Genomic DNA, 132,615 nt, shown 5'->3' on the forward strand with positions numbered 1-132,615 from the left:
ACAGGAGTGATTTCTGAACAGAGAACCAGGAGTAACTCCTGAGCGTTGCTGAATATAGCCTTAGAATTAAAGAAAGAAAGAAAGAAAGAAAGAAAGAAAGAAAGAAAGAAAGAAAGAAAGAAAGAAAGAAAGAAAGAAAGAAAGAAAGAAAGAAAGAAAGAAAGAAAGAAAGAAAGAAAGAAAGAAAGAAAGAAAGAAAGAAAGAAAGAGAAAAAGAAAATAATTAAAACCAAAATTGAACCCAGAAGAGCTAAGGAGAGTGCTCAGATGACAATTGTTCCTCCCCCCTTCCCCGCAGAGCAGGAAGGCCCATTCAGGAAGTGCTGAAAGCAATAGCTCTCCTGATGCACATCTTCCTCCAGTTCTCCTCCTCTTTAGACCTGATATGATTGTGCCATAGTTAAAAAAAATGTTTATCGAACTATCATTCTAGTTTTTTGCCTGCTCTTTTTCCTTTTCATTTCGAGGTTAAATGAGTTCCTTTATTTTTTCACATTGCAGTGGCCACATTTCTTTGTTTAGAAGATAATTTGGGGGCCGGAGAGATAGCATGGAGGTAAGGCATTTGCCTTGCATGTAGAAGGATGGCGGTTCAAATCCCGGCATCCCATATGGTTCCCCGAGCCTGCCAAGAGCTATTTCTGAGTGTAGAGCCAGGAGTAACCCCTGAGCGCTGCCGGGTGTGACCCCCCCAAAAAATAATAATTTGGGGGAGGGTGTGCCTTGCACAGAGCTGACACAGAACAGACTGTGGTTCAATCTCCAGTGCCCCATAGCCAGGAGTAACCTCTGAGTGTCACTGGATGTGACCCAAAATTAAAAAAAAAAATTTATTTATTGTTTGGGTTTTTTGGGTCACATCCAGCGGCGCTCAAGGATTACTTCTGGCTCTGTGCTCAGAAATCACTCCTGGCAGGCACAGGAGACCATATGGGATGCTGGGATTTGAACAACCATTCATCCTGGATTGGCTGCTGGATTGGTAAGGCAAACAAATGCCTTACCACTATGCTCTCTCTCGGGCCCCCCCACCAAAATTTTTTTATTGAAACTATTATGATTTACAAAGTCCTTCATAGTTGGGTTTCAGACATATAATGAATCAGGTTGACCACCAGTGTCAACTTCCCTCCACCAATGTTCCCCAAGTGCATCCCATACCATCCCCCCACATATCCTTCTTTGTACACAATTTTATCAGAGTACTTGGCCTCAAATGACAACTATCTTGCTTGGAGTCTCCTGTAGTTTCTGCCCTGTCTTGATCTGGCCTTCTAACTTACCTCGACGATGCTCATTAATCAAATTGTTTGGGAGAAGAATCTAATTTTGTAGGTTGGGCCAAATGTTGGCCAAAGGGAGCTCAGAGATAGTATAAAGAGTAGGATATTTGCCTTGCACACAGCTGACCTGGGTTCAATCCCCAGCACCCCATTTGGTTCGCCAAGCCATGCCAGGAGTGATCACTGAGTGTAGAGCTAGGAGTAAGTCCAGGGCATTGCCAAGTGTGGCCCTCAACCCAAACAAAACAAAATAAGTAGTTGGCTACTAATCCATAAAACTGTGGTCAGGACAACCAGGTCATGTGGCATCCGAATAGCCACTTAAGCAAGTGGAGTAAATGAGCAGCTCTCTGCAATTTGTATCTTTTATTACATTCCACTGCATCAAACTGACAGCAGCAAGTGGAGGTAATTGTTCTTGCCAGAGGTTAGACCTGTCCTCTAAAATGATGGCACTACATAGAAACTCCATTAAGGCCTGAAACTCACCATCTTGTTTTCTACTTTCCTTCCTAGACACTAAGTTGTCCCTAGGGACTTACCTTCCTTTACTGCTGAGTGACAAAACCTGGCTGTAAGTTTACTGCTGTTTTTTCTCAGGCTTTAGGCCAGGCTGAGGTGAAAACATGGTAGGGAGTACGTGTGTGTGAATGTGCAGGAAGGTGTGGTGGGCACAATGACTCTATTGGGTTAAAATAAAAATCTTAGGGACTGGAGCAATAGCATAGTGGGAAGGCTATTTGCCTTGTATGCAGCTCACCTGGATTTGATTCTCCAGGTCTCCTGAACCTGCCAGGAGTGATTTCTGAGTGCCGGACTAGGAATAACCCCTGAGCACCACTAGGGATGGTCCCTTAAAACATCTATGCTCAGAGCTGGATCCCAGAAAGAAAACGCTGAGCACATCCTAGATAAGCTGAGCCCAGAATAAAAAAAATAACTCATTACTTGTTAGTGAAAAATGTGATAGATTATAATATGTCTACTAGTAAATTGATTTTTTGTTTGTTTTGGGGCCACACCCAGCGGTGCTCAGGGGTTACTCCTGGCTGTCTGCTCAGAAATCGCTCCTGGCAGGCACGGGGGACCATATGAGATGCCAGGATTCGAACCAACCACCTTAGGTCATGGATCGGCTCCTTGCAAGGCAAACCCCGCTGTGCTATCTCTCCAGCCCCAGTAAATTGATTTTTAAGTTTTTGACTTTGAGCCATGATGCTCAGGGGCTATCAAGGCTTTGCATGCAGCAAGTTCAGGTTCTATTCCAAATAGTAATTCCTGAGATCCTGTCAATAGCCCTAAAATACCACCATGTGTGGCTCCAAAACCAAACTAAAATAAACAAGAAATCAGCAACCACAAAGGTTTATATGGAAAGATCTGAGCAGTTGCTCTGTGTCTGGCAGTTTGTAAGCCCAGCTCCATCCCTGACCAGTTAGTTTTTTGAAAGTATTTCCACTCTTCCCTTGAATTAGCTTAAATATTTCTGTTTTGTTCCTTCCTTCCTTCCTTCCTTCCTTTCTTTCTTCCTTCCTTCCTTCCTTCCTTCCTTCCTTCCTTCCTTCCTTCCTTCCTTCCTTCCTTCCTTCCTTCTTTCCTTCCTTCCTTCCTTGTTCCTTCCTTCTTTCCTTTCTTCCTTCCTTTCTTCCTCTTTCCTTTTTTTTTTTTTGTTTTTTGTTTTGTTTTGTTTTGTTTTGGGGGCCAAACCTGGTGACTGCTCAGGGATTACTCCTAACTATTAACTCAGAAATCGTCCCTAGCTTTGGGGGACCATATGGGATGCCAGAGATCTCAAACCGAGGTCCGTTCTAGGTCAGCCATGTGCAAGGCAAATGCCCTACCACTGTGCTATTGTTCCGGCCCCTCTCTCTCTTTCTTTCTCTCTCTCTTTATTTTTGGGGGGGACATACCCAGTAACAAATACCCTACCCACTGTGCTATAGCTCCAGCCCAAATTTGCTTAAATATTTCTGTGAATGGCAGCAAGATCCTAGAGGAACCCCTACGGTTCATGTCCCCTGATACTCATGCCCTCTGAAGCGTGCTGGCTTTTCTGACCTGCTCCAATCTAATGGGATGTGGAAAAAGGGAGAGATTCTGTAGGGAATATTAAGGTCTCAACTCAGTGAGTCTAAAATAAGTGTGTGGGAGGGGCCGGAGAGATAGCATGGAGATAGGGTGTTGGCCTTGCATGCAGAAGGACGGTAGTTCAAATCCTGGCATCTCATATGGTCCCCCGAGCCTGCCAGGAGTGATTTCTGAGCACAGAGCCAGGAGCAACCCCTGAGTGCTGCTGGGTGTGACCCCAAAACCAAAAAAAAAATGTGGGGGGAAGTAATAGCAGTAGGTATTACTTTGCCTTGCATGCGGCCAACCTGAGTTCGATCCTCGCCATCCTATATGGTTTCTGGGCCTACCAGGAGTAGATTTCTGAGCGCAGAGACAGGAGTAATCCCTGAGCACCACCATGTGTGGCAAGAAACAAACAAACAAACAAACAAAAATAAAAACACACACACAAAGAAACAAAAAAAAAATCAATTCAGTGAATCTGAGCTCATTGAAAGGGTGCATGTTTTAACTAAATTATGATAAAGTTCTTAAGGAGGGACTGGCCAAGGCCATAGTACACCTAATAAGGCACTTAAGTGCCTTGTACACAGCCAACCTGGGTTTTATCCCTGGCATCCCATATTGTCTCCTAAGCCCTCTAGGGGTAATTCCTGAGCTCTGTTAGTATGGACTCCCCCCAAAAAGAGGGACTGGGCACCTTTTAAGTGGACAGACCTTCTTGTCAGCTTGAAGACATAAGCTGCTGTGTGGGGAAGCTCAGTGTCACGAACTGTGAACGGTTTCTAATTACTGAGAGGAACCTGCAGCTATCAGTCAGCAAGAGAGCCAGGCTCCTCAGTCCTGCCGCCTCCATCTGCCAGCTGCTTGAATGAGCTTGGAAGAGGATTCTTTCCCTGTTGAGCCCTTGGTGAAAAGACAGCCCTAGCTAACATCCCGATTTTAGCTTTAAGACCCTGAAAAAAGAACCTAAGTAGGGCCCCGACCAGATCCAGGGAGATAGTGAGACAGTAAATGTGTCTAAGTCACTAGGCTTGTGGCAATTTGTTAGCTCAGCAATAGTAAACTAATATTCTATTTTTCCAACCAACTTTAACTAAATGAACAGGTTTAAGATATTTGGTCCAGATGTTCAGACTCTAATTTCAGCTTTATTCCCATGCTTCTATCTTCGATGAGCTATTCAGAAATGGAATGGGGATTAACACAACAGCCAGAGAATCATGATGACTTCATTCCCAGCCTGGTCCCTTGAACAGTCATTTGGGTGCCACTGGCAAATTTATGCATATTGGGAATTCAGAGGCCCAGGCTTTCAAAATCTATGGCCGTCTACTATTTACCATATTTTTTGTACCATAAGACACACCAGGAGAATAGGGAGATTTGGGACATTGGTGATGGGAATGTTGCACTGGTGAAGGTGGTGTTCTTCAGATGACTGAAACTCAACTACAATCATGTTTGTAATCAAGGTGTTTAAATAAAGATATTAAAATTTAAAAAAAGATGCACCACCCCCCAAGATGTGATTTTTTTTTGTTTGGGGAGTTTTTTTGTTTTGTTTTGGGGCTACACCCGCTGACACTCAGGGGTTACTCCTGGCTATGTGCTCAGAAATCGTTCCTGGCTCGAGGGTCTAACCAAGGTCTGTCTTGGATCAGCCATTTGCAAGGCAAATGCACTACCGCTGTATTATTGCTCCAGCCCCCCAAAGATTCGTTTTATGGAGAGAATGCCCCCTGGAGTTAAAGCATGAGTGCAGGGGAGGAGAGCATCTAAAAACTATGTGTGTCTTATGGTTAAATGTGTCATAGAGCAAAAATGTGGTATTTATTTTTTGCTTTTGAGCCATGCTTGTTAGTGCTCAGGCCTTAACTCCTGGCTCTACATTTAGGGCTCACTTCTAGCTGGTGCTCACAAGACTATCTATGGTGCTGGGGATCAAACCCAGGTCTGCTGCATGCAAAGCAAGAGCCTTAACAATCCCTTTGGCCTCCTCCATCCATGATTTAAGCCATCTAACTTCTCCCCCTCCTCAAATACTCAAAGCAAATATCACACCATAAATTAGCTTCCTGCACACATTCTCTGACACAGAGGAATTTGTTGGACATCAGAATGGGAGCATTCTGAACCCATGGGTAGTTTCATTTCTTGCTGAATATTAATACTTTGCTTCCTAGGCTTAAAGAATAGGCTAGGGACTGTGTTCTATGATCTATTCCCAATCCCCTGCATAGATAGGGCTTTTCTTTTGACGTGTTCTGTTAAAAGCAAGCTTATGAGCCTGAACAATGATGAATTCTTCAAGGTAAATGTCACCTTAGAGGCCAGTTGGCAGCTGGCCAGCCAACTTGGCCTGATGGCACTCTTGCCTCTTCAAGCATATTTCCTTCAGGCTCTTGTTCTTTCAAGACACATTCATTTCAGCCAACCTCACATAACTTGCTCTCTCTTTCTTTTTCTTTGTACCACATCTAGTAGTACTCAGGGCTTACTCCTGGACCTGCAGTTAGGGATCATTCCTACTGGGGCTTCTGTGTGAAAGTTAAGTGTCATCCCTGCTATACAATCTCTCCAACCCACTGTCCTTTTCTTTAGTTCTTCTGTTTGTTTTTGTTTTTTGTTTTTGTTTCTGGGTCACACCGAGCAGCACTCAAGGGCTCAAGGGTTACCCTAGTGCTCAGAAATCACTCCTGGCAATCTCAGGGGACCATTTTGGTTTCCAGGGATTGAACCCGGGTTGGCCAAATGCAAGGCAAATGCTCTACCCAATGTGCTATCACTCTGGCCCCATCAGTTTTTTCCCTTTATCTCTCAATGCTTTCTCTGTACCTTGCCACTTAACCCTCCTTTTCCTCTGTGATTTTTTTATTTTCACCTTAACACTAAAATTTAGTAATAAATTACACCAGAACCATGCTCATTATACTAGAACCATGGGTCATACATATAAATTCTATTGTGATTCACAATAACTCTGAAGTGTTTTCAATTTTGTTTTACAGATTAGGAAATAGAGGCTCAGAAAGGACTTTCTCTCTTTTTTTTTTTTTTTTTTTGGTTTCTGGGCCATACCCGGCGGCATTCAGGGGTTACTCTTGGCTATCTGCTCAGAAATAGCTCCTGGCAGGCATGGGGGACCATATGGGACACCGGGATTCGAACGAACCACCTTAGGTCCTGGATCGGCTGCTTGCAAGGCAAACGCCGCTGAGCTATTTCTCCGGGCCCAGGACTTTCTCTTGTTAATTTTCAGAATCAGTGAAGCACATTTTGGGGGGGGGGGTCACACCTGGTGGCTCTCAGGGGTTACTCCTGGCTCTGTGCTCAGAAGTTGCTCCTGACAGGCTCAGGGACCAAATGGGATGCCGGGATTCAAACTGGGGTCCATCCTGTGTTTGTTGAGTGCAAGGCTGTACTATTGCTCTGGCCCCTGAAGCAAATATTTTATATTTTCAGGGATTGGGTAACACATGGCAGTGCTCGGAGGTTACTCCTGCCTCTGTGCTCAGAACTTGTTCCTGGCAAGCTCGGGGGACCATATGGGATGCTGGGGGTTGAATCTGGGTCAGTCCTGGGTTGGCTGCATGCAAGGCAAATGCCCTACTGCTATGCTATTGCTCCAGCCCCTTTAATTTCTTTATTTTAGAAAGCATAATCTAAATATGAGTTTATAGCATCTGTCATTTTATCCCATAAGTCTGTTGTCCTAGAAAATAATTTATCTTGGGTATATTAATTTTATTTTAGCTTAGGATGGGGTGATGTAATGGTAGGGGGGAATGCAAATTGGAAATTTGGCTTTGAGAGTAGCCATCTCCACTGCACATTCATCCTTCCCTGTCCTATTTCCTGACAGAGACTTGGCCTGGTTTCTTTGGAGCAATTTTTGTTTAATCTACAGAGAAGGCAACCTTTTCTGTCTAGACAGGGTGACCATACATTTTGCATCTGTGCTAAGGGACACAATTCAATTTTCAGCCCTAAGATTTGTAATTTTCAGATGGAGGTTGCAATAAAGTTAAATTTAGTCTTTGGAAAACCAGTCCTCATAACTTGGATGTTGAAGTAAGCTATGCAATTCCAACAGATGCTCTTCCTGTCAGCTGGAGATGGTAATGTAGGGAGATCCATCTCTTTTATCCTACCTCAGATGGAGTCTGGGAGAAATATGATGAGAAGTAGAAGAGAAAAACAAGAGTTCCTAGATGGGCATCAGCTTCCTCTAATCTTATTTTTGTTTTGTTTTGTTTTTGGGTCACACCCGGCAGTGCTCAGGGGTTACTCCTGGCTGTACACTCAGAAATCCCCCCTGACAGACACGGGGGGACTATATGTGATGCCGGGATTCGAACCACCATCCTTCTGCATGCAAGGCAAATGCCCCACCTCCATGCTATCTCTCCAGCCCTCGCCCCCTCTAATCTTACTGCAGGGAGTAAGAATATCTGTCTCCTGTGTCTCCAGCTGCTAGATACTGGCAAGGAGTAGGAGTAGGCAGTGAGCCCTGGCCTAAGAATGATGGTTATAGAGAAGTCCAGGCTCTGTTGAAAATAAAGTTCAGGGTTGAAGAGATAGCTCAAAGTCGAGAGCATGTTTTGCATACAGGAGTTCCAGGTTTAGTCTTCATCATTATACAACTTTCTGAGCACTGACAGGAGCCAGACCTTGGAGCCAGAGCTTGTAGTAGACTGTGAGCAATACTGGGTGCAGAAAAGAGAGAGAGAGAGAGAGAGAGAGAGAGAGAGAGAGAGAGAGAGAGAGAGAGAGAGAGAGAGAGAAAGGAAGAGAGAAAAATAAGGAAAGAAAGAAAGGGAGGTAGAAAGGGATGGAGAGAGGGAAGGAAAGAAGAAGGGAAGAAATTAAGGAGTCAGCAGCACTGGGAGAAAATGAGCAGACTGGTTGCACTGATTGCTCAGCTCCATGGTCTGGGGGGATGGGATGTTCCCTGCATTGCATGTTTTAGGGAGGAATCTAAGTTGCTCATGGCACACTAACCCCTTTTACTTACACAAGACAATAAACCAAGGCTTATTTTCCATGTAAGTTTCTCCTGAATTTCTCCACCCAGATATAATGCCGCAGCCTCCTGGTGAAGTGGAATCCATCTTGGAGCAACTCATATAAAGATGGGGTTGATTTGCATGATCTGATTACACTGTGGCTTCTCCATTCTGGTTGTTAGATTGTGAATGAAGGGTTCAGAGGAAGAAAGAGGATTATTTCACCGCTCCTCCTTTCCAACATTCCTTGGCTCTCAGTCTGGCCATTTCTGCAAGGTACCTGCAGATGTGTATAGTGGGGAGGAAGTGATCCGGACTCCTCACAGGGTTCTTGGGGGACTCCTCTGTACTTCCCTCAGAGAGTTGACCCCGTCGTCCTTGTGAAGCTCTTTGGAAGTGAGTGTTTGATTTTAGCACGTGGGGTGAGACCCTCTGCCCTGAAATCCCTGGAGATTGAGGCAGAAGATATGGCTGGCTCCTTAGAGCCTGCAAAGGCGATGGGACCCAGTTTTAAAGAAAAGGTGAGGGTTGGTGGGGAGAGGGTTTTCGTTTTGAAATGAAAGGAGTCCTGGGTCTCTAAGCTGCTTCTAAAAATACCATCTCCCAGCACTGGGGGAGGGGGAGAGCAAGCGTGAGGAGAATAAGGATGGAAAGAGGCGGGGTGTGGGAGCACGCCCTCAGGTAGGTATATGTTTCTGAAGCCCCGCCTGCACCCTAGGGCCAGCTGGAAGCCACGCCTCCCGTTTCCCCAGGGGGCTTCTGACTCCTGAGGGTATCTGAGTGAACCCCAGCTACTCCTGATAACCTGTCAGTGGGCAAAGGAGGAAAGATTCCTCCCATCTTTCTTGCCCAGTCAGCATGTCAGCGAATGGACAAGTGTGCATATACGCGCGCGCGCGCACACACACACACACACACACACACACACACACACACACACACACACACACACACACACACACCGAGAGTGAGAGCCAGCGAGAGGGCACAGGAAAGCTGTTTGTGAATGTTCAGTGCTCTAAGATGCCAGCATTTTGATCACACTTGTGCTCAAGAAGGAAGGGGGTTGGATACAGCCGGTAGAACCTTGCATGCCGCTGACCTGGGTTGGTTTTCTGAGCCTGCCAGAAGTCATTCCTGAGTGCAGAGCCAGGAGTAACCCCTGAGCATCGCCAAAATGGCCTGGATTATGGCAGGGCGAGTTACCCCCACCGAAGAACACACATGAACGAAGTATTCGCTGAAACGTACAAAATGCAGTGGCTGGGGCCACGCAGACAGGACTCACATTCCTGTTTAATGTTTCTCCAGCTACTGCACCCTCCAAAGAGCAAAGGTGTGTGTGTGTGTGTGTGTGTGTGTGTGTGTGTGTGTGTGTGTGTGTGTGTTTGTGTGTGTTGGGGGGAGCCTTAAGCGAGGGACTCAGAAAAGCCAGAGGGTGGGTGGAGCTTTCTCTGCTCAAGTTCAGCCCAGATGGCGGCGCTCAGTAGCCACTCCTCGTCCTGGAGGGCTCCAGCCTTTTCCCACCACCAATGCCTTACCCCTCAACTCGCACATAAATGACCTTCACGAGACAGAGGTCGTGTTCCGCGTCCCTCATCGGCGTCCTCAGCGCTGGTTCAACTCTGCGAGGATTCTCCGCTTCTCTCGGCCGCAGTGAAGTCCCCTTGGCCCGTCTCCTTCCCAGTCCCCCGGGGAAGGGAAGAGTGGGGGTGATCAAAGTAAGAGACTCCAGGCTTGGAACTGAAGCGGTGAAAGCAGTGGCAGTAGAACGCTGCCAGTTTCCAGGCAAGCAGAAGCCAGAGCCCAAGGCACAGACCCTTCATGCAGAATGACGCCCCCCGCCCCCCAAATCCTGGCGTCTGCATGGTTTCCCAGCCCTAGAAGGGACTCTGCTCTTTGTGGTCTCTTCTTGAGCAGCTCTTTTCTTCCAGCCAGGGTGTGTGTGTGTGTGTGTGTGTGTGTGTGTGTGTGTGTGTGTGTGTGTGTGTGTGTGTGTGTGTGTGTGTGTGTGTGTAAAGGGAGCGGGATGGAGGACAGGAGGATGGAGACAAGAGGCATCAGGAGCCACAGACACAAGGAGGCAGGAATTGGAAGTAGAAAAGAAAGGGCCAAACCAGACAGACAGAGAAGCTCCTCCAAACTGGGGTCAGGGCATCAAGATCGAAACCTCCTCCCCACCCTTAAGTCCAGGGAACAAGAAATGATTTCAGGTTAGCTCAGCGGCAAGTGGCACTATCTGGTGGCCCTTCGCCCCTCCTTCGTCCACGCCCCCAAGACTCACTTCTCCAGGGGAAGAGGCCAAGGTTTAGCACCCCTGGTAACCGGGCCAATTCAACCCGCTCCCCAGGAGCCCCAGCCTGCGCTCAGCCCTGCCCCACCCCCACGATTTGGAGATTGGCGGGACCCTGTCCTTCCCCAGTCCAGTTCGCCGCCCCGCCTCCAGCCTAGACAGCTCCACCCTCCGCGGGCGAGGATTGGCGGACCTTGTGTCCCGCTGCCCGGTGATTGGTTCCCGTGAATGAAGGTACCCGGCGAGGCACCGCCCCCAGCCTGTACAGGGGTCTGGGGGCACTCACTGCTCAGCGGTGCTGGCGCTGGCGCGGCTGGAGCCGCCGCCGCATCGACAGCTCAGTCTGCAGGACCATGGAGACCGGCGCCGGCTCCTATCCGCTGCGCCTGTTCGCCTGCCTGTTGCCCCTCTGTTTAGCGCTGTTTTTGGGACCTGGAAGACCTGGGACCGCAGAGGAAGGTGAGGAATCTGGTGTCTGTTCTTGGAGCTTGGGGGAACCCAGACAGGGATCTGGGGTGGGGGGAGGACCGGAGTACTTGTGGAAAGGGGTCATATAGGTAGATTGGATTCAGTACTGGGGTTTGAAGCAAGCAAAAAAGAGAAAGAAAATCATAAGAAAGAAAGAAAAGACAGAAAAAGAAAGAGAGAAAAAAGGAGGCTAAGCAATGCAGAAGAGAGGCATCGAGGAGTTTAGGGGCTGGAGACCCGGGAGACTGTGGAAGAGACACTAGGAACTGTGGAAGCAAGAAGACTAGATTGTTGGTACTGGTAGGGGGGGAAGGTTGAGACTGACCGGCTGAGCGATTGGAGGTGGAAGGCGTGGGGGGGCGGGGAGATGAAGGGAGCAGAGGAGACATGGAGACACGGAGGTGAGATGGGAGCTTTGGGGGTAGGGGCTTCTGGAGACCGAACAGAAAAGGCTGGGGGACCACTGTGCCCAAAAAAGAGGAGGGCCAACCGGTCCGGAAAGGCTGGGTCCGGGAGTTGTCCGACGTGCTGAGAAAAAAAGAAGGGAACTGTCCGCAGTGCTGAATTAGGAGCGAAGGCGAATCGGCGAGATCTGCATTTCTGGGCTTGGGGGTGAGCATGGCGCTAGAGCTCGTGTCCTGTCTCTGGTTCTGGTTTGGGAGAGAGCTGGTAAGATCAGCTGAATCCAGATGCATCCTAGTGAGGTTCAGAATCTCGAGGAGCTGGAATTTCAGGCGCTGGATCGCTGCTGACGCTTTTCCAATATGTAATTCTAATGTGCTGTCAGTTATAGCGAAATCTGCACGCTGTTGGAGCTCCTTCCCACTGTCACCGACGCTTCGGAGCCAGCCCTTTTAGAGGCCCGCACTTAGGGCCCCGCCCCCCTGGCTGAAGCTCCGGTTGAGTAATCGTCCAAGATTTTGGGATCGTCTGGGCTCCTTTCTGTGAGCTATTGCTGTACTGTCCAAGACCGTGCGTTTCTGGGACCAATATTGAGACCAGCATTCAGAAAACTTGCCTAATGTCTAGTGTGTATGTATGTGTAAGGGGATGGATGGATTGGATAACAACTTCAGGTATCTCTAATGTTGGAGAGGTCATGGCTTTGATCTATGAAAGGACCCCTGGGGATGTTTTTCAAAGTCAGTGGAGGTGACAGCCCCCTAGGGAAGGAGAAGAGAGATTTTAATTTCTCTTGCCTTTAATAGGATTTCTACAATTTCCCCCCCTAGGGATCTTAGTAGTCAAACCAAAAAGGTTCAAATATCCCCTATGCATGGTGGTCCTCCCAGGTGTCAGAAGAGCCTTGACACCTAAATGGGTTTAGAGATCAATGCAGGAATCCTTTGCTGCACTCACTTTCACCTTCTTTTTTGTTGTTGTTGTTGTTTTTTTTTTGTTTTTTTTGGCCACACCCCGCGATGCTCAGGGGTTACTCCTGGCTGTCTGCTCAGAAATAGCTCCTGGCAGGCACGGGGGACCATATGGGACACCGGGATTCAAACCAACCACCTTTGGTCCTGGATCGGCTGCTTGCAAGGCAAACGCCGCTGTGCTATCTCTCCAGTCCCCACTTTCACCTTCTTTAAAAAATTTTACACAGTAGTTCTCTGGGGCTACTCTATTTTGTTTGTTGTGTTTGGGGGCCACACCCAGTGGTGCTCAGGGCTTACTCAGGGAATCTCAGGTGTTGCACTCAGGAATCACCTGTGGCAGTGTTTGGAGGACTATATAGAATGCAGGGATCAAACTCGGTTTGGCTGTATGCAAGGCAAGTGTACTATCACTGTGGTTCCCTTTGGAGCTATTCTTGTTTTGTGCTTGGGGAATCATGTGCTAAGAAGTCAAACAAGTCCTTCTGTATGCAAAGCATGTGCTCTAATCCATTAAGTTATATTTCTGGTTCTTCTCTATTATTGTATGATTTGGGGTCACACTTGGCTGTGCTCAGGGCTACTCATATCTCAGTGCTTGAGGGTTGCTCCCAGTAGTGCGTGGAGACCATGTTGTGCCAGGGATTGAATCCAGATCTCCTGCATGCAATACAAGTGCACTAACAGTTTGAATCATTTGTTTCCCCAGTCTTTTTCCTCCTCCTTCTTCTTCCTACTCCTACTCCTCTTCTTCTTCTTCCTTTTTTTCTTCCTCTTCCTCCTCCTCCTCTTCTTCTTCTCCTTCTTTTTTGGGTCACCTGGCAGCTCTCAGGGGTTACTCCTGGCTCTATGCTCAGAAATCACTCCTGGCAGGCTTGGGGGACCATATGGGATGCCGGGATTTGAACCACTGTCCGTCTGCATCTAGGCCAAACACCTTACTGCTATGCTATCTATCTGACCCTTCTTTTTTTTTAAGGTTTTTGGTGATGCTCTGGGGTTACTCCTGGCTATGCACTCAGAAATCGCCCCTGGCTTGGGGGACCATATGGGACATCGGGGATTGAACCTAGATCTGTCCTGGGTCAGCCATGTGCAAGGCAAATGCCCTACCACTGTGCTATCACTCTAGCACCTTTCTCCTTCTTGACACTCACTGGGAAGGCTGGGGGATCACTGACCTCATTTGGGAGCCAGTCTTAGATACTTGTCCTGGACTATGTGGTGGATTGAATAATGACTTCCCAAATATGTCTCTATCCTAATCCCCAGAACCCATACATGTCATCTTAAATAGTGATAGACTGCAGATATGATAAAAGATTTTGATGTGAGCTTATCTGGATTACTTGTATGCTCCAGTATACTCACAATGATCTTTCTAAGCAAGATTTAGGAAGACGCAGAGGTAGAGAAGACAATGCTATAACAGAACAGAAATTAGAGTGATGCTCTTTGAAGACGGAGAAAGAGACCACAAGCCAAGAGATCCAGGTGTTCACCACTAAAAGTTGGAAAAGGCAAGGAAATAAATTTTCATCTTTAGGCCTCCAGAAGGCCATGCCTATCAACACCCTGATTCCAGAGGCCAGAGCAACAGTCCAGAAGATAGGGCACTTGACTTGCATGTGGCTGACCTAGGTTCAATCAATCCCCAGCATCACATCTTGGTTTCCTGAACCCATCAGGAGTGATCCCTGAGCTCAGATCCAGGAGTAATCCCAGAACACTTCTGGGTGTGGCTCAAAATAACAGAAAAATCTCACCTCTAGATCTGTAAGAAAAAACATTTCTGTTCTTTGAGTCACAAGATTTCTGGAAATTTGCAGCCTCAGGAAATTAACACAGATACTTTCCCTAATTATTATGGTACCTCTGTCTCAACTTCACCTATGCTATCATACACATATATACCCTAGGGATATAAATGAGTGTGGGAAAGCTTGTCCTTTTCTTTTCCACCCCACAGGTGGCAAATTTTGAACTAGGAGATAATTCAGTCAGCTGAACAGAGGCATTGCATATAGAAGGCCCAAGTTTGAGCCTGGTACTGCATGGTCCTGCAAGCACTGCTGAAAAGAATTCTTCAGCATATGGGGTCAAAGCAATAGCACAGCGGGGAGGGTGTTTGCCTTGCACATGGCCAACCAGGACCAACCTGGATTCAATCCCTGGTATACCTTATCATACCCCTAGCCTACCAAAAAGTGATTTCTGAGTTCAGAGCCAGGAGTAACCCCTGAGTGCAGCTGGGTATGGCTTAACCCCTCCCCCCCAAAAAAGAGTCCTTCAGCATAAAGCTGAAAATATCCCCTAAACACCACCAGGTATCAGCCCAAACCAAACTAACAAATTTACAGTGAACTCATCAAAGGGTCCCAAGTTCCTGGTTTGACTTTCTGACATCTCTGCTCTCTGCTCTCCCTAGTTGTCCTCCTGGATTCCAAAGCCTCCCAGGCTGAGCTGGGCTGGACGGCACTGCCGAGTAATGGCGTAAGTGTAAGCTTTCCCTCCACATTCCAAGGATCCTCTGGTGATCCAGGTTTTAATTCTTAGCTCATCCTGGTTACAGCAGATTAAAGTGCTCCTCAGGGCATGTGGTCTCCAGCAGCCTTGGCTGAATGCCCTGAAGACACCGAGTCTTCAGCCAGATAGGGGGAAAAAAAAAAAAAGGATGAGATAGAGAGGAGGGGAGCCAGCAAATGAGTGAACTGGTTGTGTCTAAGAACTAAAATGTTATGGGGGAGGGGGCAGAGAGATAGCACAGTGGTAGGACATTTGCTTTGCACATGGCTGACCCAGGATGGACCTGAGTTTGATTTCTGGCATCCCAGATGTTCCTTCGAACATGCCAGGAGCGATTTCAAAGTGAAGAGCCAGGAGCCTGAGCACCACCCAGCATGGCCCAAAAACCAAAAATAAAAAAAAAAAATGTTATTGAGGTGGAGTTGAATGCTGAACAGTCCTTTGAACTTGCTAGCTATAGCTCCTGATAGCAGTTTTGGTAATTGGTAATTTAATAAAACAAGTAAGACTTGGTATCATAAAAGAACCTTGGACACTTAGGTGGGGAAATGGGTGTGGCAGCACTTCTGTGTCATACAAAGGACACTGGATGGCAAGTTGGGATTCCAGACACCATTCCTGGCTCTTTGTTTGTTTTTTTGGGCCACAACAGCAAGGCTCCAATGCTCAGGGCTGACTCTGCTCTCCGGAATTACTCCTGGTGGTGCTTCCAGCAGGATATAGGATGCCAGGATGAAATATGAAAGGGTTGATGCCCTACCTATTGTACTATTATCCTGCTCTTAACTCTTATGTGCATGTCTTACTTATGTGCATGTCAACACTTTCCCTCTGGAGCCTATTTTCCCATCTGTAAAATTAAGGTTTGGACTCCAGTGTCTTTGCTTCCTCCTGCCCTCTGCTCTGCATCTGATCCTTTCCAGGGTTTGTAGGGTGGAAGACAGGATAGGAGGATTGTAATATAAGGCACCCCTAGAATTCACACGCTTGGCTGTGAGATGGCCACATTCTCTCTCTGTCTCTCTGTCTCTGTCTCTCTCTTTCTCTCTGCACTCGCTGCTTCATTACCAGTGGGAGGAGATCAGTGGTGTGGATGAGCACGACCGTCCCATCCGCACCTATCAGGTGTGCAACGTACTGGAACCCAACCAGGATAACTGGCTGCAGACGGGCTGGATCAGCCGTGGCCATGGGCAGCGCATCTTCGTGGAGCTGCAGTTCACGCTCAGAGACTGCAGCAGCATCCCTGGTGCTGCAGGCACCTGCAAGGAAACCTTCAACGTCTACTACCTGGAGTCTGAGGTTGACCTAGGTCGTGGGCGTCTGCGTCCAGGCAGCAGCAGGCCCCGAAAGATTGACACGATCGCAGCCGATGAAAGTTTCACTCAGGGCGACCTGGGACAACGCAAGATGAAGCTGAACACTGAGGTGCGCGAGATCGGCCCGCTCAGCCACCGGGGTTTCCACCTGGCTTTCCAGGACGTGGGCGCCTGTGTAGCGCTGGTTTCGGTGCGCGTCTATTACAAGCAGTGCCGGGCCACTGTGCGCGGCCTGGCAGTCTTCCCAGCCACAGCTGCCGAGAGCGCCTTCTCCACTCTGGTGGAAGTGACCGGAACGTGTGTGGCACACTCAGAAGGGGAACCCGGCAGCCCCCCGCGCATGCACTGCGGGGCAGACGGCGAGTGGCTAGTGCCCGTGGGCCGCTGCAGCTGCAGTGCGGGATTCCAGGAACGTGGAAACACCTGTGAAGGTATGCAGGGGACTCGGGGGAGCATTGTAGCACATTGGAGGCCATCAAGAGCGCACCTTAGATACAGTCGACTAGAGAAGGAGGGGTAGTGCCGCTTGGAGTCTGATCTCTAGTGGGGTAAGGCCCAGAGAGCCTGATATAAGGGTGGTACAGGGTTCTATATTTCAAGTATTCATGATAGGCACCTCATATAGGCCTTGTCATTTATTTACAATGAGCACATAAGGCTCCATTCTTATTTCATGGAGGAGGATGAAATCCTCCAGAGAGATGAAATCCTCATTTATCAGTTGATCAAGAGATGGAGAAATAGAGGGACTGGGTGCTGGTAGAGCACTTATCCTGGGTTTGATCCACAACAGCATAGCGAAGGAAGGAGGGAAGGAAGGAAGGAAGAAAGGAAGGAAGGAAGGAAGGAAGGAAGGAAGGAAGGAAGGAAGGAAGGAAGGAAGGAAGGAAGGAAGGAAGGAAGGAAGGAAGGAAGGAGGGAGGGAAGGAGGGAGGGAAGGAAGGAGGGAAGGAGGGAGGGAAGGAAGGAAGGAGGGAGGGAAGGAAGGAGGGAAGGAAGGAAGGAAGGAGGGAAGGAAGGAAGGAAGGAAGGAGGGAAGGAAGGAAGGAAGGAGGGAGGGAGGGAGGGAAGGAAGGAAGGAGGGAGGGAGGGAAGGAAGGAAGGAGGGAGGGAAAGAAGGAAGGAAGGAGGGAGGGAAAGAAGGAAGGAAGGAAGGAAGGAAGGAAGGAAGGAAGGAAGGAAGGAAGGAAGGAAGGAAGGAAGGAAGGAAGGAAAGTAGGGCACTTGCTTTGTGTTGATGCCTGGCATCTCATGTAGTTCCTCAAGCACCACCAGGAGTAATTATTGAGTACAGAGCCAGGAGTAGCCCCTGTGCATTGCTGTGTGTGGCCATCACCTCCACAAAAATGAAATCAAGCACATTTGCCCAACTCATATTCTACTGCATGGTGTTGCTTGCTTTATGCTTATAAGATAGCTGACACCTCTTACAAAGCAGGCCCACTTCTGTCACCTAAGGACTAGAGGGATTGACTACTGATGAAAGAAAATGAACCCTCTGTCACTAAAAATATGCAAGGCAGAAGCTGATGGGTGAGGAATTTAAGAGTGATTTGGAATTTAAGAATGAGGGGTTTAAGAGTGATTTGGGGTCTGAGTAATAACTAGATGGCAACACATGGACCACAGTATCCCTGGAGAAACCCTCTAAGGTTTCTCTGACTTCTGTTGGAGTCTTGGCCATGCAGGACATCATGCAAGAGCCTCCCTTTTTCTCCCCTGTCTGGTTCTGAGAAATAAAGGCAAGGATAGGTGCACATTGCGGGGAGTTGGTTGGGCTAGCTTAGGGGTACTCCTGGCTCTGCACTCAAAAATCGCTCCTGGAAGGCTCAGGGGACCATATGGGATACCAGGAATCAAACCTGGATCCATCCTGGGTCGGCAGTGTGCAAGGCAAACACCCTACTGGTGTGCTATTGCTCCAGCCCCAAGGGTGTACTTATTTCTGGAGTATGTCTGTGTGGACACTTCTAGCAGTTCTCAGGATTTACTCCTGACTCTGAATTCAGGGATCACTCCTGGTAAGGACTATATATGGGTGCCAAGAATAAAGTATTCTTAGCATAGAAAGATTAGGTGATGCTTCTTTGATATCAAGTTCTTTTCAGGGTGCCAGAACAACAGAAATTAATCAAACAGAGTCTTTTTTTGTTTGTTTGTTTTGTTTTTGGACCACACCTGGCAGTGCTCAGGGGTTACTCCTGGCTGTCTGCTCAGAAATAGCTCCTGGCAGGCACAGGGGACCATATGGGACACCGGGATTCGAACCAACCACCTTTGGTCCTGGATCGGCTGCTTGCAAGGCAAACGCCGCTGTGCTATCTCTCCGGGCCCCAAACAAAGTCTTAATGCCCGTAAACTCACAATCTAGATGGAGAGATGTAAAAAAAATTAAATTACAACAGGGCAATTAAAGGTCTCCCAGAGGAGGAATTCCCACAGTGACAGGAAGACAGAGGAAGTGACTCAAGTTTGCTTTTCATCTTTCCTTCAATCAGCCATTCAGTATAAATTGAAGACATAGTCTGCATTTATTGATGGTTCAGTGATGCATAAGAGCAAATGTCACAATCTTTTCCCATGGGTGAACTTGTGGTTTAGCAAGGGAGTTGGAGGCAGGAAGTTCCCTGAGCTCTGCCGGTAGGTCACGTTCCATCCCTATGCACTCCAGCACCCACTATAGCATGTTTCTGCATGTCCTCTCATTTCTGTAAATATTTGTGTATATGTGTGTATGTTTCTACCACTAAATAAATGATAGGGGAAAGAGTAAAGAAGTTGTGGGGGAAGAGAGTGGGTATGACATAAGATGCATGCCTTGTACATGCCAGTTCTATCACTGACACCACATCTGGTCCACTGAACATCACCAGGAGTAATCCCTGAGCATAAAGCCAGAAGTGAGTCCTGCTAGGTGTGGTCCAAAACAAAAATCAATAAATAAGTAAAGTAAAAATAAATAAATAGGGCCGGAGAGATAGCATGGAGGTAAGGCGTTTGCCTTTCATGCAGGAGGTCATCGGTTCGAATCCCGGCGCCCCATATGGTCCCCTGTGCCTGCCAGGAGCAATTTCTGAGCCTGGAGCCAGGAATAACCCCTGAGCACTGCCAGGTGTGACCCAAAAACCAAAAAAAAATAAATAAAATAAATAAATAAATAAATAAATAAATAAATAAGCAAGGAACTTTTTGAGCTCAAGTAGTGAGTCATTTTAGTTTTGGCAGTTCTAATGCCCATACAGAATGTGGTCTGTGATGGGGCTCAATGAATATGCCATAGGTCAATGACATAGGGTACCATAGGCTGTGCTGCAGATCTATAGCAATTATGTACAAACCAGGCCCAAGAAGATCTATAGAGATAAAGGACAACCCAAGCCCAAGTAGATGGCAAGAAGGCCTTTGTTCAGGTAGCTGAGAGCTTTATGATGAAGAGGTAGGAGGAAAGCACATTGCATGGTTGGGGTGCACGAGTGGATGCAGAATACATATGAAGCTGTGAGAGGCAGTAGGATGGGAAAGAAGCAGGGGAAATTCATGAATGGTTTTAGACACAGTTGAAGAGCTTCGACTCGACTCTTTAGACCAATGGGGAGGATTTGAAGCAGGAATCTGACATGTTTGGATTTGTGCTTTTGAAATCACTTGAGCTGCAATTACAAGGAAAGGATTGGAGAAGATTAGAGGCCAGAAGTTGAGGGAGGAAGATGGTTCAATAGTCAGGGAGAAAGAGCTGACAAGGTCAGAATTTGACAAGCAGTAGCTGTGATGGCCGAGCTATGAGGATAGGTGTGATATGAAGACAGCACAAAGGGTGCCAGGCAGCAGCCACAAAAAGGTCCTGGCTGGCTTGTGTGTTTCTGGAAGACTGAATGGACAGAGGATAATTAACTGGGGTAGAGAACATGTTGCATTCAAGTGGAACTAGCTTGAAAATGGATATGAGGCTCAGCCACAAGGCAGTAGCTACTGCTTGATGTTTGTGTGTGTGTGTGTGTGTGTGTGTGTGTGTGTGTGTGTGTGTGTGTGTGTGTGTGTGTGTGTGTGATGGGGATAGATCAGGGAGACTGGGAGATGCAGCAAGAGGGTGAGGTTGTAACTCAAGGGTGGAGGGTGTTTCACATGCAGGAATCCTTGAGTTGACTCCCTGACCCTCCCCTAACTCTTCTACATATGAGGAGGGCCAGAAATGGAGGCTGGAGAGCGGATAAGCTGTTTGCTTTTCATGAGACCACTGCTGTGACCTGCCAAAAACAAAGTCAGAGGCAATGATAGAATCTTATAGAGCAGCAATATTTAATGGGGAAGGAGATAAACAAAGGGGCTAAGAGGGCATGGCCCAAAGTCGGAGGAGTTGGTGGGATAAGAGACTCTGGCCTGCAGTGTTGGAGGCAGTCAGGTAATGTGAGCATTGGAAAATGTCTGCCTGATGGACCTGCAGAGAGTTTCAGAGTTTTAGATGCAGGACAGACAGCTGCAAGGCTGAGGTGGAAGGTAAGCTGCTGGAATCCGGAATAAACAATGATCTTGATGGCTGCAAGTGGAAGGGGGAGGCTGTCTTCAGAATGGAATAAATTTGATAGTACACTGGCTCTGAGTTCACTCCTGGAAGGCTCAAGGAAAGGAAAGGGATAAGAGTTAACTTTTGGGCCAGAGTGATAGCACAGTAGGTAGGTAGGGCATTTGTTTTGTATGGCCAACCCAGTTTAATCCCAGGCATCCTATATGGCTTCCTGAGCCTGCTAGGAGTGATTTCATAAAAAACAAAACAAAACAAAAAACTTACTTGCTTCACACACACACACACACACACACACACACACACACACACAGTTGGCTCTTAGGGACTGAATCCCACTTCAGACTGTGGCTGAAACCAGACAGAGGCCACATGCAATGACATCATTAGCTCTGTCTTGGGGAGTGAGGGCTTGAACGAAAGCCAGGAACATTTTTATAAGGGAGGAATGTGTCTCACTGAGCTTTAGAGAAGTTAGGGAGAAAGGCGTAAGACAGAGTTAAGTTCCATAGGCAAGAGGCATCGCCTGTGGAGGGTGATGGCAGGGCAACTGTTACAGGGATTTTAAGAAGAGAAGAGAGGCCAGGGATGCTGCTCAGTGGCAGAACACCTGCTTGTATGTAGGATCTTAGGTTCCATTTTTTTGTGTTTTTTTTTTTTTTGTTTGTTTGTTTTATTTTGTTTTTGGGCCACAGCCGGTGGTGCTCAGGGGTTACTCCTGGCTGTCTGCTCAGAAATAGCTCCTGGCAGGCATAGGGGACCATATGGTACACCGGGATTCGAACCAACCACCTTTGGTCCTGGATCGGCTGCTTGCAAGGCAGATGCCACTGTGCTATCTCTCCTGGCCCCTAGGTTCCATTTCTTTTTTTTTTTTTTTTTTGGTTTTTGGGCCACACCCGTTTGACGCTCAGGGGTTACTCCTGGCTATGTGCTCAGAAATCGCCCCTGGCTTGGGGGGACCATATGGGACGCCGGGGGATCGAACCGCGGTCCTTCCTTGGCTAGCGCTTGCAAGGCAGACACCTTACCTCCAGCGCCACCTACCCGGCCCCTAGGTTCCATTTCTATATTGCACATCCATGCCAACAATGCTGGGAGTAATTCTGGTGCCCTGCCCCCCCCCCCAAATAGTGAAGTGGTGGGGCCAGAGTGGTGGCACTAGAGGTAAGGCATCTGCCTTGCAAGCGCTAGCCTAGGATGGGCCACAGTTCGGTCTCCCCAGCATCCCCCAAGCCAGGAACGATTTCTGAGCACTTAGCCAGGAGTAACCCCTGAGCGTCAATGGGTGCAGCCCAACCCCGCCCCCCAAAGGGAAGTGGTTTAGAAAGAGGAGCCTTCCTGCAGTCCAGTTGCCTGTTGGGAAGTCTAGAGCATCTCAAGGCATTGGATGCAGAGGTGAGAGTGCTAATGTCTTCCCCTGCTGCTTCTCCTGAGTGACCTGCCTCTGCCCCACTCCAGGGTGGACAGAATTGCAGAATTCTCCAAGAACAGGCAGATTCTTTTGAGAAATGCCCTGTGTCTCATGCTGTGTGGTTGCCCTGGCACAAAGGGGTTCAAGCAGGGATGCTCTCTAAGATTGGGAGTGCAGGAGCACATAGGGAGCCCCTGTGATGGATTAAGAGGTCTCTGGACACTGACACAGGAAGAAATTTCTACTGCACCCTCAGCAGAGGGTGGGAATCAATTCTGAGGAATATGAGTCAAGGCTGAGACCGGAACTGGTGGAGGAGCCGGCAGGAGTCTGTGTGGAGCCAGTAATGAGTCTCTGCTGTTGGGACTCTGACCTTGAGGAGAGGGAGGGTGGCAGAGATATTTCCTGAAAGGGGTGAGTCCTCCACCCAGACCTCTCCCAGCCCTCCCAGATGCAAGACTAATGCTGCTTTGATGCATATCCAGCACACAGTTACACACACAAGGCATCTCCAATATACACAATCATACACACATACCATCAGCACACAAGCACACATTCACACATAAGGCATCACACACACACACACACACACACACACACACACATAGACATACACACATGGCACATTCATTATTCTCTCCTCATTGCAACCTTATAATCAGATCATCCCCAATTTACAAGGAAGATGGTATAGTCATTGGGATTGAGAATCACTCCCTTTTCACTGATGGCTTGTTTTCTTTTATTTTGGGGAACCACCCTAATGCTCATGCATATTGCCAGCTCAGTGCCTGGTGGACTATGAGGCATTGGGATTGAACCAGGACCCTACATGTAAAACCTGTGCTTCAACTGAGCTAACTCTCAGGCCCCAGGCTGATGGTCTCTTGAAGCCAGAGTCATGGAAATTAACAGAGTTTCTGTGAATTCTGGACTCTAGAACTTTTTAGGCAACACCTGGAAATGCTCAGTGCTCAAGCTTCACTCTTGACAGGGCTCCAAGTACCATATGGAATGCTGAGAATAGAAACCAGGTTGGCTGTGTGCAAAGCAAGCACTGAGGAACCCAGAACTTCTGAAACCAGTTGCTGCTGCCCACCCCCCCCCCCCCCAGTGTTGAGCGTGTGTCACAGACTTGTTTTGAAAACTGGGAAGACTGCTTAAAGACGTAATGCTCAGCACTCTAGGCAAAGTGCCCCCTGCCCCCCCCCCTCTGCCGCAGCTCTGCAGACAGTGGGAGCCTCCAGTGTCCTCCCTGTCTCCAAACAGCCTTTTCCAGCACAAGCGTGCAACTCTCCTGTGGTCTTATGGCTTCTGGAGACTGGAGAGAAGCCAGACTTCCCATAAGCAGCTTCATTAGAGGGAAGGGCCGGAGAAGTCTAAGAGGAAGGGGCATAGAATTAGGGAAGAAACACCCTGACTTTGAGAGGGGTGCCAGGGTCACTACCTCCTTAGCCCAGCTGCTGCTGTTGATGATGATGCTAATGATGGTAATGATTACTACACCCATAGTGCTTAGGGCTTTTCCCTGACTGTGCTGTCAGGGGCCACTTCTGGCCATGCTGGGGGATCATTTGGGATGCCCAAAATTGAACCCAGGTTGGCCACATGCAAGGCAATGCCTTGCTCTTTCCAGATCCATTTTTCTTTTTTGGTTTTTGGGCCACATCCAGCGGTGCTCAGGGGTTACTCCTGGCAATCTGCTCAGAAATAGCTCCTGGCAGGCATGGGGGACCATATGGGATACCGGGATTTGAAACAACAACCTTAGGTCCTGGGTTGGCTGCTTGCAAGGCAAACGCTACTGGGCTATCTCTCCGGCCCCCAGATCCATGTTTTTTTCCTTGTAATAGTTTGTTGTTGTTGTTGTTTGGGACCACACATGACAGTGCTCAAGAGACCATATGGGGTGCTAAGGATTGAACCCAGATTGGCTGCATATAAGGCAAGCAAGCATGTTGCCCACAGTTCTATCTCTCTGACCCTGACCCATTTTTCTTTAAGTGGGTGTTTAACAGTTTACATTTTAGAGTTGGAGTGGAAGAACAATAAATACTATTATCAAGTAGCTGTTACTTGTTTAAGCAATTTATAAATTGCATTTGTTTGTCCTACAACTTTTTGAGATCAGTATTTTATGGAAGGTTCAGAGAGGCCAACCAATGTGTCCAAGGCCACAAGTAAATGGTGCAGCTTGGCAGCAAAACCAAGTTGCTGGGAATTAACAATCCTGTTGGCATGAGTGATGCAGAATGTGAGAGAAGCAAAGTCAAGACTAGAACCAGAAACTTCCACTGTTCCCTTCTTTATCTACCCACTTCTACTCCTGTAGTGAAACCAATTGTGTCAGTGGAGGATTGATGAGATACTAACACAGGGGTCGAGGAGGGGGAATGAGCCTTTACTCTGTGTGTGTGTGTGTGTGTGTGTGTGTGTGTGTGTTTTGTGTAACCAGGAGTGTGTGTCTTTGGATAACGGTGAAACAGGCCTGGAGTTTCTTCACATCTTCACATCAAGACATCACATCAAGGGGCCGGGTAGGTGGCGCTGGAGGTAAGGTGTCTGCCTTGCAAGCGCTAGCCAAGGAAGGACCGCGGTTTGATCCCCGGCGTCCCATATGGTCCCCCCAAGCCAGGGGCGATTTCTGAGCACATAGCCAGGAGTAACCCCTGAGTGTCAAACGGGTGTGGCCCAAAAACAAAAACAAACAAACAAAAAAAAGACATCACATCAAGATCAATATCACATCTTCCCATCAAGATTGCAGAGTGTGGCTCATTTTCTCCCAATAGGCTTCAGGGCAGTATGGTGTGGACTGTAATTAGTTGCCATGGGCTGGGATCCAAGCAATTATGAGTGATGAGACCTGGAGCAAGTTATTTAGCCTCTCTGAGCCCTCTTTGCCTCATGTTTAGGGGGGACAAGGTACTTATTCACAAGTTGGAGGATTCAATGAATTATTGCAAGTAAAAGACGCTACCTTGCTTGGGCTCGCATTGAACGCTAAGGGTAGGGTGATAGTGGGTGGTTTCGGCCATGGCATACATTCTATTGGGTAGTACTGGGGTAGCTGAGACCCCAGGACCCATTCCCCATCCTGAGGGGAAGTAAGAAGGCTGGAGAGAGAAGCTGAGTCGAGAACCATCTCACAAGGCGGCATCTCCGGACAGCCTGTCCTCCAGGGTTTTACAAGGTGTCCTCGAGATGGCCCCTCTGCTCACCGTGCCCAGAACACAGCCGCGCCCCGGAAAGCGCCTCCACGTTCTGCGTGTGCCAAGACAGCTACTTGCGCTCACCCACGGAGCCGCCCTGGGCCTCCTGCACCAGTGAGTGACCCTCCGAATGCATCTATCTGGGCCTTGGAGGGGACAGAGGGAGGGGAGCCAGGGGTGCGGAGATAATGTGGCAGGGCCTTGGCCAGGAAACAAGGAACCACCGAGTTGAGTCCAAAAGGGGTGATGAAGGGGATCACCCCCATCCGTCCTTGCTCCACCTCACCTTACCACCCCTCTGCGCTTGACCCCTCGGTGCCTCCATCCCTGTCTTCCTCACCCCTGCAGGGCCACCGTCGGCGCCCAGGGACCTGCAGTACAGCCTCAGCCGCTCCCCGCTGGCGCTCCAGCTGCGCTGGCTGCCCCCCGCCGACTCGGGCGGCCGCTCGGACGTCACCTACTCGCTGCTGTGCCTGCGCTGCGGCCGCGAGGGCCCGGCGGGCGCGTGCGAGCCGTGCGGGCCGCGCGTGGCCTTCTTGCCGCGCCAGGCCGGGCTGCGGGAAGGAGCCGCCACGCTGCTGCACCTGCGGCCCGGGGCGCGCTACACGGTGCGCGTGGCGGCGCTCAACGGCGTCTCGGGCCCGGCGGCCGCCGCGGGAGCCACTTACGCGCAGGTCACCGTCTCCACCGGGCCCGGGGGTAAGGGCCCCCACAGACACCTGTTAGCTCCGCGTCTCCTCGGGAGTCCCCTCACCCCTCCATTCCGCAGCCACCCCAAAGCGACCATAACTGGTGCAAGATCATAATTGGTGCATAATTGGTTTTCCGGGCAGCACACAGCACACAGCAGCCTCTGCCCGAGGGACACGGGGTGATGCAGAAGCAGAGAGGACAGGAATGTTTCAATGACCCTCCAGAGCCTTGGGGTTCCCTCCTTTTCTAACTTCGCAGGTGGTCGTTGCCCCATGCGCCCCTGAAATGCTTGTCGCATCTTAACTTCCCCAGGGTACATACACTGTGGAGTGTCCCTGAACCTTTGCCCTCCTTTTACAAACATGTTAGGAGAAAACAGTTACACCTCCTCCTCCTTTTTTATTTTTTGGTTTTTGGGCCACACCGGTTGACGCTCAGGGGTTACTCCTGGCTATGCGCTCAGAAATTGCTCCTGGCTAAGGGGACCAGATGGGACGCGGGGGATCAAACTGCCGTCGGTCTAGATCTGCGCATGCAAGGCAAATGCCCTACCATTTGAGCCACCGCTCCGGCCCCTTCTCCTCTTTTAATGTCCCAGGAAGAGGGAATCCGTGTGTGGCCCTCCAAGCCCTATCCCTTTAGCTTTTGCACAAGCTTTGGGCATTGGTCTCCAGTCTGGAAGCAAGAGTCAGACTTGATGGCCCAGAATCCTTTGATCAGCAGTCACATTTCTGGGTCTGGAATGGGCTGAACTGAAGATGACAACCCTTTTATAGCACAGACTTCTCTTTCTGAAAGTGATATTTGATTTGCCTCTGCTCAGCTGGAGTGAGGAAGGAGGTGCTAAAGCACCTTCAAGGAGTCTTTGCAAGAATAAGTGAGTGGGATGTCTCCTGAATGGTTCTGTGTTTGAGAACATAGGAAAGGTGTAGTGATTACTTTCTGTCTTCTGGTGGTTGTGTTATTGGAAAGTTCAAGGCAACAGGGATTTTCACTCTTCTAAGGATAATTTGGGTGTATATACACAGTAATGTTTAAGTTTTTTAACTACTAATAAACAAAGTTTAGCAAATAGAGATTTCTTTTCATTGGGTTTTGATGGAAACTAGCTTTTTATTTTTATTTTTAGTTTTTGGGTCACAGTCAGCTGTACTCAGGGCTTACTCCTGGCTCTGTGCTCAGGAATCACTCCTGTTGGTCCTCAGGGAATCATATGTGGTTCTGGGGTTCAAACCTATGTCAGCAGCATGCAAAACAAGTGCCTCTCCCTCTGTGCTATCTCTCTGGCCCACAGTTAATCTTTAGCCTTGCACATTATTGGGGAGGGACACACCCAGCGGTGCTCAGGAGTTACTCCTGGCTCTGCACTCAAAAATCACTCCTGGAGGGTTTAGGGGACCATATGGGATGCCCCAGATGGAACCTGGGTCAGCTGCATGCAAGGCAAATGTTCTACCTGCTGTGCCCTGGAAAAAAATTTCTATAAGAGCTTTGCTTAGAACTTCTGATAGCTTCATCTAGTATCTCTCTTAAGAATCTCTATAAGCCTTAGGTTGTACATCCATGTCATCCGTATTTTGATTTTCAAATCTTGTCACTTCCTTTATCCCTTTTAGGTCTTAATCCATTTCCTCTATATTTGAGAGATCTTTCAACTTGGCTTGCTGGAACAACAATTCTGTTTTTTTGCTATCTCTATTGTGCTTTAGCATTTGATGTGACACTTCTATTTTTATAAAGTTTAGTATAAAAAATAAAAAACAGAGGCCAGAGTGATAGCACAGCAGTGAGCGTTTGCCTTGCACGCAGCTGACCCAGGACGAACCTGGGTTCTATCCCTGGTGTCCCATATAGTCCCCCAAGCCAGGATAACCCCTGAATGTCACCAAGTATGGCCCCAAAACAAAAAATAAAATAAAAAGAAAGAAAAAGATAAAATACCCGCAATCCCATTACTCGTAGATAATTTCTTTTTTTGTGTTTTTTTGGGTCATACCCGGCAGTGCTCAGGGGTTATTCCTGGCTCCAGGCTCAGAAATTGCTCCTGGCAGGCACGGGGGACCATATGGGATGCCGGGGTTCAAACTGATGACAATCTGCATGAAAGGTAAACGCCTTACCTCCATGCTATCTCTCCGGCCCCTCATAGATAAATATTATCAAGATCTTAGAGTATATATTTTCTTCCTCTTCTCCATATTTCTATCTAGAACTATAAAAATCCCTTTTGTAGGTGTCAGAGTGGGTAGGACTCTTGCCTTGCATATGGGGGACCTAGGTTTGATCACTAGCACTCCATTGTTGGGTTGAGGATGTTGCAATGGTGAATCTGTCTGTGGCATGATAGTAAGTGATACTTAGGGCTTTTTGTATCCAGGACCTCACATATATGCTCCATAAGGCATGTGCTCCATTGCCAGTATCAATAACTCTGGTCCAGTATAGATGAATTTAGGAAGCGTTATGGAAATATTCTTGCTTCTATTTTATCAATGAAAATACTAGCTTCTATGAAATGGGTGCTCTCTGGCACTGTGAAATATCGCTTTCTACATTTATTCACTTAAATAGAAAGACACATATCTTTCCTTTTTGTCCACAACCATCTATGCTCAGGGTTTACTCCTGGCTCTTCACTCAAGGATCACTCTTGAGGGTCAGGGCTCAGGGGGTATTGGGTTTGAATTGAATCCCAACAGGCTGTATTTAAGGCAAACACTCTACCTGTTATCTGCTTGCTTGCTATCTCTGTGGCCCCCATGGAAGGATAAATCTCTTATAAATGATGAGTCTGAGGTTTGAGTGGCCAACTGCATTATCCCAAGTCTCCAACTGTCTTTGAATTCAGGCCTATCTACAGCCAACATCCTGTAATTTTTTTTTTTTTTTTGTGTGTGTGGTTTTTGGGTCACACCTGGCAGTGCTCAGGGGTTATTCCTGGCTCCAGGCTCAGAAATTGCTCCTGGAAGGCACGGGGGACCATATGGGACGCCGGGATTTGAACTGATGACCTCCTGCATGAAAGGCAAACACATGCTATCTCTCCGGCCCCACATCCTGTGATTTTTAGTCCCTTGACCTTATGATGCGTTTACTATGTTGTTTGTTTTTTGTGCCACACCTGCTGGTACCAGAGATCTACTTCCAGCTTGAAGTTCATGGCTCACCCCCAGGAGTGCTGAGGGACCATGTTGTGCTAGTAATTGAACCTGGCCCTTATGCATGCAAAGCATGTGCTTAGGCTGCTGAGTTATCTCTCCAGACCAATTACTAATGGATTTTCCAATGTGAACACTTTGCACTTTTTTTTAATGGAGATTTATTTTTTTAATATTTTGCTCTGTGGGAGATGAAGTCCAAGGCCTCATACCAGTGCTTTTTCACTGAGTCCCATCCCTAGTCTTCAGTCAGTGCTCTTTGCATTCCTAGGTTATATTGTCATGAATGACCTTTGAACTCCTGAACTGAGTCCACAGGAGGTGGTTGTGAGCAGGTATCCAGTCATGTCTGCTGTGCTCTTTGCCCCCTTAAATGCAATCTCATCTTTAATATCTCTCGGGTTGAGTTGTGAGCTGACTTCTTGGGATCCATCAGACTCTCCTCTTCTCCTCTAGCAGATTAGTGTGGGCTGAAACAAGCCTTTGTCTACTTTGTCTAGTCACTCTATATTCTGCTGTGTGATGCTTTTGACAAAGCAGCCCTCAGAAACCTCAGGGGCCCCATTAATAATTCCAGGCCTGCTGGTTTGTTTGTTCAGCACCAAGGCTGAAGGATGTGATGCTGCTTGGGCCCTGAGTTGCCGGGATACCCAGGCCACCTCGTGGTGCTGGAAGCAGGGGGGTGGGTTGTTGGTTCATGACTGTACCTGGAGATACTTAGGAGACCATCTGGTGTTAAGAGTTGAATCAGTAGGGGCCGGTGAGGTGGTACTAGAGATAAGGTGTTTGCCTTGTAAGCGCTAGCCAAGGAAGGACCACGATTGGATCTCCCGGCATCCCATATGGTCCCCCCAAGCCAGGGGCAATTTCTGAGTGCTTAGCCAGGAGTAACCCCTGAGCATCAAACGAGTGTGGCCCAAACCCCCCCCCCAAAAAAAAAGAGTTGAATCAGTGGAGCTGATAGTGGAGAGATAGCACAGTGGTAGGGCATTTGCCTTGCAAGCAGCCGAACCAGGACTGACGGTGGTTCGAATCCTAGCATCCCATATGGTCCCCTGAGCCTGCCAGGAGCGATTTCTGAGCATAGAGCCAGGAGTAACCCCTGAGCACAGCTGGGTGTAGACCCCCCCCCCAAAAAAAAAGAGTTGAATCAGTCATGATCAGGTGCTTTCCAGGCATGCACTCTAACCACTATACTGTGGGGCTCCCTGAACCATGAATGAAGATGAAAAAAAAAAAAGATATTTCTAGCCCTTTCTCTGCACACACAGAAAGGTGGACCGCCCAGCTACCAGCTGTGTGCCCCCTTTTATGCCTTGTCTTTCCCAGGAGTTGCACCTGCATGTGAAATTCAGTAGAGAGGCATTTCAGGAAAAAGGAGGGCTGCTTTTTCTTTTGGAGGAAGGGTAGGAGGGTGGCCCACACCCAGCGATGCTCAGGGCTCACTCCTGGCTCTGTACTCAGGGATCACCCCTGGTCATGCTTGGGGGACCAAATAGAATTCAGGGGGTCAATCCCAGCCAGCTGCTTGCCAGGCATGTGCTTTCCTTGTCCTGTCTTTCCAGCCCCAGGCAAGGACACTTTTCCTCAGAAGCGGTGGTCGGTAGCAGTAGCGTGAAGCCTGAGTATTATTCACTTGACAAAGACTTTGCTCTTTTTATTTTTAAAGGGTCAGCAGTAGAGGAAGGATAAAGGGTCTTTCAAGTTATTTTTAGGATAGGAGGCAAATCCACGCGGTGGGCAGCAGAGCCTGGGGGGTCGTCTACAATGGCACTTTTCAATCCATTCCCACTGGCCTCGTCATAGGCAGAAAGAGCTGTTCCAGCCCTCCCCTGCTCTATGCTGACTGGCGGGACAGTGAGGTTTTGAAGCTTCAGCTCTTCTCCTCATCTTTTTGCTTTTATTGGCGGCTGCTGGCTGGATTGCCACTTCAAATACACTCTGCAAAGAGTGAGCGTCCTGTTTTCACTTCCTGGATCTATTGTCTTCTGAGACCAACTTCTCCCTGGAAATCTTCATATTGTCACAGCCATGGACACTTTGAATCATTCTCTGGCCTCTTAACCTCTGACATCACCAACAGCTGCCTCCTCTGGTTGGTTCTGAGCCTGTGAACTTGGGTCATCCTGCTGAGCCCTTCACCCAGGCGCTACACTACGAGCCTATATGGCATGTCATTGTTGTTTCCATTTTACACAAGAGCATCTCAAGACTCCTGCTTATCAATCAATAGCTAATGACTATTGTCTTATTGTAATAACAACTTAATAACAGTGTCAGGAGGATACCTCCTCATCCTCTCTTGCCCCTCACCCTAGTTCTGGGGACTGAACCTCATACAAAAGTGCCAGGCCTGTGCTCTATCACTTACACTGTCCTCCCCATCTGAAAAGGGTGCCTTCTTAAAAATTCTCTTCCCCTGGGGCCGGAGAGATAGCACGGAGGTAAGGCGTTTGCCTTTTATGCTGAAAGATGGTGGTTTAAATCCCGGCACCCCATATGGTCCCCTGTGCCTGCCAGGGGCGATTTCTGAGTGTAGAGCCAGGAGTAACCCCTGAGTGCGGCTGGGTGTGACCCCCCCCCCCCCAAAAAAAAAAAAACCAAAAAACAACAAACAAAAAAATTCTCTTCCCCTGCTCTGAGACCTTTTTTGTTCCTCTCCTTACTTGAATCCTCATTTTCAAGCCTCCTCTGTCTCTTAAATGTTGCTGTTTCTTCTGCTTGTGTCCTTGAGGTTTTTTTTTGGGGGGGGCCACACCCGTTTGACGCTCAGGGGTTACTCCTGGCTATGCGCTCAGAAATCGCCTCTGGCTCGGGGGGACCATATGGGACGCCGGGGGATGGAATCGCTGTCTGTCCTATGCTAGCGCTTGCAAAGCAGACACCTTACCTCTAGTGCCACCTTCCCGGTCCCAGTCCTTGAGCTTTTGTTAGTTTGTTTGTTTTGTTTGTTTTTTTGTCCCACACCCAGTGGTGCTCAGGGCTAACTCCTGGTTAAGTGCTCAGAAATCACTTTTGGTGTGATTCAGGAGACCATAAGTAGTGCTGGGGACTGAAGCCAAATTGGACATATGCAAGGCAAGTGCCCTGCCCATTATACTACCTCTCAGGCCCCAAGTTTTCTATAGCTTTTTCTCCTCAGTTTCTGTACTTTTTGTACTTTTTTTTTTTAACATCTGCTGGCTGGTCTCCCACCAAGACAGCCCTTGATATCTCAAGAACCATTTATCTAGCTGCCTTTGAGCATCTTCTTTTGGCAATCCTGTTCTCAGTATACCGAGAGCTAAGTCATGATCTTTCTTCTAGCAACCTGGTTTGCCCTGCCTTCGTGGAAACATTATTACCTCCTTTTTTTTCTTTTTAGGCTGCTATTCATCCAACATTTTATAGTTGAGTGATCCTTAGCCTTCTTGGAATCACTAAGCTTAACAAGAAATGATTAAATTTGAATCACATCCCACAGAGAGAGATGACTTAATTGCTTTAATGTAATTCCTGGACATCAATATTTTTTCTTGTGGATAAAACATTAAAATTATCATCTTAAAGCCACATTTGTGTGTTTGAGTGCACTGCTGTTGCTACAGATATAATATAACAGATCTCTAGAACTTTCTCCCCATACAAAAGACCTTATTGTTTTGTTTTGTTTTCCTCTTGCTTGTCTTTTTTGTTTTGTTTTGTTTTGTTTTGTTTTTTTAGGGGGAATCATACTTGGAAACCCTCAGAGTTACTCCTGGCTCTGCACTCAGAAATCATCCCTGGCAGGCTTGGGGGAACCATATGGGATGCCAGTAATAGAACTCTGGTCTGTCCTGAATCTGCTGCATGCAAGGCAAATGCCCTTCTGCTGTGCTACATTTCTGGCCCCTTTGTTTTCTTCTTGATTATATATGGGTGGCACCCTGTTCAAATCCAGGGTCTCACAGATGTGAGTCACATCCCAGCCCAGAAAACTCCAGACCTGTACTCACTGAACAAGAATTTTCTCATTCCCCACAAATTCTGTCAGCCACTCGTTGCTTCTATAGCTAATGCTGGATTCCTCTGGAGTCTCAGAGAAGCAAAATGCTGTCGAATTTTACTCCTTGTGTTGGGCTTATTTTACCAGCACAATGTCTTGAAAGTTCATCCACATATGAAGCATATGCTATGGTTCCTTTTTCTAAAAAAAAAAAAAAAGAGCATTTGCCATGGTTCCTTTTTCTAAACAAAAAAAGGGGGGCTGAAAATTATTTTGTAGTAAGCCTATTCCACCTTTTCTTTGTTCCCAGCTTTATTGAAACATAATAGCATAATAATATTATTTTGGTCATACCCAGTAATGCTCAGAGATTACTCCTGACTTTGTGCTCAGCAATCACTCCTGTCGGCCCAGAAGTTCAGATATGGTACCAGGTATCAAACCTAGATTAGCCACATGCAAAGTCACAAGTACCCAGCTCACTGTACTCTAGCTACTGTATATAATATATAGATATTTAAATTTTTATTTATTTATTTATTTTTAATAATATTTTATTTAAACACCTTAGTTACAAACATGATTGTGGTTGGGTTTCAGTCATATAAATTTTTTTTTATTGAATCGCTGTGAGGTACACAGATAAAAAGTTGTTGATGGTAGAGTTTTAGTCATACAATGTTTAACATTCATCCCTTTATCAGTGCATATTTTCTGCTACTAATGTCCCCCATTTCCCCTCCCACTCCCCTCACCCCAGCCTGCTTCTACAGCAAACATTATTCTCTCTCTTCCCACCTTCTTTCCTTTTAACTACTATAGTTTTCAATACTGTTACTAAAAGGATTTCATACATATCATTTTATCTTTTTCAACACCCAGTTTTTGTCCAGAGTGATATATATATATATATTTTGTTTGTTTGTTTGTTTGTTTGTTTTTGGGCCACACCCAGCGTTGCTCAGGGGTTACTCCTGGCTGTCTGCTCAGAAATACCTCCTGGCAGGCACGGGAGACCATATTGGACAACGGGATTCAAACCAACCACTTTTGGTCCTGGATCGGCTGCTTGCAAGGCAAATGCCGCTGTGCTATCTCTCCGGGCCCAAGAGAGTGATAATTTTCAACTATTATTGTCATAATGATCTGTTCTCTGTCCTAACTGCACTCTGCCTACCCTTTATGGACCAGTCTACTTGGTCCTTATTTCTATTGTCCTAGCATATAATATTGTTATAGATGCCTATATGATGACTCACAGTATACATATTATGAAATTATTATCCGGTAAGGTGAGTAGTGTTAGGGCTGGGAAGATGGTCCAAATGGCTGGAATGCAGGTTTTGCAAGTGGGAGAGATATTGGTGCTTGGTCCCTTGGAATTGCATGATCCCCTGAGCACCACTAGGAGTGACCCTGAGAGCAATGAATGAATAGTCCCTGATCATTACTAGGTGTAGTCCCCAAAGAAGCAAAAGATTAGTAGCCTTTGTGTGTGGATGGGGCATTTAAGATCTTCTCTTGAAGAAACTCTCTATTATTTTGGAGTTTGAGATAGTTGGCTATGTCAGTAGCCTTTCTCTGGTTCTATGCTTCAGAATGACCCCTGGTATGCTTAGGGGTCATTATAGTAATGGAGATTGAACTTGGTTGGCTGCATGCCAGACAAGCTCCTTATCCCCTGAACTCTTTCTCCAGCTCCCTAAGAAAAATTCAGGTAGGGGCCAGAGTGATAGTACAGTGGTAAGGTGTTTGCCTTGCACACGGCCTTCCTGGGATGGACCTAGGTTTGATCCAATATCCCATATGGCCCTGAAAGCCTGCCAGAAGCAATTTCTGAGTGCAGAGGCAGGAGTAACCTCTGAGCACTGCCTAGTATGCCCCCCAAAAGAGAGAGGGAGAAAGAGAGAGAAGTAAATTCAAATAATCAATATATTGTTCTTGGGGCCAAAGAGATAGTACATCGAGTAGGATTTTGCCTTATGCTCAGTAGACCTAGTAGAAACTAGTAGACTAAATTCAATCCCATATCCTTGATTCCTGAAGCACAGAGCCAGAACTGATTTCTAAACCCTGCTGAGTGTGGCCCCAAATCAAAAATAAAATAGAAAAGAGTAAAACAAACAAACAAACCAGTATACTATTGCTAACTCTAGTCACTCTGCTGGGTATTAACCCTAGACTTACTCATCTGGTAAATGGTAATTGCACCTGTTGCGTGACATCCCTTCATTTCTCCCACCTCTACCTTCTGGCAACTGTCAGACTGCTGACAGTTTCTGAGTTAAGCCTTTTTTGAATTCTACATATAAGTGAGATCATACGGTATTTGCCTTTCACTGTCTGGCTTATTTCACTTTGCATAAAGCTTTCCAGCTTTGTCCATGCTGTCTTAGTAGGATTTCCTTCTCTCTTGTGGCTGGATCTCACTGTTCTATTACATATCAGATATTCTGTAGCCGCTCATTCATCCTTGGGCATGTTGGGTGCATCCACCTCCTGGCTACTGTGAACAATTCCACAGAACAAGGGAGTGAAAATTTCTTTTTCAGAGAGTGACTTCATTTTTGAGTAGAAATTTAGAAGTGGAATCACTAGATCATATGGCAGTGGCAATCCAATGACTTCTCTCTCTCTCTCTCTCTCTCTCGTTTGTTTTTTTGGGCCACACTGTCAGTGCTCAGTGTTTACTCGTGGGTCTATGTTCAAGGATCATTCTTGACAATGCTTGGGGCTGTATGGGGTGCTGGGGATAAAACCCAGGTCAGCTGCATGTACGACAAATGCCCTACCATCTATACTATCTCTTTGGCCCCAAAACAAAAATTTTTTTAGGGTCACACCCGGCAGTGCTCAGGGGTTATTCCTGGCTCCAGGCTCAGAAATTGCTCCTGGCAGGCACAGGGGACCATATGGGGCGCCGGGATTCAAACCAATGACCTCCTGCATGAAAGGCAAACGCCTTACCTCCATGCTATCTCTCTGGCCCCAAATGTTTTTAGGAGATTACATTCAATGGTGCTCAGGGCTTACTCCTGGCAGGTTCAAGGGACCATATGGGGTTCTGGGAATTGAATCTGAGTCAACCATGTACAAGGCAAATGCCCCACCAGCTCTATAATTGCTCCAGACCAATCATCATGAAGTTTTACCCCTACTTTTATTCTAAGATTGTTGAAGTTTCAGATCTTATATTTAGGCCTATCATACATTTTGAATTGTTTTGTTTTGCTTGTTTGTTTTTTGCAATACCTAGCAGTGCTCAGGGCTTACTCCTGGCTCTGTACTCAAGGATAACTCATGGTGGTGCTTGTGGGGCACCATTTGTTTAGCCATGTATAAAGCAAGCACCTTATTTGAGGTACTATCTCTTTAGTCCCTTGAATTAATTTCTGTACTGTATTTTTTTGTTTGTTTGTTTGTTTGAGTCACATCTGGTGGTGCTCAGGGGTTACTCCTGGTCTACCCTCAGGAATTACTCTTGGTGATGCTTGGTGGACTATATGGATACCAAGAATTGAACCCAGGCCTTCTGTGTGCAGGGTAAATGCTCTCTACCCATTGTATTATGGCTTTGTTCCCATTTTGTTGTACTTCTTTTATGATGTAGAATAGAGTTTTACTTTATTCTGTGGATATATATGAGATCCAATTTTCCCAGCACCAGTTGTTGAAGAGACTATTCTTGTAAGTTCTATTTTTTGCAGTGTTTTTGAGTTAATTCATGTCTCATTTTTGTCTGTTTATTTTGTACCTGAAGTTTTGCTATATTTTTTAGTTCTAATTCTGTGTGTGTGTGTGTGTGTGTGTGAGAGAGAGAGAGAGAGAGAGAGAGAGAGAGAGAGAGAGAGAGAGAGAGTTTTAGTTTTCTGCATATAAGAATATGCCATCTGTGGAATGAGAATTTTACTTCTTTTCATTTTATGAGTGTTTTTCTTTTTTCTGACTGCTTTAGCTGGTACCATGTTTCTAGAAGCATCCAGAGAGGCCACCCTTGACTTGCTTCTTATCTTTGAGGGAAAGCTGTCAGCCTCACACTCTTGAGTTAGGTATTAGCTGTGGTCTTTTCTTATATGGCCTTTATAATGTTGAGGTCATTCTCCTTTGTGGGCATTTTCCCTCTCAACTATTGACTGGAATAGTTACAATAATGCTCTTCCTGACTCTTGGCTCACTCTAGAAACCACAGGAAGGGTGAAAAAAGAAAGGGGAATGAGAATCCACCCCAAGAGGAAAGAAGCTGGTGGGTGGGAGCTGCTCCAAGGGGGCCTCTCCCCAGCCTTGAAAGTGAGAGGGGCACAAACTCTCCCCCTCAGGAGTCCCTTGTCCTGTCTACAGCCCCTGCCCCTCAGTAGCCCTGCCTGGGCCCCTGTCCTTTGTGGGCATGCTGCAAAGCATGGTCCTGAACCCCCCTCCCAGTAGAGCTGACGCCAGAACCCCATTTCCTTTCAGCACACTGGGAGGATGGTGAGATCCGAAGGGACCGAGTGGAACCCCAGACTGTGTCCCTGTCCTGGCGGGAGCCGGTTCCTGCTGGATCCGTGGGGACCAATGGCACCGAATATGAGATCCGATACTATGAAAAGGTGAGTGGGGTCTGGGAGGCAGCTGGGGGTACATTGTGGACTGTGGGCTGCCCCTTGCTCCAGCATCCACTTCTTCTTCTTCATACCCTTCCTGCTAAAGTCCAGACTTCCCAGACTTATTTCCTGGTGGCCTCCAGGTTTGCACCCCCACCCCTGCGTGCCTTTTCTCTCCGCACCAGGACACCACTGCTCTGGCTCTGCTCTTTCCCATCCCCCCACCCTCATCACTCAGCTCCTGCAGAGCCTTGCCAGGGGGCTTTATTCTGCAGCTTAGCTGGTTTTTTTGTGGCTCAGTGCATATAATGGGCAGACAAAGGGCAGAACCCTTTTAAAGAGAAATAGTTTTGATTTTTTCCTGAAAGCTGTATGCCCGTTGGCTAGGTGGGGTGGATGCTGGTAGAAGCTTCCCATCCACTTTCCAGAACAAAGAACATACCAACTGCCACAGTTTTACTTCAGTCTAAAGAGTATCATTCACAAGTAATCATACAAAATATAGTCTTGGAGATGCCTTACAGCCAAATTCTCTCCTCAGATCATTTTGTTACTTCTAACTTGCCCTCTGGACTCTGTTGTCTGTTTATGGCTGGAGTTGAGCCACTTCAGCTGTACAAAAGGTTGTTTTAATTTTTTTTTCCTCAGCTCATTCTCTCTTACCTTCATAGGTTGATTGTCTGGTATCTGATGTGTTTTTCCTGGCCAAGGGGCTTTGCACCCATTCAAGCAAAATCTTACTCTGGGTTTCGGCACTTCACTCTCCTCAGTATCTCCAGGGCCTCCCTTGATAATCACAGTCTTGCGCTTCAGCGGAACTGGAAACTGGAGGCAGGGGAGGCTGAACTGAAAGGAAAAACTCCCAAGTCCCTGCTGGGTGTGTGACCTGAGCACCACTGGCTGAGGTGGAGGAAGGCAGGATTGGGGCCAGACAGTGAGCCTGGGTGTGCTCATGTGTCACTCAGGCCAGGGACCTGCGGAGGTGGGGAGGTGTCCAGCAAGTGGAAGTGCAGATCTGAAGCTCCAGGGAGAGGCACATATTGGAGAATGAAAACTCCATGGAGCTTTCAGCACTGAACCGGTGGCTGAAGCCAGGGGACCAGATGGGGAGGTAAGAGAAATGAGCAGCCAGCACAGATCTCTGAAGATCATGAATGTTTAGGAGATAGCGCAGTGGATCTGGGAAAGTGTTCTGCAGGCGAGAGTTGCTTAGAGGGTCTCACTAAGTGGATGCTTGGGGATCCAGCACATTGACAGTTCCAAAGCTGAGCCAGCTGGCTATTTTGCAAGCTCTTAGAGAACGAACATCTGGAAACAAAAACCTTTGAAAAGAGAAGTTAGTACAAAGGGGATGGGACACAATGTCCAACATATCACAAGCCACACTACTCGTGCTGATGCTTATCTGTGCACTGCTCCAGCTTCCTCTGCTGAAGGGCTTTCTCCAGCCATCACTGAAGCTGCATTTGGCTAACATCCTCCTCCTCTCTACCTACCCTCTACACCCATCTCCAAGTTTCCCAGTCATTGCCACACTGTCTCTCCACGGGCTCTTCAAACATCTGGAAAGGAGATTCTGTTTGATCTGACTTGGCTCAGACCCCTGAATACCAGGACCATAGGCTGGCTATTAGGGATTGACAAATGTGGCAGGAACAGTAAAGGGTCTTTAGGGAGAAGAAGCAAAGAGAAGGTCACACCCTTCTCAGACATACCTGACAGGAGTAGCACAATGTTCAACATTGGAGCAGGGGTCCTCAAACTTTTTAAACAGGGGGCCAGTTCACTGTCCTTCAGACTGTTGGAGGGCCAGATTATAGTAAAAACAAAAATTATGAACAAATTTCTATGCGCACTGCATATATCTTATTTAGAAGTGAAGAAACAAAATGGGAATAAATACAATATGTGGCCGACGGGCCATAGTTTGAAGACCCCTGGCCTGGAGGAACTTAGAACCTTGGGTCTTTCTGACCAAGCATGGAGGCTGGAAAGGAGTCAGGCCTCTGAAGGGCCTTGCATGGTACTGAGACCAGTAGGCCCTCTGCAGCCCTGCTGCCCTTCTTGGTCATTAGGGCTGGGCAGCCTTTATCTGATTCTTTTTTTTGTTTTGTTTTTTGGGTCACACCCAGCTGTGCTCAGGGGTTACTCCTGGCTCTACGCTCAGAAATCGCTCCTGGCAGGCTTGGGGGGACCATATGGGATGCCGGGATTCAAACCACAGTCATTCTACATTCAAGGCAAACACTGTACCTCCATGCTATTTCTCCGGCCCCCAACCCCTGGTTTTTTTCTTAACTGTGAAACAAGACAACTAAAAGAAAAAAGACCTGCTGACCTCTCCTGGGCAGAATGGTAGTGTCAATCAGGTAAAGAGGGGAATGGACTGCTCAGTGTTCACAGTCTCACTCACTGACACTCCTGCCAGTTTCAGACCTAGCTCTGCCCTTGGATATCTGCCCCGCATGTCCCAGAAGGAGGCTCTAGCACCTTCCCTAAAGTTTCCCTATACACAGAGGTGGGGCTGCTTCTACTGTGGTGCTGGACATCAAGGTTTGGAAGCTCAGCCCTCGTGTTTCCACTCCCCATCCCTCTACCCTCTTTGTTTTTCTCCCCCATGTCCTACTGGAGTATGGGTTCAGGTCTCACCCCATGGTCTCTCCACAGGGTCAGAGCGAGCAGACCTACTCCACGGTGAAAACAGGCGCACCAGCAGTCACTGTTACCAACCTGAAGCCGGCCACCCGCTACGTCTTTCACATCCGGGCAGCTTCCCCAGGGCCCTCGTGGGAGACACAGAGTTTCAACCCCAGCATTGAAGTGCAGACCCCTGGGGAGGGTAAGCCATGTGTGGGATAGGGAAAGGGAGAAGGACCCACATTGAGAGCCTTGGCAGCAGGTAGGGGGTCCTTATGCTGAAGGAAGCTGTGAAAGCAGCTAGTCAAGGCTAGGCCATGAGTGGACTTGGGAGCCACCCGCTGATTCCTCTTCCCTGATGTGAGTCTGAGTGGGAGCTGTCCTGGAGGAGCTCAGAAAGGAGGCTTTACTGTATACCCTAACCCCTGCCCCTCTGCCTTGTTTCTCTGGCTGGCCTCTACACCAGACCCTCAGGCTACCTTTCAGAATTCTGCCTCAGTTCTGACCACCAAACTCAGGTTCCCATTCTGCAGCTTGCCAGTCTGAGAAGGGGCTAACCATGGGCTTACATGCATGTTCCCAGCGGGCCTGAGAGTCAAGTGGCCTCTTGGAAAATTTAGGGACACACAGGGGGTGACTCTGCAATAACCAACAAAGGAAAACTCGAATTGTACTGTCTCAGCGTGTGAATTATGTGGGATGTGAATTAGTTCTGATAAAGCTATTATTCCAACCAAGCAAAACCCTGAATGTTAGCTATCCTGATCCGAAAATGGCTTCTTCACCCTGTGCCGTCTCCTCCTCCTCCTATCCCTTCCCTCCTGGCTTTCCCCCTCCTACCAAACTCCCCAGCATTTTTCCTGAAGAGCCTTCAGCGTTCCCTTTTGTTGCCTTGCCTGCTGCTAACCCAGCCTCGAGCTCTCACCTCTATCTACCCCAGCAGCTCAGGAAAGTCTTTTCCTGGACAAAGGCCGCTCCCCCTAAGAGGCATTCTGGCACCAGCTGTCAAGTTAATCATTCTTTCCAACCTGCTACACGGGTCTAATCCAAGATAGGAAATGCTCTGAGCCCGAGGGGAGGCAAAGCTGAAATGCTGAGGGAGTGGATTCTGGGAATGAGGGCTACTTCTTGCTTGAATGCCCGCCTGCACCAGGCCTGGCGGTGCTGCCGAGGCGAGATTAGAGCACTTTCCTGAGAAAGGGCTGGGAAGGTATTATGGACCGAAGTGCCATCTGAAAAAAAGGCTCATCGGGTTTGACTGGAGAGAAGAGTGGGGGCTGTGAGGGCAGTGAGCCACCTCCTTACTGGGGGCTTCTTGGTGGAATTGCTCCACTCTCTGCTCCTCAGCCTCCCTGAGGGGGTGGCCTAGTTGAGGGGAGGAGATGGACTCTTCCCAGGGAGCTCCCAGTCCAAATGGGGGTCATGAAGGAGCAGGCTTAGTTATGTACTGCTGAGGAACAAGTTTTTTTTTTTTTTTTTTTTTTGGTTTTTGGGTCACACCCGGCGATGCTCAGGGGTTACTCCTGGCTGTCTGCTCAGAAATAGCTCCTGGCAAGCACGGGGGACCATATGGGACACCGGGATTCGAACCAACCACCTTAGGTTCTGGATCGGCTGCTTGCAAGGCAAGCACCTCTGTGCTATCTCTCCGGGCCCGAGGAACAAGTTTTACCCCAAGATGCAGTTGCTGAAATCAACAAGGATTGGTGTTTGGGTGTTAAGATCTCTGGGGGTGGGCCCGAAGAGATAGCACAGCAGTAAGACTTTTGCCTTGCTTACCGCTGACCCAGGATGGATCCGGGTTTGATCCCTGGCATCCTAGATGGTCCCCAAAGCCTGCCAGGAGTGATTTCTGAGTGTAGAGCCAGGAGTAACCCTTGAGCACCACCAGGTGTGGCCCAAAATCAAACAAAACGAACAAAATTGGGTGCATTTAGCTAGGGACTCAGAATCTCAGGTGTGGCCCAAAATCAAACAAAACGAACAAAATTGGGTGCATTTAGCTAGGGACTCAGAATCTCTTGGGGGCTTGCAATTATGCTGCCTTTGGGGTGATGACCCTTTCAAGGCTTAAGTGACTTACTTCTTACCAAGATATCTGGGTGCCAAAGGGACTTGCGTACTTGCCTTGAGGTCCTCTCTTGAAGGTAATCCAGAACCCAGTGACCCAGTGACTAGCTGCTTTCAGGATACCCAAGACAAGCTACAGTCTCCTGTGACCTAATTTCTTTTCTTTTCTTTTTTTGGTTTTTGGCTTTTGGACCACACCCAACAGCACTCAGAAATCGCTCCTGGCAGACTCAGGGCACCATATGGGATACAGGGATTGAACATGGGTCAGCCATGTGCAAGGCAAACACCCTATCCACTGTGCATACAGCCCCCCTATGACCTAATTTCAAAAGCTATGCCTGCTCCTGGTATATTCTGTGCATTACATGGTAGGTAGTGACCTTGGAATATAGTAGCACTAGATAAAAATTAGTTTCAGAGGCCAGAGTAATAGCACAGCAGATAGGGGTTTATCTCACATGCAGTCAAACTGGGACCAACCTGGGTTGGATCCCCAGCATCTCATATGGTCCTCTGAGCCTGCCAGGAGCGATTTCTGAGTGCAGAGACAGGAATAACCCCTGAGTGCTGTCAGGTATAGCCCCAAACCCCAAACACCCACCAAAGTATATGTGAATTTCAGGGTGGGAAACTCAGGAAAGCTATCTTGAGGTTTCTGACCAGAATCACTGTATTTAGAAGTCTCTAGGACCACAGCCAACATGGCCAGGGACCGTATACAGTGTCAGAGATTGAATTTGGGTCAGCTGCAGGGATTGAATTTGGGTTAGCTGCAGGGATTGAACTTGGGTCAGCTGCATGCAAGGCCCTTTCTTTCTTTCTTTCTTTTTCTTTTTCTTTCTTTCTTTCTTTCTTTCTTTCTTTCTTTCTTTCTTTCTTTCTTTCTTTCTTTCTTTCTTTCTTTCTTTCTTTCTTTCTTTCTTTCTTTCTTTCTTCTTTCTTTCTTTCTTTCTTTCTTTCTTTCTTTCTTTCTTTCTTTCTTTCTTCTCTCTTCATTCCTTCTTTCTTTTCTTTTCTTTCCTTTCCTTTTTTCTTTCTTTTTAAAATTTAACAACTTATTTTTAATTAGGAGACAGATTTTTCTTTTATTTTTGTTTGGCAATGCTCAGGGCTTACTCCTGGCTCTGTGTGAAGGGATCATTTCTGGTGAGATTCAGGGGACCATATGGGATCTGGGAATTAAACCTAAGTGGGCAAGTGCTTTACTTGATATACTATCTCTCCAGCCCCTTCCATTACCGTACTTTTTATCAGTGTAAATAGCTCTCCTTAATACCATTTGCCTCTGTTTTATGATGGAGACTAGAACTTTTCTTGGCTTGTACTGTAAGGGAAACTGCTTCACTTAGCTTAGGCCATAGCATGATTCTCCAGGAATGAAGTGTTCATGACATGTTTTCATTGGTTGTGCTGGTGAATGGACAGAAGATGAGGTCTCAGGAGCTGGGAAGAGAGGTCATTCCTCTTGCAGAACTGCCTTAATTCCTGCCATTATTTATCTCAGGCTGCTGGCTGCTGGGCTGCTGTGGTCCCTCTAGGCAGCGCCAAGTGCAGAGCTGCTGTGGGAATCCTGCTGTTTGGGGAGGTTAGGGCTCCCAGAACCTGCTCCTCTGCCTGCCTCAGCCTCTGGGATTTTCCTTGCAGCTGCCTCAGGCACCAGGGACCAAAATCCCGCAGTGGTGGTCACCGTGGTTACCATCTCTGCCCTTCTTGTCCTGGGCTCCGTGATGAGTGTGCTGGCCATCTGGAGGAGGTAGGTGTCTGGTCCCCACCTGGCTGTCCCCTCATAGCATACATCCCTGTGGGCACTGGCTCAGACTTCCCAGCCCCTACATCTGGCTGTGCATTTGCACGAATGCCAGTACAATGCCAGGAGATTTTGTGCTCCCCTCCCCCTAAGGTTCCTGCAGCAGCAGCTCTGCAGCTGGCTCAGCGGCTCTGGGATGAAGGGGATTGAGCTCTTTAACTCATTAAATGTCAGAAGGCATCACTGAGGCTGCAGTGAAGCTCAGCCACTTCAGTGTGATTAGCATTCTCGGGAGGCACTCAGTGGCCCTGGCCCTTGTGTCTATAAGATCCGGAAGCATTTGAACACAGGTGCTACTCGAAAGCAAAGATGGGCCCCCAACCCCCAGCAGAAAAGAGAGTAGAGAGGGAGAAAGAGAAAGGGAAGAGAGCTGAGGACTGAACTCTGGCTCAGAGAGGATTGCTATTCTTTGGCCCCAGCAAAAGTCTCTTGGCATTTGTTTTGCTTTTAGACTTCCCCTTCATAGCATCAGGCCTCATAGGATACAAGCAATAGCTTCCCTGGTGGATGGGCACCAGGCTGGGTCTGAGATCAGCAGTTCTGAGCCTGGCTCATCTGCATGCTGAGTTGGGGAGTGAAGGAGGAAAGTAGACTGGCCTGGAACTGCCAACACATACCAGCCTCCCGGAATTGTCCACAGCTGAACAACAAGCATTTATTTGACACCAACTGTTTGCTTAGCCTGAACTAAGTAGTTTAAAAAGAGTGGCATAAGGTAGGATGGCAGGATGAGAGCCATAGTTCAAAGGGCTGGAACATACATTTCACATGTGGGAGTCCAGAGTTTGAGAGAATCAGTAGTACATGTTCTTAACACTGCCAAGGGGCCCAGCGGTGGTGCTAGAGGTAAGGTGCCTGCCTTGCCTGCGCTAGCCTTGGACGGACCATTGTTCAATCTCCTGGTGTCCCATATGGTCCCCCAAGCCAGGAGCAACTTCTGAGCACATAGCCAGGAATAACCCCTGAGTGTTACCGGGTGTGGCCCAAACTGCCAAGCAACACTGGGTGTGGCCCACCCCCAAACCAGCCCCCAAAGTGCTTCCCGAGCTTCCTCCATTTTCTTTAGGTCTCAGGAGATAGGGGAGAAAAGCAAGATACACTTATTTGCAGGCTGTATGGGAAAGAAATCACTGCCCAGGGCTGCCTGGAGAGAGATGCTGGGCAGGCAAAGCAGGAGGATGACTTTAGAATGTGCCTCATGTCAGCTGCATTAGGGAAATGAGCAGAGTGAGAATGGTGTGGCACAGGGGTAATGCCACCCGGTGGCTGAGTGGAGCCCTTTGCCTTCCCTCCAGGTCTCATTTCCATTTACCTACCCAGCTTATCCTGTAGCGCCCCATTTCTCACTGGAGTGGATTTCATTGGCTGATTAGTTCCTTATAACCATAGCCATTTTAGTTATGTATCCCTCTCCACTTGTTTCCCTCTTTCACCTAACTGGGGGTTCTACCTGTCACTGAATGGCAGCCCTACCTTTTGGATTCTCCTTCCTTCCTTCCTTCCTTCCTTCCTTCCTTCCTTCCTTCCTTCCTTCCTTCCTTCCTTCCTTCCTTCCTTCCTTCCTTCCTTCCTTCCTTCCTTTCTTCCTTCCTTTCTTCCTTCCTTCCTTCCTTCCTTCCTTCCTTCCTTCCTTCCTTCCTTCCTTCCTTCCTTCTTTCCTTCCTTCCTTCCTTTCTTCCTTCCTTCCGGCCTTCCTTCCTGCCTTCTTCCCTTTCTCCCTCCCTTCCTCTCTCCCTTCCTTCCTTCCTTCCTTCCTTCCTTCCTTCCTTCCTTCCTTCCTTCCTTCCTTCTTTCCTTCCTTCCTTTCTTCCTTCCTTCTGGCCTTCCTTCCTGCCTTATTCCCTTTCTCCCTCCCTTCCCCTCTCCCTCCTTCTTTCCTTTTTTCCTTCCTTCCTTCCTACCTTCCTTCCTCCCTTCCTTCTCTTCTTACCCTCTTCCTTCTCTTTTCTTCCTCTTCTTCTTCCTCTCCTCCTCTTCCTTTCTTTTTAGGGGGGTGGGTGGCCACACCTGGCAATGCTCAGGGCTTACTCCTGATTCTATACTCAGGGATCACTCCTGATACTCCTGGTGGTGCTCAGAACACCATATGGGGTGCCAGAGATTGTACCTGGGTCTGTCATGTGCAAAGCACACACCCTATCCATGTACTTACTATCTCTCCAACCCCAGTGTCTCAGTTTTTTGACCCCTTCACTCCCAAGCTCTTTTCTCTTTATGTGCGTTCGGGCAGAGGTGTAGAGGGTCACTACACATCTTGATCCTTATAGGACCAGCGGTGCTGGGATTGAATCAATAGAGGCTTGGCAGATAGCTCAAAGGGCCAGAGTGCACACTTTGAGTAGGTGGACAGGAAGCTGCTCTTGATGCCCCCTCAGTCCATCTGTTATGGTCCCACGTGCACTGCCTTTGCGAGGACCAGGGAATGGGACTGTAGTTCACTCTTGTGTTTGGTCCCCCCAAGACCGGAAGTTGCCCGACCAAGCAGGTCGCTCTAGGCAATGCCCCCTTTGGTGTCAGGTTAAGGGTGTGGGTTTGGAGCCTCTAGTTGCAAGAATGTTCATTGTGTCCCCAGGGGAAAATAACTGGGAATGCTAATGGATTGAGGTTGTGTTCTGTAGAAGGAGCTTTTAACTCAGCAGGGCAAGAAGGTCCCCTGGGGCACACAGACCTCATTCTTTTCAAGGCACAAGCAGGTGAATTCGCCTTGAGTGCTGGCAAGAGGGGCAGGGCTGGGCAACTTAGAGAACAACTCTCCCCCAGGCCCTGCAGCTATGGCAAAGGAGGCCGGGATGCCCACGATGAGGAGGAGCTGTACTTCCACTGTGAGTGGTCCATGCCTGGCGCAGGTGGGTGGGTGGGTCTGGCACCATCCCATCTTGGCTTCACCCTCTCGCTTACCCCCCGCCCACTCCAGCCAAGGACACCTTTCTTCAGTCCATGTATTTCTCTTTCTGCTTTGCTAGTCAAAGTTCCCACACGTCGCACATTCCTGGACCCCCTAAGCTGTGGCGACCCGCTGCAGGCGGTCCATCTCTTTGCCAAGGAGCTGGATGCGAAAAGTGTCACTCTGGAGAAAAGTCTGGGAGCAGGTAAGCCAGGTTCAAGAGCTGCTGTCTCCCAGCCCCGCCTCCCGACCACGCCCACTATAAATCACGCCCAGTCCCCCCAACAAGCAGTCAACGCCCACTTTTGTCCCCGCCTTCCCAAGAAGCCCCTACTCCACACCAAGCTGGTCCAGCTCATCTTCCAGGGAAGATGGCCCAGGAGTCTCCGGAGTGCCTCCTGATTGTCTCCCAGACCCCATTCTCCCTGTGCCCATTCGCTGAAAAGTCTCCCTGGTTCTTTCAGGGCTGCTTTCTGGCAGGAGCCAGTGACGAGGAGCCCTTGTAAGCTCATGGATATACTTGAGTACAGGTTTACACTTGCATGCATCCACATTTTCTCTGAGCCACAGTGTGTCCCATGCTGAAGAAAGAAGTCAATCCTTTGCTTCCTCTAACCCCTGTTTTCCCAGCTTGATGACTTTGCTGCCTTGAGTCTTCTGTGGTGGCAGCAGGGAGGGCTTTCCGTTCCACAGTGAAGAGAACTGAGGCCAAGTCAGAGAAAGGGAGGGTGGGGGTACAGCCGTGGCATGCAGCTGGCTCTCGCTTAGCCAGGATTTAGCCCTCCCTCGAGTGCTATGTACTCAGCTCTCTCCACATGGGTTGATCCAGGAGGTGGTTCTGGATGTATGTGTATGTGTCTGAGCCATTGTTTCCCTACAGGGCGGTTTGGGGAGCTGTGCAGTGGCTGCCTGCAGCTGCCGGGCCGCCAGGAGCTTCCAGTGGCCGTGCATACGCTGAGGGATGGAAGCTCAGATGCACAGAGGCTCAGCTTCCTGGCTGAGGCCCTGACGCTGGGCCAGTTTGACCACAGCCACGTGGTGCGGCTGGAGGGTGTCATCACCCGAGGTACCCCATGGGACTCTGTAGGCCTGGGGGTCAAGGTAGTTGTGTGTGGAGGAGTGTGCTGTGGCCCAGTTCTCCCTGAGCTGTTAGTGGGACCCCCTAACCCTTGCTGCCCAGCCTCAGATTTCTGCCACTGCCTCTGTTCCCTGACCCCTCTGGATGATCTGGGATGGATGACTTGTGGGTATGGCTTGGTTTGGACCTTGGGTGATCTGTCTTGGAGCTCCCACTGAGGCCTGGATCCCCCATCCATGCTGCCTCCTTGGTTATGCAGCAAGAGGATGGGGGCTGGGCAGGTGAGGGCAAGGTGGAGAGGCTGGACCTTGGCTCCAGTCCTGGTGTGGGGGAGCCTGTGGGCAGGAGGCATCTAAACCAGTGTTCTCTGTCCCTGAGTACAGGAAGCACTTTGATGATTGTCACTGAGTACATGAGCCACGGAGCCCTGGATGGCTTCCTTAGGGTGAGTGACCAGGCCCTATGGAGCTAACAATTGTGTTACTTTTGGTTCCTCTTCAGTGGGGCTTGGAATTGGCATCATGCTCTTCAAAGGGGCCACTGGCCAAGCCAATCTGGTGGGTCCTAGTGTGGACAGAAACAGGAGTAGCTAGGCCTTCTAGCCCTTTCACCTTCCAGTCATAGCACCAGAGTCTCTGCATGCAGCCCTGACTTCTATCCCTATCTTTGTCCAGCGCCACGAGGGCCAGTTGATGGCCACACAACTGTTGGGCCTATTGCCTGGGCTGGCATCTGCCATGAAGTACCTGTCAGAGATGGGCTACGTGCACCGGGGCCTGGCGGCCCGCCGCGTGCTACTGGGCGGTGGCCTTGTCTGCAAGATCTCGGGCTTCGGGCGGGGTCCCCGTGACCGAGCAGAGGCTGTCTACACCACCATGGTGAGGTTCCTATTTCACAGGGCATCCCCTCATCCCACACGACTGCTTTCCTTGCCATGTCAGGGTACACCCTCCCTGCCTTCTCTTGGTCCTGAGTAAATGCCAGCATGGGTCTCACCTGGTCAGTGCAGGCCTTGCTAAGGTGCTCTCTGGGGTGGGTGGTTGTGGCTGGATCAGGAATGTGTGTGTGTGATTTGCCCATGTCTGCCCTCAGAGTGGCCGGAGCCCAGCGCTGTGGGCTGCCCCTGAGACGCTGCAGTTTGGCCACTTCAGCTCAGCTAGTGACGTGTGGAGCTTCGGCGTGGTCATGTGGGAGGTGATGGCTTCTGGGGAGCGACCCTACTGGGACATGTCTGGCCAAGACGTGAGTGCCCAATGTCCCCAGCTACTTGCCTTCTGAGCCCTTGCATTCTGTCCTCACTCTGAGCCCCATTCCCCAGGCCCTTCTTGCTATTTATGTGTGTATGATTATGTATGTGTATGTTGTGTGTGTGTGTGTGTGTGTGTGTTTGAGGGGAACCTGAGGCTTCCTGTTGGCTCAGGTGATCAAGGCTGTGGAGGATGGCTTCCGGCTGCCACCCCCCAGGAATTGCCCCGCCCCCCTGCACCGCCTGATGCTTGACTGCTGGCAGAAGGACCCAAGTGAGCGGCCCCGGTTCTCCCAGATCCACAGCATCCTGAGCAAGATGGTGCAGGACCCAGAACGCCCGAAGGGGGCCACCACTTCAAGTCCAAGGTACAGCAGATAACTTACCTGTCCCAGGTACATTTTCAACTCTCCCCTATATGTCCCAAGCAAATCCCCTTTGCTTCCTCCACCCTGGCCAGGAGTGACTGCTCATCCACTTGCCCCAAAGAAAGCTAAAGTTCCTTTGACGTCACAGTGAGAGCCTAGATAGGTTCAGGTATCTCTGATGATGCAGAAATCTAAGTGGGTCGGGTCGGCAAGGTGGCGCTAGACTAAGGTGTCTGCCTTGCAAGAGCTAGCCAAGGAAGGACCGAGGTTTGATCCCCCGGCGTCCCATATGGTCCCCCCAACCCAGGGGCAATTTTTGAGCGCTTTGCCAGGAGTAACCCCTGAGCATCAAACGGGTGTGGCCCGAAAAAAAAAAAAACAAAAAATAAATAAAAAGAAATCTAAGTGGGTGACACATTTCTACCTAAGCTGGTCTCAAGGTAGAGTTGGTGCCAGCAGTCTCCAGAGTCAATTCTGAGTCACCTCCCAGATTTTCTGTACCAGGTACAGCTGGTACCTGATGTCCCTTGATTTGTTTTTGGGCAACACATATAGGTGCTCAGGGATAGATCACTCCTGAAGGTATTTGGGGAACTATATGGGGTGCCAGGGATCAAAATACCCTACCCATTGGGTATCTCTCTGGTCCCTCACAGTCCCTTCCGTTGCCTCCACTGCACTCTACTGTCCTCTGCCTGCTTGAATATCCCTCTCCAACTGCTCTTCCCTCTGCTGGGCTTCCATATGCCTCTCCTCCAAGGGACTGGGCTGGGTGGGACCTCGCTGTATATGGACCGAAGCTTTTCTGCCCACAGGCCTCCCACCCCGCTGGCCGACCGTGCCTTCTCTGCTTTCCCCTCCTTTGGCTCTGTGGGTGCATGGCTGGAGGCCTTGGACCTGGGTCGCTACAAAGACAGCTTCCCAGCAGCCGGCTTCGGGAGCCTGGAGGCTGTGGCCGCCATGACAGCCCAGTGAGTGAGATTTGCAGGGCCCCTACCCTGTGGCACCCAGCCCGATTCTGTGCCCTGCCCTCCCATATAATCATGGTCACCAACAGGGGCCTGACTAGCTCATATCCTCAGGGACCTGCTGAACCTGGGCATCTCATCAGCTGAGCATCGTGAGGCGCTTCTCAGCGGGATCAGTGCCCTGCGGACACGAGTGCTCCAGCTGCAAGGTCAGGGGGTGCAGGTGTGAATGGCACCCTCCTCAGGGCCCAGCTCCCCTGGTGCCAGGCATTGGTGCTCTGCCTGCCCTCCTGGCAAGAGTGGCCTCTCGATCTCCGGCTGGCGCTGGCTTGGGCTGTTTCCCCCATTTTACTGCCTTCACCTCCATCTGCACAGTCTGAGCACACAGGTGGACTCAGTGTCCCGGGGACACTCAACTCCTGGAGGATCCCCAACACACAATGGGAGGAAAAGCCAGCCTCAGAGACAGTGGAGGGCTGGGCAAGATGAAGAGCGCTGATCCCTGGTCTGGGCCCTCTGTGTGTCCCTCCCACTGGGGCTCTTGTGAGTGGGCATGACCACTTGGGCTGTGCCCAGTGCATGGGCTGAGCCTGGATGGACACAGGCCCTGGGCACAGGGTGTGAAGAGGCTGTAGGTCAAGGTGTGAGGCTGAATTCCTATGTGGGCCACTCACTGGTTCACTCCTATGGCCCAGGGTCCAGCCTTTGCGTTCATTCCTTTTAGGGATTCCAGCTGTGCTGGGAAGAGCAGAGGGAAAGATTTTCTTTCTCAGGACTCAGGTGCTGCTGGTAACTTTGGGGGATGGTGGTCAGGGTGTGCAGAGGCGGGTCTCCTCCTTCTGTACAAAGGGGGACAGCCATGGCAATAGGAATCAGGGTCAGAGCTAGGGTCATACCCAAAGCAGGGGAGGATTGGCTCTGGAGAGGCTACAGCCTTTTCTGGGACACCCACAGCCTCCCAAGGTCAATTGGGGTTTGCTCTAGAGGTAACCCCTTCAGATCTTCATGCTCTGGGTCCCACCCAGCTTCTGTGGTGTGCCTCTTCCCTCTGTGTCTCCAGAGCTCTGGCACAAGCCTCTGCTCAGTGTTGGCTGCAGAGTTCCTTACCCAGAAGCGCTCCCTGGAAGTGGTGGCCATGTTAGGCCAGGGATCTGGTGGGAGAGAAGGACAACAGCCAACTCTGGAATCTGGGTTTGTTTGTGTGGTTCAGTCAGGGTGAGTGGGAAGGAGTTGAGTGAGGGAAGCACCAGCCCTCAGAGGCCCAGAAAGGCTGGAGAGGAGCTGGGGCCCCAAGGATCACTCCATGGGTCCCTTTCCACTGCCCACGGGCCCCAGCAGACAGCCGGGACAGGGCTAGAGGGTAGCTACCTGTGCTTGATAGTGTGGGTGAGGTTACCTAGAGACTAATGCCTCAGCTGACAGGGTGGGGGTGCTGGGAGCTGCAGCTCACCTTTGGAGGAGCCCCTAGCTGGGGGTCAGTGCCTCACAGCAGTGCCTTGGCCGTGCCCTGCAGGTGGCTGCTCTGCTCTCTTGGGTGCCCTTGTTCCCTTCTCCCAGGCCCTGGGGACACCTGGATTGCTCCCACATTTCCTGGACTACAGAGGCTCTCCATTTTGGGACACCCTCCCACTCCTTCTGGGAATGCCCAGGAAGGATCCAGCATGGGGCCCATGTTTTCTCACTGCAGGGGGGCAGAAGGGGAGGAACCTTTCCCCTGCTCTCCACGGGGAGGCCACCTCCATGCCCCCAGCTGCTACCGTGGTTCTGGCTGTGTGGGCAGTACTTCGGTGTCCAGGGTAGACCTCCCCTTGCCTGAGGAGTGGGGTCCTGGCCTCAGCCCCACACAGGTGCTGCTGTGCTCTGCAGAGTATTTTTCTATGAGGGAAGGGTGGGAGGGGCCACGGGCTGAGTGTGCAGGTGCTTCTTCAGTTCCTGGGTCTGTGCAGGACAGAAATAAAGGCTTGTCTGTGACTTGGGCCTCCACTGTTTGTCACTGGGGGGAGAAGGTCTCTGCCACATCCTTGGGATCATTCCTTAAAGCACCCCTGGCAGGAAGCACTCTGGGTAGATGCCATCAGATAGGCCCAGCCTAGCAGGGAACCCTCCCCCCCACCCCCAGAGAACAGGGAAGAGGAGTCCTCAATCAGGACCATCTAGAGTTGAGCACAAGGGAGCTGAGGGAGCAGAGAGGATGGTGCCTAGTTTCTCAAGCAATAAATCAAGACGGTCTCCCAGAGGAGGCAATACCAGCAACACGGTTAATCCTGAGAGCAACACGGTGGCTCCTAATAAGTCGGAATGAGGCGAGGGTTGGGGGACAGCAGGGAATGATGAGCTCAGTCTGAGATCCTAGATGATATGCAAACAGCTGAAGACATGTGGGTATCCAGGTGTGGGTCCAACACAGGTGTGGAATAGAGCCTCCCAGGTAGGGGTTGACGGGGAGATTACCAGACTTGTTAGGAGGGGAAGGGAGCTCTGAAAAAAGATGTTTGGAGCATCAGGAAGGAACCAGGGAGTTTCGCCCTCCAAACAAGAGAGAGTTTAGGTGAGGAGCCATGTGAGGAAAGGAAGGGGTAGCTGCCTATTAGGGGGCTTTTGGGTAGAGGCTGCGGGAATGAAGTGCTACAGGCCGGGGGTAGGGGGGATGACTGAAAGAACTTCCTGTCTTCTACTTCCAGTCTGAAGTCCAAAACCAAGGTGTGGGCTGAGGGAAGGACCTGCTTCAGGTCATCACTGCTGGTGGGAGCCACTCTGCTTCCCTGGGCTGTGTCTTATCCACACCACTCACATTAGTTATTTTAAAATTTAAAAACCTGTCCATTCCCTCCACAGCTGTTGGTGTTGCATTTCTAATAATGGGTTGCATCCCTGTAGCTTTGACGCTCACACACATGCTCACAGGGTCCCACTCTCAGTGCACGTGCACTGGTGGCAATTGTGATGCTTCCATACACTCCCAAGAGGTCATTCTTCCTGGCCTTGGCGCTTATCTCCTTTTCCTTTGGGCATTGGGAGTCACCCCTATTGGCCGGGCTCACGTACACTGTGGTGCAGCTGGAAGTCACTTACAGCATGGAGCATTGAAGACTTTAGAGGTGCCAGGATCTTGTGTCGCCCATGTGGGGACCTGGGGAGTTTGGACTTGTGACTATATACTTGCAAGGCAGCACAATAACCCCCTGAACTCTTCCCCAGAAAAGTCCCTATCATACTGCACTGGTTCACATGGGCCCACTTTAGTGAGCCCATGGAGACCTGAGCAGCATAGCTGGGAAATATATTTTGGGAGCGTGGGGCCACATCCAGTGGTGTTCAGGGCTTACTCTTAGGCTGTGTGCTCAGCAATCACTCCTGGCAGGTTTAGGAGGTAATATGGATGCTGAGGAATCAAACCTGGTCAGCTGAGTGCAAAGCAAACACTCTCCGTGCTGCTCTCTGTCCCCTAGCTGGGAAATTTTGAAGGTCACTCCAAAAAAGAGGAGTGTGGAGGATTGGGGTAAGGGCAGAGTTTGGGGCTCAGGCCAAGTGTTAAAGCATCTGAGTGCTCATGGAGGCAGTCACACACATGACATACAGGCAGTCATACATTCAAGTCCTTGCCCTTCTTTGTTTGTTAGTGCTTCTTTCCCAGCTGGGCTATTCAGGTGTGACCTGATGCTCAGAACCAATTGACTCGTAAACTCACTAGAAAGGATGGAACTTAAGATACAACTCTTGGCAAGAGACATAGTACAGGGAGTAAAGCTCTTGCTTTACACGAAGATGACCCTGGTCAATCCCCGACACAGCATATAGTCCTTTGAGCAGTAACAAGAATGATCCCTGAGCATAGAGCTGGGTGTGACCCAAAACAGAAAAAGGAAGACAGAAATCTTTGCTAAGACTGATTGGAGAGAGTTACTTCCCAAGTTTGTTCAAATCTAAAAATCCATGCAAGAAAGTCCAAATGGATTGGGGCCAGAGTAATATTACAGCAGGCAGAGCATTTGCCTTGCAAGTGACTGACCTGAGTTTAATCCATGGCAGCCCATATGGTCCTCTGAACCCTTGAGTTAAGTTCTGAGCAATAGGGCCCGGCAAGGTGGCGCTAGAGGTAAGGTGTCTGCCTTGCAAGCACTAGCCAAGGAAGGACCGAGGTTCCATCCCCCGGCGTCCCATATGGTTCCCCCAAGCCAGGGGCAATTTCTGAGAGCTTAGCCAGGAGTAACCCCTGAGCATCAAACAGGTGTGGCCCGAAAAACCAAAAAAAAAAAAAAAAATTTCTGAGCAATACTGGGTATAGTCCCCAAGCCAAAATAAACAAACACAAAAGCTCCAGGGCAGGCTGAGGCTCTGCCAGACCTGCTCCTGAAGGGTGAGAGAAACCCTGGGGAAATCTTTTGGCACTTTTCACTATTGAAACTTACTCAAGTTTCTTGTGTCTTGAAAAACACCTGTCAGTTCCTTCAGGATCTATCCAAGTCTGCTGTATTTACTGGGCCTGGGTATCTTGGGATACAGAAAGGTCAAGTACTTGAAAAAGGGGCCAGAATGATAGCATAGCAGTAGGGTGTTTGCCTTTCACATGACCAACCCAGGATGGATTCTGGTTCGATTCCCGGCATCTCATATGGTCCCCCGAGCCTGCCAGGAGGGATTTCTAAATGCAGAGCCAGGAGTAACCCCTGAGCGCCTCCAAAAAAAAAACAAAAAACAAAACAAAACAAAACAAAAAAAAACCCCAAAACAAAAATAGAACAATAAAGAAAGTACTTGATGGGGCAGGAGCAATAGCACAGCGGTAGGGCATTTGCCTTGCACGTGGCTGACCCAGGATGTACCTCGGTTCAATCCCCGTTATTCCATATGGTCCCCTGGTCCCCCCAAGCCAGAATCGATTTCTGAGTGCATAGCCAGGAGTAACCCTTGAGCATCACTGGATGTGGCCCAAAAACCAAACCAAAACAAAACTTGGGTTCCTGGATGTACTTGAGTTCTGGATGACCTCGGGATTCCTGCCAGTGTCTAGTGAGGAGACAGGGGTCTCGAGCCTCCTTTCTTTTTTTTTCCACACCCAGCAGTGCTCAGGGGTTTCTCCTGGCAGGTTCGTGGGACCATATGGGATGCCGGGATTCGAACCACTGACCTTCTGCATGAAAGGCAAACGTCTTACCTCCATACTATCTCAGGTCCCTTGAGCCTCCTTTCAAGGAGAAAGATTTAATCCACCTGTGAATAATTTTTTTTGTGTCACATCGGTGGTGCTCAGGCTCTGTTCTCAGAAACTCTCCTGACAAGCACAGGGACCATAGGGATGCCAGGATTCAAACCATTTGTCATGAATCTGCTGCGAGCAAGACAAATACCCTACCACTGTGCTGTCTCCAGCTCCATAATTCTATTTTAATGGGCCACATCAGGCAGTGCTCAGAGGTTACTCCTATCTCTGCACTCAAAAATCATTCCTGGTGGGCAGGGGAACATATAGGATGGCAAGGGATTGAACCCAGTCTGATCATGTGCAAAGCAAATGTTCTATCCACTGTACTATCACTGTCCCTTGATTGTTAAAATTTGAAGTGTAACACAAATCAGAGCTAATGTTGGGGGGGGAGGAGAATGCCTTTGTGGCTCATTCTTTGTTTTTGGGGCCATACCTGGTGCTTCTCAGGGCTTACTGCTGACTGCACTAAGAAATTACTCTTGGCAGACTCAGGGGACCTTATCAGGTGCTGGGGATCAAATCTGGGTTCACCATATGCAAGGCAAAATGCCCTACTGCTCTATTATTGGTTGGGCCTCTTGGGGCTTTCCTGAGTGAACTGGTCAACTTGGCCTTTGATTTGTATATATATATATATATATATATATATATATATATATATATATATATATATATATATGTATATATATATATATTTTTTTTTCCTTTTTGGTTTTTGGGGTCAGGGGTTACTCCTGGATCTGCGCTCAGAGATCATTCCTGACAGGCTTGGAGGACCATATGGGATGGCGGGAATTGAACCCGGGTCTGTCCTAGGTTGGCCGCATGCAAGGCAAACACTTTACTACTGTGCCATCACTCTGGCCCCCTTTAATTTAAGTGGGGTATCTTTGGAGACTGTCCTCCATCCTGATGCTATTCAGCATGTCACATGCAGCAAGGCTCTTGGGCACTGAAAAGGGCAGATGGGAGTAACTTCTGGTGCCTCTGAGTGCTGCAGTTATGCTCTGTTCCCTGTCTCATCTCGAGTGTCAGGAAATGCCAACTGAACTCTTCATCCTATTGAATTAAGGGCAGATGCAAGAGTGGCAGTTATGGCTGGCAAAGAGAGAAAGGGGGCTATTAGTGAAGGGGAGCAGGAGGCAAAAAAAAAAAAAGGGCTTAGGTAGCTCAGAACAGACAGCTGGTTCTGACTCCCATGGCATGGGTTGCCCAGTGAGCCCCGCTCTGCTGGACTCTCAGGGTGCCTGTTTCTGAAGTCACATGAATCATTGATCCCCCTTGAGACCTTGAGCACAGATGCCAGCTGAATTTCAGGCAGGGTCAGCAACTGTCTGCATAAACTGAGAAAGGAAACTCCCAGAGTTGTGCATAAGCATACAGATGCAGGTTTATCTTCGTGGAACTCAGGCCTGCTTGGATGGACTTGCCCTCACTGGCAATGAACCTGCGCCTTCACAAGTCCATCCCTTTGGGATTCTTTGAAGAAGGCTTTTTTTCCTAGATAGGCTTCTGGGAAGAAAGGCCGAGTGAGTCAGTGGTGTTGGCATGCTGGGTTATTTGACTCTATAGCAGCAGGGCCTCCATTTTTTTACCCAGCAGCTCTGATGTGATGTTTTCTACCCAGGCACTCATGGCAGAGCAGCACCTAGCAGATCAGTAGGTTTAGCCTCCTGGAGTGGGAGAAAGCTGCTGTTTTAGCTCTCGTTGACCTCTCTCACCCCCATGCCTCCAGCTTCAGCTCTGGAACAACCTGGAGGAGGTCAGCTTCTATTTGACAGGCAGGATGAACACTGATTAGAAAAAATCCAATTTATTGAAAACAAGTAACAAGTAGCTCTGATTAGAATAAATCAGATTACATATATATTTACTCAGCAAAACATTATGTGCAAAAGTCTCAGGAAAGGAAAGCTAAAACAAGTTCAAAGTAATAGTTGGAGCTGAACTGGATTACTAGAGTTGGGTCAAGTCAGGCAACACAAGAAGACAAAATACAGTAAAGAACCACATGAGAAAAAACTGTGCCTTCAAGTCTGGGGTGGGGATGAGGAACTCATCCCCATAGTTTTGGACCACATTGCATGTTTCCTGGGGGCAGAGAGGCTGGCTGGAACAGAGGACAGGGATGTCAGTGCTGAATCAAAACAAGCAGTCCAAGCCAGGGCCCAGGTCTAACAACCTGGAGTGTGGCATAGGGCAAATCAGCCCTGCTCCCTGGGTGGGCCCCACAGGTGACACGAAGGCACAGCTGGACCCACCAAGGCCTCATCCAAATCCCACCAGAGAGGTAGCGGAGAAGACATGGAAATTGCCTCCAAACCAAGTTTGGTCTTCAGTAAACAGAGAAATAGAGAATGCTGCCCCAAGGCAGCTTGGAAAAGAGGAGTGAGTTGAGTAAGCCTGAGATTCCAAAGCCCCTTACTTTCCTATTTTGAGCTCCTGTTCTGACTCTGCCCTTTCACTTCTTTGAGAGAGGCCGCCTGAGGTGCAAGAGCAGAGGCAGAGGATGCTGGGATGTGGGTGAATGGACAAGAGATTCTCCCATGCCACCTCCACTAGGGTCAGGGTGGGCTGAGCACACCGACTTACAGGAGGCAGAAGGCAGCTGGAACAGAGGACAGGGATGTCAGTGCTGAGCAGGAAGAACTTAACTGGGAGAGTGACAGGGAATCTCAGTTGTGCAGATTAGCTGCAGTGTCTCTGTCACGGGGCCAGGAGGTGGGATTAGCGAAGTTTTATCTAGTTGATGGGGGGGGGGGGGAAGCATTGCTTCCCAAATGTCCCAAGTGGAACTTCACACGCAAATCAGCAACCAGAAAGAGAGGGGTCTGGTCTTTTCAGGTGCCGAAGTGCCTCATTTATGAGTCCGTATGCTGCTGCATATTTGGGCAAGACGAGTCTAGGAGAAAAAAGAGGTCATTTAGAGAGACAGGCTCTTGGGCATATTCGCACACTTTCTGCCTGCTCAGGCAGCACTAGGTGTGGGTGCAGGAAGGTCTGAATAAGCCTCAGCTCCCCCATTCCCTGCTGGGCTATCATATCACTCACAGTCATTCCGAGTCTCCATTTTACATCTCAACAAGGTTGTGAGATGGGAGAACTCTGGGACAGCTGGAGAACTGGGAGATCTGGGGGTTTCACCTGCCACCAGGACCGGGCTGCCAGGGCCAGAAGCCCATCCCATCCAGTTTAGTCTCTGCTCTCAAAAATCTCACCCCAAAGAGCTGGACAGCAACACAGGCAATGGTGCACTAGACTGGAAGTGTGGCTCTCCAAAGCCACATATACACCCAGGAGCCAGGTGAGCAGCACCCAGAGAGCTGTGGGGAAGGTTTCTTGCCAGAGAACAGTACACAGGTCCTAAAGACACAGTATCATAGCTGGTGCCCTGGAGTTGAGCTCTATAAACCCTCTTGCAGATGATTACCTGCTCCCAGCTCAGCTGCTCTGGGCTGGCTTTCCAGCAAGTGTGAAATTTTTGCTTGATAAAGGGCTTTCCCCTCACCCCAACTGTCGGCAAGAAGTGCTCACTCCTGGTGGTCAACTTTGTTCTCACATTCAGTACCAAGGGACAAATGAAGCAGTTTAGATTTTGGGGGGACTCTTCCGTCGCAGGTACTGTTAGATTGAGGACAGAACTGTTGTGAGGTAAAAAGGGTAATGACGGTAGTTTTTAAGGGCCAGATTCACTGCTCAAGCATTCAGACTTTAGAGTGATTTTCTTACAATTGTACCCATTATTACTATTATGCAGTGAAATAAGGTATTAGCCAGAACCATAACAGCCCTGACTAAATACAGTGAACTGAAGCAAGTGGTTGACAGAGGTGCATGTGTGGCAGCGAGGAGACTTACAGAGAGTTTCTTGATGTTGCCGAGGGCTTCTGGATCCAGCTGTGCAATGTCAACCCTCTGCAGGTCACTGGCCAGTAATCGCATGCTCTAGATAGACAGAAAAAAGGGTGAGTTAGGGTCCAGAGAGGTACCATGGAGGAGAGGCGTTTGCCTTGCATGCAGAAGGACGGTGGTTTGAATACCGGCATCTCATATGCCTCGAGCCTGCCACGGGTGATTTCTGAGCGTAGAGCCAGGAGTAACCCCTGAGCACTGCCAAGTGTGTCCCAAAAACCAAAACCAAAAAAAAAAGGGAGGTGCTGGAGAGATAGCATGGAGGTGGGGTGTTTGCCTTGCATGGAGAAGGATGGTGGTTCAAATCCTGGCATCCCATATGGTCCCGAGCCTGCCAGGAGCGATTTCTGAGAATAGAGCCAGGAGTATAACCCCTGAGGGTGAGTTGGCAGGTCCCTTAGGATAGGGATCTCCCATCAGCGGGCAGAATCCTCACATTCCTGACACTCCGCAGTCAGTCGGCAGAGGAGGGACGATGTCTTGGGAGATAAGGGCTAGTGGCCAGGGCGCCTTGTGCAAAATAGGCACATCAGCTGAAAAACACCAGAACAGAGAGATGTGCTGCCCAGTCCTCCCAGGAACCAGGTCCACAGCTTGCTCCAATTCACATGGGATGAAGCTTGGCCGCTTTCAGAATCGGAGCTTGTTGTGTGTGGCTCAAGCAGTAGGGCAGGTGCCTTGGCCAACATGTGCAGGGATCTAGTCTGCACTGCAACGCCCTACCAGCAATGCTGGTATAGCTCTGATGACCTGATCACAGGAAGGCATGTCCTGCTATTGAAGCTCTATGAGTCATGTAAAGGACTTGGAGGGTATCAATCCCCAATTTCTCTCAGGACAGGAGAATGCTGTTGCGTGGACACCCTTCACTAAATGCTCATGTGAAGAGAGAGAGGGAGTGAAAGGCAAGAGAATCTCCTTTGCTCTCCCACCACACTCCATCTAAAGTGAAAGGCACATTTTGTGCTACTCCCCTTTTTCAACAGTGCCCTCCCTGCACCCCAGAAATAGCTCCATGATCGCACACAACACAGTTGAGTTCATGGTGAACACAGTTTGCTAATGTTCCTTAAACCATAAGCACAGGAACCATGTCTTCCCCCATGCCGGACCTACTCAAGGACAGCTGACCAACAAATGGAACTATTGATCTATGCAGGCCATGGACCTTCCCAGTCTTGAGTCTCATCAAGGAAGGAAAACCAGGTTCTGAGCCTGGAGCTATGTGGTGGTCAAGAGCCACACAAAGGACTCTGGGGGAAGAGAAGTGGGCGATGTGCTGGGGGACAGGCCAGACTTCCCTAGGAACACTTTACCTCGCCACCAGCCACGGGCACAGTGAGGAAGATCTCTTTGCTGTCTGCGAGAGGACTGCCATTCACGGAGATGTTGTAGATGCGCTCCCTGGCTGCTGGAGTGCGCAGGCCTGGGGTCTTGAAGACTCTATAAAGGGAGAAAGTCTCTGTAAAGCCGCTGGGCCAACTGTGTGCCTGCAGGTGCTCCGAGCACTTCCAGCCCTTGCTAGCCTCAGGCTGCAGTTTTCAAGTCATGAACTTCTAAGGAGAAGAACTCTAAATTTAGGACTGACTTAAAAAAAGAAGGCAATGACTAAACACAGCTGGGTAAAGGAGGCTGTAATTATCACTCACATCTTGTGCAAGTCAGTTCTCATCCCTGTAAGCTGGAGGCCCACCTCCATGTGGATGCTATCCTTCCCTCCCCACAACGAACGTGTTCCCTAGAATGTGGCTAAGTGCTGTCTAGCAAGAGGAATTTTTCAGGGTCAAAGAAGGGCTTGGAGGATATTAATCTCCAAGTTCTCTCAGAATAGGTGAATGCTGCTGAGTGGTTTGCCCTAGATGCACTTTACTAAATGCTCATGTGGAGAGAGACAGAGGGGAGTGAAAAGGTGAGTCTCCTTTGCTCTCCAAATCACACCAATCATATTCTCAATTCCTCAGGCATCCTCCTAGAAACTTCCCAAGGGCAAATAGGATCATATAGGACAGAGGTCTCCCACAAACTTATATGGCTCATCATTCCCGTTTTGGGGAAAAATTATGTATTGCTCTGGGTCAGACAATAGTATAGAGAATAGGGTGCTTTCCTGCTGTTCAGCCAACCCAAGTTTGATTCCCAGAATCCCACATGGTCCACCCATCCAGCCAGGAATGATTCCTGAGTACAGAAGCAGGAGTAGTTCCTGAGCAGTGCTGGCAGTGCCCCCAAAACAAATTAAAAAAAAAAATACTAGGTGGGGTCAAAGTGATAGTATGGGGGTACGGTGCTTGTTTTGCATGCAGCAGACCTATATTAAACCCTTGGCATTCCATATGGTCTGCTAAGCACCGCCAGGAGTAATTCCTGAGCACCATTGGATGTGGTCCCCAAACCAAAACAACTGGAAATCTACCTTCTTTTTTTCTCCTGGGCCACCCCCCCAAATCTACCTTCTTTAAGTGAACCGAACACACATTCCCACCCTTTCACTCAGGATACTACATCAGGGAGTAGAGAGGCCCACTTTGGGAACCAGTGATCACAAGCCCCACCCCAGCACACAAACAAGCTTCTTTCAGCAATGCCCACAAGGCCCAGCATCTCCCCAAGATGGTGTCATGGCTTACTCCTACCATGAGTGAGGCAGAGTATTGAAAAAAAAAAAAAAAAGCCTAAAGAAGCTTAAAACTGTCCAGACATTTTGTTATCAGAAATAGAAGAGGCCAGAGCAATAGCACAGTGATAGGATGGACTTGGGTTTGATCTGCAGCACCTATGGTCCCCTGAGCGCCACTGGGTATGCCCCCCTCCCCCCCCCAAAAAAAAAAAAGAAATAGAAGCAAGTTTTCCTCCTTTCCACCTGATTAAGGTGACCCTGACAAGCCCTTAGTGTGGGCACTGGACTCACCTGGAGTCAAACCTTGGTGTCAGGCCTGGCGTTGGTTTCACCATGGACAACTCCAGGCGACTCATAGCTGGGGTCAGAATCTTACAGTGGCTGGACCTGGGGATAAGAAATGGCCATGAGGGGATCAGTGAAGGCAGCAGTGCGACACTCAAATGCTGACATTAGTTAGATACCATCCTATATGCTCCCCAGGTCTAGAATGGCTCCTCCATACCAGCCAGAGCATATTTTGCTTCAGCCAATACAGATACCATATTTGCCAGCGTATAAGATGACCCCCTAATTTTACAGTTAAAACATAGTTTAGGCCTATATTCGCTGTATCAGACAGAATGTTCCTGTGCTGCAACTGTATGTACCACAGTGAGCCAATCACAACAAGCAAAGGTTCAAAGGTTCTACTGGAATAGACTTCCTCTCTGACTCTGGCCAATCTGAGCAGGCTTTTGACAGTGTAGATTCGGGTCCAGAACATTGTCTAATTTGCATGCCTAAAAAGCCTGCTTGGATTGGCTGAGATAGAGAGGTGGTCCGAGCAGCCTTGCAGTGATTGGTGCAGGATCGAGTTGGAAAATTTGTTTTGTGGCAATATTCAGACAATTTTTGTTTAGCGGCATATTGAAACATTTTTCGGGATATACTCGGCGTATAAGATGACCCCCGATTTTCGGTTGACTTTTTTTTTGTTTGTTTCAAAAGTCGTCTTATACGCCGGAAAATACGGTAATTGATGGAAGGCATTCAGATGCTTGTTAAGAGGGCAGAACCCCAAACTCGGCATCTGAAGCTTAAGGCAGTGGCCCCCAGATGGAGTCCTGCCTACTTACCAAGGAGGATGTTTGAGTTTGTTCTCCTGAGGTGCCCCCCACCCCAAAGACAATGACTTCCCCAGGTTTGTTTGCTATGCAGACACTGCTCCCAAGTAGTAAGGTCCAGAGCAGGAGGAAGATTTCAGGACATTAGTGAGGGTGACAGCCTTTGCGATCAATGACACACTTGCCCAGAAGCTGAACAACATCTCCCAAGGGTGCTACCTCCCCTAACATAAGTGGGGTGGGAGATATAGCTCAGCAGTAGAGTACATGCCCTGTGTTCCATTTCCAGAACCACAAAACACCTTAATAACCATGTTCCCTCCCGTCCCAGACCCCAGGGGGAGGGCAGGAAAGAGAATGTTTCTCTTTTTTGGGGGGGGAGGGCCCACACCCAGTGGTGCTCAGGAGTTACTCCTGACTCTGCACTCAGAAATTGCTCCTGGTTTGTGGGACCATATGGGATGCCAGGGATTGAACCGTGTTCATCCTAGGTCAGCCACATGCAAGGCAAAAGCCCTACTGCTGGGCTACCACTCGGGCCCAAGGAGAGAGAATGTTGATGGGTAAACTAGAGAAGGGTTGGGGGGGAGGGCTGAACCCAGGCCGCATACATGGGAAACATGCCCCTCCCCCTACTACCACCATTACCAGTCTTGAGACTGGAGCCCTACTCTGATCAGTGGCACAAAGACCTCTTATCCCTCAATTTCTCCTTAGGGCTGTCCAGTAAAACCCACACTAGTTTGGGACTAGAGCAATAGCACAGCAGACAGGGAGTTTGCCTTGTATGCAGTGGATCTCGGTTTGATCCCTCAGCATCTTTGAGCCTGCTAGGAGTAATCCCTGAGCACCACTGGATGTGGACCAAACACTAAACCCCACAAAATTACCCCAGATCATTTGGACATCCATTACCTTTTACTTCTGCTCTTTTTTTGTATGGACTGGGCTCTTTTCTTTGATGGAGGACATCTTTTGACCTGAAATCACAATCAAACTGAAGTTACAAAAAGCCAGAAAAGTGGGGAGAGGCCTGGGAAAGCGGAAGGATGGATCACACACAGAATGACACCAGGAATCCAGTGACGAACATGATTCACTAAGAATTCACATCTAGAGTGCAAATGTCAGCTGAGAGTTAGGGAAGGCTCTTTGCTGATGGAAACCTGGGCTTGTCTCTATTCTCCAGCCCCTCTATATAAACTATATAAACTGGGAAATCCAGTTCCAGGAACTGTTGGCAGTCCCTAGAGATCCATCTGACAGCTTCTCCCTTCCTATCAGCTTGGGCTGTCTTGCAGTCTGCCTCTATGGCTCCGGTGCTCTCTCAGGTATCCACCCCCTCTCTCACACACTGGATAGCCGCCTAACAACTCTCTTGCTCCTCCCTAAGCTCTGGGCTGAAATCAGACAGAAAAGCTGGATGTTCTGAAAGGCACAAAGTGCTCAGTACCGCAAACAACTGACAGCATATGAGCCGCTCCCTTCATCCTCACCCAGAAGCATCTCCCGGGTCTGGCCCACCTCAGCTAGAGCCTGTCAGCACTTTCTTTCCTCCATCAGTCTTGCCCCTTTCTCTCTTGTGCCCGAGTTAAAATATAACAATAGGGGGCCAGAATATAGCAAGCAGGGAAGGATACTTTGCTTTGCAAGAGGCTAACTCCTGTTGGTTCCCCAACATCACATGAGGTCCCCTGAGCCCACCAGCTGTGATCCTTGAATGAAAAGCCAGGATGTGGCCCAAGAATCAAACCAAACAAAACCAAAACCAAAACCCAAATCCCACAACAATCTTCCAAATAGCCTTCTTGTCTAGTTTTTCTCACTCTCCTGTTTATCTTGAGAACTATTCTGGAAGACTGATCAGTCCTCTCAGCCATACATGTTATGAGAGTCACATTTTCATACCCGGAACATAGGCCATTCATTATCAGGCCCCTATTCTCTCTATACTCATCAGTTTCTATCACAGTCCTGCCAATCTGCTTATCTCCTTTAACAGGCTCTTTCAGACCTTCTGGAATTCCCTTCCCCCTCTCCTTCAGGAAATCTCACTCATTCTTAAAGATTTGAATTCTTTTTTTTTGTTTGTTTGTTTTTTGGGTCACACCCGGCAGTGCTCAGGGGTTACTCCTGGCTCCATGCTCAGAAATTGCTCCTGGCAGGCTCAGGGGAGCATATGGGATGCCGGGATTCGAATCAATGACCTTCTGCATGAAAGGCAAATGCCTTACCTCCATGCTATCTCTCTGGCCCCAAAGATTTGAATTCTTAAAGGTTGGATATAATGGAGGTAAGAGGTGACAGCTTCCTTTCAAAGATCTACCCTTTGCACAAACTTCTAATATCACTTTTATCATTATTGTTATCTATTTAACTGAGATCTTCTCTACTAAACTGAGAACTCTGTACTACAAAGATTTTCTTAGTTTGGGGGCCATACCCAGCAGTACTTAGAAATTACTCCTGACTCTGCACTCAGGAATTACTCCTGGTGGTTGGGGGACCATATGGAACGACAGAGATCTAACCTTGGTCAGCTACATGCAATGCAAGCACCCTACCCGCTGGAGTATTGCTCCAGCCCCTATTTTTATTTCTTTCTCTCATGTCAAGCCCTAGTCCTGATCCCAGCACCTACTTACTCTTGCAGTTTGATGATTACTTTCATTTTCTTCTTCTTCCACTATCATTTCATCCAGCTGCACTGCCCTTCGGGCTATAAGAAATAATTTTAACAGCATGTATTTCCTCTTGGGAATAAACTTATATGCATTTATATTTACATTTACATTACCAACCTAGTGCTTAAGGAACCAACTACATTTTGCTGGGGATGGATCATAGGCCTCCGGCAGGCAGACCTTGTGGTGTTCCAGCCCTTTGAACTATCTTGGGACCCGCATTCACATCTTTCTACCACACCTAACAGTATTTATAGTTTTTTCTGGTTTTGATTTTTAGGCCACACTCGGTGATGCTCAGGGGTAACTCCTGGTTATACGCTCAGAAATTGCTCCAGACTTGGAGACCATAACGGATGCCGCAGGATCAAACCACAGTCTGTCCTAGGATAGTGTGCAAGCAGGGTACCACCACCACTCCGGCCTGGTATTCATAGTTCTTGCAGGAAATAAAACCCACACTAACTTTTAAAGGCTGCAATTAAGAAATAGGCTCAGGGGCTGGAGTGGTGGTGCAAGGGGTAAGACGTCTGCCTTGCCCACGCTAGCCTAGGACGAACCGTGATTCAATCCCCTGGTGTCCCATATAGTCCCCAAACCAGGAGCTATTTCTGAGTACATAGCCAGGAGTAACCCCTGAGCGTCACTGGGTGTAACCCTAAAAACCAAAAGACAAACAAACAAAAAAGAAATAGGCTCAATATGAAGTTAAATTTGAAAACAATGTGGTTTCGACAATGGAAACAAATCAGTATGGTTAAGAACTCAACTGTGGTTCTAGGGAGATAGCACAAAGGGCTGGAAGGCATACCTTGCAGGTGTGAGACCATGGTCTACTCTAGATTCTTCACATCACATGACTCCTGAGAACGACTGAATATAGCCTCCCACCCCCAGCACTACTTGGTAGGGCATTTGCCTTACACAAGGCTGACCCAGGATGAACTTCGGTTCGATCCCCAGCGTCCCATATGGTCCCCAAGCCAGGAGCAATTTCTGAGCGCATAGTTATATATAAACCAACCCCCCCAAAATACCTAGGAGGTCAGAGCAATAGTAATAGTGGCTAGAGCACTTGCATTGCAAGTGGTTAACCCAGACTGAATCCCTGGTTCAATTCTATATGGTCCTCCAAGACCAGGAGTAACCCCTGAGCAATGCTGGATATGATCCAAAAAAGCAAAAACAAACTAAAAAAACACTTAGTGTTTTGGATGGACAGCTCAGTGTTCTGATGAGAGCAAAGGCCCATGCCAGGCTCTACCATTAACTGGGTCACGAAGCATTCTTCAATTCACTGAGCTATTACCTGGTCAATTCCCTTTTACAGATGAGGAAACTGTGGCACCACAATCAAAACCCCACATTGCATGGACCTCTGAGGAGTACCACAGGGAAGAATGAGACAGGAATAACCCTCAAGTGCTGCCAAGTGTGGCCTCAAAATTTAAAATCAAAACAAAGGTGAAAAAAATTTTTTTTCAGCTTTTGGGCCACATCTGCAATGCCCAGGGATTATTCCTAGTTCTGCACTCAGGAATCATTCATTCCTGGCAGTACTCGAGGGACCATATGAGATGTCAGGGGTTGAATCCAGGAACACACACCCTACTTGTTGTACTATAATAGCTCTAACCCCAGAAAAAAATTAAAATAAAAAGGGAACAGCCCCTTTATAAGATAATTTGGGCTTGAAATGTAATCTGCACAAGAACAGGTCTTTATTATTGTTATTACTGTACCCACAAATCCTTGTACCTATATTTATTAAGTGCCTACGAGCAAAAGTATAGCCTTTGGATGGCACATGTTATAAAGTTTCTTTTTTTTTGTTTTATTTTTGGGGCCACAACCAGTGTGGCTCAGGCATTACTCCAAACTCTGTACTCAGAAATCATTCCTGGCAGGCTCAGTGGACCATATAGGTTGTTGGGGATTGAACCAGGGTCCATCCTGGGTACAAATGCCCTACTGCTGAGCTATTCTTTGGCCCTGCTAGGTTTTTTTTTTTTTTTTTTTTGGGGGGGGGTTGTTTATAATATTTCTTATAATAAATTTATTATATATAATATTATATATTTAAAATATACTATATGTAGACAAACCAAGGTAACATAGAAAAGCTAATCATCACAGTGACGAAAGATGGTATCGAAGTGCTGAATGAATATCATAACTAGGAGATGAGCCATTCCAAAGCAAAAAGTCATGCATGTAATTGTGGGGAAAAAAGATCAGACTGCCGTATTTTCCGCGTTTAAGACGACTTTTGAAACAAAAAAAAAGTCAACCCGAAAATCAGGGGTTGTCTTATATGCCGAGTATATGCCGAAAAATGTTTCAATATGCCGCTAAACGAAACAAACAAACAAAAAAATCAGGCCACAGAGTTTCCAAATCTCTTTCTTGGGGGCTCCCAAACAGTACTCAGGAGATCTGGGTGCCACTTCTGGCAAAACGGTGTTGATGGTTCAGTGCTAGGGTCCGAGGATGGGGTGTTGTCTGGTTCATGTAGTGGGGAGATTAACTGACGTCACCAGGGAATTGCCAGAAAAAGTGCCTATGATAAGGGACCAATCACTGCAAGGCTGCTCGGACCGCCTCTCTAACTCAGCCAATCCAAGCAGGCTTTTTATGCATGCAAATTAGACAATGTTCTGGACCCGAATCTACACTGTCAAAAGCCTGCTCAGATTGGCCAGAGTCAGAGAGGAAGTCTATTCCAGTAGAACCTTTGAACCTTTGCTTGTTGTGATTGGCTCACTGTGGTACATACAGTTGCAGCACAGGAACGTTGTCTGATACAGCGAATATAGGCCTAAACCTATGTTTTAACTGCAAAATTAGGGGGCGGGGGGCGTCTTATACGCCGGCAAATACGGTAAATTACATTTTGACATTTTTGCCATGAAATGGGAATATTGCATTTCAGTAAGAAAGGGGGAGGGACCACTCTTCAGACTCCATTCCAACTTAGTTGACCTTAATTCCAAAATACCTAAGCAATGTGTTTAAGCATAAATATACTTATGGGCAGAATTTAGACTCATCAGTATTCATGTGTTTACTTTATACTGAAACCAAATCCATTAATCCTAAAACTACTCAGTTCAAACCTGGGAAGAAAATCTAACCCTTCAACTTCACACACTCATCTTTTCCTCACTGTGCTGCGGTCAAGACGTTCCCAAATACACACACCCACAGAGCCAATGGGAACATCAGTCTCACTGTGACTTTATCCACAACCTCAGCCCCAATGGTGCACAGGCGGGACATCCAGGACACTGCTGCTTTCTTCCTGGGCCAAAGGTACTAGGAAAAAGTATGTGCTCACCTTTGCCATCACCTTTGTGCATCACCTTTGCAGCATGTTTCTTCTCATGGCTCCCAAGTCTGTGACCCTCCCTGGCTAAATAACTTTTAAAAACCCTTTCCCTGGTATATTAAATAAACATATAAATTTATTACTGGGGAGAGATCTGAGTACTGAAGTCATGAGGACATAAAAACTTGTGTATGGGGCCTCTGGTAGATGGGTTACTCAATGGAGATCCTGGATTGTCCAGCTGAGAATGTGGTTCTTTTCACAGTTCCCTTTGACCCTGTGATGGCAACAAGAGCTGCAGCTGATATGACCACTTAAAACACTTCTCCAGTCTCATGGCCACATAGAAGAGCACAGACCTTCTAATTTCAGTGGAACTGGATTCAGTCCCCAGTACCACAGGTTCTGAGCACTGGTTAGAGCTCTCATGGCCCCAAGCCCCTCAGCACCAAAGGTATGGACCACAGCATTCTCCACAAGCTAACTCCACAAAGCTAATAGCAAGCAATACTTTCACTCTTCCTTTGGGTCACACAGTACTCGAGTTTGTCTCATATCAGTCCTTTCTACAAAGGACTTAACAGACCAACCAGAATCAAATTTCTGGATTCACAAGAGCAAGGCCAGTTGTAGTAGGAAACAGGCTCTGCCAGGAAGGCTTCCCTGAGCAACGACTGACCACCAAGAACCTCAGCTCTCTCAACCCAACTGTGGGTTTTGACAAGTACTCACTCTTGGCAGATTTCAGAGGAGTCTTAATAGCTTCTGCTGTTAGCTTGTTGATTTCTGTGATATCCAGGTCAGCCTGCAAAATTGCCAGAAAACATAAGGCATCATCCATCAAGTATGAAGAATGGTATTCTAACATCTACAATTAGTTTTATTGTTCTGATGCTAGGAATTCAACCAGGACCTCATACATTCAACACATGTATTTTACTTGAGAACTATCACTCTGAGCCCAGTTTATACATACATACATTTGATTAGTATAAGGTTGTTCCATGTTTATTGAAGCAATATAGCTCATCATAACACAATTACAACTAGATGGCTAAAAATCACTTCAAACGATTTGCTTCTAGCCACATATTCTTTCCTGTTCTGTGTATATAGAAGAGGGAAGCATATACCTCACAAATATATGAGTACTTAGGCGATACTGCTTTTGGTTTTGTTTTTGACAATTTGTAGTTATTTCCACTCCATATCCCATTGTAAATCCATGCCAAGGATTTATCTAAGCTGTCAAACTTTTTGCTCTTACAAACTCAGCTTTTTTTGGTTTGTTTCCCACACCAGGCAGTGCTCAGGGTACCATACATTTTACAAGGGAGCAAATCCAGTTAGCCCCACTGTACTATGTCTCTGGCCCTTAACAGTTTGTTTCTTTGGGGGAACATAACTGACTGTGCTTAGGAATCACTCCTGGCAGAGCTCAGGTAGCCATATATGCTGGGGTCACACATGGGTCTACTGTGTGCAAGGTAAGTGTCTTACCTGCTGTACTATTTCTCTGGCCCAATCTTTGGCTATTTTAAATCACCTATACATGACTGATAGATATGTCCACATGCCACAATGTTCAGCCTGCAGAGTATACCAAGTTGTTTCCAAAAGGGCTGCATTTGTTTGTATTCCATTGGCAAACAAGAAAGTTCCCAGGCCAGAGATAGTGTGATCAATACTGGTGGCTCAGGGAATCATATAAGGTACCTGGGAGTGAATTTGGGTCAGTCACATAGAAAGCAAAAACCTTACCCACTGTTCTATCATTCTGGCCCCCATATTTTTATGTTTAGTGTGGTATCAGACTTTTTTTTTGGGGGGGGGGGCACACCCGGCGGTGCTCAGGGGTTACTCCTGGCTGTCTGCTCAGAAACAGCTCCTGGCAGGCACAGGGGACCATATGGGACACCGGGATTCGAACCAACCACCTTTGGTCCTGGATCGGCTGCTTGCAAGGCAAACGCCGCCGCTGTGCTATTTCTCCGGGCCCTAGACTTCTCTTTTTAAAGTCTAAAGGACTTCACATTTTTTTGGTTTGGGGCCATATCTGACAATGCTCAGGAATCACTCCTGCCTGTGATTAGGATGGAAAGATGAGGCACACACACCATATGGGGGTGCAAAGGATCAAACCTAAGTTGGCTGTGTGCAAGACAAACAACTTAGCAGCTGTGCTATTTTCTTTTTCTTTTTTTTGGAGCCACACCTGACAGCACTCAGGGATTATACATGGCAGCCTTGGGGGACCATATGGGACGCCAGCGGTCAAACCCAGGCCAGCCATGTGCAAGGCAAACACCCTATCTGCTCTGCTATCTCTCTGGCCTCTAGTTATGCTATTTTCTATGGTATTCCTGGTCCAGCGGTGACTATTTGTGTATTGGAGTAGCTGGGAGCAAGTGTGTTTTTTAGTCCTTTCTGCATTAAGTCTGGTAAAATTCAGAGAGCTGTAAAGACTAGGGGTAAAAGTATTCATCCCTGAACTGGTGTGATTAGAACATTCTAACACTGTCTGGGTTGACAATAAACTGCAATTAGTTACACTGACTAAGATGGTTGGTATGATAAACTGGTGGCAAACTTGTTTCTAACTCATTCCTAAGAAAATTCAAGACTAGAGTCCAACAGGAATGAGCACAGCAGGCCTAACTGGCAGCCGCTGGAAGAAAACTTGTATTAACATAAACCTGTTAACATGGCTGGTTGGTAGCTGGCCTGAACTTGGATACTCACTATGCCCTGATATGAATGGATCATTGTGCCTAAGCTCTCTACTTTATATTTGCTTCTGAAAATCTAGAATTTTGACACATGCTGGATAGAAGAGGCTTAAGTAACTACTCTCCAGTAGAAACCCTGGACATGGCATCACTCATGATCTCTGGGACACAGCATTCCCATAAATAGTTTTAAGTTTGTCCCCTGAAATTTCAGAGTAGCAGAACTTTTGCAAGTGGTCCTGGTTTCCCCTAGACTTCATTTTACACACCTCTCCCCTAGGCTGTTTTTTTTTTTTTTTTTTTTTTGGTTTTTGGTTTTTGGGTCATACCCGGCAGTGCCCAGGGATTATTACTCCTGGCTCTATGCTCAGAAATCGACCCCAGCAGGCTTGGGGGACCATATGGGATGCTGTAATTCAAACCACTATCCTTCTGCATGTATGGCAAATACCTTATCTCCATACTATCTCTCCGCACCCCCCTTTTTTGGTCATTCAACATAATGAATGATGGCCCGTAGCAATACAACATACTGAATCCTGAGTTCTCTGAGGAATCACTACTCCTGGGACCTAATAATAAAAGAATTTTACATAAAAATACAAATTAGTCCCTGGGTATTAAGCTGGGTATTAAGTCATAGTAATTAGGACAAGAAGTCTTTTGATTTGGCACCGTAATACCAGTTATCTCCTATCACATGAGCACCTCTAACTTGTATTTCTGTATGTCTAATTTTTTTTTTTTTTTTTTGGTTTTTGGGCCACACCCGGCGGTGCTCAGGGGTTACTCCTGGCTGTCTGCTCAGAAATAGCTCCTGGCAGGCACGGGGGACCATATGGGACACCGGGATTCGAACCAACCACCTTTGGTCCTGGATTGGCTGCTTGTGAGGCAAACGCTGCTGTGCTATCTCTCCGGGCCCTGTATGTCTAATTTTAAAAGGGTGATTCATTAGCTGATGGGTATGATTCATCTGAGAGCTTTGGACCATGAAATGTGGATCCTTGCAGGAGAACATATTACAAAGAAAGAGCATGAATCAATGATACTTTATCGCTCAACTTTATTTTTCAGTTATTACTACTCCTCTCCTGTAATATTCAACCCTAAAGTCAATCTATTTTCTGATTGAATAACATCTGAAGTTAGCGGAGATGCATTCTCCACCCTTCCCTATAGTGTTATCAAGTACCCTTTAAGTCAGATCCCTTGATCCTCAAACTTTTTAAACAGGGGGCCAGTTCACTGCCCTTCAGACTGTTGGAGGACCAGATTATAGTAAAAACAAAAATTATGAACAAATTTCTATGCACACTGCATATATCTTATTTAGAAGTGAAGAAACAAAATGGGAATAAATACAATATGTGGCCCGGGGGCCATAGTTTGAAGACCCCTGAAACTCAAAGGCTGCTTTATCAATAACTTCAATGCAATGACTATAAATGAACTCATAGGAGGATTTACTGTATTTTCCGGCGTATAAGACGACTTTTGAAATGAAAAAGTCAACCGAAACTCGGGGTCATCTTATACGCTGAGTATATCCCGAAAAATGTTTCGATATGCCGCTAAACGAAAATCGTCTGGATATTGCCACAAAACGAATTTTCCAATTCAATCCTGCACCAATCACTGCAAGGATGCTCGGACCGCCTCTCTGACTCAGCCAATCCAAGCAGGCTTTTTATGCATGCAAATTAGACAATGTTCTGGACCCGAATCTACACTGTCAAAAGCCTGCTCAGATTGGCCAGAGTCAGAGAGGACGTCTATTCCAGTATAACCTTTGAACCTTTGCTTGTGGTACATACAGTTGCAGCACAGGAACGTTCTGTCTGATACAGTGAATATAGGCGTAAACCTATGTTTTAACTGTAAAATTACGCCTGGTCGTCTAGTATGTTGGAAAATACGGTAGGTAGATGTGAGAGTTCATTTGGTAAATCTGATGAAGACTGTAATAAACTTCTCTCACAGGTAAATTTAAAAATTGCATGCACAGAGGTAAGGCATTTGCCTTGCATTCGGCCAACACAGGACAGACCCTAGGTCAAATCCCAGCATCCCATATGGTCCCCTGAGCCTGCCAGTAGCGACTTCTGAGCGGAGAAACCTGAGCACCGCCAAACAAACAAATCGCATGTACATATCTTGTTTGATTTCCAAGTGCCCGTTTCTGTAGACCAACTAACAAACTGTCCCACAGAACTTTACATGTGGCTACTGACTGATGTAAAGACCAGCACATGATTTTACCTCCTAGTCTTACTTGTAGTGTACCTGGCACTGATAGTGGAAGTATCAGTGAAGGCGGGGAGGAGGGGAGAGTGAAAGGGAATCTTGAGAGTTCCCAGCGAGAGCACTGCTGCTATGGTATGGTATGGGAAGGTGATTTTGTCAACTGAGCAGGCAAATCACTGGTAGTAACCCAGGGACTTAAAGGAACTTGATTTGAGGCTTTGTCCTTTTCTGCAGAGGTCAAGCCCGAGGGCAGCAAGGAATCTGCCAAAAATAGACCTGGCTCCTCTGGAGGGCTGAGAACTCTGGGCCCCACGTACTTGGCATTTGACATGGACAACTTCTCAGTTGATACAAGCAGAAACTGTGCCCTTGTGGATCCTTTTCTATACAACACACACACAAGCTGGAGTTTGTGACTGGACTGACCCTGAAAACTAGTTGACAGGACAGTACAAAAACAAGATGAGCCACTTACAGTTGCTGCCTCCTCCAGAGCCTGTTTGCTTCCTCCAAGAGCTATAAAAAGAACATTTTTTTAGTCACTATAAGGTTCAAATATAAATTTATCTTCCTTAATGACCAAAATTATCTTTCTAAAAGTGGACTAATTAATCCCTTAAGCTAACATTAAGGATCTTCACAATTTAGTATAATCTTTTTCCAAACTTTACTCATGACCTCTTCTGTTGTTCCATCATATCAAAGTTCTTGTTTCTTCCAAAATATGCAGTCACCTCATGTAATTCAATACCCTGTTTCTTATCCCCCCACCTTAAAAAGTTGCTCTGCACCCGAAAAATGACTAATTCACTTTCCCAAACCCTGCTCAAGGGGCCTGACAGCTTTGCATGCTGGAGGTTTGGGTTGAATTTCCAGTACCACCTGGTCCTCCAAGTACTTCTGGGAGTAACTCCAGAACCAGGAGTATCCCCTAGCAGCTACAGATCAAAGAAAACAAAACCAAGCCCAGCTCAGACACAAACTGCTAGTATTTGTCAGCAACAAATTTCTACAGGTGCTCCATTAGGTGCTCACTGTCATCGCACTCAATCATTCACAGCTGTTCAAATGTGCTTTCCTTCTCAAAGTCCTGAAGGACAGAGATGAAACACCTACAATTTCTGATGAAAATACAGGTGTGTAATGAATATGTGTTGAATGGAGAGGTCTGTGTAAGGTTCAAATGTAGAAACTTATTTTTCTAAAGTAAAAGTTTTATTTATGGGATATGGGAGAGGCAAACATGAGGGAGAAGGGAGGAGCGAAGAGAGAAAAAGGGAGAGAGGGAGAAAGAGGGGGAGGGGCAGAGATGGAGAAAGGGAGAGAGGGAGGGAGGAGAGGGGGAGAAGGGGAGGAGAGAGAGAGAACACACATGCAAGCCAGCAGGCTTCTCCCAAAAGTACATTTTCCTTCTAACTAGAAATCCTATTTTTACTAGAAACCCTCACGGTATCCTGTTAGGAACTTGGGCTTTGGTGATCTAGGACATAACTCATTGGTAGAGTGGCTTGCTGGTGTAAGGCCCTACATTTGATCCCAGCACTACAAAACCACCAACACACCCAACCAAAGTTTGATCAGAGATGGCTACTAACTAGTTAATGAGCCCTTTAAATAAAGTAACCAATCTCTGTTCTCTAAATCTTGTCACCTATAAAAATAGAGATAACTTTTTTTTTGGTTTTTGGGCCACACCCTGCGGTGTTCAGGGGCTACTCCTGACCCTACGCTCAGAAATCGCCCCCCAGCAGGCTTGGGGGACCATATGGGATGCCGGGATTTGAACCACCGTCCTTCTGCATGCAAGGCAAATGCCCTACCGCTGTGTTTTCTCTCCAGACCAGGGGTCTCAAACTCGCGGCCTGCGGGCCGTTTGCAGTCCTCCTTACAACATTTTGTGGCCCTGCCCTAGAGGAATCTTTTTTTGTTTTGTTTTGTTTTGTTTTAGTTGTTTGGGTCACCCCCCCCCCCATGTTCAAGGCTTACTATTGACTTTGCACTCAAGGATCACCCTGACTTTGCCTCCTGCAGCCCGCAGGTAAATTGAGTTTGAGACCCCTGCTCTAGACTCTTCTACTTTTTTTTTTTTTTTTTGGGAGGGGGGCCCACACCCAGCGGTGCTCAGGGGTTACTCCTGGCTATCTGCTCAGAAATAGCTCCTGGCAGGCACAGGGGGACCATATGGGACACCGGGATTCGAACCAACCACCTTAGGTCCTGGATCGGCTGCTTGCAAGGCAAACATGCTGTGCCTTCTCTCCGGCCCCCGAAGAGAGATAACTTTAATACTTGATATACAGGGTCTGGAGAAAAAGTACAGTAGATAGGCATTTGCCTTGCATGGGCTGACCCGGGTTCATTCCTGGTAACTCATATGGTCCCCTGAGCCTGCCAGGAACAACTTCTGAGCCCAGTCAGGAATTACCCCTGAGCGCCAACAGTTATGACCCCCCCCAAAACCAAAACCAAATATTTGATACAATTATGAGAATAAGTATACATAAAACATGATGTAATGACTTGTAGTACCAGTTTTAATTATGTACGCAAGTTTTTTTCTTTTTTGTTTGATTATGCTCATCACTCAGTCTAATCAGGGCTTACTCCTGGTGGATCATATAGGGTGCCAAGGATTGACCCAGGAAATGTGCATGCAAAAGAAGCACACAGTTGTAATAATGCTCTGATCCCAATCATGTGCAAGTTTTTCTTTAGAAACTTGTAAAGGTGGGAGCAATGCCTTATTGCCTTATCTCCCAGCATCTTTGGCAACAAGCACTGTGACCACCAACACATGTCCACAGAATATTTGTAGAAATGTATAAACACATTCACAAATAAAGATCAAGTCTGGGGGTGGGATATCACTAAAAAAGTCCAGCATGAATGTAAACCTTGAACATCGATCCAGAAGGGGTCACACACTGTGCAACAAATAAAAACAAAGAGAAAGAGGAGACACAGGAGAAAGACAGCATTTCCTCGGACCCTTAGCAAGTGGAAGAAAAGAGATATGATTTTTCTAAAAGCGGCCAGGAAATGTTTTGGGTCCATGTGCTGCAACGTGTGATCTGCTCATGTTTAAGCCAGCAATTTCCATAAAATGCAAACAGACCTTCTTGGAGGATGAAAAAGCAGAGCATTGGTAATCAATCAACTTAATTAGGTCCTTCATTTTTAAATGATCGGGAAGAATACAAAGTGTTGGATAACGCAGGAAATGCAAGACAAAACTCACACTTCAACATGTTTTGGGATTTCCAAGGCAAAGTTGAGTTACTGACCCAGCAATCCTGCAAAGAGGCACTAGCACAGAGAAAACGCGCTGCGCTAACTAACACTACAAACCAAGAGAACTAAGCCCAGGAGTGAGTTGTTGGGGGGAATCCGGGTGCAACAGGCCTGCCTGTCATTTCCCAGGGGGGTAGGGGGAACTGCGGAGTGTGTGTAGCAGTTGCGGGACCTGGGCAGTCAGTGCCCACAGCTCTCACCGAAATAGTCGAGCCACTTCATCTCGCGCAGCGCCTTGGGCAGCCGCAGGATCTCGATGTTGTACAGGTTGTCCAATTCCTTGAGGAGGTTCTGCCGGTCCGAGTGAATCTGCTTGGATCGTATTTGCACTGCAAAGGGGTGGGGGCGACAGAAGCAGAAGATGGGGGTGGGGGATCACCGTGTGGGGGTGAATTGTTTTTGTTTATTATTGTTTATTTGTTTTGGGGTCACACCCGGCAGCGCTCAGGGGTTCTTCCTGGCTCTGCACTCAGAAATCGCTCCTGGCATGCTCGGGGGACCATATGGGATGCAGGGTTTCGAACCACCGTCCTTCTGCATGCCAAGGCAAACGCCCTACCGCCAGGCTATCTCTCCGGCCCCCATCTTTTTTTGTTTTGTTTTGGGGTCACACCCGGCAGCGTTCAGGGGTTCCTCCCGGTTCTACGTTTAGAAATCGCTCCTGGCAGACTCGGGGGACCATATGGGATTCGAACCACCGTCCTTGTGCATGCGAGGCAAACGCCCTACCTCCATGCTCTCTAGCTCTCTGGCCCCAATTGTGGTCACCTACGCCCTCACCCGCCCGCCCAAATCGCCACGACGAGCCCGGGGCTCCGGGCCTCACCTTCTCGGTCGAAGTCCTTCAGGAAGGAGGCGAGCTTGCGGCTGCGTACAGTGTCGGTCTTGGCCCGACTGCTGCCCTTCCTAGCCGGAGCCATGGCGCTGGAGGGCGGCTGCGGGCAGAGAGGGCGAGGTGAGCGAGGATGGGGAAGGAAGCGAGGACAGAGGGAGCCCAGGCAGGGAGAATGGTCGGTCGGGAGAACACTACGACTACCCTTCGCCGCCCGGGCCTGGGCCTAAAACGAGGTCCGTACCAGCCAGTCCCGAATCCCCAAACCCCAGCTCCACCTGGGCAGAAGCGTCCCGGAGCTAACCAGGACGTTGCACCTCCCGCCTCCAAATTCAAACTGCCACACGCTGACGAATGGGAACGCGCCGTCTCCGGAAAAGTAGCGCAAACTGTCCAATCACGAGCAAGTTCTGCCAGCCGCCGGCCAATCCGCGAGCGGAACTACAGCACCCAGGAGGCACTGCGGCGAACGTCATCTTTAGGCGACGGCGCAGCCGTCTCGGGCATGCGCAAAAGGCGCTGTCGCTTGGCTTTCTTTCTTTCTTTATTTTTCCCCCTGCTTGGTCATCTTCGGCGCATCCTGGAATAGGAATTGTATTCGATTTGTTTTTTGTTTGTTTGTTTTTGGTTTTTTATCTCGCTGTCCATGGAAAGAGACCGAAAAATTTAAAAAGTGGTTATCAGATTCAGGTTCCGGATGCGAAGATAGAGGATTTAGATTGCAGGAACTCGCAGGCCTGGGTGCAGATCTGAGATCTGAAATCTTTCCCAGGTGGAGAAGCCTGGTCCCAGTCTTCAATAGCTAAGTTAGATAGGTAATTGAAGGTAACTTCAATAGGTAAGTTAGAAAGGGGGGTATCCTGTTTATGACTGAACCCCAACTTCAAACGTGCTTGTAATCATGGTGCTTAAAGAATTTAGCAAAAGCCAAAAGAAAAAAAGGAAAGAACGAGGAGCGTGGCCGGAGAGACAGCAGGGCTGTCTTTGCCTTGCAAGCAGCCTATCCAGGATGAACAGTGGTTCCAGCCATCCCATATGGTCCCCCGTACCTACCAGGGATGATTTCTGAGCTAGAAGGAATCCTTGACCACTGCCAAGTGTGATCCCAAAACAAAACAACAAAAAGAAAGAGCGAGGAGTTCCTTGGGCCTAAGTATCGACTTTGCCAGAAGAAATGTTAGTTTAGCTGGGGGTGGAAGGAAATAACTTCCACTCTTGACCTGGTACTTCTACTGACTTAGGACTCTGTTTGCTTTTTATTCTTTTTCTTTTTGTACTGAAGATGGCTCAAGACCAGGCGTTGACCGCAGTGCAGGAGGCCTTGAAGAAGTGCTTTCCGGTGGTGGAGGAGCAGGAAGGTCGATGGAAGGATGCCCTGAAGGACTGTCCAACCCTTCTGACCTCTCTGGGCAACCTGGCAGAGCAGGTGCAGGCGGCCCAGCAGGTGCGCTTTGAGGATGTGGGCCTCCTGCGGCCCTTCCCTGACCTAAAGGAGCGACTGAGGCTCAAACAATTGACCGCTGGGGATGTGATCCTGGACAAGCTTCAGGAGAGGTTGTAAGTGGCTTTATTGATTCTTGATGAAAAGGTTTAAAACTGGGTATAGTTCTTTTTCTTTTTTCTTGTGATCACACCAGTTGTACTCAGGGGCTTTCACTTGGCTTTGAGCTCAGGACTCACTCCTGGTGGTGCTGGGGTGCTGCAGACGTGTTAGCGTCCCTAAGCAAAACCTTAGTGGGTTAGACAATTCTCACTAAGAATAAGTGGGTACACGAGGCAGACGAATATGAAATATGAAAATGAAATAAATGAGACCACACAAAATGCATTGTATGGGGACCCTCGTCTAAGGGACGAAAGACAAATTTACTGTTCAGCCAATGACATTTTTTTTTTTTTTTTTTTTTTTTTGGTTTTTGGGCCACACCCGTTTGATGCTCAGGGGTTACTCCTGGCTATGTGCTCAGAAATCGCCCCTGGCTTGGGGGGACCATATGGGACGCCGGGGGATCGAACCGCGGTCCTTCCTTGGCTAGCGCTTGCAAGGCAGACACCTTACCTCCAGCGCCACCTACCCGGCCCCAGCCAATGACATTTTTAAGCACAAACTCTGGTATGCAAGGTGTCGCCAGGGAGAACAAAGAGTAGGAGAGCAGTACAATGGGGAAACAGGCTTAGAATCTACAGATCAAATGACTATCCTATAGGTGAGAAAGACCCCTGTTGGAAGGCTGTGAAACAAGAGCTAGAGATGTTTTTGGTTTAGCAAAAAGCAGGTTTTTCAAGAAACCAGGAGGAGAGAGACAGAGATATTTATGATGTTTATGTAGTTGCAGGAAAATAGATTTTAGGGGGGATGGAAATAATTGTTTACCATTATAGAGCTAGACTCAGAAAAACAAGCTGCTGGCGCCAGGTTATACTAGAAATACGAGTCACAAATAGCCAGCGGGGAACTTTTGGCGGATTTTGGTACTGACATTTCTTTGTCTGTAGGAAAGCTGAGGCTGGATTTCTATCGTGGCCAAATAAAGAGAAAAATGTAATGTTACAGCCATGTTGGAATTACAGCCAATAATCCACGCAAAGGGTCAAATGATTGACTTCTGAGCGGGCCTTTGGGCAAATAATTCTTTTGGGAGGAAGGCACTGCACAAGGAAGGGAAAAAGCCACATCTGGTGCATGCTTTCTTTAAGTGGGGGGTAACACTGGGGGAGTCATTTGGGTGCCAACATCCAATCCAGGTCGACTTGGTACAAGGCAAGTTCATTCTTTGCTGTACCTATTCTCTGCTGTAGCTAGCGTCTCTTCACCAAGCCCCACACTGTTCTTTTTGTCAACTGTTTTTGTCACATAGCTTTGAAAGCCTGCACACTCGTAGTCTCTCATCTTTAAGTCATTTATTTTTATTTTTTATTTCTTTATTTAGGTTTTTTGGGCCGTACCTGTTGTGTGAGGTTACTCCAACTATGTGCCCAGAAGTCACTCCTGGTGGGCTTGAGAGACCACATGGGATGTTGGGGATCAAATCTGGATTGGCTGCATGCCAGGCAGATGCCCCACCTGCTTTGCTAGTGCTCTGGTTCCTTTAAATCAGCTCTTAATGACTTTTTAATTTTTATCTTTACGTTTGTAGTGTCAGCGATTTAAATTTTAAATAGGTCCTCCTGGGGCCAGAGAGATAGCACAGTGGTAGGACATTTGCTTTGCACGCGGATGATTTAGGACGGACTGTGGTTCGAATCCCAGCTTCCCATATGGTCCCCTGAGCCTGCCAGGGGCGATTTCCGAGTGCAGAGCCAGGTGTAACCCCTGAGTGCTGCTGGGTGTGACCCAAAAACTAAAATAAAAAGGTTCTCGTCTTTCTGCATGGACAGTGGCACTTGTAGGGCTGGAGAAATAGCATAGCGGTAATGAGTTTGCCTTGCATGCAGCCAACCCAGGAATGATGGTGGTTCGAATCCCGGCATCCCATATGGTCCCTGTGCCTGCCAGGGCGATTTCTGAGCACAGAACCAGGAGTAACCCCTGAGCGCTACTGGGTGTGACCCAAAAATTAAAACAAAACAAAAAAAGAAAGTGGCACTTGCTCTGAGCCCTTTGTCTCCTTCCCTCAGTTCTTTCTGTTTTGTAGTCATACCCAGCAGTGCTCAAGGCTTACTCCTGGCTCTTTACTTTCATGATCAAACCTGTGGGGCTCAGGGGACCATATATGGTACTTGGAACCCAGGCCTACCACGTGCAAAGTAAATGCCCAGCCCACTGTACGATCATTCTGGCCCCCCAGTTTTTATTCTTAAGCTACATCTGCCTTCAAAGCCCCATCACTAGTCTTATTTTACTTGGAAGAATCCCTGGGGGCAATGTTCTGTTGGGGGACATTTGGCACTATCAGGAATTTGGGGGCGCATGATATGCTTTCCTCAGTGGGCAGAGGCCAGGGGTTGCATAGGTCATTTTGTTCTCACACAGCTTTCTATGGGACCTGTTCTGGCTTCTCTTATGTACCTGCCTGGTATCACTCTTCTCTGCAGAGCCATCCTCTGCTCCGTGTGTGACACGGTCAACAACCATGTGGATCGAGTGCGCCGGGTCTATGAGCAGCATGCAGATGCCATTGACATTGACGCAGTTCTGCAGGCATCCCCTGTGAGTCCCTCTGTGGCAGACATGCTGGAATGGCTGCAGGACATTGAGAGATATTACTGGAACGCGTATCCTTTGCACACACTTCTGTGGTGTCCAAAGCTATTGCAGGACTCTTTCCCTATCTGCTTTCACAGAGTGAAAAACTCCATAGCCTGGATCTTCTCTGCTTCCTTTGTAGAGTTATTCCCTCATCTCCCCCTAACCATTAAGTGAGCAGCTGCTGTTCATCAGGTTTGTTTCTAAGAGCCAGGAAATAGACACTCAACTAAAGGGGGGAAGTCTATAAAATGTCATGGTGGTAAAATAAAGCGGGGAAGATGGTAAAGGTAAGAGTGGGGTTGTGGGGTCAACAGTGCAAGCTGTAAGGCCATCTGCCTTGCTAGCCTAGGATGGACCGAGGTTGGATCCCCTGGCATCTCATATGGTCCCCCAAGCCAAGAGCAATTTCTGAAGGCAGAGCCAGGAGTAACCCCTGAGTGTCACCAGGTGTGGCCGAAAAACCGAAAAAAAAAAAAATGAGTGGGATTGTAATGTTTAATAGGATGAGAATAGGACAGGCCTTTTGGAAAGTGACATTTGAAAGAAAATCTGAAGTGTCTATGGAAAAGTGAACTTACTGATACTCAGGCAAATAGTCCAACAGGGTCAAATAGCCCCGAGGTCCTGAGGCAACAGTATGTCAGGTGTGTTCAGGAAATAAAGAACAGGTGGGCCTTTGCGATGGCCCAGAGAGATGGGGCTAGGTAGATAGCCTTAGACGTCACATGTTTTGGAAGAGATTTCAAACGTTTTATTTTTGGGCCACACCCAGTGTCGTTCAGGAATTACTCCACTCTGTTCAGAAATTACTCCTGGTAGGCTCAAAGAAAAATGGGATGCCAAGGAATGAACCTGGTTGACTGCATGGAAGGCAAACACCCTACTATTTGCCATCACTCTGGCTCCAGATATTTTTTATTTGTTTTCTGAGTCTTACCTGGTGACAACCCTCAGGGGTTACTCCTGGCTCTGCACTCAAAAATCACCTGGGCCCAGAGAGATAGCACAGCGGCGTTTGCCTTGCAAGCAGCCGATCCAGGACCAAAGGTGGTTGGTTCGAATCCCGGTGTCCCATATGGTCCCCGTGCCTGCCAGGAGCTATTTCTGAGCAGACAGCCAGGAGTAACCTCTGAGCACCACCGGGTGTGGCCCAAAAACCAAATAAATAAATAAATAAATAAATAATCACCCCTGGCAGGCTTGGGGGGCCATGTGGGATGCCGGGATTCAAACCACTGATGGTCCTGGGTCCTGGGTCAGCTGCATGAAAGGCAAATGCCCTACTGCTGTGCTATCTCTCTGGCTCCAGATTTTGACTGATGCGCGATACAAAGCTGTTAGAAGGCTTGAGTACAGATTAACTTGATCAGACCTGTTTTATAAACAAGCCCTCCTTTTCTTTTCTTTTTTTTATTGTTTTGGTTTTTGGGTCATACCCAGCAGAGCTCGAGGGTTACTCCTGGCTCTATGCTCAGAAATCGCTCCTGGCAGGCTCGGGAGACCATATGGGATGCCGGGATTCGAACCACTGTCCTTCTGCATGAAAGGCAAACGCCTTACCTCCATGCTATCTCTCTAGCCCTGGCCTCCTTTTCTTTCTTTCTTTTTTTTTTTTTATTAATTTTTTATTTTTTATTATGAGAACAAAGATGCAAATAAAGAGGACAAGGTAAAGTTACAGTGGAAGGACAATCACTGGCCTCCTTTTCTTATACTCTCCTACCCTTTAGATAACTGGGTCTATTGTCACTATGCACTGGATTCTTTTTCTTTTGTCCATTTATCAATTTTATTATTTTTTGTTTTGTGACCACGCCTGATGATATTCAGAAGCTACTCCTGGTTTCGTACCTGTGGTGGTCACTCTGGTGGTGGTGTTCAAGGGATTATGTAGTGCTAGTTCTCCTGCATGCAGAATTTACTTTATTGCACTAACCCTCTGACCCCCATCTGTCAGTATTTATCCTATGATGCTGTGCATGGGCAAAATTATCCAAGATTCTGTTCCTTTTTTTTTTTTTTTTGACTTATTTTTCTTTAAATAATCTCTGTATTCCTCTGTACACTCAGATATCGCCCCTGGCTTGGGGGACCATATGGGACGCTGGGGGATTGAACAGCAGTCCGTCCTAGATTAGTGCATACAAGGCAGACACCCTACTGCTTGCGCCACCGCTCTAGCCCCTAAATTTCAAACTTTTTTTTTATAACCAATAACTTTTCATTATGCATAATACCACATCTTTTTTTTTTTTTTGGTTTGGTTTTAGTTTTTAGTTATACCCAGCAATAAGCAGGGCTTACTCCCTGGCTCTACACTCAGGGATCACTTCTGGCCCTGTTAGCAGGAACATATACTTTGTTCATCTATCTGTCCCTATTCACAGGCACCTCTGTGTGGGCAGAGGTACTCAAGAATGTCCATAGATGAAGGAAGACCTATTCGTATGGAAGACGTCATACCAACTACACTGGCATCTGGCTAGACCCCCATAGCAGGGCTGTTTTTTTTCCTTCATGCTAGTTCATTTCTTTTTGAGTGTTCCTTAATTTGCAGGAAGATACAGAAAGAGAAAGTGTCTCCTGTCCTCATTCCTATGGGAAGACTTGGAGAGCATCCAGGCTTTACCTAGAACCTGGGACAGAATTGTGGAAGATGAACAGCAGGATCTTGTACAAGGTACTGGGGTTTGTATAGCCCTTTGTGTCTCCATTCCTGGTGTCTGACCTTTTGGGGAGCAATATGGAGCTGCTCCCAAGTTCCTCCTTTTTGTTTTTAGGCCATACCTGGCTGCTCTCAGGGCTTACTCCTTGCTCTATACTCAGGTCACTCCTGGCAGGACTCATGGGACCATATGGGCTGTTGGGAATTGAATTCGGCTCGATAGCATGCAAGGGAAGCACCTTATCTGCTGTGTGCTACATGCTCTACCACCCATCACTCTGGCCACAAAGAGTTTTGTTGTATGTTTGTTTTGTCTATGCCACACATGAATGAAACCATCCAGTAACTCCTTTTGCTTCATTCCTTAGGAGGATTCCCTATTTTGTCTCAAATGACACATTTGTTTAATTCTAGGGTTTCATGCATACAACATTCCAAAATCACACCTTTTTCTCAGAATCCCTTCACTCCCCCAAAACCCCACTGCATGACAAGCTCAGGTAATTTTGTCTTTTTCCCAGAAGAGTTTTTAACTGTTGAGTGCCTGACCCACCGCTTCTTTATCCAGACCTCTGTCAGTAGGCATTGGTGTTGATTCTTTTTCAGCTAATATGAATAATGCTGCTTTATAAATCTGATATTTTATGAAGTGCCACTTTTTTTTTCTCATCCAATTCCAGATATCCTGATCAGCGTTTCCTTCTTTTTGGAAAAGTAAGAATATTGGGTGTTGATCTGGAGATCAGAAGGCCACAGTTGAAGACAAACCGCACTCTGATATAAGGAAATGTCAGTGGTGTATCCGAAACATCACACTTACAGCTTCAGAAAGGTTCTTGGGAGGATGGTGCTGCTGCTTCTGACTTGGTGTCTTCTTCATAACTGGTTGTAGCTAAGGGCACCAGGGCTACCCTCTGGTCTTTCCCTATGTTAAAAGGGAAAGAAAAAGACACAATTTTTTATGCTCTACACTTTTAAACAATTTTATTCCTTTATACTTTAAAACAATTCTATTTACTGTACACTTTAATAAAACAATATACAGACAGTAATACAACAGCTTTCTCCAGTAAGCACTGAGAACCATTTTGTATTGACCGCACAGCCTCTCGGCCTCCAGCTTTTTCTTCGTTTGTCTTTCTTGTTTGGCTCACTCTATGTCCAAGCAATAGAGCTCCCACATTCTGCCAGGTAGCTCATGTACTGCTTCCTTGACCACAAACTCTGTCCCATGCTGCTGCTACCACAGCTCGATCTGGTCCTTCAGCTCCTCTGGCATCTTAGGGAGAGTTTTCAGCAGTTTCACTCTGTCCTCGCCATGACTTAAGGGAAGCAAAATATCAGAAGGCCTGCTGGGTACCCCCAGCACAGATGGCTGAGACCAAATCTCAGAGATACTTCCTTGATAGGGTGATATTTCTCAAGCTTAGCTCAGTGATAGCTGCAAACATTTATTTGGCCTAATATGAATCTCCCTTCTGCTGTACTAGGTATGTATATATTTAAGGATTTACCTCCAGATGAATTAGTACAGGCTACTATAGCCTTGACTAAATATCCTTTACTTGGAAAAATCTGCATCAAGAGAATCATAAAAATAAGTTTGTAATCCTCACAGTCTTTCAAAGGAAGTCCTGTAGCTTTCAGCCTTCTGTCCTCTCAGATGAACGGAATGTTTGTTTTGGGACACATCTAAGGGACTCTGAGTGACATGCTAATTTTTTTTTTACCTCAGATATGACATTCAGTGTTTGGCCTGGAAGTAACAATGTCTTGTAAAGTGTAAAATCACTCCATACACATTACCCCATGCTCCTTATCTCCAACCTCAGGTGAATGAATCTGAATCAATGTCAAGCATGAAATAATCCAAACCAGGCTGAGAGTGAAACACTGTAGTCTGGCAGTCTTTTACCTCGGATGAGAGCCAGCTGCCTGCCAGAAATGCCATTTTTATTGAATACAGAGACCATCCCCTGGGTGGGCAGTAAGGACAGATAGCTCAGGCTATCCTGAGCCAGTCCCACCAAGGTTTACAAGTAAGACAAGTTTTGGGGCAAACCCAAGTTGTAAACAAACATAAAAAGGAACCAGAGATGATCTTTGTTTTAGGTAAAATAAGGTGTAACCTAACAGTTAAGAAAGCTTTTCCTGGGCTGGAGCAGTAGGGCATTTGCCTTGCACACAGCTGGCCCAGGACTGATGGTAATTCAAATCCTGGCATGCCATTTGGTCTCCCGAGCCTGCCAGTGGTGATTTCTGAGCGCAGAGCCAGGATTAGGCCTGAGCACCAAAAACAAAACAAAACAGCTTTTCCTAGGTAAAGATTCACTTTCCTTTCTAATCAAGCCTTTTTTTTTTTTTTTTTTTTTTTTTTTTTTTTTTTGGTTTTTGGTTTTTGGGCCACACCCGTTTGACGCTCAGGGGTTACTCCTGGCTATGTGCTCAGAAATCGCCCCTGGCTTGGGGGGACCATATGGGACACCGGGGGATCGAACCGCGGTCCTTCCTTGGCTAGCGCTTGCAAGGCAGACACCTTACCTCCAGCGCCACCTACCCGGCCCCAAGCCTTTTTTTTTTTTTTTAAAGTCAGACTGCCTCTGTTTACAAAAACCTGCCTTATAGTTTAGTGAAAGTCCTAAAAGCAAAAAAACCCTATTTGCTCAAATGAAAAGAAATCTTGATAGAAAAACCTGGCATTTTGCTAATCTTCTAATTTACATCAGAATTGATGTAAATTCCACTCAGGGTCTGGCCTGAGTGGAAACACTTAGAGATGTTAAAAACTGCCCTCCTTTGATCCCAGGGAAGCCTCTGGGCTCTTGATTGGAGTGCATCTATTCATAAGGTCTGTAAGCCACCTTCTAGGCATGTGAATTGTTTTGAAGATCAAACAGTGTGTACTGATAAAGCTTTTGTTAACAAGATAGATATGTTTAAATTTGCAAAGAAACAAATATGAGCTTTTCTTTTTTATACAGACCACAAAAAACTATGGTAAAAATCCTGCTTATATAGCCCTTTTATTTTTCAAGAAATAAGAACAATGATTCTCCCAAACAACTGAGTGTGGCTCTGTTATTTATCATTCGCCAAATTCATCACCCACTTTCCTGAGGGACCCCGAGAATTCCCTGAAGTGTCCGGACCAAGATTGGCCATGGCATTGCTCTTGCTTTTCTTCTTTTAGGAGAATTCCTCCACGGTTTGTAAACCAAGTGGAGTCAGAGGCTTTGTTCCCCAAATACTGAAAAGCCTGCCAAGAGGAGACACTTTTCTAGAGTCTACCTGAATCTATATACCCCCAATTTTTTTTTTTTGAGCCTAAACAAATATGCTTTCTTAGCTAATGGTCCCCCTGAAGATTTAGGTTAAGCAATATTTAACCTTTATTCTTAGCAAACACCCACAGGATAAACGGAGCCAGGTTAGCCCCCTCCCATCTCCTTACCCAAACACGTTGTGACTTCATTTCTTTTGCGTAAGTACAAGTATGTAGCATTGCCTAAAACATTTTGCTGCTGTATCCTCACTGAGTTGTCACAGAAATCATCCAAACGCTCACACACTCCCAGGATCATGACTCAGCAGTAATGAATTAGAACCTGAGTTCATGGAACAAGTGCTGAGAAGTTGGGAGCTGGGAGAAAAGTAACAGCCAAGAAGATGTGGGAAGGGAACTGATTGGTAGAGGCAATACTCCCAGCATTATCTGAAGCTTTGGTGACACCAGAACCTGCTTGTATGAGTACCAGTATCAGTATCTAATTCCTTGATGCAAGAGAACATAGCTCTAGTGATTTAAAGGAAATGGATTATGTTTATGTTTAATAGTATAATTGCTGCTAACTGTGGCAGCTCCTTGTAACCAAGATATTTCTGCTGCCAGAGGTTGCCACAAGAGGGCACTGGTGTGGCATGAATTCTTCAGACTGCAGGCGTCAGGAGTGAGCTTCTGGGCATAATAGCACTCCTGAAATAAAGGAGACTTGACTGAAAGTAGAAACCGACTGCATTCCTTTTTTTTTGGGGGGGGGGATACACCCGGTGACACTCAGGGGTTACTCCTGGCTATGCGCTCAGAAATTGCTCCTGGCTATGCGCTCAGAAATCCCTCCTGGTTTGGGGGACCACATAGAACGCCAGGGCATCTAACATCTGTTAGTGCATGCAAAGCAAACATTCTACTGCTTATGCCACTGCTCCAGCCCTGACTGCATTCCTTTGGTGTGGGATGAGACTGACTACTCCAGCATTACATGGTCTGGTGCCTTCACCTGTACATGGACATGGGATTTCCAAATCTGTCTCCCCAGTAGCTGTAGAAATCTGGGTCACTGGAAGAAAAGGAAAAGAAAAGGAATAGCCCCTATTAAATAACAGTGGTAGGGAGGTGTCATGTGGTCAGTGTGCTGAGCCCTGCAGTGCAGGCCTGGGTCCTCCAAACACTGCCAGGTGACTTGCAGGTCTTGTCACACAGGCAGAGCCAAGTACCTCTGTTCATGGCCCTAGTATGGAACTGTCTGGCCCGCCCAGTTGATCAAGCATCACTTGGAGTGTTTTTGGATGCCACCCCCACAAAACATGTATGTACATAGTATGTATATCTATGTATGTACATATTTATATATGTGTATACACATATATATTTTGGACTGTCCCCCTTGGTGTTCAGGGCTTCTCCTGACTTGTGCTGCTGGAATTGAACTGGTCTCCTGCATATAAGCTCATGTCCCAGCCTGTTACTATCTCTCTGGCCCTATCTTATGTATTTATTTATTTTTGGTGGTGCCTAGGGTAGAACCCAGGACCCCACATATACAAGGCAAACACTCTTCCATTGAGTTAATTCCAAGCTTATACTTTATGTTTGGTAGTAGAGGGTCACACCTGTTGTGCTTAGGAATCACTCCTGGCTGTGCTCAGAAATCTAATAGCAGTGCTAGGGATCAAACAGGCCTGTCAAATGTAAGGCTGTATGTATAATTGTACCTTAACCTTGTTGCTCTGACCCTCACAGATTTCCTCCTTCACTCCCTCCCTGCCTCCCTCCCTCCCTGCCTCCCTCCCTCCCTGCCTCCCTCCCTCCCTGTCTCCCTTCCTGCCTCCCTCCCTCCCTTCTTCCCTTCCTTCCTTCTTTCCTTCCTTCCTCCCTCCCTCCCTCCCTCCCTCCCTCCCTCCCTCCCTCCTCTCTCCCTCCCTCCCTCCCTCCCTCCTCTCTCCCTCCCTCCCTCCCTCCCTCCTTCCCTTCCTTCCTTCCTTCCTTCCTTCCTTCCTTCCTTCCTTCCTTCCTTCCTTCCTTCCTTCCTTCCTTCCTTCCTTCCTTCCTTCCTTCCTTCCTTCCTTCCTTCCTTCCCTCCCTCCCTCCCTCCCTCTCCAGATTAGCCAGGTGCAAAAAAAGCACTTTACTTTCTCCAGACACTCATAACTTGCAGTGTGTGTGTGTGTGTGTGTGTGTGTGTGTGTGTGTGTGTGTGTGTGTGTGTGTGTGTGTTTGGGCCACACCCTGTGACACTCAGGGGTTACTCCTGGCTATGCACTCAGAAATCACCCCTGGCTCAGGGGACTATATGGGATGCTGGGGATCTATCCCAGGTCAGTCTGGGTCATCTGCGTGCAAGGCAAATGCCCTACCTGCGCTATCACTCCAGCCTCTATAACTTACTTTTTTTTTTTTTTTTGGCTTTTGGACCACACCCGGTGATGCTCAAGGGTTACTCCTGGCTATGTGCTCAGAAATTGCTCCTGACTTGAAGGACCATATGGGATGTCGAGGGATTGAACCTTGGTCCATCCTAGGCTAGCGCAGGCAAGGCAGACATCTTACCTCTTGTGCCACTTCTCTGAGCCCTATAACTTACATTATTAATATTATTTTCCCAAAGTCTTGCTTTTTCTTTTTTTCTTTTTTTTTTTTTGGTTTTTGGGCCACACCCAGCGTTGCTCAGGGGTTACTCCTGGCTGTCTGCTCAGAAATAGCTCCTGGCAGGCACGGGGGACCATATGGGACACCGGGATTTGAACCAACCACCTTTGGTCCTGGATCGGCTGCTTGCAAGGCAAACGCCACTGTGCTATCTCTCCGGGCCCAAGTCTTGCTTTTTCTACCTGTGAATAGAATATATTCTGATTATGAAAATGAAATTATTTATAGAAAGTAAAAATGCATATTGTCTACCTAACAAGTCGCATATTAATACTGGAGTAAATCTTATCCCAGGAATCTTATAAGTCTGTTCTATCATAATAGTTATACATAATTATATAATTTAAATTATGACCATATAAATGAGTTTCACAAATCTAGTGGCCAGAGCGGTAGCACAGTAATAGGGCATTTTCCTTGCATGCGGCTGACCCAGACGGATGTGGGTTTGATCCCTGGCATCCCATATGGTTCCTCAAGTCTGCCAGGAGCGATTTCTGAGCATAGAGCCAGGAATAACCACTGAGTTCCACCAGGTGTAGTCCAAAAACAGCAACAACAACAACAAAAGGATTCACAAATTTATGCATGATAATCATAAATTAAATGTGACTTGGGAGACATTTGAGCATTGGGTCTCATCTATCTTGGGGGTAGAAGAAGGGAAACCCTATGTAGGTACTCAGCTCCACCAGGAAAGGTGATACCCTGAGCTTCTCCAGCCTTACTGTACATTTAAGTCACTAGCATCCTGTGGAAGTTTAGGTTCTGCTTTTGTGGGGCTGGGGTTCTGCTCTTTTTTTTTTTTTTTTTTTGGTTTTTGTGTCACACCCAGCAGCACTCGGGTTACTCCTGGCTCTACACTCAGAAATCGCTCCTGGCAGGTTCGGGGGACCATATGGGATGCCGGGATTCGAACCGCTGGCCTTCTTCATGCAAGGTAAATGCCTTACCTCCATGCTATCTCTCCGGCCTCAATTCTGCCTTTTTTTTTGGGGGGGGTCACCCTCAGTGCTTTTCAGGGATCACTTCTGGGTGTGGTACCAGAGGTTAAACCTGAATTGATTTTGTGCAAAGGCAAGTGTCTATCAGATGGACTTGCATTTCTTTATGTATTTTGTTTTTGGACCATACCAGCAATGCTTGGGTTACTCCTGGCTCTATACTCAGGAATCACTCCCGGTGGTGTCCAGGGGAAACAGGGGTAACAGGGATCAAACACTGGTTGACTGTGTGCCAGACAAATGCCCTACCACTGATCTCTGGTCCCTGTTTCTGCATTTCTATCAAGGTCCCAGGTGTGACAGTTTCAGCAGCAAACTGAGTCGCAGCAGGGTAACAGTACTTGGAGGCCCCTTTCAGTATGACCATGACCTTGACCTCTGTGAAAGGCTTTAAAATGAATGTGCTAGAATAGATGCTTTCCCTGAACTGAGCAAAGACAGCACCTGAGAAATACTGACATGTTGAAAGTCTGCTGCTGCTGCTGTTGTTAAACTCCTCCTCCCCCACCCCTTCAACTGATGGATGCTAGTAACAGAGCGGGTCTCTAGAGTTCATAGTGGAGGTGAAGAACAGCTGTAAATAGGGCCAATGGGGACAACTGGAACACTGAGCCCCAAGTGCCTGGCTCCAGTTTGTGCATTTTGAGCCAGGAATGACCCAGCAGAGCCCTCCTCTCACTTAGGGAAGGTCTTGGGGTACATTTGGTTCTGAAAGTGGGAGTTGTTTGTGTTATAAATAACTTTTTAAACTTCCCTCATTGAAACAAGTCATTGTAGATAGACACACATGCCTGTTTATGGTGCCCAAATACTATTATTTATTATTTTATTCTGTTTCTTCTTAGTTTATTTACCATTAAAATGTCATCTAGCACTCCATATGGTTCCTGAGCACAGAGCCAGGAGTAAGCCATTAGCACCACTGGGAGTGGTTCCCCTGAAAACAAAACCAAAACAAACAAATAAAACTTATCCTCTTACTATTCATCAAACATTTTTTTTAAATTTTATTTTTGGAATAGGTGAGATGTGTGTTTGCACACAGTTTAGAGTACATGGCCTAGATGGTGAAAGCTGTTTTGTTTTTTGTTTTTCATTTTTAAATTCTGGGCAGCACTCAGGGGTTCCTCCTGGCTCCGTGCTCAGAAATCACTCCTGGCAGACTTGGGGAACCATATGGGATGCCAGGATTTAAATCACCGTCTGTCCTGGATCGGCTGCATTCAAGGCAAACGCCCTACCACTGTGTTATCTCTCTGGCCCCGTGAAAGCTGTTCTTACCCACACTCATTTCCTTTCCCTAGAAATAACCAGAACAAACATTTGCCTGTGTAAAGGGGGGGGCTCTAATGTCATACCCATGATCCTGCCTCTGGTTTTTACACCCTCCACAGTCCTCTTCCTTTAGATTTGCTTTTGATGAACGTAACATGACTGAGATGTGGGGTGTGCACAGCTTCTGTGCAGGTATCATGGCTCACACTTTGCACCCTGGGAAGGCAGCAATGGCTCCCCAGTTCTGCAGGGCACTCAAGCCTTTATTCCTCTCGTTGGGCCCCCACTCCTGAGTCCCGGGGCCTCTGTCCTCTGTACCAGGGCTGAGAGGAGACCCCCAATCCATCAAAGAATGGGTGATGGGCCGTCCGCTACAGCCCACTCTCCATTGCTACACTCCTGGGAGGCTACCTGGCTTCTTGATTGAAGATAGGACAGTCCTGAGTTCTGGCAGAGTTGTTGCCAAGATTGCTCTTTCCTGGGAACAAAACTAGCCTTAAGACCTTCTTCTTTGCACCCCTTCTGCTTCTTTTATTGCTTCCTGCCACCCACTTTCCCCTACTTCCAACAGATCCCGCAAAACTATCCCCCCTGCCAAGCCCTAGCAGCTTGGAGAGAGGAGTCATTGCTTTCATAGGCAGCCCCTCAGGGTCTGCCCTACCTGGACCCATTTATCCATCCCCACTCTCATTTGGTGGGATGAGACAGAGGCAAGTGTAGTGTTATAGGTGGTAGGTGATGACATAGGCAAGTGCAGTGTCCTGCGGGCCAGAGGGATGAGTGGCCTTCCTAGAAGTGGTGCTGTGAATGGCAGGGAGGATGCATGGCTGATCTCTTTGTGGGAATCAGAAAAGGGCATGGAGGGATAGAGTCTTTCCTCCGATCTTTCAGAGGGTGAGTGATGGCCGAGAGGACCATTCACATATGCCTGAGCGGTGCCATGTGCCCTGCTCTTGCCCATTCAGATGTGCGCGGTAGTTTTTCATCTGCCCAGAGTCCAGACTTGTAAATCCGCCGCTCAGCTGCAGTCCCTGCAGCGAGGTTATAGGCAGCAGCTGACTTTTATCAGCTAGTTTGTTCTTTCATATAAGCAGAGTTTTATGAGGGTCTCCTGAGCTGGCTTGTAACGTGATGAAGCGTCTGCCAGCGCCCCCATAAATCCCCGGCACCTGCCAAGCGAGGATGCAGTTCCACAGACACATTTTGTCCAGCTGGCGGCTCTGTCCCCTTGCCCAGTTTGCATTTTTGCACTTGTCTCTTTAAACTTGGATTTGTTTTTCAGCTCTCTGCGGCCTCTTTAAAGGCAACTGAAAAATGAAGGGTAGGAAAAAGGAACTAGAAAGTTACGTCTGTGCTAAAAATTGCCCTTGGCGCATGTTCCTTTGAAAGCTGGTTTTGATCCACTGCTGAAACAGACATCAGGCTTCCCAGCCACATGAACCCCAGGGTGGGGACTGCTGGACAGTGCCAGCCAGGCCCGTTATTAAGACTTTGATTCTTTTCTGGGCCATCACCCTTTGTACTTGCCAAAGGCCCCCTCCCTCTCTTTGGTTGTCAGTTCCATAAATGAAAGGAACCATTCCAGAGGCCTTTCCCCAGATGGTCTCCAAGCATGACATCTTTCCCCAACATTTAGCTCAAGGAAGAAATTGAAATGCCCTCCTTCCTTTAAATCAGGCAAAACCTAAACTTTTTTTTTCCTTGGTGGGGGCCATACCCAGTGATGCTCAGGGGTTACTCCTGGGTCTGCTCAGGCATTATTCTTGGCAGGTTCTGGGGACCATACGGGTGTTGGGGATTGAACCTGGTTTAGCAACATGCAAGGCAAACACCCTACCTGCTATACTACTGCTCCTATCCCCAAATCTGGACTTTCTGAGGATGCTGCTTGTCTGTGTCCAAAGAACGGGGTTCTGCTGTAGCCTGGACCTTGATAGCATGTCCCAAGCATTCCTGTGTGTTTCCAGGCCTGCTTGGGGGAGCAAAAGCAGTAGCCAATTGGTCCCTTCCCTGGGACCCATCAGTGACTTGCTTGCTCCAGACCTGCTGTTCTTTCTGTCTTTACCATCTCTGTTTCTACTCTGCACAGGACCCTGGTGCTGCCCATTCTCTCAGGTCTTGATGCAATGGACAGCCTCAGAAGGGCAGTAATCTCTGCTTCAACCAGTGGGGGACTGTGCGGTGCAGACTCCCACCTGTCAAGAAGATCTGGCCTCACTCCGATCTCTAAAAGCCCAGGCAGATGCTGCCTGCCAACCTCAGCTCCCTAAGTGCTGCCACCTGCTCAAGCCCTTTATCACCTTCCAGAACAGACTTCCAGTGCATGTACATTTGCTCGCTCGCTGCTAGGAAGGCTCTGAGACCTCAGCTCTCCGCCACCCCAGAGGCAAGTTGTTCCTCTGGCTGTGAGAAGGGTCACCACAATATTCCATCAAGCTTGACTCAGACCCCTTCTTCTCTGCAATGTCTTTTCTAATTCATTTCCCTAATTGGAAGACCCCCTTCCTGGCTGAACCTGATTCTTGGACTAATAACACTCATTTCAGATCCCTCCTTTGCAACTGCCTGGCCTAGAGCAGCTGGAGCTGTGCTACCTGGTGGAGTGTGTGAGAGGGAGGTGGCCTGGGCAAGCGCTGAATGATGCTGGTGGCCAAGGTGTTCTGGAAAGATCGAGGTCTTCTGTAAAGACTCCAAGTTTTGCATTCTTCTGGCTCTGCAGTATAGGATTGTGGAGCCTCGGGCTATACTTCTGCCCTCCCTGTAAAATCTGGACAGTTAAAGTGAAAGGAGCTCACTCATTCATTTAGGCTCAGCCAAGCCCTGGAGCACTAGAGGCTGTTTGCTCCTCTCCCAGGGGCTGCCCAGCACAGGGGCTGGTCTCTGGCTAACTTTCTAGGAACTGGGCTGGGTGATGGACATGTAGTGGGACAGGAGGGGACTCCTGTCGGCAACAAAGGGTCCAGGCTAGGCTAGGCAGAGCCTCCTGCTTCCCCAGCCCTGCCAGGCAAACGTTCCCAGATCCAGCCACATTGCTACACCAACGGAAGTGGTGGGTCACAGTCCCAGCCAAGCCTAAAAACAGTGGTGACAGCCCCGTCGCCAGGACTAGCCACCACATCAAGGGCACAGTCCCTTCCCTCTAATCCCCCACCTCGGGCTGCCCCACCAGCCTGTGTCCAGGATAACTGGGGCCTCACCTCTCCTTGGAGCCAGGGGCCTCTACAGTGGGAAAGATTCTGGACACTGCTGTTTGCCTTCCCCTTGCCCTGGGAGCTTGAGTAAGTGATTCAGCTTCTCTACACCCCAGTATCTTCATTGGAAAAGGAAGGTATGGGGGGGGAGACAAAAGTCTTGTTTCAGGGGGCTGCTATAGAAACTAGATGGGTTAATACACATAGAAGAACACTCAGTCAGGGCCAGAGGGCAGAGAGATCGAGCAGCAGGCTGGGTACATGCTTGGCATGCCAGCAGCTTGGATTCCATCCCTGGCCCTTCATTGTCCCCCTTGTACCAAGCTGGGAGTAACCCCTGAATACTGCCAAGTGTGGCCCAAACCACCCCTCCCCATATAGACCCAGAACTTGAACTTTTGAGTTGTTTTATTTTGTTTATTTTTGAACCACACCTGGTGGTGCTCAGAGCTTACTCCTAGCTCGGTACTCAGGAGTCACTCCTGGTGGTGTTTGGGAGAATATATGGGGTGCCAGAAATTAAATATGGGTTAGTAGTGTGCAAGGTGGATACTATCTCTCTAGCCCCAAACCCAGAGCTTTAAATCATATAAAGGTAAACCATAAATAATTACAAAGGTAAGAAGTTTCCCTCTGAGAAGTTGTAGACTATTGTGGACTGGGGCTGGTAGCCGCTGAGAATAAGAGACAGAATAAGAGTCGTGTGTGCTCCCACTTGTGGCCAGAATCTCCCTTTAGTCCCCCACACTGTGCTGTTTTGTTTTGTTGTCTTTTGGTTTTCAAACCACACCCAGAAATTTTCAGAGGCTGCTCCTGGCTCTGCACTCAGGATTTACTCCTGGCGGTACTTGGGAGACCATGTGGGATGGATGGCAGAGATTAAACCTGGTTTAACTGTATGCAAGGCAAGTGCCCTACCCACCTGTGGGGAGCCTAGCTGATGAAACCTGGGACATAGGACACCTCAGTAATTCCTAATCTGGTCACCCACGTGACCAAAAGGCCCATGCCTTGAGAACAAAGGAAATAGACAAAAATAAAGTAATTCAGAGCAGCCCAATATATCCAGCCAGAAAGAAAAATATAGAGTTTGCCTTTGTGTTAGCAAACATTATTAAGAACTCTGTTTGAATCTTATGCCTTTTAGTAAAACGTGCTCAGGTCTACCTTTTTGCCCCTCCCTATTACCTGCCCCAGTTTATGCTAATGAATGCTTGTAACTGTGATTGGTGTAAAATTTGTAACACCCCTGACGTGTTTCAGCCCTTAAAAGCTGATCCCCCAACAATAAACTTCCCTTTTTGAACAGCATGCGTTGTCTTGAAGGCTTCTGTTACTAATTTCTCTAGTTCTTCTTTACAGGTCGGTTCTGCTCGAGTGAACCCACTAATAACTAGCAACTTTCATTTCCACACCCCCGCGGGTCGGGGGACTCCCACGAAAGTTGCACCCACCCATTGGGCGATTTCTCTGACATCCCCCTTCCCATGCTGTGCTCTCAGTTATTTCCCCACAGTGAAGAGAAGGTGATTTCTCCAGGCTAGATCATGGTGTGAGATGCTAGTCCTGCACTAGCTGCACATTTTAGCCCACAGAAGAGCTGGGTGGGCCACTGGCCTCTCCATACTGTGCCTGTCCTGGGAGCTCATGAAATGAACCATGAGTGAGTGGTACCTATGTACTGGCCACACCTTTCTCTCACATGTAGTCTTGCAGCTGCCATTGCTCTGGGTCCATTGGCTTCCTGGCACAGGCCTACACTTCACTAAATCACACTGACATTCTTTGGACCCCCTCAGTGGGAGAACCCTTGATTGAGTCAATTTATATGTATACCATTTCCTGGGTGCACTTCAGAGGCACAGCTGGCCCTGTGGGCATGTCCCTGTTCCCTGTCCTTTTTTTCTCCTTCAGCTCTCTCTGCTGAATTCATTGATATTACCATAAGATGCCGACACCCAGAATCTTACCCATGATACAGGACAGTGTGTGCCGATGACAGCACGAAGTGTTGAAGTCCCTACACCCTAGCCTGCTCATTGCCAGCTTAAGGTAGGATGCTGATGGGGAACTCAGGCCTCTTCCTTAAGGGCTCCCCTCCTTCTCTATGACCAGTCACACTTCAGCTATCAGCCTGAGACCTACTCTGTGGGAAAGATGAGGAGTCACCATTATTTATACCTTTGTCACTGTCTTGTAATGAACCAACCATCTCATCAGTAAGGACTGAATTGAGACCATGGTTGGCCTCACCTGGGAGTTTTCCAATGCCCAGCTTTCAGGGCCCAAAAATCTCCAGGATCCAGCACTTGCCTTGCCAGCATGAACAGGGAGACCTCGAATTTGATCCACATGCCCAGCTCCAATCACAGCTACTCTGCTATTTAGCAGTCCCTGGCACCAAAATCTGATGTGCCTGTCAAGTGTTGGAACCAAGCACAGCCAAATCATTGATGGGGTTGGGGGGGGCAGGCAATAATGAAGCATGGATGGCTATGTATCCCCACAATCCTGATTTAATTTCCTAAGATATAATAATTTTACAAGTCCCATGCCCCCTTGGTGACTTTTTTTGTGCGTGCTTTTTGGGCCACATCCAATGGCACTCAGAGTTATTCCTGCCTCTGCACTCAGAATTCACTCCTGGCAGACTCAGAGAACCATATAGGACCCGAGGAGCAAACCCGGGCCTGTCCCGGGTTAGCCGCATGCAAGACAAATTCCCTACTGCTGTGCTATCACTTGCCCCCACCCCAATAGTGACTTTAAACAAAACCCTTTTTCTCCCTCGGTGTTGGGAATTGAACGTAGAACTTCCCATGCAAGACAGTGTGCTTTCAGGAGCCCGAGCAATAGCACAGTGGTAGGGCGTTTGCCTTGCATGTGGCCGACCCAGGACAGACCCAGGTTCAATACCCAGCATTCCATATGGTCCCCCAAGCCTGCCAGGAGCGATTTCTGAGCACAGGCCAGGAGTAACTCCTGAGTGCCACCAGGTGTAGCCCCTTGCCCCCCTCTCCCCCCAAAAAAGACAGTGTGTTTTCAGTCTGAGCCACAACCATGACCTAGATTAATCTTGTATTGAGCATCTACTGCAGGTTTCTGAGGCAAATAAGAACACAAGTATCTCCTTGCAGGGAGCTTGCATTCTGGAGGGAGGCAAAACAAACCATCAAACAAAGAGATTGTTTGAGATGGACCAGTGTGGCTAAGAACACAAAGAACACAGGTGGACAGGGACAGAAGGCTGGCCTTTTAAGAAGGTGACAAAATAAAACAAACAAACAAACAAAACCAAAGAAAGTCAAGAAGGTGACATTGGTTCGGGCTGGCAGATGTGAAAGCAGGTTCCAAGTCCTTGGAACAGCTGCTCTCAGCTCTGACATGTCTGTGAGCAGGAGGTGACACTGTTTCCTCATGCTAAGATGCTATTGGCCTATACTACTCTCCTCACTACTCTCCTCTTCTCTCTATGGGCAGTTCTTAGATGCCATGATGGGGAGTGACCTCATGGCTCTGACAGTTCTTGGCTCAGGGCTTGCATAAGTGCAGGGGCTTAAGACAGCTCAGATAGTGATAGCTACAACCATCACGAAGTCACACACAAGCTTTTGAGGTTCCTGGTTGTTTGTTTTGTTTTGTTTGTTTTGTTTTGTTGGGGGGGGGTCCACACCTGGTGATACTCAGGGGTTACTCCTGCTCTGCACTCAGAAATTGCTCCTGGCAGGCTCAGAAGACCATATTGGATGCTGGGAATCAAACCACCATCATTCCTGGATCTGCCACATGCAAGACAAAGGCCCTACCACTGTACTATCTTTCTGGCCCCAAGGTTTCTGGTTTTTAAGATTATAAAGAAATCCTGAGAATGCAGTGTTTGAAAGCTGCTGCCATGGTGGAGACCTTCCAGAAGGCTGCTGGTGAGAAGCAGCTGGTTGTGCTCAAGAGGGCAGCAGCCAGAGAGAAGAGAATCAGGCTCTGGTGGGTCCCATGCAGGTAAGGTGCAAGGAATGGCCGCAGGCAGAGGACTTAGAGACTGTCCAGTTGTGAGATCAACCAAGCAGTGGAAGCGAAAGTAGAGACTTAGTCCAGAGGGACTCCAAAAGCTGAGTCAAGAGGACCTGGTAAGAGGGTGAAGGCAGCTCCAAGTGGGAGGTTCTTTGTCAGTCACCACAGCTAGATGAGTGGCCAGAGACAGACTATGGCAAGGGAGGATGGGGAGGTAGCTCAATGCAATGAGCACAGGAGGCCCATGGCTGAACCCTGGCATGGCGTGGGCCCGTGAATATTACCTGGAGTAGCCCAGCAGCACTGTTGGGTGTGCCTAAAAGTAAGTCAACAACAAGGAGAACATGAGCTTAGGGTGGGAACCTAAACCCATGAATTCTGTGTAGGTGGTTTGGGGTGTCAGGAGGCATTGGGGGCTTGGAGAGAGAAGACAATGCAGTGAGAAGCTTTACTGGGGAACCCTGAGCTGTGGAACAGGAACAACCCAATTTCAGAAGAAGAACAGAGAAGTCAGGGAAGTCAAGGGGAAGAACAGAGCTTGAAAGGTACCATTTGGGGGGGGGGGGGAACACCCAACAGTGGTTAGAGGCTACTCTTGGCTTGGTACTTGGGGAAACAGTCGCTCCTAGTGGTGCTCAGGCCTCATACATTGCAAAACTTATGATTAATTTACTGTTTTCTCTCTCAGGCTCTTGAAGGGGGCTGTTGGATGAAAGAAATAACATTTTTTTTCTCCCAGAGTTGAGGATCAAGCCCAAGACCTCACAGTTTCATAGCAAACAGCTACCGATGAGCCATGTCTCTGGTCTAGGAGAAACATTTTCTGAGGGAGAGAGGGACGGTTTCTGGCCTAAGTCTCAGAGCAGAGGTGGAGAGGCCGGGATCTCCCAGGGAAGGAAGGCAGACAGTTGCAGGAAGATGTGGGTGTCCTACTTAGTGTTGGTGCAAGAGATGAGGCAGGTGGAGATATGGAGGAGTTGTCGGAACAGCCACAATGGCTGGGCAGGCACCATACACTCATTGGGTTAGGAAACACCCCATTGCATGCCTCTAAACTGAGGTTCTCCTTGAAAGATGCTGGATCCTTCCCCAAATGTTTTCCCCAAATTCTTCCCTGTGCTGTATAGAGTGAGCAGGAGACTGAGGGGACAGGTTTTCTGATCTGATGTGAGACATTCCCACAGCATGTGGGGAAGCAGCCAGCTAGTGGTCCTGACAGCAGCAAAGCTCTGTACTATCTTCTTCTCTTCCCACCCCACCCTCCACTGCTGTCCAGGTGCCTCACCTTTCACCCTCCTTTCCTGCCTCCAGCACATCAGTCCCCAAGGTAGAGGCAGTGCCCCCCATATACACACACAAACTGGCCACTTTCAAGATTTTTGCCTATTTTAGACTGCCGCCCCCCTGCTATCCCTCTTTCCTGGAAATTCTCTGGTTCGACCAGCCTTGTCTATATCCCTGTTCAGTTCATTTTCCTCTCACTGTTCACTGTCCTGTCTCCCGGTACCTGAGCTTCTCTCCCTACTTTTGTTCTGGGAGTTCTCCAGCTGGTGATGTTCTTCTCCCCTTCCATTCCCTTAGGTTTAGTTATTTTTGAGGGGTTCAGGCCTCTCTTGGCTATTCTCAGCCAACTAGACCCCAAGGATGTGGCATTGCTCAAAGTCTGTTAGGCTGGGACCACCAGGCCACCCTGATGAACTCAGGGACCCACAGGGACCCTAGGACTGCTCTGTTTGCCTTTTATGACTCAGTGACAAGCACCTTCTCTGAGTGCTTCCATCAGCCTAGCAAGGCTGCCCCCTCTGGCCAGTCCCACAGCACTAGGCACCACAGAGAGGGCACCTCACATGGTGGTAACGGACAACTATGTTCATCTCCTTTGCCTGTCAGCTCCTCAGGCACCAGCCAGTTTGGGGCTCTGTGGGTGATGAAATGAGTGAATGAATGAATGACTATATCATTGTCTTTATAGATCTTGTGTTACCAGTGTGGAAGTAATGCCATCACCACCTCGCCTCTTTATTTGGTCTCGCACAATCCAGACATGCACAGTGAGAAGCTTTGCAGCACATTTGGAGGGAGCCTTGGGCCTTGGGCTGTGTGTGGAGGACCACTTAGCTTCCAGGTGCCCTGCAGAAGTCCTCCATGAGGGCATTAGCCAGGACCCCTGGAGAGTCCTGCCCAGCCAGCTGGACCTCAGACAACCCTCCCCTAGAGGAATGGATGGCCATGAGGCCCATGAGAGGTAACAATCGCCCATCAATTGGGCCAGTATGAGCCTCCACTGCCCAGAGGCAGGGGGCTGCATGGAATGAGCCCTGTTCCGAGAGGCCCTGGCGCCCCAAGCCTGCGTGACAACCCGGACAGTCGAAATGGTTGCTCATAGTCACATCTGCAGGTAATTTCTGGAGCCATCTGCGTTGGAACGGATCTCCTTCAATTAATTAGAACAACACCCTCTGTCCCAGCGCCATAGCTCAGGAAGGAGGGGCCCCCATGTCCCCTGGAGAGCCTGCTGCATGGGCCGGGGCTGGAACCCACGGTCTCCTAGTGGGCTCTAATTGCTTTAGGAGTAACCATGAGGTCAGTGGACTCGCTCTTTCTGGGCGGCCTGGCCTCCAGCCGCTTGGGTGCGTGCACAAGAAGCTCCCAGGCCGTGCTGCCTGACATTTGCAATCGTTTAATGGGAATACGTTCCATCTTGGAGCTCTGCACAGCCTTTCATATGGCAGCCAAGCTGTCCACCCTGGACAGGGCATAAATCCTGCTGGCGAGTCCCAGGGCCAGCCCTCCTGGAGCAGCTTCCTTCCCAGAGCTCGCCGGGGGAACTGTTTGCACCCCACTTCAGGAGAGGCCCCAGGGAACTGATGGGGTCTAGAGGAAAGAGAACTGTCTTGAGAACCCACTTCCAAAGGGGAAGCACCCAGGCTGGGTAAGTCACTCAGCATGCTGAGTCTTGGTTTTTCTCATTTGTAAGAAGGGGAGAATACCAGATGCTTCAGACTGTTGTCAGACTCAAAGGTCCCCCACTCCATCAGCTGCTCTGTTGGGTCTCAGAGGCCTGCTCTCCCCGACACCTGCTCACTGTGCCACCTTAGATGAGCAGGTGGCTTCTCTGTGCATCTGCTGTGATATGAGAATCTCTTGAGATCAACCAGAGACTTGGAATGGTTTGTGTCACCGTGTTGACTCCTTTTTGGGACAGTTGCAGGACAAAGGCCTGGCAGATGTATTTATTGGAGTGGATGGGGGTTAATCTCCTCTACCCCTCATGGGTTCTATGCAGAGATAAGTGGGTTCTATGAGGAGAAAGGGCCTGAGTGGGAGGACTGAATTCCAGGCTAACCTGCTCTGCTGTTCATGTGACATCTGTGTCTTGGAGTCCTGTGTGCTTGGTTCAGGCTGACCAGATGGCATTGTCAGGGTTGTGTTATTTGTCAGGTTACTTGGCCTTCATGGGACCAAGTCCTTCCTTCCTTCCTTCCTTCCTTCCTTCCTTCCTTCCTTCCTTCCTTCCTTCCTTCCTTCCTTCCTTCCTTCCTTCCTATATCCAATGAATGCTTAGGAATTACTCCTGGCTCTGCACTCAGGAATCACTTTCCTGGCAGTGCATGGGACACCATATGGAATGCAGGAGATTGAACCCAAGTCAGATGCATGCAAGGCAAGCACCCTATCCTCTCCAGCCCCACCAGTGGCTTCATTTCTCTGTGTTTCATTTCTCTGTCTTCTTTCAAAATTTATCAATGAAAGGAAAAGTCTCCTTGGTACCACCCAAACTGAATTTCTGGGAGTATCTCAAGGGTCACAAGTATTAAGGGGCATCTTTTGAACTCTTCCTCTGTTTATCATCCCCTCCCATTTTCTAGTCTCTTCTGCCAGGAAATCTCACCTCTAGCCCAGGCATAGTCCTGTTCTTATGCTCCTTTGTCCCTCACAGTGCCCATCTTGAGGTTGCCAGGCTCCTTGTCTGGAACCTATGACAACCACCAGATCTCCTGGTCCTGGCTCTTCTACAGTTGGAAGCAGAGGTGCTGGATGGTCTTTGTCCAATAGGATACTGAATTATGGCCTTTGGGTTAGTGTCCAGGTGAAGGAAGGGACCCTTACTGGGCACTTCTCTCAGACCCCGGAGCCCCGCACATACCCAGCCACTAGTGCACTGTCAATAAGGCAATGACTTCACCATCTTCCTTTAGCTCTTGTTTCACTTTTGAAGTCCCTGTTGGTCAGGAAGTTCTCCCCAGTGTCTCTGAAATCTCTAGAAATCACTTAGGCCTGTGATCCCTAAGCTAGCAGCATGGGGAGGGTGGTGGTGGTGTGGTGCTGGTGGTGCAGACAGTGTCCTCCCCTGAATGCCTGTCTCTGCTTCCCCAAAGGAAACAGAAAGGGGCCAGAACAGGATGGACAGTGGATGAGGGGCCACCAGCGGGTTGTAACTAAATCTGACAAATGTGGGACACATGTTCCCAGGGGAACAGAATGTGGTGAGCTGGGCTTGGCAACATGTCAGGCAGAATTAAGAACCATTTTGGTAGAGAATCATTGGTAACAACAAGGGCTGAGCTCCGAGCCACAGGCAGCCAGGGGTGGAGATGGGGACAGTTGTTCCATCAAATTTCTGGAAAGCCGAGCAGTGAAGATGGAGCAAGAAGGGGGTGGGAGAGTGGGGAGGGAGTCTTTAGATCCTCTGCCTCCCCAGCCTGGACTGCAGTGAAAGGAGAAAGCTCGTCTGGCATGCAGAAAGCACCCCACTATTCTCTACCATCCAACAGTCTAGCTAGGACCCCAATCTAGAGTCAGGTCAGCTGCACTGGTCAGGGACTTCCCCAGCTCTGTCATCAGGATGAATGCTGCTTCTTTTCTGCCCCCCACCCCCGGTCCCCAATTCTTCACTGGCTCCCATGCTGTGTATGGCCTGGCCCAGTAACTACTCAAGGACTTCAGGAACACCCGTGGTCCTGCTATCACTACAGATCTCTCCTGCGACCCCACTGGCTCTCCTTTAGTAAAGGTAGAACCAGCTCAGGACCAAGAGGCAGGTAACTCACAGTCAAGTTCTAGCTTTGTGTGCCTGGGGCCAGTCCCTTCCCTCTGTGACTTGAGTTGTCAGCTATACAGATTGACTTTGACAATCACATGCTTTAGCCTACAGGCAAGAAAGATTGATCTCTTTGCCCATATGTAAAACATGTAGAAGGACATGTAGAAGGGATTAGAGTCATAGCACAGCAAGTAGGGCCTTTGCCTTGCACATGACCAACCCAGGTTCCATCCCCAGCATCTCTTATGGTACCACAAGCCTGCCAGGAGTGACTCCCAAGCACAGATTCAGGAGTAACTCCTAAGCACCACCATATGTGGACACAAAACAAAAACAAATAAATAAACAAAAATTAAAAACAAAAGAAAGCCCCACAGAAACAAAGGCTTGTAATAGTGAAACCAAGGGCCCAAACCATAGTCCCCCTCAAGTTCTACCAGGAGCAATAGCTGAGAACAGTGCAAGGTTTAAGTCCTGAGTACCACTGGGTGTGGCTCAAATCCTTACACAGTAGATACTATGCCCCCCTAACATAGTAGAGGCTTTAGGGTATATGCCTTGCATATTCCGGACCCAGCCTCTGTCCCCAGCAATGCATGCTCCCAACATCACATATATAGCCCTAGATGTCTTCTCAATCAGTCAGGTGTGGACCTAGAGGTCCTCAACCCCACTAAGGCAGTCCTGGTACTTGTCACTGCAGAGACCAAGCTTTAAGTTGTTAGGCCTGGTGGTAGAGAGTCACAGGGAAAAGGCCCATGAAAACTTCTTGGGGAATCTGCTCCCCAAAAATGTGTAGTTGCTCTGTTTGAGGAGGTCCCTCTGCTCAGGCCACCCACCCTGCCTGTGCTCTGAGCATCTTCTCTCAGTCCACATCAAGAACCCCCTGGGTGGATCCCTCACGGCCTCAGCGGGGCCCTAATGGACCAGGACTGGGAGGTGCCAGCACAGTGCATGGTTACAAAGAGATTGACAGGGCCCAGAGGCCAGGTCATGACTGAAGCAGTGCATGGAGGGAACTTGAGAGTTGGGGCGTAGGAAGCTGCTGGGACACACTGCCCCAAGGCAGCAGACAGGCTGTTTGTTTTTTGGAGTCTCCCAAGGAGTGCTCAAGGAACCCAAGTTCATTTCCAGCTGTCTTCAACCCAGCTGTGTTCCCCATAGGTCAGTGCTCAATTTTAGCAGTTTGAGGGCCCTCTGGGTACTGAGGCCATCAGTGCTTTAACAGTGGGGCTCAGGGTCATGCAGTGCCAGGAGTCAGACTTGAGACTTCAGTCATGCCAGGTGTGTGCTCCAGCTGTTTGCAACTCTCCAACTCCAGGACACAGCTCTGATGATGTCCCCAGGACCAGCACCTGGGGTGACCACCCACACCAGAAAGTGACTGGCCCCTTGGGGGAGCTGGCTTTGAGAGCTGCCTCCAACCTTGTTGACAGCTTTGACCTCCACTGACAGCTTTGACCTCCTCATACCCAGCCTCACACCCAACCCGCCCCAGATCTTCACAGCTCCCATCGCAACATAAATAAATACGTTCTCCATTATCCCATTAGCAGCCTCATTTGGCTTTCTGCTCTCTGGTCCCAGCTCCAGTGAAAGTGGAAACACGTGTTCACTAGCACCCCCAGCCTCTAAGGGTTGGGTGCTAATTCCAGGTGTGCCCGTCCACCTGCAGTTTTTGCCAGTGAGAGAAGGACCCAGAATGAGTCTAGTCCCTCCACACACACACCCCCCCCCACTTCTACCAGCCCAGCATTTACCAGGGGTCTCCAGCCAGCCAACAAGCTGAGAGGAGTGGCAGTTTTATACCCACTATTTTTCCTCTTTGATGTTGTATTTTATTTTTTTAATAAATGAATTCTTTAATTGAATCATTATGATACACACAATTACAAAGTTGTTCATGATTGAATTTCAGTCATACAGTGCACAACAGCCTTCACCAGTGCACATTTCCTGCCACCAATGTTCCGAGGTCTCCTCCCGACCTCCTCCTGCTCTCCTTCCCCCTGCCTGACCCTCTGGCACATCTCTCTCTCTCTCTCTCTCTCTCTCTCTCTCTCTCTCTCTCTCTCTCTCTCTCTCTCTCTCTCTCTCCCCTCCTTATTCCATTTAGCCATTGTGGTTTGCACTATTGTTACTGAAGAGATATCGTTCATATTACTTTATCTCCTTTCAGCACCCAGTTATTGTCCAGAGTGTCCAGAGTGACACTCAGGGCTTTCTCCCAGCTATACCCTCAGAAATCACTCCTGGCTCAGAGGACCATATGGGACACCGGGGATCGAACCCAGGTCTGTCCTGGGTCAGCTGCGTACAAGGCAAACACCCTACTACTGAGCTATCACTCCACCCTGAGAATGATCATTTCCAACTACCATTGTCATAGTGGTTTCTTTGCCCTAATTGTACTCCCAATCTTTGTGGCAAGCTTCCTACCAAGGACTGGCCCTTCTGGGCCTCGTCTCTGTTGTTTTTGGATATTAATACCAGAAACCCACTTCTTATGAACTTTGTGTCTTTAGGCAAAAACTCTTCACCTCTTTGGAGCTGGAGAGATGGCATGGAGATAGGGCTTTTGCCTTGCCTGCAGAAGGACGGTGGTTCGAATCTCAGCATCCCACATGGTCCCCTAAGCCTGCAGGAGCGATTTCTGAGTGCAGAGCCAGGAGGAACCCCTGAGCACATCCAGGTGTAACCCAAAAACCAAAAACAAACAACTCTTCACCTCTCTGAGTCTCAGGTTTTATCTTTTTTTTTTCTTCTTCGAGGGAGTGAGTAGGCACACCTGGTGGGCAGTGCTCAGTAGTTACTCCTGATTCTGCTTAAGAATTGCTCCTGGCTGAACTCAGGGCACCATATGGGATGCTGGGGATGGAACCCTAGTGGGCCACTTGCAAGGCAAGTACCCTACCTGCTATACTATTGTTCTCACCCTAGGGCCTCAGGTTCTTTTGAACAATGGAAATTTTAATCCCCATCTGGAGTGATTAAAAAACCAAAATAATTGGAGCCAGGAAGAGTCTTCAATGGCACAAAGTGCTTTGCTAGTGGGGATCAGGGTAGTGGGAAATATTTTATTTTTCTCTGCATGGATATGGAAGGGAAGCAGCCATCTCCCAGTGCCTGTAGGGGCCTTCAGTAGTTTAGACTTCAGTACTGGGGCTGATGCCTTCACTGCTGCCCACTGCATCCCACTTCCCCTGATCCCAGCTCTCCGCATGCACAAGACCAGAGCTTCATTTGCTCCCAAGGTGGACAGGTAGCATGCAGAGCTCCCTTAAACTCAGTCTTTGGTCATCTCTTGGCCCTTTCTACCTCCTTCTGCCCAGGGCCCAGGGGAAAGTAGGGCCAGCCTTCTGCCCAGCTGTTTAAGAGCAGAGGCTGGGGCATAGGAACCCAGGAGACAGCAAGTGGTTTTAAAGTCTGAGCTACAGCTGGGGTCTGTGGGTGCCCCCTGCCTGCTATGTCTGATGAAGTAGGACTAGGACCCAGCTCAGGATTTTGTTGGTTCCAACTCTTGTGCCTCTCTAGCACAGTACTTCCCCAACGACTTTCCTGAGACATAAAGTACATCTTGTCATCCTGGAATATCAATGACAGGGCCTTGGGACCAGCTTCCCTTGATGTCCACTTGAAACTGAGGTCCTCTCCATGTTAGATATGGTGCCTGAGGTGAGGCTTCCTCAGATCTATCCTGATTCTCTCAGCATCTCTATGGAAGTTCCTTGTGTGGCTATGAGGATGTGGCATTGAAACAAGCCCTGGCATTCCATGTTATCCTCCCTTCGTGCCTAGATCTCAGCACAAGTCCTGGTCCCTGCAGAGATCTGAAGAGTGAGGAATGTCCACCCCACCCTGACCCGGCCAATTCCCTGCTTCTCTCAGTTCTTGGCCTCTGCAGAGGCAGTTGGTTCCACCTATTAGTGGTTTCTGGATGTGGACATGGTTGCATTGGCACACAGAGGCTGCCTGGATGGCCGCATGCCCCACCTCTGTGCAAACCTGGCCCTGGCACATCCAGAATAGGGAGCAGGGTCTCCATCATTGTTGTATTTGATTCTTGGTCCCATCTCCTCACAGTGACCCCTAGAAGGTCCCTTCTGTCTTCTCCAGCAGCAGCTCTTGCCCTCTGGGGCACTCTAAAGTCCCAGGAGGACATCAGACCAGGCTCCCTTCCTGCTTTCATCCCTTAGCCTTGGTAAGGTTGGGTCCACCTGGAACCTGCTTTGACCAAGCTGGTTCCCAAGAGGCAAAGAGAGCCCTGAGTCACCCCCACCCCAGAATCCTGAGTACTGCCAGCGACTGGGGACCTTTAGCATCAGATTCCTTGCAGGCTGGCATGGATGGGGAGGCTGGGCACAGCCGTGTGAGAGCAGGCCCAGCCTGGCAGGGGGTGGTCTGCTGTCCAGTGTGGCTCTCCCTCGAAGCTCTCCTGGGAAAGCTCAGGTCTGGGTCAAGGGGAGGGAATCTGGTCCAGACCATATTCAGGGGCGGATTAGCTGGGGGAACTGCTCCCACCAGCAGGGAGGGGAGAGATAAAGCCTGTGAGCTGGAGAAGGGGGGCCCAGCACAGAGACGTCCCCTCCCCTGACCCCAGGCCTGTGCAGAGCCCATGTCTGGGTGGGGGAGGGGCTTCCCCCTTTCCCAGGGTACTGGCTGCCTGGAGCCCAGCACTTTCTCAGGCCCTTTATTAAATTTCTCAGGAGCAAGAGGGAGGTTATCCCTCCCCTTCTTCCCTGGGCTCCCCTCCCTTTGTCTCCCTCCCCAGGAGGGTTGGAAAAGGAGCTTTTCTCATTATTGTGGTTATTAAAAAATAAATGAGCCAGAGACAGAGACACACAGAAAGAGACAGAGACAGAGGCGGAGAGAAAGAGGCGAGCAAAGAGAGACAAAGACAGGCAGACGGAGATGAGGGAGCTGGAAAGACAGACCAAGGAGGTCAGCAGAGAGACAAGAAAATAGGTGGGGAGAATCGGGCTCTTTGGGGGTGTGGGCAGGTCAGAGGCTGAGAATGTCCAGCTGATTTGAAGTCTCACCTGGTGCAGAGTCTGCAAGGACCTTGGAGCAAGCTGTTAAGCCTCAGTTTCTCTAGAGGCAGAATAGAAATAGTCATACTTTGCAGCTGATTGATAATGTTGAGTTTGGCATGGTGGTGACTTCATGGTGTGTGTGTGTGTGTGTGTGTGTGTGTGTGTGTGTGTAGTTGACAAAAGGCAGGACAATGGTGATGTGGAAGTAGTGGTGCCTGGTGTAACCTGGGAACAGGACCCCCTCCCTGGGGCACGATTGGAATAACCAACCCCCTTCCTTGTTCATCTCCTTACTTGTCTTAGTTCCTGGGAACAGAGTAACCTCACAGAAATGAAAGATCCTTGGAAACAGACCAACTGAGCTTTGAATCTCAGAAGTCAGCTCTTTGGAGGTCTGAGGGGGGCAAACTTCTAAGTCTCCTAAGGGCCCAGAGGCTCTTCCCAGAAACTCATTCATCTAGGCTGGTAACTCAATGCAGAGGTCTGAGGATGCAGTGCGGCTCATGCCCTATGTCAGGGATTACCCAGAATGCCCTGGTGGTGCACAGTACCTCCAGATCACCCTCAGGGATGTTCAGGAGCCATGTTGCTTTGAGCTGGCTTTGAGCTCAGGGAATACTCCTGGAAGTGTGAAGGGAACCTATGTGGTACCTGAGATAGAACTGGAGTGGGCAGCAGGTGTAAGTGCCTTATCTGTGTGTGTGTGTTGGTTTTTGTTTTGATATTTTTTGGTTTTTGGGTCACACCTGGCAGTGCTCAGGGACTACTCCTCACTCTACATTCAGAAATCGCCCCCAGCAGGCTCAGGGAACCATATGGGATGCAGGGTTTGAGCCACCGTCCTTCTGCATGCAAGGCAAACGCCCAACCGCTGTGCTATCTCTCCGGCCCCTGTTTGTGTGTTTTTAAGACTAATAATGTTTATGTCATATATTTGTTTAAAAAAACAAAAACAAATCTCTTCTGCCTTGTGAGGCCCCTGATTCAACCTCTACACCAGAAGAAGAAACAGCAGCTTTGTGAAAATTCATTGGTAAGACCTCCACAGTCCACTCTAAATTCCAGGTCAAGCTTGGAAATAGTTACATAACTATCCCATTTAAAAGACCCTCTTAGAAGAAGCTTTTAATCTGTCCATGGCCCCAATGCTCTAGCTCCCCATTCTTGCTCTGAGTGTCTGTGTTCAGTCTCACTGGACTTGCCTTTCCTGGCCACTTCCTTTTAGGAGACTCGTGTAACTTGTACTCTTTGCGGGTTGCCTCTTCTCACTGCACCTGGAGCTTTGTGGATATTCTACTGGCAGTATGACCCTCTCTGATTGTTGTCTTTATGGACCAGGCAGTGCCCATAATTCACTGGCTGACTAACATTTGGGTTCCTAGGGTTTTGATGTGTGTGTGTGCATGTGTGTGTATGTGTGTGTGTGTGTGTGTGTGTGTGTGTGTGTGTGTGTGTGTGTGTGTGTGTAGACAAATGTTCTACTATGGAGCTGTCTCTCAAGTCTCTATGGGGCTTACTTTATTGTTGCGTGGGGAGAGCTCTCAAATGTTGCTCAAGGGGCCTAGGGATCCTCAGCTGATCATTCCGGTGGTTGAGTGACCTACTTGGTGCCGTGTACTAGGGCCCTGAGATTCCAGGAACCCCCTAGGCCACCATAAAATCAGGTACATAAGATATATGTTGATGGAGTTAATTAGGAAATATTGGCTAGACTACATATATATATCACTCACATGTATATACACCCATATGCACACATACATGTCCATATGCACACACCCTTATATGCGCACACATGTTCATATGTATACATACATGCTCTTATACACATGCTTGCATGTATGCACACAGATGCCTATATGTACACACATTTATACACATATCTTCATGTACAAACACCCATATGTACATATACATACATGCCCATATGCAATATATCCACATGCTTACACAACACACACACCCATTGCACACAAATGCTCATGTGTACAAATACTCCTAAGCACACATATGCTCATATGCATGTATGCCCACGCCAACACAAATGTTCTCATCTGAGCTGAGCTGGGCAGACTTGAGATCACTTTGCAGTCACTGACTTCTTATCACAGATCAAATTATGCAGGCATGGGCCTAGGACCATGCCTCACCTGGGAGGAGGAAGTTCCTGCCAAGGAGGGGTCTCTGTGTATTGGGGCAGGACCTTCCCCATTCAGAGCAGGAAGGACTCAGCAGAATCCTGCAGCTTAAGAGGCAGCACTCAGCACCTCTAACCTGAAACTCACTGCCTCACTGGCAGCAAAAATGCTCTGAGTCCATCTCCCTTGAGGTCCAGCAGGGTGGCGCTGCACTGTGCCATGGAGGTGCCCTGGGATGATCTTGAGCCTGATTCAACCCTGGAGTGCGGTCCTCAGCTTGTAGTACTGAGACTTGTAGAGATCATACAGCAGTGGGGCGGCAGTGGTGGGGACCAATTCCTCTGTCCTCATCTGCACCGTCTGTCCCCCAGGACTTGCTTCCCCTTTGCTTGCCTCCCTAGCTGCAGCTGCACATCTGGATCCCAAATAACCCCCCAGGAGGGAAGTCTAAGGCCTGGGGACCCTGGTGGAGAGAGAAGGGGGAGGGGGAGGAGAGGCAGCAGAGGGACAGGCTGACTCAGAGGCCCCCCCTTGGGCAGTGGGGTGCTGAGCTGCCCTCTCCTTCCAGCTTCCTCTAGAAGACAACGTGCTTCTCATTAGACTGCACTGGGGCTTGCAAACCACACAACTAAATGGGAAGGTTTTTGGGGGTGTGAGTAACTGCCTCTCCCATTTCCGAGAGTGACTCCTACCACCATGGACACACAGCAATGCCCCTGGCTTCACAGTGCCAGCCCAGAGTGGGTGTGAGGTACTCCTTCTGGAATCCTGAGAGCAGGGCCCAAGGGACCCCTCTAGCTCCACTTCTGTGTTTCGACTCATCAGGGCTCCCATGGGCAGGTCTGGGGCCCTCCCTGACCTTCCCGCACCCAGCAGGCAGCCCTGGATTCCCAGTGGAGAGGCCGGGTAATGAGCGTGTAACTGAGTTAGGCCCACGGGAGCCTCCTGAGGCTTTGGTTTCCTCCCCACCCGCAGGCCGTCTGGGTGACTGCAAAGGGCCAGGATGCTGCCTTCTCCAGAGTTCTGCAATCCTTCCTGAGACTCTGGGCCCCACCCGTGAGGGACAGGGTGTGAACGTCATGCATGAGTTCTGGTCACTTCCCAGGCCCCTGTCACCTCTGGGAACCCCACCCTCACTCCTAAATGTAGTTTTACAAAGGCACAAGATCATGGACACGCATGGACTCCGAGCCACTCCTGGATGTGTGCTCAAGCACATTCAGGTCAAGAGGCAGATCCACAGAGGCGTGTCCTCAATCCCGGGCAATCACGTGCCTGGCACCCTCAGGATCCAGCACTGGGAGGGACCTTGAGAGTCTGCTTCATCCAGCTTTGCCCGGCAGGCCATCCCCAGCTGCATCGGGCTCCCCCTGAGAGCACTTGGCCCAGCTGCGACGGCCAAAGGCTCCTGATATCAGACCGGTCAGGTGGACCCTGTGTGCTGGTCCAGTCCAGCACCTTTTCCAAAGCCTCAGGCCCTGATGCTAATGGCCCAGGCTGGCTCTCTGCAGGAAGGAGCGCACTCTGCAGGGGTAGGAGGCTTGTGGGGGGCGGGGGGAGGGGGACCCTTGCCAAAGACAAGCGTTGGTTTGGATTAGGGAGGACACCTTGTCCTGTCCAAGCTAAAAACATTTCATTTGTTTGTTTGCTTCAGCACAAGGAGGAGGAGTGAGAGGCCCAGGCCTCTGTCCCTGGGATGCACTCAGCAGGCAGGGAAACCATGCGACTAGGGAGCAGGACAGTTTGTCTGGGCCCCTTAATCTGGGCAAGAAAATGCTCAGTGGTTGATCATTGTCTTGTTCGTATGAGGCCCTGGGTTTGATTCTCAGCACTGCACAGACCAACAAGCATTTATTGAAACTCCCCCCCCCCCCCCCCCCCCCCCCCCCCCCGTCACTGCAGCACAGAGCTAGGAATAACTCCTCCCCCACAAATAAAAATCAATGAAAATTAGAAACAAAACACAGGACAGGATATCATTCTTGATCAAGGAGTGACAAGTGTGAGGTAGAAGGCAGGGGTTTAGGGGATCACTAACTCAGAAGTCCTCAGCAGTGGTTGAGAGGGGAGTCCTGTAGGTTGGGTGATCCAAGTGAGAGCTTCAAGTGTGTGGGAGTAATCAGGTGAAAAAGAGGAAGTAGAGGAGGTCTGGGCAAAGGAAAGAGCATGTGCAAATACCCTGAAGCCAAGAGGACTCCATTGTTTAGGCCTCTTATGCTGTGCTCAGAGACCCATGGACTGCCTAGGTCTTTCTGGGGATGTTCCAAACTCAATGACTGTTCAGACTCAGTGGTGCTCAGGGACTTCTAGAGCGACACCCAGCTGTGCCCAGGGGGCCATGTTGTGAAGGGGTTCCAGCTCAGATCCTGGTGCATGCGAGGCATGTACCTCTGACAGCAGAACTCTTCCCAGGCTCATCCGTGGGCCAAGTTGAATGCAGAGTCAATCTTTGTTTTGTTTTTGTTTTTTTTTTTTTTTGAGTCACACTTGGCGATTCTTTTTTTTTTTTTTTTTGGTTTTTGGTTTTTGGGCCACACCCGTTTGACGCTCAGGGGTTACTCTCCTGGCTATGCGCTCAGAAGTCGCTCCTGGCTTGGGGGACCATATGGGACACCGGGGGATCGAACCGAGGTCCGTCCTAGGGTAGCGCTGGCAAGGCAGACACCTTACCTTTAGCGCCACCGCCCGGCCCCGTCACTTGGCGATTCTTAGGGGTTACTCTTCGTATGCTTGGGGGGGACCATATTGAATGCTGGAGATTGAACCCAGGTTGGCTGTGTACAGACAAATACCTTACCCACTGTACTATTGCTCCAGCACTTGAGGTCAAACTTTTTCTAATGTCTATCATCAACTCTTATTCCATAGAATCAAGGTGGCAAAAGTGTCATCTCACAGGGAGAGACACTGGGGCCCTCCTGATTCATTAATGGCCAGAGTCACAGGCCTCTCCCTTTCTTCTCTGGCTTTGGATAGTCAGGGGAATATGTTTTGCTGTGGAGGACCCATGAACATAGATCTGTAAGAGCTGGTAGGCTGGGCCAGCCGGAGTATTCTCCTTTGATAGTAGTCTGTCTCTTGGGTCTTTGAGGTCAAAATCTCTGGAGCTAAAATTTCTGGGAGACCCTTGTCCATCAGGAGCCTTGAAAGCTTGCCCCCCACTGTCCTGCCCGCCCTGCCTCTAGACAGCCAGAACCAAAGTCTTGGCTCACTGGCCCACAGCTGCCCATCTGCCCTCTCTGGAATTCCTGGGAGCCCCATCTGGCTCCCATCCAGGCCTAGAGGCCTCCTTTCTCCAGAGCTTCTCAGGAACGTGCGCATCTATGCAGCTGTGGCAGATGTGGACCTGGGAGAAGGCCTTGAGGAGGGGGGTGGTATTCAGACCCCTCTCTAGGCCCTGCATGTCCCTATCAGTCGCACCATAATTTCCTTTCCTGACCCTGCAAACAAACACATCAGAAAGTAGCGTACATCTTGCTTTGACAAGTTCAAGTACAGGAGGAGGCCCCATGTGTACGCTGGGTGTCTGTGTGTGTGGAGAGAGTGGGAAGATTGTGGATGCAGTGGCTAGGCTCAGGTGTGCATGGGGGTATGGGAGCAGCACTGTGTCTGCCTCTGGACAGATGAGCTGCTCAGCCTATTTGCAAATTCAAGATGCTTCATCACTGTCAGGAAGATGCCTGTTTGGCATATAAGATCCCTGGGTTTGGCCCCTGGTACCATTTGCTCCAAAGTGCCCCAAGCACATGGTAAGAGTGATCTCCAAGTACAAATCTGGGAATAGCCCTTAAGCATTTCCAGGTGTGCCCTCCCTCTCTGAAAAGCATTTTTTCCTTTGAGGGTCAAGTCTCAGACTCCAATTCAAGCACGAAGCCCACTATAGAGATGGGGAAACCGAGGTATGTGGCTGTCAGGCAGGGCTGGGGCAGGTTCTTTCCAGCTTTAGCTATTCTCCACCCTCTGCCTCTCTAACTGCTCCCTGGAGCTGTCCCCAGCGCCCCCCCCTTCCAGAGGATCTGATGAAAGCTCTATTTATTATACTTCAGCTTGCACAGTTGTTTCAGATGTTTCCAATTCGTTAGCCTGCTCAGACATCTGTTCCTGGTTGAAGTCAGAGAAGAAAAAGAAAAAAGGAAAACTGATGCCTTTCGCACACCCTTGCTCAAATGCTGGGCGCTGGCACCCCTTTGCCCCACACCCCACCTCCTCCTGCAGATGCTCCCCCACATGGACTGCGTTCCTGTGCTCTCCTCCACACACCCAACCGATGCGCTCAACACCCCCACACGCCGTCTGTGCTCAGCCCTGAACTGACCACTGACCCATGGAACCTCTGCAGCCCCACACCTGTGCTGCCCACTGCCCTTCCCTGCCCTACTCTTTATTATCTGATGCTCCCAGGTCTCAGGGGCACCCCTCCCTACCATTAGGGGTGGCTTGGATCAAATACTTGGTTCCAGTCTTGACTCGGGTCTTCTGAGCCACATGACCCAGAAGTGCCCTGAGCCCTAGTGCCTGTGTTCATAGAAGGATCCTTCCCATCCCCATTGGGGGATATTATGCTCAGCTAGTCTGACTATCACCCTTGTGGGCTCCTGTTGCCTTTATCTTCTCTCTGGGCACTGCCAAGCGCTGCCCACACCCATCAACCCCCAACCTACATGATGGCTTTAGTCTCTGGGACCTCCTGTACCTTCTTTCTATTCTTTCTGAGGTCAGGACAGAGGCTGTTCAGACTCTTTCAGGCAGACACATGTTCTTTGGTTGGGGGCAAACCACTTAACCTCTCTGAGCTATCAGTTCCCATATAAAATGGGCAGGACTCAGGCTTTGTGTTGGGGACCCAAGAAGGCTCTAGGCATCTGAATAGGTGTTCAGTGAACTCAGAGTGAACTCAGCTTTGGAGCCATCCCAGGACAGTGGTACCTTTGGGAACACACATCTTTGGCACCCAACACTCATTCCGTCTCTGCCTCTGGAGAAGTGGTACTGATGTGGAGGAGCAGCCTCTCTCCAGATTTTTGTTAAATTCCTGCATCTGGGAGCCAGAGATTAATATAGCAGTCTGCGCACCTGCTTTACCCCAGAGCTGACCCAAGTTTGATCTCCAGCACCCTATATGGTCCCCCAACCATTGCCAGAAGTGATCCCTAAGCACAGCTGAATGTGGCTCAAAACACACACACACAACACACACACACACACACACACACAATTTCTGCATCTGAAGGATGTAGGATAGTGCAGTGCTAGTGATGCATGAAGCTCTGGGCAACCTCCAAAGGGGCCTCCCCTCCTGCTGTGAGCTCGGACACCTTCAAGGTACACGTCTTAGTTCCTTGTCTCGGGCCCGGAGAGACAGCACAGTGGCGTTTGCCTTACAAGCAGCCGATCCAGGACCAAAGGTGGTTGGTTCGAATCCCGGTGTCCCATATGGTCCCCTGTGCCTGCCAGGAGCTATTTCTGAGCAGACAGCCAGGAGTAACCCCTGAGCAACACCGGGTGTGGCTCCAAAACCAAGAAAAAAAAAAAAACTCCAGAAAAGTTCCTTGTCTCAGTTCCTTCCTTCTTCCAAATCTCAGAGAAGGTGTTTGTGGCTACTCTGCTCTGCTCCAGCCTCTCTCTCACTCCCTGCCCATGGCTTAGCAGCATGTCCAGCCAGTCCTGACCTTGAGGGAGGAGCCCCAGGCTTCTACGGGTGCCTGAGGTGAACATTGGGAGAGGAGCACCTGCCTGGCTCCTTATTAGAAAGCAGTGTCATATAGGAGGAAAGGGGGAGAAGGAAGCAGTTAGGGCAAGCACCCCCACTTACCAGGCACCACAGGAGGACAATGCCCATGTCTGCTTGTACCCATTTTCCCAAGGCTTCTGTTTGGTTTACTGTGCTCATCCTTAGTGCCTGGTACCTGGCACATATGTGTACATATGGGCTGCCAAGTACATAACACAGCTGGGTAATCTGGCTGGAAGTTCTTGTTCTGTATTGTATGCTTGAACTGTCCTGGATAGGCACAGCTGCACATATGTATGCCTGTGTCTCTGTGTGTTTATGTCTGTGTGTATGTGTCCTGGCACAAGAGCATTGGCACAGCAACTACTCATAGTCTTAAAAACCCTTGTATGTGCTGCTTGGTGCCTTGAGGAATCTGTGAGAGCTCTTGTATGTGTTCTGCTGTCAGTTATTCACTCTTCAAGCAGCTCTAGCCTCATTTTACCTGAATAATGACTGAACACAGACTGAGTGGTTGTACAGATGCAGGGCATGACAGGGGGTGCCCAGATGCCTGGGGCCTAGATTTGGGTGCTCACTACCTCTTGGATTACTGGCCTGGAAAGAGCATGGGTGCATGTCAGTGCTTCTGCAAGGTCTGTAGATGTGTGCACACAGGCCAGTGCATGTGCGGAAGCTGATCTCAGGGGCCCCAGCTGGTCCCCCTAGCAGAAAGAATGGATACAGCCTCTGCCACTGAGGTGCAGAGTCTGGGTGGGGTCAGAGCAGTCCCTGAACCAGGATTTAGTGAATCTCAATCCCTAAAAGAGGGTCACAGAAGATCTAAAATTAGGGGAGATGTGAGCACCCTCAGGCACATGCTACCTCCATGTGTGTGCCACACATGCCCCTGCCACTAATTTGGCATAAACCCATTCATGAGGGCCCGGAGAGATAGCACAGCGGCGTTTGCCTTGCAAGCAGCGATCCAGGACCAAAGGTGGTTGGTTCGAATCCCGGTGTCCCATATGGTCCCCCGTGCCTGCCAGGAGCTATTTCTGAGCAGACAGCCAGGAGTAACCCCTGAGCACCACCGGGTGTGACCCAAAACCTAAAAAAAAAAAAAAAAACCATTCATGAATGCGCCTATATGCACCTGTATGCTGACACCAGCTCGGGTGTGTACTGGCAAAGACTTCCAGCTGAGAATGGGAGGGCAGGCAAGTGCATACCAGAGCAGCAGACAATCACAGGTTTGGACTCCTCTGCCCCATACCCTGCAGTGTATCCCTCCAACACCCCACCTGTCCTCAGCCTGAGTATACATAGACCCTCATCTGCTCTAGACTTTTCTTTCTTTTTTTTTGTTTTTTGTTTTTGGGCCACACCCAGCGGTGCTCAGGGGTTATTCCTGGCTATCTGCTCAGAAATAGCTCCTGGCAGGCACGGGGGACCATATGGGACACCGGGATTCGAACCAACCACCTTTGGTCCTGGATCGACTGCTTGCAAGGCAAACACCACTGTGCTATCTCTCCAGGCCCTGCTTTAGACTTTTTTAAGCTGTTGGTCATGAATACCTATAAGAATTCATGAACTGAATGCACAAAAAATAGTAGCTACAAATAGAGGTTTCTGAAAACACAACAATCTAAAATTTGGGTTTCAAGCTACTAAAAAGTCACAAATCCCAGTTATATACATCTACACAATGGGATATTATGCAGTTGTTAGGGAAAATGAAGTCATGAAATTTACTTATACATGGATGGATATGGAGAGTATTATGCTGAGTGGAATGAATCAGAGGGAGAGGGGATAAACAAAATAATCTTGCTCATTTGTGAGATATAAGAAAAATAAAGGATATATGGTAATAAATAATATCCAGAGACAATAGAGATGAAGGCCAGGAGGACCATTCCATGGTAGGAAGCTTGCCACAAAGAGTGGTGAGTGAAATTATGGTAGAGAAGTATTTACGATGACAGTGATAGTTGGAAATGATCACTCTGGACATGAACTGGTAAAAACGGGCCCGGAGAGATAGCACAGCGGCGTTTGCCTTGCAAGCAGCCGATCCAGGACCTAAGGTGGTTGGTTCAAATCCCGGTGTCCCATATGGTCCCCCGTGCATGCCAGGAGCTATTTCTGAGCAGACAGCCAGGAGTAATCCCTGAGCACCGCCGGGTGTGGCCCCAAAACCAAAAAAAAAAAAAACAAAAAAAACCACCAAGAATGGTAAAAACGGTGTCTAAAAGGGAAGAGAAAGAAGTAAAATATCTACCTCACAGGCAGGAAGAGGGGTAAAGAGAAAGGGTAGCTGGGGGTATTGGTAGCAGAAAATGTGCACTGGTGTACATTGTATACATTGTATGACTTAAACTCAATCATGAAAATTTTGTAACCACAGTGTTTAAATAAAATAATTTTTTAAACAAAAACTGGTGGGTTGGGAAGCACTGGTCTGAGTTTGAAGTCTCAAAAGGAGTTACCAGTGGAATAGGGTTAGGAGCCCTGATGAAGAGAATGGGACTATACTGGGCACAGGGTAAAACCTATAAGAGAGAAGTTCCCCTCCTCAGAGTCTGAACCTGAACCCAGGCTCTGCCCTGAACACAATCTGTTGTTTAACTTGTTCTGTCCCTGTACTAGGTCTCAGGGGAAACTAGAACCAAGTCCCATCTTCTTCGTTTCTTTGTGTGGCTGCTTCTCACTGGTCCTCTGGCCTTCATTCTACCCATTCTGTATTGCACCTAGGAATCTGACTTTGCAGCACCCCTGCTAAACAATGCTCAGTTCTTCAGCACTATAGTACAACGTTTGAGGCACCACAGCCCTGCCTTTTTTTTTTTTTTTTTTTGGTTCACACCTGGCGGTGCTCAGGGGTTACTCCTGGCTGTCTGCTCAGAAATAGCTCCTGGCAGACACGGGGGACCATATGGGATACCAGGATTCGAACCAACCACCTTTGGTCCTGGATCGGCTGCTTGCAAGGTAAATGCGGCTGTGCTATCTCTCCGGGCCCCAAGCCCTGACTTTTGGTCCCAGTATCACCATCACCTGTTTCTCTGGTATTTCCAATGAACTTTTGCTACTGTGGGCCTAACCAACCCTGCATTTCAGATCTTTATGAGGGAGCCACAGATCTTGTCCATCTATGCTCTGATGCTCCATGATCTCCATGGTCTCTCCATGGGCATGGTCTCCATCCCTCACTTGTGAATTATAATCCTTTTTGGGAGGATGGGGCACACCCAGGAGTATTCAGGGGTTACTCCTGGCTCTGCACTCAGGAATTATTCCTGGTGTGCTAAGGGGACCAACATGGAATGCTGGGATTGAACCTAAGTTGGCCATATGCAAGGCAAGAGCCCTACCTGCTGTGCTATAGCTCCAGCCTTATGGCTTTGTTTTTTGTGTTTTAATTGTGGCCACACCCAGCAGCTCTCTAGGATAATTCCTAACTCTTCACTCAGAAATTGCTCCTGGGGAACTTGAGAGAGAGCACAGAACCATGAGCACCACTGGGTGTGACCTGTCTCCTCCCCCCCCCCCCAAAAAAAAACAAACCCAGCAGCAATAACATCAATAAAAAAACTCACACTAACCCAACCCTAGCTTCTAATGACTTCCCAAAGGCTACATGGAAAAGTCCCATAATTCATAGTATTGATTAAAAAATTAAATTTAAGAACTCTACAGAGCTGGATTATTAAGACTGTTACAGACTAGAACACAGCCAGTTTGCACTCTAGGCTAAAGTATAAGTGACTTTATATTATATATAAAGTATTGTAAATTGTATTAATATAAATACTATAAACTATAAATGTATAAGTGTGTATTGTAAACTACTGTAAAGTGTAAGTGACTGATGGGATCTTGGAAGTATGAAATCCTCAGCCATGCAAACCCGTAGATATTGGTTAATTTCCAGGAAGGACAAAACTTGTCGGTGGAAACATCACTCGTGAACTTTGTAGAACTGTTATTGGTGGAGTTTAAAGTGGTAGCCTCAAATGATCAGCTGGAAATAACACACTTCAAAGGAACATTTCCTGTGACTCTATTATGTATTATATTATGATGGAGATCTGAATAAGAAATCAGGGGGTGGGCCTGGAGAGATAGCACAGCGGCGTTTGCCTTGCAAGCAGCCGATCCAGGACCAAAGGTGGTTGGTTCAAATCCTGGTGTCCCACATGGTCCTCCATGCCTGCCAGGAGCTATTTCTGAGTAGACAGCCAGGAGTAACCCCTGCGCACCGCCGGGTGTGAACCCCCCCAAAAAAAAAGAAATCAGGGGGTGGCCCTGGTTTTCTGGGAACTGCAGGAGGTAGTTAATTTCAAAGCCTTTGTTATATAGACTAAAGTCTACTCTATTATGACATTTGAGGCCTCCCACAATCCAATCCCAGCCCTTCTTCATTCCACCTTATCTGCAACCCAGGCACGTTTGCACACTCTTCCTCTCATGGATAGTAAGTGAAACCTCCATGAGGTTTTACAACAAGCTGAGGTCATGCTCCACATCCATGAGAAATGGGATCCTTGGACTGCACCTGCTGCCAGTCAATAACAAGGACTAGGCCAGCAGCTCAGTAGAACAGGAATGACAGGAATATAGGGTCAGGTCACTGGACTTACAATAATCAGTCCCTGAAACTCTGCCTCACTTTTCTCATTAGCTAAATAGGAATGGGAAAATCTTTACTTTCATCAAGAGTTGGATCTGGGGGCCAGAGAGATAGCATGGTGGTAAGGCGTGTGCCTTTCATGCAGGTCATTGGTTCGAATCTTGGCATCCCATATGGTCCCCCATGCCTACCAAGAGCGATTTTTGAGTGTGGAGCCAGGAGTAACCCCTGAGCACTGCCAGGTGTGACCCCCCCCAAAAAAAAGCGTTGGATCCAAGGGCCATAGATATAATACAGGGCATAGTGTACATAGTTTATATGCATCAGACACCAGCTGGATCTCCAGCACAAATGATTCCCCTTGATACTGCTGGGTGTAGCCTCTGAGCACTAAACTAGAAGTAACCTCTGAGTACTGGCACATGTACACTACCCCCCAAAAATAAATAATAAAGAAATCATTAAGATTCAACTTCAGGTGGGAAACCCAATGATATGGAGACATATCACAGAAGAGAAGTTAAGTTTAGGGGAATTTTATTTTACCAGTCACGAAGAGATGTCAATGATAACAGTTTTTTTCACTTTATAGTGGTACCAAAGCAACACACCAGCAGAAACTGCTTGAAATATTGAATCATTTTTTTTAATCCAGTGGACCTTTTTGGTTTGGTGTTGGTGGTGTGGTAGATGGACCTTGGGCCTCACACATGTAAGATCAGGACTCTGGATATGGGGTACCTGCTTTATGAGGAATTTAGGTAGTGACAGCAAGCCCCAGCTTTCCACCAGTCACAGGTCAGACTTACAGGTATTTCCCAAACTGTTGTCACTCCCACTTAGTTACAGAGAGTCAACATTATACTTGTGGAGGACCTGGAGAGATAGGATCATGGGAAAGGTGCTTTCTCTGCATGCAGCTGACCTGGTTTTGATCCCCAGCTATATATGATCCCCAAATTCCACCAGGAACACAGAGCCAGGAAGTAAGTCCTGAGCACTGCCAGGAATTGCCCCAAACCAAAACTTAAAAAAAAAGTCATTGGGGACTAGAGAGATGGCTCAAAGGATTGGAGCATGTGCTTTGTATGTTAGAGCTCTGGTTTTTATCCCCAAACTGGAGCAACCTCCAAGCACCAAGGTGACCCCAAGACCCCCAAATAAAAATCAATCAATCAAATAGACATTGTGATAGTTGATTCTCCCAGTTGTAGGCTATTGCAAATTTTTTATTACTTTATTTAAACATCGTGGCTTACAAAGTTCTTCATAATACAGTTGTTTCAACATTCAATGTTTCAACACCAATCCCACCACCAGTGTAACATTCCCTCTACCACTGTTCCCAGTTTCACACCAATCCCCAAGCCCACTCCCTTGGTAAGGCCAAAATCATTTATTTTATATTGCTGGCTACAACTAAATGATAATAGAATTATCTTTAAAAAAATCTTTAGTAATGGGGCTGTAGAGATAGCACAGCAGTAGGGCATTTGCCTTGCATGGAGCAGACCCAGGATGAACCTAGGTTTGATTTCTGGCATCCCATATGATTCCCTGAGCCTGCCAGGAATGATTTCTGAGCACAGAGCCAGGAGTAACCCCTGAGCACTGTCAGGTGTGCCCCCCTCCCCTCCCAAAAATAAAAAATCCTTAGTAAAAGAGAATACAAAACAAAGGCAAATGGAATGATCAAAACATAGATCATAGGGTCAATTTGTAATAATTGTTATTTCTCTCGATTATGTTACTTAAGCCATTATCTATGGATTTACTAGGCTGTAGTTGGTACTAGCTGAGCTTTCTATGTTACTATTTAGGCTCACTGAGCTTACTGGTTTTTTATAAAATTTTCCCAACAGATTTTCTGTGATCCTACGACTGACACTACTATGAAATTTGGAGGGGGTCACAAGGTTGCCTGTGGATGCACAGTTCATATTTATAGAACTGGAAAGATTTGGTGGCTGGAAGAGTTGTGGAGCTAGGCATTTCCATCAGAGGATGTTAGGTGTGTCTATAGGTGGCTGTGCCTTTAGGCAGAAAGGAAAATCTGCCTACACCCATTCCAAGAAGGTCCCACTGAAAATCATTTGAGTTTGTGTGTATGTTTGTTGGCTTTGGTTTTGGTTTGGGCCACAACTGGCTGCGTTCTGAGGTCACTCCTGACTCTGCTTAGGACCACTCCTGGTGGTGCTCAGGGAACCATATGGAATGCCAGGGTTCAAATCTGCTTTGGCACTGTGCAAGGCAAATGTCCTACCTGCTGCACTTTTGTTCTAGCCCCTCTTTTAAGTATTTTTAAGGAAGGTAATACAAAGAGTTTATGGTCTGTCGATGAGTTGCACCACATACAGCTTGGACTTAGCCTTATTTTCAACTTACACTGGGTTAGTGAAGATGTGGCTGCTACTGGAAAGCATCTTAGTAGGTTGCACCAAATGTCTGAAAAGGCACCACCCCTGATTGACCAAGTAAATGGACCCACGTGTGGGGGTAACAGAGAGGTGGACACCAAGACATAATATGTCATTTATGATTTGACACAGTGCTGGGACTAAGACTCTGTTTCCCTGTTCTGATTCATGAGGACAGGAGTCTCCAGCTCACAACATTGTCACCAACACAGAGCAACAGCCATTTTTGTTTGATTGTTTGGTTTTGTTTGGGAGGCACACCCAGCCATGTTCAGGGATTACTCCTGGCAGACTCAGGGGACCATATGAAATGCCAGGAACCCAGGTTGGCTGAGTACAAGGCAAACGCCCAGAACAGGAAAATCTCAGGTCTTGCCCACTGCCCACCAGTAGCAATGTTCAATGCTGTCAGCATAATCCTCCTGTTTTCTTTTTTGGGGGTGGGGGAGGTCACACCAGGCTGCACTCAGGTGTTACTCCTGGCTCTGCACTAGAAGTTGCTTCTGGCAGGCTTGGGGGACCATATTGGATGCTGGGAATCGAACCAAGATCCATTTGGGGTTGGCTGCATGCAAGGCAAACGCCCTACCATGATGCTATTTCTCCAGCCCTTCTCCTCTTCATTTTCTAAACAATCATGATGGTGTGTCTAGAACAATAGCACAGTAGGTAGTGTTTGCCTTGCATGTGGCTGACCTGGGTGACCCATATTCTATCGCTGGTATTCCAAATGATTTTCTAAGTCCCAGCAAGAATGATCCCTGAGTGCAGAGTCAGGATTAAGTCCTGACCATTGCCAGTTGTGGCCCGAAAACAAACCAAGAAATTTCTCTTAATATGGTTTAGTCCAGCCAGGTGGATCTGTTATAATCACAAGGAATCTCAATAAAGGGCAGCGAGAGGTTCGGAGTCAGAAGAGAGGCAATGATAGAAACAGAGATGGCAGTGGTGCCAGGAAGGATCCATGAGCCAAGGAATGTGGGAAACCTCCAGAAGATGAAAAAGCAATAAAAGAAATCCTTTTACCAGACTCCTAGAGAAATTTAGTCCTTGCAACCTATTGGACCTTTGACTTCTAGAACTGTAGGATGGAACATTTGTGTTGTCCTAAGACTCTAAGTCTATGGTACATTTTATAGAAGCCATAAGAAATAGATACAATCCTATTATCTGGCTCATATTTCATTATTTATTATTATTTTGAAGTAGTTGGAGGTTATACTTGGTTTTGCTAAGGCACCACTCCTGGCACAATGCTCCGGGGTTACTGCCCAGTGGTGCTGGGGTGGAGGAAGAATCATACTATGCTGGGATCCAACCCAGACCTCCCACATGCAAAGCATGTGCTTAGCTCTTTGAGCTCTCTCCAGCCTGGCTTACATTTTTTTACTTAAAATTTTTTTGTTGTTTTTGGGCCACATCCGCTATGCTCAAGGCTTTACTTCTGGCTCTGTGCTCAGGGATTACTCCTGACATCCATATGCAGTGCCAGGGATTGAACCCTGGTTGACATTGTGTGCGAGGCAAGCACCCTATCCACTGTACTATGGCTCCAGCACCCTTAATCATTTTAAAGGCTTAGTCTGTGGGCACAAATGAAGGGCAGCATCACCTGATAGGAGATGGCAGTATCTGGACATGGTGGAGAAGATGGAACCCTATGCATAGAGCCAAGGTTCCCACTAGAGGGAGAAGTGAAGCAGCATTGCTGCTGGGTCAGGAAGAGGAGCACCAAGAAACCCCCTTGGGTTAGTCTTTGAGCATTTATGTGGCCAGAGGTCCTATCTATTGACCTGGTCCTGAGCAGAGTCAGAAGCAACCTCCAGTTGTGGCCCCAAAGCCAAAATCAAAGCCAACAAACATACAAATAAACTCAAAAGATTTTCAGTGGGACCTTCTTGGAATGGGGGTAGGCAGATTTTTCTTTCTGCCTAAAGGCATAGCCATCTATAGCCAGTACCTAAGGAAAACAAATTGTAAAAATGTTAGAGAGAGAAAACTTTTCTAGCTGGCATGTGGCTGACCAGGGGCTAGAACCTGGGTTTATTGGTTCTCAGGTCAAACATCTTTCCATCTGTGAAAATAAGATTACCTAGAAAGAGTTCAGGAGTTTTTTAAATAAACATTTTAGTATCACTTATAATATTGTAATTTTCCCTAAGAAACACAAATAAAAAAGGTGTGTGTGTGTTTATTAAGCAATTGACTTACTTGCATGCATATGATGTCTTAGCAAATCTATAGGGTGGACAGGCAGGTTGGAGACACATGGAAACATGAGTACTATTGTTCCAGTCTATAGGGCATCTACTGGCAAACTCTTTTTTTTCACATGGGGTCCATCTTTTTTAAGCATGTGACCTTTGACTGATTAGACATGGCCCACCACAACTTGGAGGGTTGAAGTTGTGTTTTTCTCAAAATCTACTGATTTAAATTTGATTTCCTTCAATAAATAGCTTCACAGAAGCCTCTCAGACAATGTCTTTACAATGGCATAGGCAAGTAGACACAGATAATTGGCCAACATGCTTATTCTTCTTAATTTAGAGCAATGTCTCTTTTCTTTGTTTAGTTCATGAATGAAGACAAGGGCAAAAGACCAAGATTAACTTTGGATTTGTCCACAGTGCAGGACTGAAATGAGCAAAGGGCCAAGGAACAGAAATGGAGTAAATATGCATCCCAAATAGGAGGTGTCAAGAATGGCAGAGACACAGAAAGCCATTGAGATAATTTGAGGCCTATATCATCCACTTTGCAAAAACCAGTCCATTCTATGGTTGTATGCATCCCGACTTGGGGTATGCAATTCCTGTCTTCAATTTTACTTTTTTTTTTTTTTTTTTTTTTTTTTTGGTTTTTGGGCCACACCCGGTGACGCTCAGGGGTTACTCCTGGCTATGCGCTCAGAAGTCGCTCCTGGCTTGGGGGACCATATGGGACGCCGGGGGATCGAACCGCGGTCCGTCTCCTAGGCTAGCGCAGGTAAGGCTTACCTTACCTCCAGCGCCACCGCCCGGCCCCCAATTTTACTTTTAAGGGTGGTCAGGGATATGTTCAAACGGGCAAAGCTCTGTCATGCATGAGGTCCTGAATTTAGTCCCTCGGACTTCCATTTTCCTTTGAGCATCACTAGGTATAGAACCTCTGGGGAGGTCACTATAAAAATAATGAAAATTGGGGTTGGAGAGATAACAAGGCAGGTAGGGCATTTTCTTTGCACATCACCAAGCCAGGTTCAATCCCCAGTAGTTCATATGTTTGGCTCCTGAGAACCATCAGGAATTGTCTCTGAGTACAGAGCCAGGAATAAGTACTGAGCACCACTGGATATGGCCCCCAAAACTTAACCATCTACCCTCCAAAAAGTAAGAGTTGCAAAGCATAGAAAAGAAAAATAAGGAGCTCCATATGGTGATGGAGGAAGGGGTTGAGACATGGCCATCAGGCAGGGCGAGTGAGACTGTGAAAAGAATCAAGCTCTCAGGCAGTTTTGGTTTCAGAACAAAGCCTGCAAATTGATGATGCAAGATTGACTTGCAATGCCACAAAAAAAAAAGAAGCTCTGCAAGAGGGAAATGGGCAGCTATGGAGAAGGAGAGTCTGGGAAACAAAGTAAAGCTTGGAGGGTACTTAGAAGGAAGAAAAGAACCTGCACCTGTTAAGAGTAAGGGAAGGACAGGCTGGCTGAGGGCCGTGCAAAGGCCCTGAGATGAGAGCTTGGAATGATCCAAGTCTGAAAAGAGGCCTGGTGAGGCTGAAGCCCAGAGGCAGGAGATAGAGTTGGAGGGATGTGGCCTTATAAGGGATGCTGCTTGGATTGGATTCTCAGCGTGATGGAAAATCACTGGAAGGTTGGAGCAGGGGGGTGAGGGATGGAATTTGCTTGATAATTTTTCAAACAGGCTCTGGCTACTGTTTGAAGCCTGTGTTAATAGGGGCTAGAGTAGAGACAGAAGCAACAATGAAAGACTCTTGCCACAATCCAGGTAGGCAGTAGGGAGAGTAGATATGTGTTAGCGACGGGGTCTAAGGTGAGTCCCATGGAATTTGCCCATGGAGTGGAATGGAAGGTGAGGGAGGAGGAAGATTGAAAGCTGCTTCCAATTCTCTGTTATCCAGGTCACTGCTCTTTGATTGTGGACAGAGGTAGAAGGAGGTTCTGGTCTGGGGAGTAAATCTACATGTTATCAGAGAAACAAGAAATGAAAAGAATCACTCTTGGACATCTTAGCCATCTTGATGAGAAGAGGTCCTTCATACCTGAGTGTTGTCCACACAGAGATCAGTTAGAGGAAGCTGAGGGTTTGTGGGGGAGGGCAGATGAGTGGGCACCCTGATGAAGGTGCTGAAATAAATGGGAGAGGGCCAGGGAGTTGGCTCAGTGATTTGTATGCATGAGACCTGAGTTCTATCGAAAGTACTGGGGTACAGTCATATTTGTTCCCACCTTTACATGGTTCAGGAAGAAGAGATGAGAGGTCTGAGGATGTAGCATGTTGTGTTTCATGGATGAATTGGTCAGAGGAAGTGGCCTGGGAGCAGGGGCTAGAGTTGGGGAGACCCTAAAGATGTTGCCAATGACACCAGCTCTGTGGAGAATGAGGCTTTCCAGAATATGCCTGAGTCTCTGGTAGAGTTCAGGTTCTAGAAACAGATTTCAGAGCCCTGTATGAGGGCAGATATGAGGGCCTGTGGAGGTTTGGTGGGCAGTGACCTGGTAGGTAAATGTAGGAGAAGGGGAGAGACTGGAAACACACAGCCTTTACTGCCTGTGGGAGACAGTGAGTGGTTTTTCTCTGTGTCCCCACTATAACATGAGAGCTGTGGAATCCCAGGAATGAATTTAAGGGACCCCTTCCCCTGTGGAGTGTGATGGGATGTTTATGATGGTTATGGGCTTCTGAGGCCACAGGGACCTCTGGAGAGGAGGTTGAGCATAAAGAGAAGAACAGACCATGATCCACCTGATTCTCCAAGACTTCTACCCCTTGGAGCTTCCAGGACACCACTGCACTGCACAGCACAACTCTAGCCCTGCCCCTCAGCTACCTCACACCTCCTCAAGGGAAAGTCCCCACTCTAGGGCCCGGAGAGATAGCACAGCGGCGTTTGCCTTGCAAGCAGCCGATCCAGGACCAAAGGTGGTTGGTTCAAATCCCGGTGTCCCATATGGTCCCCCGTGCCTGCCAGGAGCTATTTCTGACCAGACAGCCAGGAGTAACCCCTGAGCATTGCCGGGTGTGGCCCAAAAACCAAAAAAAAAAAAAAAAAAAAAAAAAAGAAAGGAAAGTCCCCACTCTAAAAACTAATCTTTCCATAAGGATCTGATGGGCTCCCCTCCTCCATCTCTCTGATCCAACTCCACACGTATCACAACTGCTTAGACCAAATGCACCAAATGCACTGAGATGTATCTGACCACTCGGTCTTTACACCAATCTCTCCGCCTGACTTGCCTTTTCCATATCCTGCATCTAGAAAAATGCCAGGTCTTCTCAGCTTCTCCATAGGCAGGGTCTCTGACTCCCTCAAGGAAGGGACACTCTGCCTCCATGTCCTTCTCCTCATAAATCTGCCTCCCACATGCAACCAGTGGCTCCTTAGAAAGTGTGAAAGTCATTTCTTAATTCTCCATTTTTCAGGGCCTGGCATATTATCTTATTCAGTTCCTATTTAAGGCACAAAAGGAAAAAATTAAAGCCAATTATGAATCACCTGGACTAAGCATTTGCTGGAATTCCTAGCAATGTGTACTTTAAATGTCTGCCCTTATATTCTTCCTGTAAATGGTAGTGGGAGTAGATATTGTCATTCTACCTACTTCACAGAGAAGAAAACTCAATCACAGACAGGTGTGGTATCTTGTCCAAAGACACTGAGTGATGAGCTTCGAATTCTGAGGGAACTAAGTTCAGCTCATGTTCATAACTATTGTCTTGGATTTCTTCCATGAAACAGGAGCTGGCAAGATCTTCAAGAACAAGGGGGCCAGGAGTCTAAGGCTTGCAGAGAAATCAGTCTATTGGCAGAAACGAAGTCAATTTTCCTTTCACTTCTAATAATCATAAACACTCTTGGGGCTTACCTGAAGGCCTTCTTCCCTGCTGGTAGAGATCTGCTGTGTCTGGAAACAGCCTTCCCACATGATTCAGATAGACCGCTAAGGGTACAGACTTCTTCTACATGGTACAGACTTTCTCCTGTGTTTGCTTTGTCAGCAGATATGTGATTTGTTAGCCAGTTAAAAATAATTTTGAGAGGCTGGAGATATAGTTTAGCAGGCAGAGTGTTTGCCTTGTACATAGCCAACTCACATTTGATTCCCATAACCCCATAGAGTCCTCCAAGCTTTGCCAGGAGCAAACCTTCAGTGCAGATCCAGGAGGAAGTCCCAAGTATATATGAGTGTGGCCTCACAGCCAAAAAATAAATAAATAAAACCAACTTATTTTTGAGTTAGTAATAAAATATAC

The 132,615-nt window shown here is 48.2% G+C and overlaps 3 protein-coding genes across 3 annotated transcripts; 2 read left to right on the forward strand and 1 right to left on the reverse strand.

Moving 5' to 3' along the window:
• The first annotated feature begins 10,946 nt into the window (after positions 1-10,946).
• EPHA10 (EPH receptor A10) lies at positions 10,947-52,546 on the forward strand. Its single transcript, XM_049774662.1, has 17 exons — positions 10,947-11,114; positions 14,925-14,989; positions 16,094-16,772; positions 25,448-25,603; positions 25,838-26,188; positions 37,757-37,890; positions 40,552-40,723; positions 44,239-44,347; positions 47,162-47,223; positions 47,365-47,490; positions 48,166-48,351; positions 48,747-48,808; positions 49,038-49,241; positions 49,456-49,605; positions 49,784-49,977; positions 50,793-50,948; positions 51,060-52,546. The coding sequence occupies exons 1-17, from the start codon at positions 11,009-11,011 to the stop codon at positions 51,172-51,174; spliced, it is 3,027 nt and encodes a 1,008-aa protein (XP_049630619.1). The 5' UTR covers positions 10,947-11,008; the 3' UTR covers positions 51,175-52,546.
• A 6,401-nt stretch (positions 52,547-58,947) lies between these two features.
• CDCA8 (cell division cycle associated 8) lies at positions 58,948-79,001 on the reverse strand. The gene is made up of 10 exons (XM_049774999.1): positions 78,892-79,001; positions 78,266-78,394; positions 75,250-75,290; positions 70,531-70,603; positions 66,432-66,505; positions 64,702-64,766; positions 62,972-63,067; positions 61,380-61,506; positions 60,010-60,096; positions 58,948-59,053 (listed from the first exon to the last, which is right to left on the reverse strand). Exons 1-10 carry the CDS (start codon positions 78,983-78,985, stop codon positions 59,009-59,011), a joined length of 831 nt encoding a protein of 276 aa, XP_049630956.1. The 5' UTR covers positions 78,986-79,001; the 3' UTR covers positions 58,948-59,008.
• Positions 79,002-79,600: 599 nt separating this feature from the next.
• Positions 79,601-86,532, forward strand: C6H1orf109 (chromosome 6 C1orf109 homolog). Its single transcript, XM_049775053.1, has 5 exons — positions 79,601-79,690; positions 80,175-80,454; positions 82,933-83,112; positions 85,648-85,766; positions 86,432-86,532. Exons 2-5 carry the CDS (start codon positions 80,180-80,182, stop codon positions 86,467-86,469), a joined length of 612 nt encoding a protein of 203 aa, XP_049631010.1. The 5' UTR covers positions 79,601-79,690; positions 80,175-80,179; the 3' UTR covers positions 86,470-86,532.
• The last annotated feature ends 46,083 nt before the right edge of the window (positions 86,533-132,615 follow it).

The sequence above is a fragment of the Suncus etruscus genome, chromosome 6, assembly GCF_024139225.1.
Source record: "Suncus etruscus isolate mSunEtr1 chromosome 6, mSunEtr1.pri.cur, whole genome shotgun sequence".
Lineage (NCBI taxonomy): Eukaryota > Metazoa > Chordata > Mammalia > Eulipotyphla > Soricidae > Suncus > Suncus etruscus.

What these genes read in the sequence shown, in the direction of transcription:
- CDCA8 (XM_049774999.1), bottom strand. Translation starts at nt 78,985, where the DNA reads ATGGCTCCGGCTAGGAAGGGCAGCAGTCGGGCCAAGACCGACACTGTA. An exon ending in GAAGTGGCTCGACTATTTCG is followed by an intron (nt 75,291 to 78,265) that starts GTGAGAGCTGTG and finishes TTCTTTTTATAG; the next exon opens with CTCTTGGAGGAAGCAAACAG. An exon ending in CTCTGGAGGAGGCAGCAACT is followed by an intron (nt 70,604 to 75,249) that starts GTAAGTGGCTCA and finishes GCAATTTTGCAG; the next exon opens with GCTGACCTGGATATCACAGA.
- EPHA10 (XM_049774662.1), top strand. Translation starts at nt 11,009, where the DNA reads ATGGAGACCGGCGCCGGCTCCTATCCGCTGCGCCTGTTCGCCTGCCTG. An exon ending in GGAGGAGCTGTACTTCCACT is followed by an intron (nt 47,224 to 47,364) that starts GTGAGTGGTCCA and finishes CTGCTTTGCTAG; the next exon opens with TCAAAGTTCCCACACGTCGC. An exon ending in GGAGAAAAGTCTGGGAGCAG is followed by an intron (nt 47,491 to 48,165) that starts GTAAGCCAGGTT and finishes GTTTCCCTACAG; the next exon opens with GGCGGTTTGGGGAGCTGTGC.
- C6H1orf109 (XM_049775053.1), top strand. Translation starts at nt 80,180, where the DNA reads ATGGCTCAAGACCAGGCGTTGACCGCAGTGCAGGAGGCCTTGAAGAAG. An exon ending in GACAAGCTTCAGGAGAGGTT is followed by an intron (nt 80,455 to 82,932) that starts GTAAGTGGCTTT and finishes TCTTCTCTGCAG; the next exon opens with AGCCATCCTCTGCTCCGTGT. An exon ending in GAGAGATATTACTGGAACGC is followed by an intron (nt 83,113 to 85,647) that starts GTATCCTTTGCA and finishes ATTTGCAGGAAG; the next exon opens with ATACAGAAAGAGAAAGTGTC.